At 63.7% G+C, this 121,896-nt stretch overlaps 4 protein-coding genes across 6 annotated transcripts; 3 read left to right on the top strand and 1 right to left on the bottom strand.

The window, feature by feature from the left end:
• The first annotated feature begins 13,351 nt into the window (after positions 1–13,351).
• NKD2 (NKD inhibitor of WNT signaling pathway 2) lies at positions 13,352–29,742 on the top strand. 2 transcript variants are annotated; one of them, XM_061129730.1, is made up of 10 exons: positions 13,352–13,396; positions 13,497–13,532; positions 13,840–13,937; positions 26,248–26,308; positions 26,595–26,722; positions 27,040–27,135; positions 27,774–27,963; positions 28,446–28,530; positions 28,930–29,057; positions 29,177–29,742. In XM_061129730.1, exons 1-10 carry the CDS (start codon positions 13,372–13,374, stop codon positions 29,725–29,727), a joined length of 1,398 nt encoding a protein of 465 aa, XP_060985713.1. In that variant the 5' UTR covers positions 13,352–13,371; the 3' UTR covers positions 29,728–29,742. The 2 variants fall into 2 exon arrangements, with proteins under 2 accessions (XP_060985713.1, XP_060985714.1); XM_061129731.1 differs by having other exon boundaries at positions 13,359–13,396; positions 27,774–27,921.
• A 3,504-nt stretch (positions 29,743–33,246) lies between these two features.
• LOC133046527 (lysine-specific demethylase 6B-like) lies at positions 33,247–36,071 on the top strand. Its single transcript, XM_061129373.1, has 2 exons — positions 33,247–33,908; positions 35,570–36,071. Exons 1-2 carry the CDS (start codon positions 33,561–33,563, stop codon positions 35,819–35,821), a joined length of 600 nt encoding a protein of 199 aa, XP_060985356.1. The 5' UTR covers positions 33,247–33,560; the 3' UTR covers positions 35,822–36,071.
• A 119-nt stretch (positions 36,072–36,190) lies between these two features.
• On the bottom strand, positions 36,191–71,922 carry SLC12A7 (solute carrier family 12 member 7). Of its 2 annotated transcripts, XM_061129371.1 has the most exons (25): positions 71,768–71,922; positions 58,891–58,985; positions 58,448–58,570; positions 57,810–57,956; positions 56,571–56,625; positions 55,183–55,313; positions 54,692–54,933; positions 54,013–54,224; positions 53,231–53,398; positions 51,657–51,755; positions 51,120–51,177; positions 50,664–50,838; positions 50,031–50,149; positions 49,828–49,926; positions 49,450–49,569; positions 48,741–48,845; positions 48,070–48,238; positions 43,510–43,705; positions 43,174–43,343; positions 42,901–43,032; positions 42,317–42,424; positions 41,821–41,999; positions 41,278–41,292; positions 38,135–38,268; positions 36,191–37,487 (listed from the first exon to the last, which is right to left on the bottom strand). In XM_061129371.1, exons 1-25 carry the CDS (start codon positions 71,889–71,891, stop codon positions 37,396–37,398), a joined length of 3,267 nt encoding a protein of 1,088 aa, XP_060985354.1. In that variant the 5' UTR covers positions 71,892–71,922; the 3' UTR covers positions 36,191–37,395. The 2 variants fall into 2 exon arrangements, with proteins under 2 accessions (XP_060985354.1, XP_060985355.1); XM_061129372.1 differs by lacking the exon at positions 41,278–41,292.
• LOC133046877 (collagen alpha-1(I) chain-like) lies at positions 69,841–71,661 on the top strand. Its single transcript, XM_061129961.1, has 2 exons — positions 69,841–69,853; positions 70,642–71,661. The coding sequence occupies exon 2, from the start codon at positions 70,842–70,844 to the stop codon at positions 71,568–71,570; it is 729 nt and encodes a 242-aa protein (XP_060985944.1). The 5' UTR covers positions 69,841–69,853; positions 70,642–70,841; the 3' UTR covers positions 71,571–71,661.
• Positions 71,923–121,896: the final 49,974 nt, after the last annotated feature.

The following is a 121,896-nucleotide window of genomic DNA, read 5'->3' as shown; positions in this document are numbered from 1 at the left end:
TAATGGACGGGGTGCTGTGTACCCCCCGGGTTCATACAATGACCGCGTGCCGTGGACTGGGTACTGTGTCCACCCCAGGGTCATCTGTTCACTAGTCCACCCATCCAACAAGTGATTTCTGAGCATCTGTCCTTTCCAGGCCGAGGTCCAGACACTCAGATTCCAGGCTCCATGGAACGTAGAGTGGCTGGAGTGAGTGGTCAGGCAGCAAAGAAACACGCAGGGAGGAGGGGGCTTCCCAGGACCAGTGATGCACCTCCTGAGGGGAAGAAGCGAGAGGGGCCACGGAGGTGTGTGCAAGGAGCTTCCAGGCTCAGGACACCCGTGCAGAGGCCCCGAGGCAGGACCACGCTTGGCTCACGTCCTGCCAGCAATGCGGCTGGTGCTGCTGGAGTGGAGGGGCCCAGGGCGCGGAACAGGAGGGCCTGGGGGTGGGGTGGCTCTTGGGGGGTGGGTTCTCCTGTGCTCTGCGTGGGAAGTGGCCTGGCCATGCTGCCGGTTCCAGAGCTGCTCCGGCCGGAGGGCTGGGCAGGGGCATCAGGAGGAGGGGAGAGCAGGCGGCCTCCCCGCCCGGGAGGGAGCTGGGAAGGTGCCAGGAAGGTGCTGGGAGGAGCCCGGGAAAGGGCCAGGGCAGCCTCAGGGTCCACTCAGCCAGCTCACCCCCCTTCCGCGGAGGCGGGGGAGCCAGGGGAGAGAAGGCTCCCGGCTGCAGCTCTGGCCGCATCAGCCCCTCTGATCATAAGCGGAAAGCCGCTTGTGCCCCTCCCACCCCCCTTCAAGGGCCGCCCCCACCCTGGGCTGCACCCCCAGATCCCGGCCGCCTCCAGCCCAGGCCTGTCCCGCTGTTCCCACTATGCTGGCCTGAGTGGCCCCTGCTCCATCTCCAGCCCTGCCTGACCTCTCACCTCTGATCTGCACCCGGCCTTCTGAGAGTAGGGGGCCCACAAGAGGGGCTCGGCCCGGGGCTGACCCACGGGTCAGGGGTGAGTCCAGCTGCCCCTGGATTCCTGGGTGGTTTATGGCAGGGGGGACGGTGGTTGCGAAGTGTGTCTTCCACCTCCCACCCCCTCCAGCCGCTCTCAGTGGTGAGTGGGGTCGTCAGTCAGCACCCCATTTCCCAGGCCTGATGGGCAGGGAGGGCAGCACCCGGCCCCAGCAGTCAGGCTGCAGCGGGTAAGGGCTGAAACCCCCTTCTGGGGGTGCAGAGAGAGAAGCCCACCAGCCCAGGGTCCCGTCAGCAAGATAGGGCAGCGCCCCCCATCCCGGGACGAGAAGCGGGTGGGGAGCCACGGTCAGAGGCATGGAAGAGGCGAAGCTGAGCGGAGCCCTGGGGTGGGTCCTCAGCCCCTCGGACGTGTGGCTCCTCTGAGTCCACACTGAGGCTAGAAGGAGGGACTCAGGAGCAGAAGACAGACTGGAGGGTGGGCCGCGGCGGCGGCAGGAGAAAGGCCTCCTGAGCTGCCTCGAGAGACGGTCCTTCAACGACGGAAGGGGCAGGCCCGGGCAGATTCATCTGCGCCCACCTAGGGGCATCGAGCCGGGTGACCTGTGACCTAGGGAGGGACTCAAGGTTTCAGGTGCGTCCCGGCAGGAGGAGAAGGGGGCGACAGAGGATTAGATGGTTGGATGGTATCACCGACTCGATGGACGTGAGTTTGAGCAAGTTGGTGATGGGCAGGGAGGCCTGGCGTGCTACAGTCCGTGGGTTTGCAGAGTCGGACACGACTGAGCAACTCAAACATTAACAGTGACAGCTTGGGCTGGCCAGGACCGGGGAAGCCCAGGAGAGGCCAGTTCAGCCACTGGGCCCCTGCTGTTGCCCTGGGTAACATGGGCCCCGCCCTCGGGAGTGACAGGACCCCGGGGATTCTCAGGCACCAGGTGCTGGGACGGGCGCACAGAGGGGCCTGAGTGGCACCCCTGCCCGGGTCCCCGCCGCCCCAGCCGCCACCACCTCCCGCGTCACAGGCCATGTGTCCCGTGGACTCCAGGACCAGTGGCCGAGGACACTCCCCCCGCCCCTGCGAGAGACTCCTGGGTCTGGACCCGAGGTCCTTGCTGCATCCATGGAGGAACTGATTCTGGAGGCCCAGCCCGGCTGAACAGCTGCTAACAGCTGGCCGAGCACAGGGCCACCTCCGCGCCCGAGTCCAGGCCGTTCTGGCAGGAGATCACTTACGGGAATAGCACTGCGTGGACGGAGGGAGGAGGTCAGAGTTCCCCACCGCCCTCCCCCAGAGGCAGGACGGGCGAGTCTGTGGTTATTTCCCAACAATCTTGCGCAAGCAAAAAGCAACTGGATAGAGGTGCTGACAGCGTCAAGCCTACTTCGCTTTCTCGGTCGATTCCACGTTTCAGAGCCCCGTGGGCCCTGTGGGCAGGCGGCTGAGGTCCCCGTAGGAACTCAGCAGGATCCCACGGTGGACTCGAGATGGCAGCCGCAGAGCACTGAGCAAGCGGGGCCAGGGAGCCGGGGGACCTGCAGGTGGCGGGGTACCCTGGAAACGCCGGGCCGCCTGCTCCCACTAGTGTGTGCGTGTGTGTTTGTGAGCGCACGTGTGTGCCGGTGGACAGGCACGTGAACGTGTGTTTGTCTGTATGGGTGTGTGCACATTTGTGTGCGTGTGAGCGTCTTGGAGGGGGGGTGGAAGGAGGCCTTGAAGAGGTCACAGTGGGGCCACCATGTGGGCCCCGCCCCAAGCAGTTGCCCAAAAGAAGGTGATGTGGGCCCCTGTGAGGCTTACTGAGGTCATGCAGGCACTGGCCGTGGTTGGGGGAGGACACGAGGAAAACACAGGGCGTCACGTGAGCAGGTGGCTTCCTGACCAGCTGGCCGCGAAGAGGCCCCAGAGCAGACACTCGAGAGGCACGTGAGCGGCCCTTTCGGATGGGCAGCAGGCCTGGTCCCATCCAGAGGGCCTGAACCCAGGCTGCCCACTTCCTGCCAGCAGCTCCAAGGGCATAGGCTGACTGGACCTCCTCCCCGGAGCCAGGAAGGGCTACTCAGACCCGCAGGGCTGTGGCCGCTCCCCAGGGCCCTGGGAGAGGGAGCACAGGTCCCTACCCCGTCACCCAGCACTGGGAGCTTCTCCCCTGGAGTCGGGGGGCTGGGCCCCCAGCAGCACAGGAGCTGGGAGTGGCTTCTAAGGACGTCCAGCGTCCAGGTGGGCAGCAGGGTCTCCGTCCTTCAGGGAAACCGTGGCTGGGCCTGGTTCTGCGGAAGGGAGAGGGTCCCTGCCAGGCAGTGCAGGGAAGACCCCCGCTTCCCTGTCTCCTCTGAGGGGAGCTTTGCGGGAGCTGGGGTCTGGGGGCTCTACCCACAGGGGTCTCCCTCTGGCTGGACAGCCTGAGTCCTGGCCGTGGGTCAACTCTGAGCCAGCTCTGCCTCTGGGACCTCGGGAGAAGCCCTGAGAACTCCTGCTGGCCAGGGCTGGGTGAGCGCGTGCAGGACGACGGAGACCCCTCAACCAGGCGCCTTGTTCCAGGCTCACCCCTCGCCCCGAGGGACACACTCCAGCCAGGCCCCTGGCGCTCCCGGCCGGATTCTAGTTGCAGCTGGTCACCCTCGCCCATCCTGCCGAGGCTGCCAGTCCAGGGGAGCAGAGGACTGAGCCCCTGGCCAGCACTGCCAGACCTCCAGCCGCTCCAGGGGTGGACAAGAGGCTTAGGGATCCAGGCAGCTGCTGTCCACACCAGACTAAAGCAGCTGCCGCATGCGCTAAGACTCTCCAAGGATAAACACCATCCGATCGCATAAGGAGAGAAGGTGCAGGGATATTTTTTTTCTGCACAGAAATATTAAACTTCCGTAAATCAGAAACCAAAACCAAGTCTGAGAGCAAAGTGAGTGAATGTTTGCAGCAAAAAGACGGGGCACACACATCCTTTGTATACAAACAGCTCTTGTTGTTTAGTTGCGAAGTCATGTCCGATTTCCCAGCAAGAGTAGTGGAGTGGGTTTCCATTTCCTTCTCCAGAGTATCTTCCCCACCCAGGGATCTCAAACCCACCTGCACTGTCTCCTGCACGGACTCTATCACTGAGCCACCAGGAAAGCCCAGCAGAAGCTCTCACCCATCAATAAAAATTACATCATAATAACCACAGAAGTGCGATTAATGTACACATTAATACAGAAGTCAACCTTGATCATAGACACAGAAATAAATACTAAACAAAATAAAAGCTAAACAAAAATGAGACTTTTTCCGTTTTATCATTGGTTTTGGAATGCCAGGGCTTGCCTGTAGCTGCTAAGGGAAGTATAAACTGAAAAGCAGTGTAGGTCTAGACATCACAAGCGTGAGAGCCGTTCCACACCTCAGCCAGGCAGCTCAGGGGACAGTTGGAACAGGGTCGGTGGCTTGCGACAAGGGCAGGCGTGGCAGCAGCCATCACCTGCGGTCACAGAGCGGGAACGCGGTGACGAGGCAGAGGGAGCCCGCGCCCAGCCTGTGGCGTGCCGAGCAGCCTCAGGCAGGAACATAGATCTTGCTTTTAAGGAAACCTTAGGTGTGCAGAAAGTGACTGTGAGTAAAAGTTTTCAGTAAAACGAGCAGAAACAAAACTCTGGCTAACCAAGTAGATATCTTGGGGAGGTGGCACTGGGGAAATTTTCGTTTCCTCCTTCCTATTTAATTTCTACATTTTCCAAGTTTTCTGCAGTGATCAGTCAGAACTTTTATAATGAGAAAAGGTAGCGAACTTTTCTTTTTACAAAAATACAACCTGGAAAAATAATTCTGATGGATGTGTATGATGTGTGTTGTGAATATTAAGTTTCTCGATGCATACAGGCAGATCTCAGAAACCCCAGGCGTTGCTGCCAACACACTGGTCCTTGGGCTTGGCTCGGGCCCTGGGTGGCTCTGGGTCCACTGCCCTCGCCTGGCTCCTGGTGAGCAGGGCAGGAGGTGGGAACATACCCGGGCTGGGGCACTGCTGGCTGTTCTGTGCTGGAGAAACCCATACCCTCCACTCCTCGCCATCCGGCTTGAGTGGAAACACCCAGCTCCACTCAGCTCTGCTCATTCCAACACACTCCGCACCTGCAGTGGGAATCCTGCCTCCACGTCCCCTGGTCCTCTCCTGTGTCGTCCTTTCTGGAGGAAAACATCCCATGCGGCTGCGTGTGCGATGACTTGAGTCAGCTCTGCAGTGGGGGCCACAGAGAAGGTGGGGGTCCTGAGGGTCAGAGAGTGAGAACTGCAGCTGCCCTGCGCCCTGTTCTCAAGGACACTGGCCTCTGCTCTGCCTGGAGGCACTGGCTTCTGCTCCAACCTCGGCTCTGACCTCCGCTCTGACCTCGGCTCTGACCTCTGTGCTGACCTTGGCTCTGACCTCTGTGCTGACCTCCGCTCTGACCTCTGCTCTGACCTCTGTGCTGACCTCCGCTCTGACCTCTGCTCTGACCTCTGTGCTGACCTCCGCTCTGACCTCTGTGCTGACCTCGGCTCCAGCCGAAGGCACTTTCGGGGCCCAGGAGGTGACCGTGCTTCTCGGCGGAGGACCCTGCTGATTCCAGTCTGGCCTCGTGGGCGTCTGGAAACCGCACAGGAGGAGGAGGAGGCGGGGAAAGAGGCGGCTCCCGGGCTGTGTCCTGGGAAGGTCCAGGTGGCTCCCCAGGCCGCCGCCTGACCAAGCGCTTCGTCTGGGATACCACCCCTTTGCAGCGTACCCGCGCCCACCCCGTTGCCGGGCCCCCAGGGCAGCCGTGGGCGGGGCAGCCTGGGAACGCCACCCCTCCTGGGGCTGTGACCGCTTCTCAGGGCAGGAAAGCCCTGGGTCTGGCCTCCTCCCCGCTTCCCGTAGGACACTCCCAGTTAGCCAGCCACCCACAGGCCTTCTGGGCGAGGAGGACGCAACAGGGCCCAAGCATCCCCCCTCAGGCTCAGCCCGCCTGCAGATGCGTCTCCTCGCCTTTGAGACGAGCCTGGGACCTGATGCGATCTCAGGAGACGCTTTCAGAGGCTGCAGGCAGCAGACTAATCACAGAGGATGCGGCTAAGCCAGCCCTGCCCTTTGAAAGCTATGAGAACTGATTTTATCAACAGAGCAACTGTCCCAAAGGCTCCAGGGCCTGGAAGGGAAGACACCAGCCGGAGTGAGGACCCACCCGCCTGCCTCGTCCCGCATGGCCGTCCTAGAGCCTGGACGGGCAGGGCGGTCAGCAGCCCCGCACCAGGCTCAGAGCCCTGAGTAAGCCTGAGCTGGTCTCAGCTCCTGGTTGGCCCCGCACTCTCCTCCTGCAGAGAATGGACAGGACACAGCAAGTGTCCCCACCTGACCCACTGCCCCAGGGGACTGGGACACCCAGGGAGAGTGAGTCCCGCCGTGGAAGGCCCGCAGGAGGAGCAGGGAGCCCAGGGCAGAGTGTCCACCCTGGGCAGGGGCCCCACAGGCAGGGCGTGGTAAGGACACGCCCATTGGGGCCACAGGAAGGGCCCTGGGCAAACCGCCCTGGCCTGACCTCGTGGGAAGGGCTGACAGCAGCCTGGCAGAGGTCACACCGTAGCAGCAGCACCATCACAGCACACATCACACCCAACAAATGGTGGACGACAACGAGGGGGCCCCAGGGAACGTACCCCGGGGATGGTGCCTGACAGCCCCACGACCAGAACGACGCGGCGGGGAGGGGGGGGCACGCCAAGGACATCACAGCGGATGTCACAGAGCAGGAATGGTGACTAATACAACCCCACAAGGGGATGGGGGGGTGACCACACTGCCAACATCACTGCCAACATCACAGCCGACATCACAGCTGACACAGTGGCTCCAGCCTGAGCCTCAGGGAGATGGAAGCATTGGCTCGGCGGGCGCCAGGGGCTGGTGACGTGTCCTCGGGGGTCCCCGCCAGGCCCAGGGGCTTGGGGCCACTGCTTCCCAGGGTCCCCTCTGAGCTGGGATTGTTGCCGGGGGTTGGGGGGGGGTGGGGGCCCTCCAGGACCAGGGTTGGTTGGGCTGTGGGCAGAGGTCTGGATTCAGCCCAGGGTGCCCCCTCCCCAGGGATCTGGCCCCTCTCTCCGGGTCAGCGCTCAGCCCCTTGCCCACCATCACAGCTTCTCGTCTACACTGTCCTAGGAGGCGGGGGCCTCACTGGGCGGCGGTGCCTGCGGGTGGCAAGCGCATTGCATCCAGCTGTGGCTTCGGCCTGAGACAAGTGTGATGCTCCACCTGCAAGTTCTTAACTCAAGGCGTCCTGAAACCACACACCTGCTGCTGGGGGTGGAGGACGACTTGCTTCCCTCACCACATGCCCCCCGGCAGCAGGCAGGCGGCCTCTCCCAGGAGCCTAGGCTTGGCTGGGGGCCCGCTCCCCACCCTCGCAGCAGCCAGCAGGACTGGGAACCCAGTGAGGGCGGGGGGACGGCCCCGAGTGGGGGCTTCTTCCTGCAGCCCAAAGACGGGGACCCCAGCCTGAAGCAGCTTCCCCTGCAGGAGCAGCAGGGCTGGGCGGCTGGAGTCCGACGGTGGGCACAGCTTCAGCCTCTGGGCTCGGTGGGCTCCGTCAGCGAGCGGCCGGGACGGCCCCTTTGGGGCTGAGGATGCAGAAGCCTGGACAGAGGAGCCTGGCGGGCTGCAGTCTGTGGGATTGCAAGGAGCTGGACTGAATCGACTGAGCACACACGTGCTGAGGAGGCAGCCCCTGCAGGACCCAGCCGGCACAGAGAGAAGGCAGAGTTCTAGAGCTTTCTCCAGAGGAAAAGGCCTGCGGAAGCCAGAGTGCCTTTTGGCTGGTGAGCCCAAGCACCAGGCGGATGCCCCTGTTTCCCGAGCTGGCCTTCCGGCCCCTCCTGGCTGGGCTCCAGTGGCGAGAGCACCCTGAAATCCGGGAGCAGATTTCTCCTCACCTCCCAGCCTTCTCGGGCCTGTTGCTGAGGCCCCCGGGGCTCGCTGGACATTCAGGACACCCTCAACCCTGTCTGGACAAAGAGGGACGCACACCGGCTCCACGGGGGCTGCATGTCACAGGGACCTGACTGCCCCGGGCGGGGGGATGCCAACGATGCTGACAGCCAGGCCCAGAGGCTGAGCTGAGCAGGACGGGGTCCCTCTGGCTCCTTGGGGTGCCCTGAGCTGGGAGCCAGGCAGATGGGCAGGCATCCCTGCTGGGGCTGGCGGACGGCACTGCAGGAGGCAGGGTCTCGGGCTGGAGGGCCTTCGGGCACCTCTGAGGTCACACCCCCCCCCCCCAGGCAAGGGACTCTGCGCTCATCTTGCAGTCCAGATGCAGGAGAGGCCTCGTGGGGCGGGCAGAGCAGCTGTCACTGGGGAACAAGAGCCCCGGGGGCCTTTCTGAGGAGCAGGCAGGGGTCTCCCAGCTGATCTGATGACGGCAGCAGATGGTGGCCAGGAGGCAGGAGCTGCAAACAGAGGGCAGCCCGAGTCAGGGCCAGCCCATCCGAGCCGCCCGGGGCCCCGGGATGGTCTGCAAGGACCTGCGCCTCAGGGACAGGGGCCCAGTCTCCTGTCGGCTGTCTGTCCGGCTGCGGGCAGCCAGGTAGCCAGGCAGGCACAGTGGCCACTCTCTGCAGACTTCAGTTCAGTTCAGTTCAGTCTCTCAGTCATGTCTCTGTGCGACCCCATGGACTGCAGCACGCCAGGCCTCCCTGTCCATCACCAGCTCCCGGAGTCTACTCAACTCATGTCCATTGAGTCGGTGATGCCATCCAACCATCTCATCCTCTGTCATCCCCTTCTCCTCCCACCTTCAATCTTTCCCAGCATCAGGGTCTTTTCCAATGAGTCAGTTCTTCATATCAGGTGGCCAAAGTGTTGGAGTTTCAGCTTCAGCATCAGTCCTTCCAAAGAACATTTAGGACTGATTTCCTTTAGGATGGACGGTTGGAGCTTCTTGCAGTCCAAGGGATTCTCAAGAGTCTTCTCCAACACCACAGTTCAAAAGCATCAATTCTTCAGCGCTCAGCTTTCTTCACAGTCCAACTCACATCCATACATGACTACTGGAAAAACCATACCTTTGACTAGACGGACCTTTGTTGGCAAAGTAATGTCTGCTTTTTAATATGCTGTCTAGGTTGGTCATAACTTTCCTTCCAAGGAGGAAACTTCAATATACACCCTGTTTTTGCACCCACTGCAGGCCACCTGGAGGCCTTGCTTGGTGAGGCTGGGGAAAGATGGCCACTGTCCCCCCAGAACAGGGCCAAGTGGGGGACACAAGACACGGGAAAGAGCAGGCCTGGATGCGGGCTGTCCTCCTGGGCCCGGGAGGCGGGGGGGCGGGGCCTCAGTCCTGGCGGGCCCCTCCGTTGACGGGACCCTGTGAGGTGACGGCCATTGTCCACGTCAGCCCCGCCGTCTGCTGCCATCACCCCCCAAGCACAGGGCTGCAGGAGGAGCAGGCCCTTCCTCGGGACCCTGGCAGCCAGAGCGAGTGAGACGTCCTGGCTTCCTCCCCAGCTTCTGGGTGAGGGTGTGGGTGTGGGTGCTAATGCTGCCCTGGCCGGGTCCACACCCCCCGAGGAAGCTCGAGCGTCCTGGTGGGTGAGCCCTTCCACGTTGCCCCAGGGAGACCCCACCTCCGCTCACCTGCATTTCTGCTGCGTGACCCCCTGGGGTTCATCGCGTCCAAGTCAAGAGTTACCAGCGCCAGAGACCTCGAGAGGTTTCCTGGGATGTCTGGCTGTGCCCTGGGGCCATGCGCGCAGAAGGTCAAAAAGACAAACCCGAAGAACGCAGAGGCATGCCGCCAAACCATAAGCAACAAAAATAAAATGGATGAATTGGAAATATCAAAATTAAAAGGACACCATGAAAAAAGGGAAAAGAAAGCCCATAAGATGGGAAAAAATATTTGCAAATCATATATCTGATAAGGAACTTTTATCCATAATATATAAAGAACATTTACCACTCATTGATTAGAAGGACAAAGATTTAACAGACAGCTCTTCAAGGAAGACATGCAAGAGACGAGCACGCAAAAAGATGCTGGACGTCGTCACCCACCGGGGAAACACAAACCAGAACCACAGAGACACCACGTCGCATGCAGCAGGAGCCAGACACGCAGGGGCAGGTGCCCGCCGGGGCATGGAGCCTCCCCCACGGCTGGGGGTCGGGAGTGCGCAGCGCGTGGAGAACGCTAGGCCTCAGCGCGTTCACTTCCTGAAATGTGAAACAGAGGCCCCTAGGGGCCCCAAGAGCCCACCCCAGGTGCCAGCCAGAGAGAACTGGAAACCCATCCGCAGGCTTGTGCGTGAGCGTCCACAGCCGCCTGAAAGCAGAGCGACCCAGGCATGCAGCAGCGTGTACACGGGTGAACAGAATGAGGCCCACCCGCACCACAGAATGCCACTCAGGCCAGAGGAACGGAGCGCCGACGCGCTAAACACAGACGAAGCCTGGATGCGCTACAGGGCGTGGAGGAAGCCGACGCCCAGGGCACATGCCACGTGATGCCCTTCCTGTGAAATGTCCCAAATAGGGTGATCCACGGAGGGTGGACACGCCCCCAGCAGCTGGGCATAGGAAGATGGGCGTGACAGGGTTTCTCTTCGAGGCGACCATCAGGGATGGTCGTGCACATCCATGAAAACACCGACAGTCGTGGGCCGCACGTGGGCAAACTGTGGGGCGTGTGCACTGAAGAACGCGCGCGAAGGATAAGGTTCAAAGTCGTCAGCAAGTCCAGGTCCATGTGGACAGGGTGAGGCGTCTGCTTTACGGTCCTGCTGCCCAGCGCTCTGTGACAAGGTGGCCGTGAGGATGGACGCCAGGCAGCCCCGGGAGGCCAGCCTCACTCCCACCCTCCCAGGACTGGATCGTGTGACCCTGCAGGTGACAAAGACCAGAGCCTCTGCGGAAAGGACGAGGCTCGCCGGTCTCTGCCAGCACACCCGGTGGGCATCCTCGCCAACACCCCCACACTTCAGGGTGGGGAGCCAGCGGGCATGCCGGGGCTCCTCCAGGGGTGGGTCCTCACACAGAGTCACAGCTGACCCCCGAGCTGCTGCCCGGTGTGGATGTAAACACGGTGCATTTGGAAGGGCTGCCGTGCCCCCGCCGCCGCTTTGCTTAACACACTATACTATTATTATCGTCACAAAGACATTAACAGGGCACGTGAAACCACAAGATGACAACCGCTGCACTCTCTCGCCTCTCTCTCTTTAGTCGCTCAGTTGTGTCCAGCTCATGCGAGCCCATGGACTGTACCTCGCCAGGTTCCTCTGTCCCTGGGATTCTCCAGGCAAGAATACTGGAGTGGGTTGCCATTTCCTTCTCCAACTGCACTCTCAGTTGGGGGTTAAAGGCCACGGTGGAGGCGGAGGAGAGTGGGGAGAGCCAGGGAGCATTGCTGGGAGAGAGAGGCCTGGGCCCCACTGGGAGCTGGGAGCCACGCGGAAGGCGGCCACCGCTGGGTCAGCGCAGGGCCCCCTGCAGGGCCCCGGAGACCCTGCCTCCCAGGGCCGGGATGGGAGGGAGGTCCTGCTTGAAGGGTGCGGCCCCCTCTGGGGCTGCCCTTCAGCTGGGGTCTTTCGGAAGGGATGGTGGGAACGGCTAGTGGGCCAGGCTACCCATGGCACTGTTCATGACCCATGTTCACACTGCCACGGGCAACTTGCTTCCCGGCCGAGGGGCAGCCTGGGTCAGGAGCAGGACTCCAGGTCACCCTCCCATCCAGACCAGCTGTGCGACTCTGGGAGCCATGGGGCACCTGTGGTGGGAAGTTGTCAGTCGCTCAGTCGTGTCCAAATCTTTGGGACCCCGTGGACTGTAGCCCACCAGGCTCCTCTGTACATGGGGTTCTCCAGGCAAGAATACTGGAGGGGGTAACCGTTCCCTTCTATAGGGGATCTTCCCCACCCAGGGATTGAACCCAGGTCTCCTGCATTGGTCGCTCAGCTGGGAAAGAATCCACCTGCAAGGCGGGAGACCTGAGATTGATCCCTGGGTCGGGAAGTTCCCCTGGAGGAGGGCATGGCTACCCACCCCAGTGTTCTGATCTGGAGAATCCCACGGGCTGTGTAGTCCATGGGATTGCAAAGAGTCGGACACCACTGAGCGACTTTCACTTTCTCTTTCTTTACCATCTGAGCCCCAAGGGAAGCCCTGGAGCACCTGGACCCTCTAAAATGGGCCAGCACCAGCACCCACAACCGGACAGCCTGGAGCCTGGACCACAGAGCACACGCGAAGTGTCCCTGCGCTCGGCTGGACAACAGGCCAGTCAAGGCGTGTCGTCCCAGAGGTGAGAGGTGTGGGGGGACCTCGTGGGTGTGGGGGCTGCAGCTGGGGAGGCCAGCTCCTTGAGGGGGTTGGCCAGGCCCGGGCAGGGAGGGACCTCACCCACTGCCAGGACGCAGGCGGCCCTGGGCCACGTGGGTCACCCACGGAGATGGAGATGTGGCCATGACTTGGGACACCGGGCACCTGTTGCAGGAGACGCAGGTGCTTGGCGGGTGAGGGGGCTCGGCTGAATCCAGGGGAGAAGCTGAGCAGCAGCGGCAAGCCAGGGTTCAAGGAGGCGAGAAGGGGCGGTTTCTGGGAAGGAGAACTCTGAAGCTTTCCAGTAGGGTAGGGGCCGGTGAGGGGGGTGGGGCTGCAGGGGAAGAGCTGGAAGGGAGCGGGGGCTGAGTGCCGACTCCCCCCAGTGCCCAGGAGCTCAGCAAAGGCCAAGGGCTGAAACCAGGCCACCCTGGTCCTTGCCTGTCCTTGATTAACACGAGGTAGAAAGAGGCCGGCGGGTCCCCAGCCGCCGTGCTAGGACTGGCAGTTGGCTTTCCCCAGAGACCCGGTCCGCACCTCGTCCTTCCAAAGGACCCTCCCCATGGGATCTCTCGTCCTCTTCGGCCCCCACCCTCTCCCCAAGACCAGCTCCACCAGCAGCCTGGCACGTCACCTCTAAGGTCCCCTCCGGCGAGGGGCAGGGGCTCTGGGGTACCTCTCGAATTGGGGATGCCAGGACACTCCGTGAGAGAGAGGGTGAGGCTGGGAGCTGTCCCCGCGAAGGTACACCGCAGCCCCCGACTACCTCATAGACCTCCCGACCGGGGTCTCCTGGCGGGCGGCGCCGCCCCCACGCCCAGGGCTTGGCTCGAGACTCGCAAGGAGGCGGGCCGGAGGCCGGGCCCGTGCGCTGCGGGCGGCGGCCGCGGGGGGCGCTGCGGGGGCCGCGGTTAAAGCCGGGGCGCGGGCGCGCGCGCTCAGAGGGACCCGGGCCGCCGCCGCCGCCGCGCCGCGCCCCCACCCGCCCGCTCGCCCGGCTCCGCGCCCCGCGGCCGCCCCGACCCCGCGCACCGGGTCTCCGCGGCCCCCGCGGACGCCTGGACCCGCAGCGGATCACGGCCGGCGCCCGGGCGCGGCGCCGGGAGCGCGGGCGGGCGGGCGGGAGGCGACATGGGGAAAATCCAGTCCCGGCACGGTGAGTTGGGGGCCGGCAGGCGGGCGGGCGGGCGGCGGCTGACGGGCGCCGGCCACTCACTGTCCCTTCCCTCGCCCCGCGCCCTCCGGCCGCGCCGCAGCCGCTGCAGCCTTCAAGCGAAGAGAGAGCCCGGAAGGTGAGCGCGCGGGGCGGCGGCCTGGGGCGCGGGGGACCGAGCCCGGAGGGCGGCGCGCGTGCTGCCCCCCGAGGCCTCGGGTGGCGGGGGGGTGCCTCGGCGCGGCGCCCCCAGGAGCGCGCGGGCTCCTCGCCCACGCCCCAGACCCCTGTCCCAGCCTGGGGCCTGAGCCCCGCGCCCCAGGCTGCGCGGAGAGGGGCGGGCGCGCAGGGCGGCGAGCATCGCCAGGCGCACCGCCCGCGGGCTCACGGGCGTCTCCTTCTCTCCTCGGTGCCGCGTTCCCCCGCGTCCGCCCGCGGGCCCGCAGGGGACAGTATCGTGGTGTCTGCGTACATGGGCGGCCGCAGAGGCGCAGAGGAGGCGGAGCGGCGGGGCTGCGCGGAGCACGGAGCCAGGGACAAGCAGGTAGGCGTGGTGGGCCCGGCGGGCTCCTGGGGCCGCGAGCACCGGAGCTCAGCCCCTGACCGCGACCTGGGTTCCGGGGACAAAGAAGGCGGCGGCGCAGATGGCCGGCAGACGGACTGCGGCGGGGCCTGGAGAGCCCCTCCCGCTCCTGGCGGGGGCCTGTGGCCACAAGGCCTGCGTATCCCAGGCGGGAGGGGGGCGCGGGGCTCGACTTTCTTTACGATCCATGCGCTGCACAGCCGTGGTGGCGAGTTAAAGACCACCACGCTGCCTGTTTGCCGTGTCGGAGGGCCGCTGGGCTCACGGGAAAGCCAGGCTTCAGGGGGATGGCCGGGCCCCCCAGACTGAAGGTGCTGTTTTTAGCATCAAGGCCCCCACTCAGGACCCAGGCTCTTGCGAGTGGGCGTGGAGGGTGTCCATCCAGGCCTGGGGCGCCAGAGGGGCCTTGGGTGAACCAGACCCCACGCGTCTGCCAGGGTGGGTGATTCCGGGCACTGGTGTGGACTGGGTTCGGGTAGATGGCCAGGCCAGACGGCTGAGACCCCTTCCCCGCCAACCGCTCGCTCCCTAGCGGTCCCCGGAGTCCACTGCAGACAGAGCGCAACCGCTCAGGGGCATGGCCGCTCCCATTTTGGAAGGACGCTCTCTGGCCAGCTGCTAATGAGACGCTCAGAGGGTGTTTGTAAACGCTTGTGAGAAGGGGCAAGCCGTGCCCTAAGATCAGACCCACTCGAGTCGTGACTCCTGCTTTCTGGGAGTTAGGTTTGAATCCCACGCCTGTAAAGGCAGGAACTGCATTCGAGGATTTGCTGGGCATGTCACAGTGCGGCTGGAGGCTGTGTGCTCCTTGGGGCCAGGGGGCCAGCGCGGGGCCGCCCCTCCTCTGGGCTGATCTTCTGCCTGGGGAGGTGAGTGTTGATGACGGGGTGCTGTCTCCTGCCTGCTTGGTCCTCCTGCACGTGAGGAGTCAGAGGGGCCTGCAGGTGATGCAGAGCGGTCCCGGGCTTACGCCGCCTCTTCCTGGCGGCTGTCCACCTGGGGCCTTCTCCCGGGCATGGGCACCTCGGGCCTTGAAACAGGCAGGCGAGCCTCCGTCAGCCCAGGATGTGGACCACACAGCAGGTCCCAACACGCAGCCCGTGAGTGTTTCGGAGATCGAAAACGATGCTCCCGCTGTGTGGCTGTGAGGTGGTGGAGCCCGCTGTGCTGACCTCTGAGGCTCATGGGTTCCACGCTCCTGGGACGTGTTTGAAGGAGCAGTGTGCTGTGTGGCTCGGGTAGTTCTCTCATTGTTTTGTTCTCTGCTGTGGTCTGAATGTTGGCGTCACCCTGAAATTCAGCCTCACCTCCCTCCATGTGATACCTTGGGGAGGTGGTTAGGGCCCGGGGGCTGAGACCTTGTGGCAGATCAGCGCCCATGTGAGCCCCAGAGCGTTCGGTGTCCCGTCTACCATGCGGGGTTACAGGCAGCGGGCACCGTCTACGCAGTGGGAAGGGGCCCTCGCCAGATGCCGAGGGACTGGGGCCTCTGTCTCAGACGACCTGCGGCCTCGGTCTCAGACGTCCAGGCGCCTCGGTCCTGGACGTCCAGCCTTCAGGACTGTGATGAGTTTCTCTTGTTCGCTTGTTACTGGCCTGAGGTGTGTTGTTGTGGCGGCCAGCACGGACTGAGTCTGCTTTCATAACCCCGCGGTGCAGGGAGAGCGTGGAGCCAGAACAGCGGACGGTCCTTTATGTTTAGCACAGCTCATCATTCCCTGTCTCCTTCCGTCCTTCGCTTGTTTGGCTGTAGGGCTCTGAGCCCCCGGACCTGGAGTGTGGACCCCCGGCCCGGGAGCTCAGGCATCTTGCTGCCACACTGCTCCCCCCACCAAGCACCCCGCCCCTGGCTCCCCCGGAGCATGTCTGTCAGGGGACACTGGGGTGTCAGCTCTCCCTCTGTCTGTCTTCATCCCTGCCTCCCGGGGGAGGCCCCAAGGATGGCCTGCCTGAACGTGCCGTGCCCCCAGGACCTCTGACTGGGGCCGGTGCAGGGACACATCCCCTCCTGTCAAGGCCACCGTGTGCTTCCTTGCGGGTCAGTGCTGGTCACCGTGTGGCCACAAGAGCTGTGGCCAGTGACCCTGTGGGAATTCGGTGCACATCCCCCCACCTAACTCGCCCGCTCCCACCACCCCCACAAGATAAAGGGAATGAGGCTGACTTTGCCCATGAGTTAGTGAGCCCGGCTGGCTCCTGGTGCATGACCAGAATGTCTGGTAAACGTTATTTTCCCGGCAAGTGGATACCTGCTTCATGAGCTGGAAGGTCCTCCCTGTGAACCTGAGAAACGCTCTGTGTTGCTTCAAGGCCACGTGTCCCAGGGGGCCGGGGCGGCCGCGGGGTGTTGGTGGGGGTGACACAGAGGGTCCTGGGAAGGGCGGTCGTGGGGTGTCACAGGGGAGACAGCTCGTTGGGGGGCCTGCCGTGCATGGGCCTGAGGCCTCCCGGCCTGTCTTCCCAGCTTTGGAGGATGGGGCTGGGGCCCTTCCTCTCCTTCCCTTGGTTTGTCTAAAGTGATTTTAGCTGTTTTAAAACCGAGTGTGGTGCCCACGGGTGTCCCCTGGAGTGTTCCCAGAGCCTGAGGCGTAGTTCTGGTTCCTTCGGGAGCTTGGTGGGTGGTGGAGGCCTTAAGTCAGTGGCTTCCGGGACCCCGTGGCCCCTGACCCCATGGCCCCTGACCCCGCGGCCCCTGACTCCACGGCCCCCTCGCTTCTGGGGTGGGCAGGTCCGGTGCCGCCCAGAGGGAGGCCCCCAGCTGGAACCCGGTGCGGGGCCTGCAGTCAGCTCCGCCCTCCTGCCAGGGGTCCTCCCCAAGGAGGGCACCAAGGGGTGCAGGCCCCCTGGCTGCCGTGAGGGGCGTCCAGGCCCTCTTCCTGCGGCTCGTCCCGGGGAAGGACTCTGCACGTCGTCTGGGTGCCTGGACAGAGGGACCCCCGCAGCTGTGCTGAGGTTCCATGGGGAAACCTGGAGGGGGGGTGCGAGGTGAGAGTGGGGCTCCTGCGCTGGGGGTTCACCTGCCTCTCCCAGACCACGCGGCTGCTCTGGGACCAGGGCCGCTTCTGAGACGAGGTCATCGGTAACAGAGACGTTTTCCAAAGAATAAAGGCACGAGGTCAGCAGGTCCGTGAAAAGGTGCTGGACATCCTAGTCATCAGGACCGCAGCGAGGTGTCACCTCCACCTATCGGGACTGCTGTCACCAGAAGAACACAAGTAACAAGCGCTGGAGAGGATATGGAGAGAAGGGAACTCTCCTCCACTGTTGGAGGGGACGTAAAACGGTGCAGCCACTGTGCAGAACACTATGGAGACTCCTCAGAAATTAAAAACAAGTGCCAGGTGATCCAGCAGCCTCCCTCCTGAGTACATGTCCGAAGAAAGCAGAACTAACTCCAGGAGGTGATGTGCAGCCCCACGTTCCCTGCAGCATCATTTACAGTGGCCTTGACAGAGGCTGGCTGAAGCTCCAGGACTTTGGCCACCTGATGGGAAGAACTGACTCAGTGGAAAAGACTGACGCTGGGGAAGATTGAAGGCGGGAGGAGAAGGGAATGACAGAGGATGAGATGATTGGTTGGCATCACTGACTCAATGGGCATGAGTTTGAGCAAGCTCCAGGAGATGGTGAAGGACAGGGAAGCCTGTCGTGCTGCAGTCCCTGGGGTCACAAAGAGTCAGACACGACTTAATAACTGAACAACAACAAGACAGAGAAGCAACATCCTTTGATGGTGGATGAATGGAAAAGAAGATGCGGTGTATGTACAATGGAATATTACTCAGCCATAAAGAAAAAAATCTTGCCCAAAACATGGATGGACCTTGAGGTCATGGTGCTAAGTGAAGTAGGTCAGACAGAGAAAGACAAATGCTGTGTGACGGCTCACGTCTGAGGACTAGAAATATGTAAATATGTTTATAAGACAAGCTCCCCGCTGCAGAGAATGAACTGCAGGTTGTGGGAGGTGGGGGTGAGGGGGGGCAGAATGGGTAAAGGCTGCTGAAAGGTTTCAGCGAGGCAAGTACAGGTCTGCTCAGGACTCTCTTTATCTTTCACGGGTGGCTTCGCAAATGAATTGTTCTTGAGTCGATTTTGGTTCCTGTTTGTGAAGCGGGGAGGGGTCGCCGGTCTCTGCTCCGACCCCAGGGGTCTGGATGCAGCCACGGAGCCGGGTGCGGGTGTCGCCTCCCTGCGGGTGTTTCCAGAGGCAGCGGAGCCCGCATTGCTTCTCAGAGCAGCTCAGCCCTCGGGGTCCTGGGCTGCGAGCAAGTGTAAGCCTTTAGCGTCTCCAGCAGGCTTACCTCTGCTGGGGCCACTGGCATCACATGTGAACATGTGGAGCCTTCTCAGCTAAAAACACAGAACTGAAAATGCACGCGGAAAATGGAAGTTCCACTTTGGAACTGATCTTTTGAAATGGGAAACATGAGGCTTTAATACGAATGGAAGGGAATGAAAGCCCAGTGGTTTTTCCAGAGAAAGAGCTCAGATGGAAGGAAGATGAACCTGGGTCTGCATTTCAGACCCAGCGGCAGGAAACCTCTTCTGCCCAAGAGCGCTGGCGGGCACGATGGCTCCCGCACAGGGGCACGGGCGTCCTGTCGACACTCCGTGTGCTGTGACCTCGGCGGCCAGGGGGCGCAGACAGGAAGGAGGCGGCAGGCACCGGGAGGTGGATCCTGGAGAGCTTCCTTTCTCTGTGAAGCTCCTCCTTGTTGGCGCTGAAGATTGAGCCAGCAGCGGGCATGACTGGGAGAAAATGATGTCTGCAGATTTGTTGCAGAATGATTTAGTGTTAAATGAAAAACAGAGTTCCAGGACGCTGAAAATTGAAACCACCAAAGTTTTTTAGTTTTTGGGGGCATGTCTCGATTCTCTGTGGTAGAGATTGTGTGTGCATGCATGTATATGTGGGTGTGCATGCACACATATACATGTGTGTACATGCACATGTGTGTACATGCATCTATTGTGTTCATGCATGTATGTGTGCTCACGCACATGTATATAGTGTGTATGCATGTGTGCATGTGTGTCTGTGCATGTGTACATGCACATGTATGCATGTTTGTGCATGTTTATGTGTGTATGCATATGTAAACGTGTGCAGCTGCTGTGTTCATGCATATATGTATGTGTTCGCGCATACATGTATGTGTATACGTGCATTTGTATATGTGTTTTATACATATGCATGTATGTGAGTGTACATGAACGTGTACGTGTGTACATCATTGTTCAGTTGCTAAGTCACGCCTGACTCTGTGACCCCATGAGCTGTAGCGTGCCAGGGTCCCCTGTCCTTCACTATCTCCTGGAGTTTGCTCAAACTCATGTTCATGTGTGCACATGCATATGTATATAGGTTCATGCATGTGTATATGCATCTGTGCACACATATGCATGCATGTGTATGTTGTGTTTGTGAATATGTTGTGTTCACACACGTGTATATACATGCGTGTTCATGTGTACATGTATATACACATGTGTTTGTGTGTGTGCATGCATGTGTGTTTGTGCACATGTCTGTGTGTGTGTGTGCTTGTACCTAGGACTTTCCTGGTGGCTCAGACAGTAAAGAATCCACCTGCGATGCAGGAGACCTGGGTTTGATCCCTGGGTCAGGAAGATCCCCTGGAGGAAGGCATGGCAACCCACTCCAGTGTTCTTGCCTGGAGAATCCCGTGGACAGAGGAGCCTGGCGGGCTGCAGTCCATGGGGTTGCAATGAGTTGGACATGACTGAGCGACTGACACTTCTTTTCACACTATGTAGCTTCTCACTGACCCTGCATCTGTTATGTTTTCCCTGCACACACTTTACGGTGGAATTATTTCCCCTGCAGGTGCCCTTGGTAACCCCACCCCATAACTCGCCCACGACCGTGGGCTGTGGGCTGAGCTCCTATGCTCTGTGCTTTCAGGCGTCCCTGCCACACATGTGGAGCCCTTCTCCAACAAGCTTCACGAGTGGGTCCTTGGGGACCTCTCTGGGGTCAGGGTCTTTTTTGTGTGTGGTTGCCAAGAAAGAAATCCCCATAGACCAGGGCAAGTGGGCGTGTGATATTGTTGCTAAGTCGCTCAGTTGTGTCTGACTCTGCAACCCTATGTACCATAGCCTACCAGGCTCCTCTGTCCATGGGATCCTCTAGATAGGAGTCCTGGAGTGGGTTGCCATGCCCTCCTCCGGGGGAATCTTCCTGACCCAGGGATCAAATTCGCATCTCTTACGTTTCCTGCATTGGCAGGCAGGTTCTTGACCACTAATGCCAGATACAGTCTGTATTTTTTTTTTTACCAAAATGAGTGAAGTTGTGAGAAGCTGTGGTGGATAAGATGTCCTCACCCAGGACGTCAGTTATGGAGCATGCTGGCCCATGAGGTCTGTAGGTGTTTACTTTAGGAGACCCTTTGATCCTCAGAGAACTGAGTTTCTACGCATAAATTCCAAATCTGGTAATTAGGAAGTTTGGTTGAACGGCCCTCACCCAGGAGCCCTGCCGCACAGAGTCTCGGAACGCCCTTGGATCCTGGAGCTGTTGTGAGGGCTGTGGTTGGTGGGGACCCTGCACACCCCTCCCCGATGCTTCACCTGCCTTAACTTGCTCTTTAAAGTCAGAAGTTGACAGTCACAGCCACAGGCAGCCCCTCGGATGGAGCCCCTCTGTGCATGTGCTGGGATTATTAAGCCCCAAACCTGCCTTGTCCCCTCTAAGGCTCTTTAGCCACTGAAGCCGGGACCCCAGCTGCTAAGCTGCCTGGCCATTCCTGCAGCCCGTGGAGTCACCTCCATCTCTCTGGCGGTGTTTCCGAGATGTGTCCCCACCAGGCCTTCCGTCGGGGGTGTGGACAGGTCCGCCTCTGCCCTTGATCTCTCCCATTGAGGCCCCTGCCCCTCCCGCGCCCTGCCCTTCGCCTCCAGCCATCTGCCATCCCCTCTGCTGCCCCCGTGGCATCCCACTCTCCCCGCAGTGCCCCGTCCTTGCCTTCTCCTGCACGACCCAGTTCTTTCCAGTGCCTGGGGAGCCCAGGCCCCCCGCACGCACCCCATACCAGTCCTGCCCTGTCCAGTGTCCTGACAGCCTGAGTAGGAGCCCAGGGGCCTCCCTGGACCCCCACTTGGCCCAGGTCGCCCTTGCATGACACGCCACCCCCTTGTCCAGCCCCAGGCACTGCCCGGAAGTGACCTTGGTCCCCTGCAGCACGAGCCGGGTGGGCACTGCCCCGGGGTCCCCACCTCTGCCCACTCTACCTGTCCAGGGCTTGGTTTGTCACAGCCGGAGGTGAGGCCAGGCTCTGTCTCTGATCAGCAGGCCCCCATGGCCGACCGCCCAGGAGGCGGGGCTGGTGTGAGCCGGCTGGGGTGGAGGGCCCGCAGGGCAGCAGGGGGGGCGCACAGCCCGGCTCTCCATTGGGGACACTATGGGTTCTCATCACGGCTGCCCATCCTCGGATCCATTACAGGAAGCTGAGCCATCCTCTGGGGACCCCGAGTCTGGAAGGCGTGCCCTGGGAGCAGGAGGTCTGTCCTCACGTCCGTGCTGTGACCCTCGCGTGACCCGTGCTGCGGTCTCTCCCCACTCAGGCCAGAGGAGGGGCCTGGCTTCCACTGGGTTTCTGGCTGGTGTACTTCCTGTCTGTCCCCATTTGAGGGGGACGGCACCCCGTGAACGTGTGCATAGGCGGTCACTGCACCCCGTCCTCCTGGAGGGTCACCACACCCCATCCTCCTGGGGGGTCATCGCACCCCATCCTTGTGGGGGTCACTGCACCCCATCCTCATGGGGGTTTGCAGTACCCCATCCTCCGGGGTTCACTGCACCCCATCTTTTTTTGGGAGTCACCACACCCCGTCCTCGTAGGGGGTTGCCGCACCCCGTCCTCCTGGGGGATCACCACACCCCATCCGCGTGGGGGTCACCGCACCCCGTCCTCCTGGAAGGTCGCCGCACCCCATCCATGTACTGTTGGAAAGGGGTGGAGGCGGTGGTCAGCGGCCGGCCCAAACTCTCGACTGGCTGGCAGCTCCTGGACGTGCGGGGCTGCTCCCCGTCCCAGAGCCCGCGACCGTCACCTTATTGGAAAGGGATCTCTGCAGACGTGGCTGAGTGACGGGCCTAGAGACAAGGGGTGGTCCTGGGGCCCTGACTGCTGCTCCCGTCTCTGTAAGAAGGGGTCCAGCCTTGGACAGAAGACGCACACCCAGAGGCTGAGCGGCCACAGAGCCGAGGCTGGGGATGCAGACACGAGCCCAGGGTCCCCAGGGCCCCCAGAGCCAGAGAGGCAGGAAGGGTCCTGCCCCCGGAGCCTGGGGGCTCCCCTCCAGGCCGTGAGTCCTAACTGTGGCCTCAGAACTGGGAGACGGCACGTCTTCAGGTGTGAGCTGCCTGGCTGGGGACCACTTGTTACGGGGGACACAGATGCACTGTCCCTCAGGCCCTGGGGCCTGGGGGGCCTCCTCTCTGTTGAAGCCCAGATCCGCACGCTCAGCTCCCAGGGACAGAGCAGGTACCAGCCTGGGTCTGTGAACAGCACAGGTTTAAGAGGAGACCTGAATCCAGGCTGCCGTCAGGAGGGGCCTTGAGTCCTGGCAGCATTGGGGGGGGTGCTTGGAATATGAGGGGCACCCCCAGGCTTGCCGCAGACGCGCTCCACGCCGGGACCCGGGGCAGGTTTTCTAGGCAGGCCCTTTATCGGGGCGATGACGAAGCAGGTTTGTAAAGGCTGGCTTCCCATGCGCTCTGCCACCTCACGGACGCACTGTCTCCCTCAGGGATCGTTCAGGGACTTGGGAGCTGGAGGCCCTCTACCCCAGCAAGAGTGGGGCTTCCTAGGGACGTGTCTGCTCTTGAAGCCCGGGAGCGTTTCCTAAGATCACAGAGGCACTCAGTCTTGAAGAAATGCGTGAATTTGGACGCTGGAAAAGTGCATGAATTCAGGGGGTGGTCGGCTGCATCACTGAAGCTTCCTCCTTCCCACTCATGCAGACCGCCCCGCGTCGATGTGGCCAACGGGCGCATGTGTCCTGCCCCTCGGCCTGGCTGTGTGTCCCCCCAGCCTGCCCGCAGGGTGGACGGCCCAGCGTCCCTGGCTCTGGTGGACGGAAGGGGACCCTGGCTGAGGGAAAGTGTGGCTGGGCCTCCTGGCCTCTCGGGAGGCGGGGGTCCAAGCTTTTCCGTGAACGCCCCCGACAGCTCCATGCCCATAGCCCCCACCTAGGCAGCAGGAGCCCGCAGCAATGGCCAAGGCTGCCTGACGGTGATGAAGAGGGACGACCCGGAGGAGAAAGCGTGGGACGACCTGGAGGAGAAAGTGTCCGGTGCGAGGGCCTCAGCCCGTCCCTGGCAGCCCAGAACACTGGGCTGAAGGAGGGCCCCCTCAGATGCTGGAGAAGGGGGGCACGATCTCCCCCTGCTGGGGGCCCCCGGGGTTGGCAGGAGGCCAGGCCCAGGTCTGAGCACAGCTGGGTGGTGGGCTGGGTCACCCGCAGGCCCCTGCTGGCGGGCAGAGGAGCCCCAGATGCCACGGGGACACAGCCGCATCCCTGAGCAGAGTCGGAGGCGGTTGGTGCCAAGGACCGTCCAGGCAGGGGCAGGATGGGGGTTGGGAAGGCGGGGCTGGAGAGTTTGTAGGCGGAAGCTGGGGCTCCCTTGAGGAGCGGGGGAGGGCATGAGGCGGGAATTTGCTGCTGGGGAGGGTCTGCAGCTGGGGACTCCACCTGGGGACAGAGGCCAACACAGGTGGGCCTCCCAGGAGCGGTGGGGCCTGGGCAGTGCCCGTGCGTGCATGGGGATGTCATCCATTCGCCTCCAGTCTTGCTGGACGGTCTGGGTTTTCCAGCCACATGGGAGGCTGCTGGCAGGGGTGGCCGTCTGTCTGGCTGGGAGCCCTGCGCTGCGTGTCCTACGTTACAGTCTAAGTTCTTGGCCCTTCTGTTGAGCTGCAGCAGCGCAGATGAGAGGGCATCTTTATGTAATGAGGATGGATGGGACGGAAGTCACCAGTCACAGGGCTGGGACGGAAGTCACCAGTCACAGGGCCAAGCGTGGCTGCGCTTCTCCCACGCCTCCTCGCCCTCTTGTCTGATGGTTCTGCATCACAGAGACCGCTGATGACGCGTTGGATCTTAAACTGGCCTGTCCTCCCGTCAGGCTGTGCGTGGAGGGATGTTCCGAGTGTCCCAAACTCCCAGCCCTGTTAGGGAAGGCGGGCACCGTCTGGGTAGGCGGGCACCGTCTGGGAGGCAGGCACCGTCTGGGGAGGTGGGCAAGTCCGTTGCTGACCAGAGCCAGCTTGGTTGTATCCTTCGTGAGTCTGTGATTGTAGCGTTGGGAGTGTCTCAGGGTCCCGCCAAGGCTCACGCAGACCCTGTCCTGACCCCTCCCCAGCCCAAAGCATGTATTAATATCTTGTCTGTAACTGGCACTGCCTGCCAAAAATAAGTGCTCAGATTATTTTAAAACAAAAAGATGGAAGGAATTATTGAACTTTCAACTCTTCTAAGCTCAAGTGTAGAGGCCACAGGTGGGCTTTGCTTTTCTTTGAGCGCTCGGGTGAGCCAGGCAAGCAGTGAGGAAATTCTCGGGTCCCCCACCCCGTGGCTCTGGGGGCCGAGTCCTCAAGGCCAGCCCCTCCACCAGCCCTGGGGCTCCAGCAGGTCCCCAGAGGTGGGTCTCGGGGCCTCGGCCGTTTCCCCCCGAGACTGCCTCTTTTAAAGAAAGGCTGCGCCCAGCCCAGTCTCAGATCCTTAGATCCCGGGGAAGTGCTTCCTGCAGCTCTTCTCATCTCTGTGATTTAAGGAGGTGAATACAGGGGGCTCTGCCCCGGGCAGGGTCGTCAGGAGTCACACAGGATCTGAGCCTCCGGTCACCAGCCCAACGGGGAGGCTGGCTGGGCGCCTGGCTGGGGGACGTGGTGGAGAGGGGGCCATCCACGCCGGGGGGCAGAGTCCTCACCAGGCACGTGCTGCCCGTGCCTGAGCCCTTGGGCCTGTCCGTCCGTGTTCTGGCCCCGCAGCACTTGGCAGGGACTGCAGGGCCCACAGCCTCGCCGGACGATGGCTGGCCCTGGCCGCCCCCTGTGATGCGGTCCCTGTGGCCAGCTGACCTGCCGGCCTCTGGCCAGGCACTGCGCCTGCTCCCCACAGACACCCGGAACCTCCGCTTCACAGCTCGCTTTGATTTTATGGAAAAAATTTAACTGCAAGCCAGGGTCTTATGATTGGAATTTATCTCGGCATCCACTGGGTAGAGCGCTCAGGTTGGACTCCGTTCGGCTGGAGGGGCCCTTGTGCTGGTGTGTGGGGCAACCGCGGGGCCTCCACACTGGGCCAGCAGGCACATCCTGGGCGGTGGGCTGCGTGGCGGAGGCGGCAGCGTCTATCACAGCAAGCTCATGCACACCACCCGCCTGGCCTCCCGAGAAAGCTGTGAAAGTCACCTGGTTCTAAGTGGCATGACGGGGGAGTGGTTAGGGCCAGGGCCTCCAAGAGGAGGATGCCGGGGGTGCCCGGGGGCCCAGGAGACAAACGGGCAGGGTCCCCTCCGCCCTGGGCCCAGCCCTAGTCACTTTGCGTCTGTTCTGACCCCGGGGTTGGCTCTGCCGGCCCCAGGGACTCAGTTTCTGTGATTTCCTGGCTCGGCAGAAGCTTGCTCCCGTTTTCCCGTAATTGGCCTCAGGATCGGCCGTGGGGGCCAGAGCCGGCGGGGGCGGGGCGGGGGGGCGTCTTCTATCTGCGCCCTAGGCCTGGTCCCCCTGAAGGAGGCGCCCTCGGCCTGGGACCCCTGAAGGACGTGCCCCCCAGTCCCGGTCCCTTGGTTCCTGGGCCTTGCGGGGGTGCTCCCCGGCTCTTGTCCAGCTGAGGTAGGAGGTGCCATGTGCCGGCCGGTGAGCGGACGGATGGCAGGTGTGCTTGGCCGTTCACGGCCGGGCTTCTGGTCTGTGCCCGCCTCGCTCAGCAGAGGCTAGGTGGGAGCCTTGTTCTCGCCGCCCCGCGCCCTCGGGCGAAGCTGTGTCCTCGGGGGTGGTGGGGGGGGACGCAGGTTGCACTGAGAACCACTGGGCCCCGCGTCTCATCCCGGAGGCGGTTCTGACGGAGCCAGCCACGCCCAGGGATGGGCGCATGTCACATTCAGAACCCGAGGCTGAGTGAGCGTGGACGGGCTGCTGTTCCCGCAGCAGGAGCGTGACGCCCAGGAGGCAGGTCTGGCGCCCGCCCCCGAACTCGGGCGGGGCGTCCATGGTCTGCGCTGTCTGTCCTCCTGCAGGAGCTGCCGGGCGGGGACCCCAGGGAAGGGCCTTTCCGCGATGACCAGTGTCCCTTCGAGGGTGAGTCCCGCTCCCCAGCCCTGGACATCCTGAACCACCCTCACCCCGCGCCCCTCCACTTACCTCCCAGACCCCGGCCAGCCTAGGTTTGAAGCTGCCGCAGCTAGACGGTGGAACACCCCAGGCTGGGATCACCCCGAGGGCCGCCCTGGCCTCCCTCCCAGGCCACCTGATGCCTTGTGCCTGGATTCTCGGCTCAGACCCTTCTGAGAGGGTCACGGGCTGGGAGCCACCCACCACCTCCCCCTGGGCCGGACGCCGGGCCCACCCCCTTGCCCCCCCGCAGTGGTGCTGCCTCCTGAGAAGGCCGAGGCCCGCGAGGGGCCAGGACAGCTCTTCTGCGTGGATGATGGAGAGAGAGCGGCTGGCCGCGAGGGCGCCCGCGGGCTGGGCAAGCGGCGCCTGAACGTGGACGTAGGTCTTTGTCCCCCTCCTGCGGATGCCCTGACGCGGGGTCCCCGTGGCTCCCGGGGCGGCAGGCTCTGCTGGGTAGAGGGGTCCCCACACACCTGGCCAGAGCTGGCTGCTGTGGCCCTACGTAACCTGTGGGACTTTACCGGGCTTCAGTGCCAGAGCCGTGGGAATGACCCAGAAGCCAGGTCATGCACGGACCGTCCCATCTCCCTGCCCGGCCAGGAGGGGCGGGGACTGGTCCCCGCAGGACGGGGCAGGGTTGGGGGCCCGGCACGTGGGTGAGGACGACCCTGCGCCTGTCCCCCCGCACCCCACAGGCAGTCCAGTGTGACGTGTCAGTGGAGGAGGACAATCACCAGGAGTGGACGTTCACGCTCTATGGCTTCGACAACAGTGGGAAGGCCACCAGAGAGGTGACGAGGCCTGGGTCCCACCCTGGGGACACGGCTGGGCCCTCCAGGAGGGAGGAGAGGCAGGGAGCTTTCCTGGGTCAGGCTGTGGGGAGGGGCCACTGCAGGACAGGACCCAGGTCACCGGCAGGGCTGGCTGGAGCCTCGTCCATTCCCCTGGGCCCGGCCACTGTCTGTGCCGTTCCTGGTGGAGCCCAGCCAGCCCTGGCCATCTCTGCCCTGGCCAGCAGTCCCTCAGCAGGGCAGTGAGGGTCCGTGGAGCCCAGCACGCCCATCTCTGCCCTGGCCAGCAGCCCCTCAGCAGGGCAGTGAGGGTCCCAGGGGTGCCCCCGGCATATCGTCCCTGCTGCCTTTGTGTCCAGGAGGGCAGAGGGCCCCTCAGAAGGAAGCAGATGTGGAGGATGGCTGAGACAGCGTGTCTGAGTTAAAAGCAACTTTGATCATTTATCTGCTCGCTAAGCCCTTTGAACTCAGACGCAGTTTGAACTTGAAAAGCTCAGAGAGACGTGGTGGTTCCAGCAGGGCTGCCGGCTCTGGCCGCTTGGTGCCTCTGTGGGGCAGGGGAAAGGAGTGGGGGCGGCGGGCAGTGTGGGCTGGGACCCCAGTCCGCCTGCGCCCCGACGTCTGCCCCCACCCCCCAGGACATGTCTAGCCTGATGCACACCATCTATGAAGTCGTTGACGCTTCAGTCCACCACTGCTCGGGCAGCAGCAAGACTCTCCGTGTGAAGCTGACCGTCAGCCCCGAGCCGTCCAGCAAGAGGAAGGACGGGCCCCCTGCTGCCCAGGGTGAGGGCCTGGGCTTCCGGGCCCCAGCGGCTCCCCGCTCAGGTGCTCCGGAGGCCCTGCCCTGCGTGTGGTCCCTGCCTCCTGCACCCCCCGCCCCATGCTGCCTCTCCCCTGAGCGCCTGCTCACCGTGCGGGGTGGGGGTGGTGTTAACTGTGACCCCCGCGCAGTGTCCCCCTCACGGCAGAGGGCTCTGTGGCGTCCTGAACACGGAGAGCCAGGCGAGGGCTGGAGCCTGTTCCGTGAAGGACTGGGTGTGCGGGGGCTTCAGTGAGCGAGTGAGGAGCGAGAATGAATGCGTGCAAGAATGGAGGTGAATGCATGAGTGGGGAGTGACGAATGAATGAGGGCGTGACTGAACGTGTGGATGAATGAATGAGTGATGAATGAATGACCGGACAAATGCATGAGTGAACGAAGGCATGAATGAATGAGTGAACATGCAGGGCTGGTGAGGACGTGAGCAGAGTGAGTGAATGAACGGGTGGCTGGGTAAGTGAAGGCTGCCTGTGTCCCCTGCTTTCAGACCGCGAGCCCAGTCGCTGCAGGACGGAGGCGGAGCTCAGTGAGGACCCCAGGGTGGCTGACAGGAGGCTATCCGCACATGTCCGGTGAGGGCCTGGGGTCCAGCTCGGCTCCCTCAGACAGGAGCAGCCTGGCCACACCCCTGCTTCCCACAGGCCTCAAGGGCTGTTCCCTCGGGGTGGCCCTGGGCACTGCCTGCCCCCGTGTGGGAGCTGGGCAGGCCCAGTGTTGTCTGAGAGGCCGTGGGGCTTCACAGGCAGTTGGGGGGTGGTCTGCGGACCCTCAGCCTGCTCACTCCCGGGCCCTGTTGTTCCACCCGCTAGGGGCAGCGGCCGCGGAGCCCTCACCAGCTCCTGGGTGACGGCGGTGGTGGAGGTCGCTGGGTGGCTCCAGGGTCCTGGGGCCCCATGGGCCCTGCTTGTCCCTAACCTTGCGGGTTCAGAGTGCCCAAGATCAGAGCTATACCCTCCCCCTGCTCCTCGCAGGAGGCCCAACGCCGACCCCCACCCCTGCTCGGAGCGGGGTCCCTACTGCGTGGACGAAAACACGGAGCGGAGGAACCACTACCTGGACCTGGCCGGAATCGAGAACTACGCGTCCAAGTTCGGGCCAGGTGAGTCCCGGGGACCCGGCCCCCAGGCGCCAGGCCTAGGGGTCGCGGGTCCTGGCAGCAGCGGGTCCAGTGGGACAGAGCCGGCCCCTCGGAGGCCCTCACGGCTGCTGTGTCTGCAGGGTCCCCCCCGACGCAAGTCCGGCCGGAGCCCCCCACCAGGGCCTCACACCCACAGGGCCGGTCCCGCTCACAGGAGTCAGACGTGCACGCCGCCCACCATCGCCGCTGCCCGGGGCTGGCCGAGCTCGCCCTGCCGGCCCCTGAGCTGCTGCCCCGGGCCCTGGACCTGCCGCCCCGGCCAAAGGGCCCCGAGCGGCCGTTCCTGAGGTCCCCCCAGGGCTCGGGCCGGCCCCCCGGCGTGCCCAGCGGGCTCAGGCCCGGGCGGTCCTTCAGCTTCCACCCGCCCGCCCCACTGCCGCAGGCACCCCCGGAGGCCCACCCCCTCCCGCAGCCGCCGCCCCCGCCCTACGGCCACCGGCGGTGCCGGCAGCGGGCGCGGGAGGGCCACTCGCCGCTGAAGGCCGCGCCGGGCCCGCCGGCGGCGCTGGAGCAGGAGCTGCCGCCCGCGCTCCTGGGCGAGGCCTTCGCGGGGCCGGCGGTGCAGCGGCACGAGCACCACCACCACCACGAGCACCACCACCACCATCACCACCACCACCACCCTGCCTAGCGCCCGGCCCCGCCCTCCCCGCGGCCGGCCCCGCCCCACCGGCGGCCCCGCCCTCCCCGCGGCCGGCCCCGCCCCACCGGCGGCCCCGCCCTCCCCGCGGCCGGCCCCGCCCCACCGGCGGCCCCGCCCTCCCCGCGGCCGGCCCCGCCCCCACCGGCGGCCCCGCCCTCCCCGCGGCCGGCCCCGCCCCCACCGGCGGCCCCGCCCTCCCCGCGGCCGGCCCCGCCCCCACCGGCGGCCCCGCCCTCCCCGCGGCCGGCCCCGCCCCACCGGCGGCCCCGCCCTCCCCGCCGCCGGCCCCGCCCCACCGGCGGCCCCGCCCTCCCCGCCGCCGGCCCCGCCCCACCGGCGGCCCCGCCCTCCCCGCGGCCGGCCCCGCCCCCACCGGCGGCCCCGCCCTCCCCGCGGCCGGCCCCGCCCCCACCGGCGGCCCCGCCCGCCCCGCCCCACCGGCGGCCCCGCCCTCCCCGCGGCCGGCCCCGCCCCCACCGGCGGCCCCGCCCTCCCCGCGGCCGGCCCCGCCCCCACCGGCGGCCCCGCCCTCCCCGCGGCCGGCCCCGCCCCCACCGGCGGCCCCGCCCTCCCCGCGGCCGGCCCCGCCCCACCGGCGGCCCCGCCCTCCCCGCGGCCGGCCCCGCCCCACCGGCGGCCCCGCCCTCCCCGCGGCCGGCCCCGCCCCCACCGGCGGCCCCGCCCTCCCCGCGGCCGGCCCCGCCCCCACCGGCGGCCCCGCCCTCCCCGCGGCCGGCCCCGCCCCCACCGGCGGCCCCGCCCTCCCCGCGGCCGGCCCCGCCCCACCGGCGGCCCCGCCCTCCCCGCCGCCGGCCCCGCCCCACCGGCGGCCCCGCCCTCCCCGCCGCCGGCCCCGCCCCACCGGCGGCCCCGCCCTCCCCGCGGCCGGCCCCGCCCCCACCGGCGGCCCCGCCCTCCCCGCGGCCGGCCCCGCCCCCACCGGCGGCCCCGCCCGCCCCGCCCCACCGGCGGCCCGCGGCCACGGGCGTCCCCCGCCCCCGCCCCCCGCCCCCAAAGCTCTCTGTGTCGTCCCTAAACCCGCGTTCGCTTCCAGATGCCTGCACTTGCTTCTGTTGTGATTCCAGCGTGAGGCCCGAGGGTAGGAGGGACCCTGCCGGCCGGTCCTGGCCATTTTTCCCCCCGCATAGCAAGCGCTGGGGGGGCTTCGCTTGGGGGCGGGCGGGGGCGCGAGCCTTGTGGTCACCTGGGCCTGGGTGGGCGGGGGTCCTTGCGGCTCCTACAGCTCGTCCATCGTGAAGCCGGGCGGGCGGTCAGGGAGCCGCAGCTGCCCGAAGCCCCGGGGTGAGCGCGGCCCGCAGACGGGGGTGGCGGCTCCCCTTCAGTCGTCCGGGAGCCGGGAGCCGAGAGGAGGCAGGCTGTGGGGGTGCCCCCAGCACCCTAAGAGGACGCAGAGTACGCTGCGGGGCTGGGGAGGTATGGGCGCCCCCGAGACACGCACGTGGCCAAATGGGCAGAGGCGGCCTCCCGTCCTCGTGGACTCGAAAGTGCCCCCTCGAGCACCACGCACAGCTTCAGCTTTGGGAAAGCACCCTTCCCGCCAGAAGGCCGGGAGAGGGCTGCAGGGAGCAGGGCGCCCAGCACCCTGGAACCTCGGCCTGTGGGTCCTCCTGAGGCCCGATGTGGCCGCCGCTCCATCCAAGACAAGCCGCTTGTGAATTTGTGCCGCTGGTTTTGTATTTGCCTCCTTGGCACTGTTTTTAAGGGTAAAGCAACTTGGTGATCAACCTGTGATTGCGTTTTCCCCAGTCATAATAAAAATACGTGCATTTGGTAACATCACACCTTGTTTTCAAGTGAGTTTTCCATAGAGTTGGTTGGCTCACCTCCGCAACGGCATGTGGCCACAAGTGCGGCCAGGTGCCCGCTTGGCCGGGACAGGCGTGCTCTTGGGTGAGACGGCGTGTCCGTGTCTGTGACCTGCAGGCCGGCCCACCACTCCACGTGTATGGGTCGCTCTCACCCCGCTTCACTGCTTTCAAAAGGAGAAAGAAAACACCTAAGCCTGAAATTGGGCCCACGCCATGTGTCTGTGTTTGCTCAGTTGCTTCAGCTGTGTCCAACTCTGTGCAACCCTGTGGACTGTAGCTACCAGTGGGTTTCCACTGGCTCCTCCAGGGGATTTCCCTGATGAAACCTGCGTCTTGGGAAGACCCCCTAAACCTGAAATTGCGTTCACACTCCGGGGCCACATCTACCCCTGTCTGGGGGCTCTGTGGACCGGGGTTGGGTGGAGGCGCTGGCTCTCTGTGGGTAAGAATGTCTGGAGAAGAGGGCCTCCTCCTCCAGACCCCACGCTCACAGCTGCTTGAAAGCCCCCTCGGGGTCTCCCAGGAGCTGGTCGTCCGTGAGCTGTGGCCCACACCCTCGGGGAGGAGCTGGGGTTTCATTTCAGGATATCGGGAGGAGCAGGCTCGGTTGGCGGCCGAGTGGGCAGTGTGCGGCCTCCTCGTGACCGTGTCCCGTGTGATCGCTGTGAGCCCCGCTCCATGCGCCCTGCCCCTCGGCCTCGGGGGCCCACAAGACTGTCTTCCCCAGCCCCGGCCTTCCCCCGTGCGCAGACCCGCCCAGCCCTGCCGCTGCCTGCACCGCCCTCGGGCACAGGCTTGCCGACCCGCCAGCTGCATGGGGAGGCCTGCACTTGAGCCGGAGTCCAGACCCTGGCTTTAATGACAAAACGTAAGTGAGAGGCCACCCTCAGACGGAGCTGAAGCAGAGCGTGTCTGCGGCTTGTGGCTCCCCGAGGACGGACGCCCACCCCTGCCCTGACCCCAGCATGGGTTCAGGGTGGCTGGAAGGGACAGAAGCTATGGGACGGCCACCACGCACGGGGTTTTGGGTCACACTCACGTGATGACCAAACGTCCACACATGGACAACAGCTGTCTCCCGGATGTGGTGGCTTGCTCTGGAGCTGAGGGCTGGGCCCTCGGACCACCTGGGTCAGGGGAAGTGGACGCCCTCCTGGAAGAGGCTGTGATGGCCGGAGACAGAGGTGGGGAGTCGGGGGGCCATGTGCGGCCTGCTTCAGGGGCAGCGCCTGCCTGCTGCCCAGAGGCCCCGGTGCCAAGTCCACACTCTTGCTGGGCTCCAGGAAGGCCTCATGGTGACCAGTCAAGGGAGGAGAAATGCCTTTTGTAACAGAAACAAACAAAAAAACTAACTTACTTGTTTAGACCTGGCTACTGGACACCTCGGAGCAGGACCGATCTGTCTCACATTCTGAAAGTCCTTCTGGAGAGCGGCTGCCAGACAAACCTAGCACTGAGTGGGTGAGGGTCTCCGAGATCCTGTAGTGCGGCCTCTGTGCTGCCCAACCCAGGGCTGGCAGTCGGCTTGGCCACCAAGCCCTGGTCCCGGGCAAAGAGCTCTGGCGCCCCCGCCCCCTCCGATCTTCCCCCCCGCCCCCTTTCTGGATGGTGAGGCTCAGGCGCGGTCTGAGAGGCCGGCACTGCTCCATCAGTGGCTCCGGGCAGGCCTGCCGGGCCGGTGCCGCCCGTCTGGACCCTGCGGCCTGAGCTCGGGCCTGTGGTTGTCTTCGCGGCTGAAAGGCGAAGTCAGAGCGCAGCCTGCTTCCCTGGTGTGGCCGTGCTGACCACGGCCCAGCACCCAGCCTGGGGCCTCCCTCCTCCACACCCCCTGAGCACAGACGAGACAGGTCCTTTATGCCTGCACCATGGGCCCTGGTGTGGGACACGGAAGACGGGACCGCCCAGGGCCCCCCAAGCCAGGACCCCACACGACACTGTCCCACCCCACCCCAGACCCCACAGGACCCCACATGACCCCCGCACGACCCCCACATGACCCTGGCCCACCCCAGCCGACTCCCTCACCGCTCTCGCCCCTCAGGCCTCTCTGCACCTGAGACAACCCCGGGCCCCACCCCATATGCCCCCACCCCGTGCCAGCCTTCCCTGCTGCCTGGCCCCCAGCTTGTCCTGGACCGGGCTCCTCACAGGAGCCAGTGTGGGGAGCGAGCGGGCCAGTGTGTGGAGAGCAGAGGACACGGCTCCCGCAGCCCCCACATCCGGACAGCCGCCTGGTCTGGGCCTGGACGGCCGGGAAGAGCGGCCCCACCGCCGGCATCGGCCAAGCCCTCCCTCGGGCTCCAGAGCTCCTGCTCCCACCCAACACCCACGGCGCCTCGGGTAGGGCTGGCGGTGGGGCTGGGGGTTGCTGCCCCCGGGGGGAGCAGACACAAGGCCAGGGCCCCAGCCGCCTCTCCGCCCCCTGAAGAGCCCGACGCTTCCCCAGGCGGGCCAGGGCCCCACGGGACAGACGACGGGATGGCCGCGGTCCACACGCACCACGGGTGGGGGCGGGAACTCGGTGCCTTCCCAGAGACTCAGCAAGCAGCCTGGCAGGGACACGGAGGGGACGGACGGGCGGCCGAGGTTACAGCCAGTGCTGCATCCGCGGGGAGGAGCAGTGGGGGGAGGCTGTACTGATGAGAGCATGGAGCCCGGGGCGGGGGGACGAGCGGGGGTCTCGGGGGGGGACGAGCGGGGGTCTGGGGGGGGACGAGAGGGGGTCTGGGGGGGGGACGAGAGGGGGTCTGCGGGGGACGAGAGGGGGTCTGGGGGGGGGACGAGAGAGGGTCTGCGGGGGACGAGAGGGGGTCTGGGGGGGACGAGAGGGGGTCTGCGGGGCACGAGAGGGGGTCTGCGGGGGACGAGAGGGGGTCTGGGGGGCACGAGACAGGGTCTGGGGGGGGGACGAGCGGGGGTCTGGGGGGGGACGAGAGGGGGTCTGGGGGGGGACGAGAGGGGGTCTGGGGGGGACGAGACAGGGTCTGGGGGGGGGACGAGAGGGGGTCTGCGGGGCACGAGAGGGGGGTCTGCGGGGGACGAGAGGGGGTCTGCGGGGGACGAGAGGGGGTCTGGGGGGGACGAGAGGGGGTCTGCGGGGGACGAGAGGGGGTCTGCGGGGGACGAGTGGGGGTCTGGGGGGGACGAGAGGGGGTCTGGGGGGCACGAGACGGGGTCTGGGGGGGACAAGACGGGGTCTGCGGGGGGGGACGAGAGGGGGTCTGCGGGGCACGAGAGGGGGTCTGCGGGGGACGAGAGGGGGTCTGGGGGGGACGAGACAGGGTCTGGGGGGGACGAGACGGGGTCTGGGGGGGGACGAGAGGGGGTCTGCGGGGCACGAGAGGGGGTCTGCGGGGCACGAGAGGGGGGTCTGCGGGGGACGAGAGGGGGTCTGGGGGGGACGAGACGGGGTCTGGGGGGGGGACGAGAGGGGGTCTGCGGGGCACGAGAGGGGGGTCTGCGGGGGACGAGAGGGGGGTCTGGGGGGGACGATAGGGGGTCTGGGGGGGACGAGACGGGGTCTGGGGGGGGACGAGACGGGGTCTGGGGGGGGACGAGAGGGGGTCTGGGGGGGGACGAGAGGGGGTCTGCGGGGCACGAGAGGGGGGTCTGCGGGGGACGAGAGGGGGTCTGGGGGGGACGAGAGGGGGTCTGCGGGGGGGACGAGAGGGGGTCTGCGGGGGACAAGAGGGGGTCTGGTGGGGGAGTGTACTGATGAGAGCATGGAGCCCCGGGGTAGACGTGAGGGGGTCTGGAGAGCAGGAGTCAGACATTGCTGGCAAAACCGGGGAGGCACGGACCCCAGTGCAGAGGCGGGGAGTTGGCCTGGAGAACAAGGGGTCATGCCCTCCTCGGAGCATTTTTTGTGACCTGAACAGGCTGTACGCCTGCCCGGCCTCTCACTCCATTATCCTGTGGCTGCCCCGTCACCCACGCCTCTCTGGCTCCCCCAGCTCTGGGTCCCGAAGGGCAGCTGACTGTGACGCCCATATCTGTCACAGCGGGATGCTCTGGGCTCCCTGTGGGAAGCTCGGCCCTGCACCGTCTCAGGACTGACCGGCACCATCAAGAACGCGTGTGTCCTGCCCGCCCGGGCTCCCACGTGGGGACAGCTGAGCAGGGAGAACGCGCTCAGACATGCCTTCGTGGGGTCCGTGTCCACCGGCTATCATGTCCAGCAGTGGAACTGCTGGGTCACCCTGCTTAACCCTGAGAAGCAGCAACAGTGGCCCCAGCTGTCTCTCCGCGTTTAGGCACCACCTGCTGGTCTCCCTCCCTCGGGCAGGAGGACCATCGCAGCCCCAGCCCGCATGTCCGAACAAAAGGCCCCTCGCCACGGTTCTCTCCCGAGTCTCCCGGGGGGATTACGGCAGAGTCGCCCCAGCGGACAGCAGGACCTCACGGCCAGGCTGCCCACCCGGGTCTGGGGACACAGCTCGGCACCCCATCACCCGCTGTGGTTACTCTGGTCTGTTTTTATTTCAGCCCATTCACGAGGTCACTCTTCCAGCACCTGGTTTTGCCCTGCTGATCAGACCTGAGGTCAACTCCAAGGGAAGCAGGGGGCAGCTCTGAGTGTTTCATTTTTAGGCTGAAAGAGTCACTTGAGATCCTTCAACACATTCAGATTCTATACAATTTTATTCTTCTGCTAACAAAATGATACAAAGAACCTTCTTAAAAAAGGGAAACAAGAAATCAACTCTAAATGGCTTGCGGTTCCATGGTTGACGGTGGAAAGGCTGCGGGTGAAGACACGGGGCAGGGGGCCGCGTGCACCTGCTCCACGCCAGCCGGGGTGAGCCACATGACTCAGGAGTGGGACCCACGGGCCCTCCCCAGACGCAGGAAGGGGGCCAGAGGCCACTGGGGTGGGTTTCACCGCCTAACTCAGCCCCGAACCAGACCCCTGCCCACCCATGGCATTTGGCACTAGCTGTGGCCGCTGCCCGCTGCCCAACCACCCCTCGGGTGCATCCGGAAGCTTAGACCCCGCCTGACCTGAAATCCACGGACCAGGCCGATTCCTAGGGAGCCCACGGGAGCTGAGGCTGGGCTATTTGGGGCCCCTTCCATTGAAGCGATCTCCATACGGACAGCTTTTATCAGTGAACCCCCCGCCCCTCAGTGTTTAAATAAATAAATAAGCTGTAAGGAAAGTGAGGCACACAAGTTACTCCAACAACATACAGTGGGTGTGATGACACGTGCAAAGTGCAGACAGAGTCCAGGTCATTGGAAGATGTCGTGTCAGAGGCCTCAACACAGCTGGGACCGCCTGTCAGTGCCCCTAATGTGGCTGGGTGCCTCGGCCGCAGTCCGACCCCCTCCAGCACGAGGAGTGGGAACCGGGGTCTCGGGAGCAGGTGTGCGTCAGATGCTCACGCGTGCGGGGCTCCAGGTCCCAAAGGCGTCCCCGCCGTCGGCTGCCGTTACCTGGAGCCTAAACCCAGGCGGGGCCGCAGGTGGGGAGACCCAGCACCCAGGGCCACCCAGGGTCTGTTCGGCTCCTTGTGGGCGCCTTGGGCGGGGCTCAGATTAGCCCTAACTGCACAACAGCCTGAAGGCCCAGCCGGGGAGTCAGCTCTGAGAGTCCGTCCGGGGGCTTCCCGCCTCGCTGGGCTACACGACGCGGTCGTCTCTGCCAGCCTCCTGGGGGGAGGGGCCGAGGGGGTGGACTCGAGGAAAGCTTGTGTGCACGCTGGTGCTCAGCCTGGATGGGAGCACCCGGGGGCGTTCTAGAAACTTCCACAAAATGTCAGTGCTGGTCAGCGAGCTCTGTGGCTCCGTCGGCACGCCTGCCCAGCCGGCCCGTGGGGGCAGGGCGCTATGAGTAGATGGTGACCACCTCCCGGCCGCTGCCCCTGACCAACAGCACCCTGTTCAGCCCCTCGGTCAGGACCTCAAGGAACTCCATGTCTGCAGTGGGGCCGAGTTAAGGATGCAGCCAACCTCACAATGCATGCGAAGGGCACACCTGACTTCTCAAGAGCCGTGTCGTTGGGACTCAGCCGGAGGTGGAGGAAGCCACCGGGACCCCACGTCAGCCCGGCCACCACGGGGTGCAGGCCCCTGAGGTGGGCAGTCAGCCAAGAGCCCCCAAGGGATGCCCTGTCCTAAAGACTGTCTGAGCAAACTCTGGGAGACACGCTGCACTGCTTTCAGAGGCCTCGGGGCCAGGGAGGACCACTGCGGGACATCCATGTGGCCACAGCGTGTCCTGGGCCCTGTGGCGCCCACCCAAGTCAATCAGGGGTGATCCCTGGGGCCCCAGCAGTTCAGATGGGAGAAGGGCAAACACAGCCCACCTGTGGGAGCCCAAGCCCCTGCCGGCCATGCGGGGAGCAGACAGCTGGCAGAAGCCGCCGCACACAGCCTCCACGTCCACCAGTCCATGGCCCCATGTGTGAGCCGTGGCCTGGGTGCCCAGGCCGACCCTCAACCAATGGCAAAGGCCCCTCTGCTCCGACCCCTACCCCGGGCGCCTCTGCTGAGCAGGGGGTGCTGAGGCGTGACCCACCCCACGGGGACACCCGCCCCACGGGGACAGCACCGGCGAAGGATACAGTTCTCATCCCCCTGCCGGTTCTTGGGGGGCCCCGGCATGTTCAGCAGGACCAGCTGGGCATCCTGTGACTTGTCCAGGACGACGCCGTTGAGCCGCACGGCCGTGTGCATCCGCCTCACGTTGGACTGGCTCCTGGGGAGGGAGACGGCCACTCAGCTCCTCCAGCGCGTCCTGGGCTCTGGGCCCAGGCCCTCTTGGCTCCCGTCAGAAAGGGCGGGTGGGCACAGGTCTGACCCGCTGCACAGAGAGCCCCCGGGGGGCTGTGACGACACCCAGGGGAGCTGGTTTCTGTGCTTCGAGCATGGCCGTGGGACGGCACGGGGCAGCCCGCCAGCTCCCGGGCGTCTCCCGTGGAGGCCCCTGGCCGGGGCCGGGTCAGACTTAAAGGCTGCCGCTAGCTCCTGTTGATGTGGGCTGGGGTTCATGGGGCCAGGCAGAGGGTGAGTAAGGGGGGTGCTGGTCCTCCGCCGGCTCCCAAGGCCGGAGGACTTGGGACCAGGCCACAGACTCAGGCCCACCCCCAGCTCTGCCCACCAGCCGCCACAGCTGACAGCTGAAGGATGAGAGCCCCTGCCCGCGGTGACCAGACCCCGTGCCCGCGTCCTCCTGGCCCGCCCCATCTCCACTCCCCAGGAGTGGGCGGAGCAGCCACGGGCACCTAAGGGTCCTGGGCGGCCCCAAGGGAGGGTCCCCAGGGGAGTGGGCCTGGGGATGTCCCCCGCCCTCCTGCCCCACCCCCCCAGCCAGCCGCCTTCCAGGATGCACGGAGCGGACCCCAGCTGTGGCCTCCCGCCTCACGGCACCAGGAACTCCCCATATGCTGGGCGCTCGGGCACCTCTGCCAAGGCCAGGGCTGCACACAGGAGATGCGGCCCAAAGGTCACCTGTGGCCCGAACTGAGAGGGATGGGCAGACAGAGGCCACCCCACGAGGGGTCAGGGAAAGGCCCGCGGGAGGAATCGTGGACCACAGCCTTTGATCAACACAGCCCTTCAGCCAAATGAAGCCAATTACGGCCGCCAATTACCAGGAGGGAAGCAGGGAAATGGAGCCCTTGGTTTCCTCTCTCCAATTTTGTCTGATAAAATTACAGGCTGGGCTTCTGTCCACGGCAGTCAGGGGTCTTTTGTTATAAGAACCATGAATTAGTTGCCAGGATGGACCACAATTACCAGTGTGTTTGGGGGCAGTGACCCCAGGAATGTGAATGTGATATTAAAGGGTCTCTCTGGGTTAAAGGTCTGAAAACACACATATAATCTAAAAATCAGGAGTCTGGGTCCGGACAGACCCACGCCTCCAAGACGACAGGCCCCGTGGAGGGCAGAGGCCGGGCGGCTCTTGAGTGTCCAGGACGCGAACAGAGAGCAGCTGTGAGGCCACAGACGGGGCAGGGGGCTGGGCGCTGAGCCTGGCGGGGAGGGGCACTCAGGCCACGGCTATGGCTGGACACAGGGAGGACTCACGGCCAACGTGGGCGCGGAGCTGGGAGCCGGATCCCCACTCCGGATGGCGGTCTGGAGGACACCCATGATCCACACACCCGGGTCACGGGGCCCAGGGAGTCCCCCTCAGGGCGGGCACGTGTCATCAGGGGGCTGACCGCCTGCCTTCCGGGGATCCCTCCAGCCGACTCCAAGGAGGCACCCGGGGGAGGCCCTGTCCCCGAGCCCGCCTCCCACGCATCCTGCTGACCCGCCGGGCACACACGGGGCACGGGCCCAAGGCTCACAGCGCCTTTTGCAGGGACGCCTGCCCCTGTGTCCACAGACTTGCTTTTGTCCTTCGGTCAGGAAGCTTTACATGGAGGGCACTTTAAATTCATGAGAGAACAGCAGGCAACGGGGCTCAGCCTGTGTTCCCAATCGCCTGTGTGTCCTGGCCCCTGTGCGATCCGCTCGGGTTTAGGGGCTCCAAGTGCAGTCCCAAACCCCATGGCTCTGCAGGGCGAGCAGCCGGGGCTCCCGAGGGAGGGAACACAGCCTGGAAGTCACAGGGGGCCCAGGGCAGACAGAGGTACAGCCAGACAGCACCCCCTGGCCTGGAGCCCTGGCTCCAGAGGTTCACCCACATCCCTGCTCACGAGACTAAAGGCAGCCGCTTCCTGGGGGCAAGGGGTGCCCGGTGCCGGGCAGACGGGAGGACACACTGTCCGGGCCGAGCCAGATCACAGAGCCTGAACCCCTGGCCCTGAGGGACACGGGTGGACAATCACTGCAGTTTTGGGCACAGCCAGCCTCCGCTCCGCTGCAGAGCCGCTCAGGGCCGCCCCGGCTCGGTCCTCATGCGCTACCCAGAGAAGGAATTTCGGGTATGCGCCCTGAGCAGCTCTGGACAGAGGGAGCGAACTAAACAGGAAATTACTGAAAGCCAGGGTGGGGAAGTGCCACATGTACATGGACACGCACACACAGAACAGGCGCATGTATACGGACAGGCAAATACACACACACAGATATGCACACAGGCCAGGCACATGTACACGGACACACACACACACAGATCAGGCACGTGTACACCATGGACATACATACACATGGACACGCACACAAACACACACACAGACATGCACACAGGCCAGGCACATGTACACGGACACACACACACAGATCAGGCGCAAGTACACCAACAGGCAGATACACACACACAGATATGCACACAGGCCAGGCACATGTACATGGACATGCACGCACACATGGACACGCACACAGGCCAGGCTCATGTATACCACGGACATACATACACACGGACATGCACACACACGCAGACATGCATGCACAAAGACCAGGCATATACGTCATGGACACGCAAGTTCACACACACGCGGACATGCACACAGGCCAGGCACACGTACACAGGCATGCGCACACACAGGACCGAGCACACCCATGTATTTGAGCACACCCACACATGGGGTTGTGCCTGCATGCACTGACCCACACCTGGGGCCAGGTAAATGTGTGGACACAGCATGCACAAGGCCAGGCACACGCACATACTCACGGAACACCCACACATGGCCCTGCACACACATGGGGCTGTGTACACACTCGGACATGCACCCACAGTTCACGGGGGTTGTGCGTGCAGTGCATGCCAAGCAACCACGTCTACGAGGTCCGGGGTAAGGGGGTGACTTACAGGTTTCCCCATTCTCTACATGGGAGAGAAAACAGAGAACGTGTTACTTCAGGAGGACACGCAGCATGTGTCACACAGCTACTCACTTCCCAAGGCCGCCCTTTCTCAGCTGACAGTGTCCTTCTCGAGGAGACAGGCCCCCCAGACCCTGTGACCCGTAGGGCTCCATGGCTCAGCTCCACTACCCAAGACTCTGCAGACGCTGTCCTGGCCTCCCACCCAGAACCCACCATCTCCCAGGTCCAGCCACACCGCGCACTGAGACGGGGCCAGCCCCAGGGCTCTCAGCTCAATGCCACAGCTGTGAGCCAAGCAGGGTGGAAGGGCAGCTTGGAGGGTCCCCGCTGGGGCTTGGCCCTGACCTCTGGGTGCTGGGACCCCCGCCAGGAACACCAACGGCAGCCTCACCGGCCTCCTCACCCACATCCCCGCTAACCGCGCCCAGGGCTGGCTCCCCGTTCACGGGCCGTGTGGGCTGCGGCTCCTGACAGGCAGCGGGGGCCCCCTGCCCCCCAGCTGGGGTCGGGGCAGCATGACACTCACGGCTTCAGGCTGAAGAGGTCCTTGAACCCGGACACGGTGTTGTCCTTGTTCCGATGCTTCTCAGCAACCAGCTTCTCCTTCGTCCAGGTCATCTGCACCCTGTCGGGCGTGGACGGGACCTGGGCCCTGGTGGCCATGGCCGAGTGGGAAGCCGTGTTCCTATCATGGATGAGCTGAGCCTGGTGGGGGTGGGGAAGTGCAGCCTCACTCACTGGCCCACACAATTGCAGGCACATAGGATCGCGGGCACTCACGGCTCCCGAGAGTGCAAGGCTGGCCCGGGGCTGCGACGCCCTCTAGGACGGGAACCAACCCCCCGTGGGGAGAGAAGCCGGCCAGCCCCACGGACCCAAGACAGACACGGCAACACGGCCCCGAGCCCAGGCCCATGAGGGGCAGGGGGTAGGACCAGGCGTGGAGGGAAAATGCCCCCGTGACCTCGGAGCCCCTGGCCTGAGGGCTGTGTGTTGTCCGGGCGCCCGTGGACCGCACACACCTCCCGTTCCCGCTCCGTCTTGGACAGCTGCATCTGCTTCAGCATTTGTGACCGCTGCTCCATCATCAGCGTCCGCTCGTAGGTGAAGGCTGAGATGTCGTTCTCCACCTGCGGACCCGAAGCACGGGACTGAGCCCCACCCCCCAAGAGCGGGCCACGGCCCCAGCGAGCCTGTCCCAGGACGTGTGGCCGTGAGCATGTACAGTCACGACCAAATGCCCTCACCCTTCCTGGGGCCATGGTCACAGACACGCGAGAGGCCCTTGAGGAAGGACTGCCCCGGCTCTGGTCACAGGCCCGTCCGCCTGCACGGGACCGTTGGGAACCTCCCTCTGGCCATAGGCTCGGATCCTGAGCGGCTGGTCCTGTGGTCACGTTTTCCCGCCACGAACTCACAGCCCAGACACCCACAGGGTGACTTCAGGCAAAGCTACACTGAGGGACTCGCTGCAAACTGCCCAGCCCGCCTCGAAGCCAGGCGGAGCCCGAGACGCAGCCACCCAGGAGCTCGAGATGGACTCCGAGGACGACTAGACCTGGGCTGTGGGGACCAGAGGCCCCGCCCAGCGCCCGCCGGCCCTCACCATCTCCACCACCTCCACCTCGGCGCTGATCCGCAGGTGGTACAGAAAGGTCTGCAGGTCCTTCTTCATCTGGATGCTGTTGTCGTCCACCTGGGCCACCGTGAAGATGCGCATCTGACACCTCCTCCACACCTGGGGGGTGGGGCCGTCAGTCCTGCTGCCCCCGACCCTGCCCTCGGGCAACCCCACCCCCGAGCCCACGCTCGGGGGACCCCACTCCCTGCGAGCCTTCCCCCAGGAAGCCCCGCTTGCCTCCCTCCGTGCCCCCCCGACCTTGTGCTGCCGCAGCAGGAAGGGCAGCAGCATGAGCAGGCCCCCGTCGTGGACGATCCACCAGACGTCGATGTGCCCGCTGCTGAAGCGCTGCTGGTTGTGGGGGAACAGGTCCACGTTCTTGGCCACCAGCAGGGCCTGCTGGGCAGCTGTGGTGTCACGCACGGTGTCTGCAGGCAGGGGCGGTCACGGGTCACGGGGCCGCTGGGGAGCAGCTGGACAGGGGAGGGCCGGGGTCGCCCTCGAGCCCACCCCCCTGCGGCTGGGGCAGGCCAGCCGGGAACCGCCCCGGGGAACCGCGAGCCCCCTCCGAGTGGGGCGGGACCGGGGACCCACCCACGAAGTTCCTCCAGGAGGAGGGGCCGTCCGCCTGCCTCCAGGCCCCGGGCCAGCCCACGAGCACCGTATTGTGCTTCATGGCCCCCAGGCCGGCCGACTGGATGAGGTGCGACATGCCGTCCCGCAGGCTGGAGGACACCACCAGCTGGCAGAAGCCCTTGGTCTTCTCGGCGCTCATCAGGGCCCGGATGTTCTGCGGCGCGGGAGGGCGGGAGGGTGTCAGCAGGGGGCTGGGGGCGGACCACGCGCACCCCATCACCCCCACTCCGGGCACTGGCAGCTTCCACGCGGATGTCACAGCCTTACACACGGAGGCTAGAGGCTGAGCAGCCAGAGTCCAGGCCAGGCGGCGTGCTCGGGGCTGGCTGCGTGCACGTGAGTACACGTGAGGAGCGCGGGGGCACAGCTCATCACCGGGACCGTGCAGTCACGGCCCACCCACCCCCACACGCGGACACCCTGCCCTGGCTCCTGCTCCCTGGGGGCCAGGCCAGCACACATGGGGCCCAACGGCTCCTCCTGGAAGCCCACAGAGCTGGCTCTTCAGGAGGGACAGGCCGGCCTCCTGGACCGCACGCCAGCCCCTGATGGGCAGCTCAATGCCCAGTGAGGCCACACGCGCAGGGACCATAGGAGGCCTTCCATCCAGACGGCCCGGCCTGTGCCCAAGAGCCGCCTCCCAGCCTTGCTGACCGGCTCTTGGGGGCCTGGTGTGGGTCCCACCCAAGCAGGAGCATGGCCCTGCAAGGGAGGCCTGGACTCAGGGCCTCTGGCCTCGGAGCCAAGACAGCCAACCTCACTTGTCCTGAGCCCCTGCTGTGGGCGCTTGTGATGGACACCTGGGGAACTCACACTGACACGTCTCCCCTTGACAGAGCACCTCACTCGACTGCCCAGGTGTAGGCGACCACCTGCGAGGGCTGCTGGCTGAGGGAGGGGGGTCCCACCAGCTGGGGTGTGGCCCAGGGCCGCCGCAGGGCAGCTGCACCGCCGCCCAGGACCCCTGGACACGCGCTCCTGGAGACCACCCCAGGGGCCTGGCCTCCCTGCTCAAGGGGCTCAAAGGCCACACGTTCCAGCTCTGAGACCAACGGCTTCTCAGGTCACGGACGGGAGTGCGGACCTGCGCTGCGGCTTCGAGGAGCCCCCGTGGGGTTCCGAGCAGCAGCGCCTGGGGCCTCGGACACCAGCCCCACCCTGAGCCCGAGGGTCCATGGTGAGGCTCCCTGCTCCAGGAGACGCCTCACCCATGCTCCCCCTACACCCCGGCCAGCCCTGCGCTCACCGGATCATCTGATGTGGGCCCCTCCATCCCCCAAGTCCCCCAGGAACCAGCAGGGCCCCCCACCACGAGGTCGCCGTTTCCATGAATGGGCCGACACACAACGTCTCAAGGCAGGCCCACAAACCCTGCCCAGGCTTCCACCTGCAAAGCCGCGTGGGTGAGTCCAGCAGGCGTGACCAGTACAGCGAACCTGGGGCACCCGACCACGGCCTGCTTGCGGTCCTCACCCTCTGAGTCCCCCTTGAGTGCCTCCACCAGCCCCTCCCCTGGGGAACCCGCATGGCGCTGAGCTCCACCCCTGCCAGACGCCTGGGGTGACCTCAGCGGGGCCTCCACTTTCCGCCGGCAGCGCCAGGATCCAGCCAATGGCTCCGGATGGGATGGGCCCTCGAGGTAGAGACGGTGGAGCATCTGACTGGGGACAGTGCCGCTCCATAAAACCATCGGGGAGACCAGAACCGCACCTGAGACCCGCCTCTCCATAAACCATCACGGAGACCAGAACCACAGATGTGAGACCCGCCTCTCCATAAACCATCACGGAGACCAGATGTGAGACCCACCTCTCCGTAAACCATCACGGAGACCAGAACCGCATCTCTGCCCAGCCTCAGGCGCATCAGGTACCACCCCCATGCCAAGGATGGCAGATTTCACGGAACAGAACTCAGAGCTCATCCGTGAAAGGAACCCTGTGGGCCTTTGTTGAAACACCACAAGCACCTGGCCAACTGGGAGAGCAATAGTTAAAAGCAAAACGAGCTCTCGGAATGGTATTTCCAGAGCCGTTTGTTTAAACACAGCGGCAGGGGAAGGGCCGGAGGAACATGCGCTGGGTGACGCCACTCGGGTCTGGAAGGGGGGCCGTGAATCCAGTTGTGCTGGTGCCGTTTCAGGCAGCGGCGCTGAGCTCTGACCCGCCCCCCCCACCCACTCTGTCTGGGCCAGACGCCCACCTCCCCAGCCATCCCCAGAGACACTGGGGGGACAAAGGGGCCGCGGTCAGAGAGAGAGAAGATGCTCTCTGGTCCCAGCCCCACATGAGTGCAGCCGGAGGTCACCCCGGCACTCTGAGCACAGAGCCAGCCCCCACCTCAGCGTGGGGATTGGGTCTGGAGCATCTCACAGCAGATGCGGGGGGCTGTCCAGAAGACAGCGCCGACACACGGAGGCCGCTCTGCCAGCGAGGATGGCACATGGCATCCGCACCAGGATGGCGGCCACGAGCCTGGGGTCAAACCCACAGCCACGCTCTGGCGTCTGCGCCCACGGTCACAGACGACCCCGGAGTGTACACCCGGGATCACGGCCACCATGCTGGTGACTACACCCAAAGTCACAGACACAACCCCAGGGCCTACACCCAGGGTCACGGCCACAACACAATCACGGCCACCACACTGGTGACTACACCCAAAGTCACAGACACAACCCTGGGGTCTGCACCTAGGATCACGGCCACCACACTGGTGACTACACCCAAAGTCACAGACACAACCCATGTCTATACCCGGGATCACAGCCACAACGCTGGTGACTACACCCAAAGTCATAGACAAAACCCCGGTGTCTACACCCAGGGTCACAGCCACAACCCCAGTGTCTACACCCAAAGTCACAGACACAACCCCGGTGTCTACACCCAAAGTCACAGACACAACCCTGGGGTCTGCACCTAGGATCACGGCCACCACACTGGTGACTACACCCAAAGTCACAGACACAACCCATGTCTATACCCGGGATCACAGCCACAACGCTGGTGACTACACCCAAAGTCATAGACAAAACCCCGGTGTCTACACCCAGGGTCACAGCCACAACCCCAGTGTCTACACCCAAAGTCACAGACACAACCCCGGTGTCTACACCCCAAGTCACAGACACAACACAATCACAGCCACCACCCTCGTGACTACATCCAAAGTCACAGACACAACCCCAGGGTCTGCACCCAGGATCATGGCCACCACGCTGGTGACTACACCCAAAGTCACAGACACAACCCTGGTATCTGCACCCAAAGTCACAGACACAACCCCGGTGTCTACGCCCACGGCCGTGACCCAGGCATCTGCATCCATGACTCACGGCCATGACCTCAGTGTCTACACCCAGGGTCATGACCATGACCTTGGGGTCCACACCCAGAGTCAGACAACCCCAGTGTCTACACCCACTGCCCACAGCCATGACCTCAGTGTGCACACCCAGGGTCACAGCCCCAACCCGTGTCTACACCCACGGCCCACGGCCCCAACCCCGGGGTCTACACGCATGGCTCACACCCACAGCTGCCATGGCAAACCCCTGGGTCGTGACGACCCCAGAAAGGACGGCTAGAGCCCCTGCAGACGAGGAAGAGGCCACAGCATGTCCCCAACAGGTTGCGTCAGAGGCACTGGCCCCCGGGCGGGTCTCTGGGACTGGCTGTCCCCCTGCCGAGGAAGGGGGTGGATGTCTCGAGATACACAGGCTGTCACCCTCCGAGAGGCCGGGCCTGCCCCAGGCGCTCTGGGGGGCCCCCTGGACGCAGCCTGATCTATAAACACACGGACAGCAGGGCTGAGCCAGACCCACCAGGCAGCCCACAGGTGGGCACAGCAGACGAGGGCGCCCACGGCAGCCCACACCCCGCAGCCGGGCTAGAGGTGAACGGGGAGGCCGGACGGGAGAGGGGGATGGGGGGCAGTGGGGCTGGTGTCACAAACACCTGAGACAGATGCGCAGCTGGGGAGGAAGACAGCCGGTAGCGGCCCTGCCTGGAAACCCCCGGGCAGGTGGGCGGAGGTGACAGGACGCGGGCCACGCAGGGACAGCCAGGTGGCGCTGTCACTGTCTGTGAGCCTGAACCGTCCACAGTGGGGTTTGAGGGTTAGGGACACCAGGGCACCAGGACTGCCCCAGACCCAGGGCAGAGTCCACAGCCGTGCCGGCAGGGCGTCCGAGTCAGAGGACAGAGCGCTGGCCGGCCCCCATGGCCCCCTCTGGACGGGCCTGAAGCGGAGCGGAAGGAACAGGAACCAGTCCTGCCCACTGGGAGTCTTGCCCCGGGGCAGCGCTCAGCCCAGCCCACCGACCAGCCCGCTGCCCTGCCCACCACCCGGCCCCACCCAAGGCCTCAGGGTCTCAGCGGTTCCCTGCCTGTTCAAACTCAGAAACCACATCCGCTTGGAAACATGAACAGGACTCAGCGCAACCCACGCACCGTGGCGGGTGTGCCAGCGGAAACACTGATGGGGCCCGCTCCCCCCAGACCCCAGGCAGCCCACCTCCTCGGCCTGCTGGGCCTCCACATGCTTGTCCAGGAAGGTGCCCTCCAGCACGGAGCCGACGATGGTCAGGCCCCTGCCGGCCTTGAGCTGCGACGTGAAGGAGAGCAGGCGGGGGTGCTTCACGTGCTGCTCGGCGTCCAGGTTCAGCAGCACCAGCACCTGGGGCCTGGGGTGGGGAGGCGTTACCACGGCAACTCAGCATCCACCAGGGGGAGCCCGTGTTCCAGGGGGCAGCACCCCCCAGGAGTGGGGCGGCGGGCAGGCCCCCTCCATCCGTGGTGGGGCCCCAACTAGCTCCACTCACCCCCCGCACCCGACGCCCCGAGCAGAGATCAGACCCAAGATGAGTGGTCCCGGCACTCAAGGACCACCGCCCCTAATGGGGGGCACCCCTTCTCCCCATGAGGCCTGACCTCAGGATGGGGTGTGGGGCCAGCTGAGAGATCCCAGCTCTCGGGGACCACAGCCCCTAATGGGGGGGCACCCCTTCCCCCAGTGAGGCCTAACCTCAGGAAGGGGTGCGGGGCCGGGTGAGTGGTCCCAGCGCTTGGGGACCACCACTCCTAATGGGGGGTGGGGCACCCCTTCTCCCCGTGAGGCCTAACCTCGGGGCAGGGGGCAGGGAGCAGGGGGCAGGGAGCAGGGGGCAGGGGGCGTGCGCGGCTCACCTCCAGTTCTTGGTATGCAGCGGGCCGTGCTCCACATGCAGCAGGGCGTAGCGGGCGGCATTCAAGGACAGCCCGCGGATGCCATCGCCCCACTCCTTCTCGGCTCTGTGGGGGGGTAGCGAAGGGATGAGGCCCGGCCCCCAGCACACCCAGCCCCCAGCACACCCAGGTGGACCCACAGGCAGCCAGCTCAGGGGCGTGGGGGTCTCTCAGTGCTTCTGTGACAAAGGAGCGGCTTCCCGAGCTGGGCAGGAACGGGGCAGACAGGGGAGGGGCGTCCAGGTGGGGCTGATGGGGGTGCAGGGCTCACCGGAGCGGTCGAGGCCCCCAGACCCTCCCTTCAAGCTTGGAAGAGCTGGACGGGGTCGTCAGGCTTCACCCCCAGAGGCCTCTCATCACCCCCAGTCCAAGAGGCCCCCAAGTCCCTCCCCCGCAAGGCCTCTGCTCCCGGAGGGGGCCAGGGTATGAAGGGGAAATGCCCCCGTGATGGACCCAGGGCTCTGAGATGCAGGTAACCTGCCCATCGCGTAGGGTTTTATGGGGAAACGTTATAATGCGCACACATCAGTGCCATCATCAGACGGATCTCACAGCTCACAGACACACTGCTAAAACAGCGTGGCTTCTGCACTTGGACACAGACAAACGCAGAGACACATGGTAACAAACACGAGCGGACCAGAAGAGGTGCGCGTGGCCGCCAGCTCACCCGCGGTACTCGATGTACTTGTAGATGCAGCCGGCGATGAGCATGGCGCATAGCGCGTAGTACCAGGAGCAGATGAACATCAGGGCGAAGCAGAGGCTCATGCCCAGGAAGGACAGGGTCCTGGGGGGCAGTGGCCCAGGCCCACGCTCACCACCCAGGCCCCAAGCCAGCGCCCGAGCAGCCGCCCAAGGCCTCCCCCCATCCCAGCGGAAGGACCCAGGCCTTGGTGCCGGCCGAGGCTCGTCCACCTGGGCCGTCCCGAGGGCTGAAGCGGCCCCGGGGCTGGGAGACGGCCGGTGCAGGAAAGACAGCCGGGGGCCCGGGGGCGGCTGCCCCCCACACGCCCCCTGGAAGGCAGGGGCAGCTCCGCACGCTCACCAGTGGTAGTACTTGAAGCGCGGGCGCCAGCTGGGCGTGCGCAGCAGCGTCTGCAGGGCACAGGCCAGGTTCACGAACATGTAGCACATGAGGAAAAACCTGGGGCGCGAGCGGCAGCGTGAGGGCCAGGCCGGGCCGGGCCCCTGGGGTCCTCCCAGCCTCATCCGCACCCCCATGAGCAGGTGCCCCTGGCGGCCACTCACATGGACAGGATGGGGGCCACGCTGTCCAGGGAGGCGATGAGGATGCCTGTCTCACAGATGAGCGCCGTGAGCAGCAGGGCCCACGTGGGCTCCCCGTTGGCCTTCCCATGGCCAAACACCTGCCCGGAGAAGGGGGCGGCACCAGAGGAACGCTTATGTGCGGGCAAGAGGCCGAGATGCTCACGTTCAGCTCAAAGCAGGCCTCGGGGCAGCGACACAAGGATGGAGCCCACCCAGCACAGCCAGAAGGAGAGGCCAGAGTGCGGACCCCGGGGCTCCCATCGAGTGCCGGCCGGGGGCACAGCCTGGGAGGGCCCCGCGGGGACCGTGCTGCTGGGCCTGGGTCCTCCCCCGCCGCCGAGCGAGGGCAGGGCTCCTGGGAGGAAGCTTTGCGCCGCCCCCCCCCCCCCCCCCCGCCGCCTCCTTCCCCCACACGGTCCGGGATGGGAAACCCAGAGCCTGAGGCAGATGCAGAGTGAGAGGAGAACACAGGCCTGGGGTGGGGCAGCCAGGCTGCAGGTGGGGACCTGCGTCTCCCTGCCTTTGACCATGACGCTCACGCTCGGGGGCAGACCCCAGGTCCTCAGAGGCAGGCTTCCCGGGGGTCTCACACACGTGATGGGGGGTGCTCACCTGCAGGAAGGGGACGATGGAGTCCCGGGCGATGGCCTGCAGCAGGCGTGGCGCCCCAGTCAGGCTCTGCAGGCCGGCCCCGCAGGTGGAGAAGAAGGAGCCAATGACGATGACCCAGGGCGAAGGCCAGGCCAGCATCCCGATGACGAGGTTCCCCTGCAGGGCCTCCCCGAACCTGGGGGTGGGGGGCAAGCTTCCAGGGAGCAGCCGAGGACAGACACCACCTCCCACCTCCCAAGACGGAGCGACAGCCCCCTGGAGCCCCTGCAACCAGCTCTCCCGGGGCCCAGGGTCACAGTGCGGGTTCCTGGGTCCAGGCTCCAGGACAAGAGGGACGCACAGGCCAGACCCCAGCCTGCTGGCCGCTGGGACACCCTGCCTTCCCCAGTCTCAACGCTGGTCACCAAGGAAACCAGTGCTGGCCCAGAAGCTCCCGGAGCCATGAACGAAACATACTTATCTCGTAAGATCACGCCTTCGATGCAGGCCCCGAAAAGCACGATGCAGGAGAGGTCTGCGGCCTGGGTCAAGGACGAGGCAGGCAGCACATGCTGGCCCCCCGCCTGCCCACCCCATCTTGGGTCGCGGCCCCCCTGGACAGGATACCTCGGGTCAGTCGGGATGGGCCTGGCCCTCGGCGTGACCACTGCTGGGACCAAGCGGGAGCCCTCGCCGGCTGGGAAGGGGTGAACTTGGAGAGAAACGGCCCCACCGGCACGGCGACACCAGGGACCCCCGCGCAACAAAAGCGAGGTGCGGGCACACACGTAGCTGCACGTGACTCACGTATCACGGAGCTGTGCGCTCAGGACGTGTGGTTCCCAGACAGAGCCAAGCTCTTCAACCAACCCAGGCCGGAGACAGGGCGTCCCAGTCAGGGCGAGGCCAGCCCGGCCCCTGAGGGCGGGAGTGTGCTCAGGGCCACCTGAGGCCGCCTGGGCGGCGGGGGGGGGGGGGGGGGGGGGGCACCTGGCACTGGGCCCCCAAGGATACAAATGAAAGACGTGGTCACGATGGCCAGGATGGTCCCGGTGGGGATGGACTTCTGCGCATCCCTGAGGTCCCCAGACCGGTTTGAGCCCGCCATGATGCCTGTGGAAGCAGAGGGTGGTGATGGTCCCCGGACACACCTGGGAGACGCTGCCCGCCCAGCACTCTCAGGCAGAGTCCGAGGATGGTGGGGGGTGGGGAGGGGGTTCCTCACAATGCATGGGAGAGACCCTAGGCTGCACAGAGCCGCTGTCCGCACTCTGGGCCTCACAGACCGGGCTGGACCTCACTGCACAATGCAGGACTGCAGGGCACGTGGGTGGGCACCCCGAGTCCCCCACACTGTCTGCAGGACAGCCGCCCAGCCGTGAACCAAGTCATGGCAGAGACCAGAGCACAGCTCAGTCCAGGGCGCCAACGCCAGCCCTAGCCTCTGTGAGCATCCAGCTCGGACCTCATCCCCAGAACGTGGTTAATCCCCGCGGCCGGGAGTCAGAAAGTCCCGGGAGACCGCTGCCAAACGCTGACTCACCCCCAGGCCAGGCCCGGGTCAGTGCGTGGCCAGGCCTCAGCCCCCCGCCCCCCACAGGGAGCAGCCTCAGCTTCCCGCCCCCATCGCTCCGTCCAGCACATAAACTCTAAGTGAGTCCATCTGAGCTCAGAGCATGTCCTCATGGTGGCACGTCTGTCAGTGCCTGTGATCTGTCCCGGGCGTGGCCTCAGCAGAGCCCGCGGGCATGGTGCCACAGGGCGTGGAAACACCCACACCCACAGGGGAGGCTCCTACGCCCTCATCACAGACAGGTGGGCGGACAGGAATACAGGAGAAGGACCCCCAAGGGGCTGGACCCCACCGCCAACTACCGCCTAAGCGAGACGTGACCCACTTCCACGGGGAGCCTAGAGACATGTCTGTCCACCCCTGGCTCTGAGCCACGGGCAGCAGGGGAGCAGCCCCCGGCAGGCCGGCCTCCCCAGTGTGTGGGGACAGGCTCTGGGGGGGCCTGGAGCAGGAGTGACCGACACGCAATGACGACAGGCTGCTCGGTCACCTGGGGATCAGGGGGCCAGGGAGACTGGGGGGCCAGGGGTCCAGGGAGACAGGGGGCAGGGAGATGGGGGGGCCAAGGGCTGGGGGGCTCCCCTGTTCAGCCAGGCTGAGGGCCGCCCAGGAGCAGGTGTGCGTGTGTGTACACACACATGTGAGCCCACAGACAACTGTGTGTGTGTGTACGCATGGGGGTGGGGGCTGCCTGCACCCCAGTCCCTCCAGGAAGGTCAGCGGACTCTCTCATAACAACAAGGACGGTGGCCTCTGACAGTCGTCGCGTCCACTGCTAATGCCAAGGTCACAGGGCTTCTCTGAATAACCCGGGCTCCTGAGAGAGCGTGGACAAACCTGCCCGATGCCACACAGCTTCCCAGGCCCCCTCAGGACAGACGGGGAGTGGAGACCCTTGGGCTCGTCTCTTGAGCCAAAAGGAACAGAAATGGGGCATGGGAGCTGGGGGACCTGACCCGCTGGGAGCAGAAACGGGGACGGGGCGTGTGCTAGACCCCCGGGACCCAGGCCTCACCAGTCACGGACGGGAAGTAGATGCCGACCAGCATGGTGAAATAGGTCATGATGTCGGTGAGCACGTAGGGCAGCCCACGGGCACGGGCCTCCTCCGGCACGGCCACTGAGGGCACTCCCTTTTTCTCCACAAACGCCCCCTTATCCGCGTACGCGCTCCACAGGTTGTCTGCGGGGGCAAGGGTGGCTCCTGAGACCCGAGTGCCCACCAAGGGCTCAGCCCCCCAATGCCGACCCCGCCTGGACAGGGATGCAGACGTGGAACAGTTGAGCCCGGAGAAAACCACGTCTCCTGACGGCTGGAGCAAAGGCTTCAGTGCTGGAGTCTGAAGAGGACGCCCATCGCGGGTGACAGCCGGGCACTGATGAGCTGCCCGAGGCACGCCGCCCGCCCCCTCCTCATTAACCCCAGCTGCTGCTCCACAAGCCCAAAGCTGGGGGCATGACGCCGGGGCCTGACCTGCCCCCCAACAGTGCACCAGGCGTCTTAGCTTGGGATCACCTGCCCGGGGGCCCCAGAGGGTCAACAACTGGGGACGCAGTCACACGGCCACCAGCAGGACAGGACAGGACCCCAAGGAGCGGGCGTGGATGGCCCAGGCGGCAGAGACCTGCTGGACACTCACCCAGGGAGGGATGCTCACCCAGGGGATGGACACTTACCTGGGGGGGACTTTCACCCAGGAGGAGACACTCACCCAGAGCAGGTTACTCACAGGGGGACACTCACCCAGAAGGGGACATTCATCATGATGGGACACTCCCCTGGGAGGGGACACTCACCCAGGAGGACACCGCTGGCCACGCCCGGGATGCCCTGGATCTCGGTGACGTTGTTGTGGAGGAAGTACTGGTCGCAGGAAGTGCTGTCCGCGGAGCCGTTGCAGAAGATGCCCCAGAGCGTGGTGGTCACTGAGCCATTGTTGGCGGTGTGGACTTTGGCACAGACGTCGAAACCACGTCGGGACAGCGTGCGGTTCCCCAGCAGACAGACCCTGGTGGGGGCAGGCAGCAAAAAGCCTCCGGCCACTGCCCCGCCCCGTAACCGAGCATGGTCAGGGGCCTCTGGGGAGGGGCTGCTGACACTCTCCACTCAGCTACAGGGGCGTCCATGGGCGGCACGCCCCGGTCTGTCCCGCCACCCTCTGCTCTGGGGCGTCTGACGTGGCGGAGAGGAGCCAGGCCCGGGGGACTCACGGCCAGCGCCGCCCCCACCAGGTGCCCCCTGGACCAGCCCATGTGGGCTGAGCTGGGGCTCGCTCACTCTGTGACTGGGGCTGCCACCTTCAATCCCGAAGGGGACAAGGAAGGACCCTGCTCAGGGGCTCCGGTGAGGATGGGCCTCGGCCAAGAGCAGCACAGTGCTGCCAGACGGGCCTCAGGCCTGTCAGGGACACAGCCCGGCCCCCGGCCCGGCCGACACGCTCTGCGGGTGCAGCCCTGGCCCCGGCGGGGGACTCACGGGATGTCGGGCGGGTCGAAGGCAGTTTTGATGACGCCGGCGTAGATGGCGAGGATGGAGAGCACCACGCAGGCCAGGAACACCAGGGCCAGCTTGTTGACGTACTTGACGCCCACGAAGACCACTGTGGCCATGAGGGCCAGCGTGCAGGTCCCGTACACGCGCATGTTGTGCAGCAGGGCCGCGGCCTCGCCCCCCGCGCCCTCGGGGTGCACGATGGCCGCACCGGGGGAGATGTAGGTCTGCGGGGCACATGGCCGGGTCGGGAGAGCCGCCCGCCCTGCCAAGGGGACCCCCGGGAGCAGCGAGGGGCGGGGGCGTCTGCCCTCCCAGAGGGCCTTCTCACGGGCTCTGCGCTGGATGTCACCCCACCCTGTGAGCCCCCATGCCTGCAGATGCCACTGGGACAGACTCTTGGGTCACCAAACAGGGGCATCGGACGGTCACCGATGTGCTGGACAGAGGAACCCGGCCCGAAACAAAGAACTTACCAAAAAAATCTCAATGGTCCCCAAAATGTACATGGCCCCCGCAAATGTGGTGCCCAGGTAGAAGCAGAGGCCCACGGCCCCCCCAAACTCCGGCCCCAGAGACCGCGATATCATGTAGTAGGAGCCGCCAGCTGCAAGACATGCCGAACAGGGCATGGCGGGTCACACACACGCTTCCAACCGAGAACACAGGCCTCCCGGGGCAGACGGGCTCATCCCCGCGACAGGGCGCGAGGCGGCCGGCAGGGGACCCGCCTGGCATCTGCAGGGACCGCCCCCCGCAGGCAGCCAACTTTGGACGCGTGGCTGAAGGAGGTGCAGCCCCAAGCAGGAGGCCAGGACCCAGGGCCGAGAGCACGACGGCCGGCACCTGCGTTCTCTTAACTTCATCGGGGATCATTTAGGAAACCAAGTCACCTGCTCCACATCACACCTCTGGGCGTGGTGGCACCCAGCTTGCCGGCCTGTCCCTGGTCCTGCTGCTTGTGGGCTGAGACCCCACTCGGACACCGACCAGGGACTGTGCGTGGCAAGGGGCACCTGTAGGACACCTAAGGGCACACACCCTCCTGAAGAATGGCAGACCCCTCAGGGAGCTGACCACAAGGTCCTCCCGGGACCCCCTGCCACCTCCCCCAGCCCCGCAGTGCTTTGGTGTAGCTTAGTCCTGGCAATGACTCGCCTTGGGAACAGAACCACAATCTGTGGGAAACCAGAATCTAGAACCAAAGAGACGCCACGCACGGCTTGTGAGGCGCCAGCCACATCCACGGGTGGCAGCGTGAACCAACAGGAAATGCCTCGGAGGCGTTTTGGATGAGAAACCGGTTTCACGGGGACCCCGCGTGCTCGGGCTCTAGGGGACAAGCCGCAGGTACGCACCCCACCCTAGCCTCACAGAAGCCCCGCTGCGCCCCAGGGGTGGGGACACAGGGTGGGTGGGGGGCTCCCTGTTCAACCGCAGGGTCACTGCCCTCGGGGCCCCTGGAGGGTAAGCCCCTGCCATCTGCCCCTCTGGACACAGGCTCCCTCCAGCCCTGGGACCGCTCTCAGCTGCCCTGAGGCCACCTGGTGGTGGGGCACTTCAGTCGCTCAGTCGCGTCCAAGGCTTTGCGACCCCATGGACTGCAGCCCGCCAGACTCTTTCATGCAAGGGATTTTCCAGGCCAGAACACTGGAGTGGGCTGCCATTCCCTTCTCCAGGGATCTTCCCACCCAGGGAGCCAACCCAGGTCTCCTGCACTGCAGGCGGATTCTTCACCCCTGAGCCACCTGGGAAGCCCGGGGTCACCCGGGGTGCAGGGCAAAGGTCACAGGAAGTGGCCACGCAGCACCATCCACCCATGCGGCCCCTCCTCGCCACGCCCGGCTCCCCGCAGCTCCCCTACCTGGGACCACGCCATTGGTCGCGATCGCGCTCATGGAGATGGCGGTCAGCATCGTCTGCAGACAGACAGGGGGCCTCTCAGAAGACGGAGGGTTTCCAACAGTCCCCTCAGCATGCAGACGGCGCCAGGCCCGGGACAGGGCCACCTGCAGGCCAGCCCCCAGCTTCTGACTGCAGAAGGGCTGGGCGGCCGCGTGGCCGGCCGCGTGGCCGGAGCACTCAGGACCTCGGCGACTTGAGCCACTATGACGAGCTCCTAGGATCACCCAGGGGACCCCTGGCTCAAGACCCTCCTGCACTGAAGGGCTGGCTTCTAGCCAGTGCCAACTTCCCGTGGGAGGCAAGAGGACCCATCGAGATGCCCGTTTCCTTGGGGGATCCAGGGGAATGCCATGGAGACACACCTCCTGTGAAGCACCCAGGACCCCATCTGTGGTGGAGGACCACCGCAGCCTCTCCAGGGTGGGCCACCTCCAGCCCCACCACCTGCGCAGGGAAGTGGCCACACCTGCGGGCTGCAGGGCCTTCACGTCACAACCTGAGAAGCAGACGGAACAGTCCCGGGGAGGCGTGAGGCCTCAGCAACCAGCTGGCCGGGTCCTGCCGGGCGCACTTCCAGCTCAACAAGGCCCTGCTGTTTCCCGCTTTCATCAGTTTTGGGGGAGATTCTTCCAAAGAGGCTCCCCGGTGTGCAGTGAAGGCAGCACGTGCAGAAGACCCCAGCGCGACCCCACAGGAGGCCCGCGGGGCGGCCGGGACCTGGGGGAGGCCCGCAGGGCGGCCGGGGGACCCTGATCATCTGCCCGCTGGGTCCTCTCGGGCCGGTGGCGTTTGCGGTCAGGGCGGCTGAACGGCCCTTCTCGCCACAGGAACAGAGGGAGGGGCAGGGCCAGTGCTGGGGGCCACCTGCGGGGGGCCTGGTGCGCCTGGGTCTGAACATGTCACCAGTGGGCGTCCCCTCCTTCCAGTGGGAGCCCCAGGAAACACCCAGATGCTCCCAGTGGGCAGGGGGGCTGCGGGAAGTGCAGGACGGACAGACAACTGGGAGTGGTGACCGTCTAGGAACACTCACTCACTCCACTCCTGCGGAGGCTCCACCAGGCCCCATCCCCGCCGGCCCGTCAGCAGCCAAGGGCTGACCTGCCCACGGGCAAGGGTGGGGGTCCCAACGGTCAGGCCCCCCACTCACGGGCAAGGGTGGGGTTCTGACAGGGGGGCCCCGATGCCCCCCTCCACTCACACAGGTGCAGCACATGGACACGATGAGGAAGGACTCCAGCACGCCGGCTGCTCCCACGATCCACGTGAGGCGCAGAAAGAGGATCACGCCCAGAATGTTCTGCAGGCAGGGCAGGTAGACGCCGATGAAGGTGCCCATGCCAGGGCTCTGCAAGAGAGCGGGCGCCGTCAGGACCGGGCCAGTGCTGCATCTACACCCCGGGTCCCCGGGGCCGCAGAGAGGCCACCAGTCCCTAAACCATGACGGGCACAGAAACACCGGGCCAGACAGACACCGCCGTTTCCTGACCACGGGGTGGATGTGCCAGCGAGTCACCCCTTCCCAAGGGTCCCGCCCACACGGGGCCCAGACGCGGCCTGGTAGAGGGGTTGCCCCACTGCACGGTAACTGCGGGAGGGTGTGTGACGGAAATGGCCCAGGCCCCTGCACAGACCATGGCCCAGGAAGCCAGCCTGTCCTGCGGACAGCCGGCATGACCCCAGCGCCAGGTGGCCCACTCAGGATCTGGGGCCCGGGGTGGGGGGCACCTTGGCCTGGAGGGTGAGCAGGGTGGGGTCCCGGGGGGCAGGCAGCAGGGGGTCCCAGGAGGCGGTTGCGGGTCGGGGGGTCCCGGGGGGCGGTTGCGGGTCGGGGGGCACCTTGGCCTGCCGCCGCCGGCTGTCCTCTGCCTCCTCATGCTCTACCACGCCCTGGCTCAGGTTGGTGTAGTTGGCCAGCTTGTTGAGCAGCGAGGACACCATCGGGTTACTGTCCATCTCCTCCTGTTTTGGGGCCAAGATGTGGAGTCAGTTACATGCCGCCTCCCCCACCACGATGCACAGTCCAACTGACCAGATCAAGCATCTGGGAGTGTCCCCGCTCCCCCAAAGTGGGCAGGGAGCCCTGGACACAGCCCAGGGGTCAGGGGTTCGAGGTCAGAGCTCCAGGGCTCCCAAGTGGCCCGCATCCAGCCCCTGTAAGGGGCTCCCTGAGGCCTCAGTCGGGACCCTCGGTTCACTGTGAGGCCGGGGGTGGGCCTCTTCTCTTGTGCGGATGACAGCTCCTCGCGCCACCTCCCGCTTAGGGGGGGAGTGAGGTTCACCTCAAAGAGCGCCATGTTCTTCCCTTCGTAGACACTCTCTGTGTCCGCCTCCCCATGGCTGATGAACGGGCTGCTCTCCCTGGGGTGTCCGTCTCCTGCGGGGAGGGGTGCGCTCAGACGGGGAGGGGCTTGGTCAGACGGGGTGGGGCTTGGCCAGATGTGGAGGGGGTCGGTCAGACCGGGTGCGGTCAGATGTGGCGGGAGTCACAGGGGGCAACGAGGGAACTGGCCTCTCTCAACCTGGCCCTCATGCCCTCAGTGATCTGCTCGGGCGAGGGCGCGGGGCAGAGATGAGGCCCAGGGCCGCACTGGGTTCAGGAGCTTGGGGTTCAGCCCCAGCATCGCAGGTCCCGCAGGACAAACATCTCATGACCAGCGGCTCCCGCAAGCATGGCCGTGAGCGTCTGCCGGGACCAGGGGTTGCCCCTCACTGCCCAGCCCCCCAAAATCCAGAGGCCCCACTCAGCTCCACGCCCCTCCACCAAGGCCTCCAGCCCCTCCCCGGAAGCTGCCCAGGGCCCAGCCCGTGGAAGCACCCAGCGGGCAGAATCCCGGCCCTGCTGGATGGGCCTGCACTGCCCAGCCCTGGGGACCACCGTGGTGGGGCACAGGCCCGTGGGGCCCAGAGCTGGGGTCAGTGCTTGCGGGGGGTAACCAGCAGCAGACAGACGCTGGGAGCACGGGTGAGAGCTGGAGGCAGGGGTGGTGCCCGCATGAGCCGACCACCCAGCAAACCAAGGTCAGGTGAACGTGAGGGTCACGGGCTATGACACCCAGGAGAGGATGCGCCTGCAGTGAGCCCCAACAAGCAGAGCTGAAAGCCAAGCAGGGACCACCCACAGGGCGGGGCCGCTCGGGAGAGAGGCCGCGGGGAGACACAGGCCGGCTCCAGAAAGCTCCAGAAGCTTCCGGAAGGGGGGAGGGAGAAGATGCCGGGCAGGGAAACTCGATCCTGCGCTCACTCGCGTGTTCTCTGAAACCGAGGTTCTGACGTCAGGTCAAAGCAAAGGCCACAACACACCCCTACGGACCCCATTTCCTCTCTCAGGGGGTCTTCCCGACCCAGGGGTGGGACCTCTTTCTCTTACGACTCCTGCACCGGCACGCGGGCGCTCTGCCGCGCGCGCCACCTGGGAAGCCCTTTAAGAAACACAGCTGCCCTCGACCAGGCAAGAACTCGCCTGAACGGCCCCTCCCTGCTCCGCGGGTGTCTCGGGGCAGCGCCAGCCCCTCCCTGTCTCCTTCCCGCTTCCCACCGGTCACTCAGCACCCTTTCCCGGTCCCCACGACTGGGCTTTTCCGGTAATAACAATCCTTTTTCTGGTAAGGAGAGCCCCGCATTTCCAACTGGGTCTCTGGCGTAAATAAAGCTGCAGAGAACTGTCTGCAGACTGGACGCTGGAGGACACGCAGGCCGGCCCAGCCACGCCAGCCGCCCCCGGAGGGGTGTCGGGTTCCCCCTGCCTGACCTTGCACAAAGTCACGGCCCCCGCCTGGGTCTTGTATTTCTCATCCGGGAGTGGCGGCTGGTGCAGGCAGGGCCTAGGCTCCGCTGCCACAGAAGCCCTGGGGCGCCCACCCCAGCCCCGCCTGGAAGCACAGCCTATGCAGGTGGGGCTCTGGAGGGGTGGCCTGAATGCCCTCAGGCAAGCGGTGGCCGGGCACCTGCAGTGGGTCTAACCCCCAGGAAAGCAAACGGTGACCTCAATCGGGAGCTGGGACAGCCCGCCCATCCCTGCAACTGAGAGAGCTCTGAGACCAGAGGCCGGAGGGGAACAGAAGGGGCCGGGGCGCGGACAGGCCACCACCAGGGTGCACGGACCGGGGTTGGGCGGATGTGGTAGCTCGTCTGCACACAGGATGACCCTGGAGACTGGGAGGTGACACGGCGAATGCCCCTCCCCCAGGCCAGGACGGGCCGCACGCTGCAGGTGGAGGGGGGCCTCCGCCTTCCCACCTCGCTGCTTCTGACTTCGGTGTTGACATCACATGCAACGAGCAGGGGACGCGGGACACACACGAAACGCACCAGACACAGCAGCACACACCCCGAGCGTCTCCGTAAACCCCCCAGCCTGGAGGCCGCCCCCCGCCCCGCACACCGCAAGCTCGGTTCCCATGGGGACCGCCAGGACTCGCCTCCCTCCCCTCCTGGAGACTCCCCCAGGGCTCGGGCCAGCACCACGGAGACGCTCGCTCACGCAGGGACAAGCGCAAGCAGGTGGGCGGCAGCCTTCTCCTCCCCAACCCGTTCCAGCTGAGACCCCTAACTGAAGATCAAAGAGCAAGTGCTTCCTGGGCTCCCCTGGTGGCCCAGGGGTGAGGAGCCGCTTGCCAAGCGGGAGACACGGGTTTCAGCCCTGGGCTGGGAAGACACCAGGTGCCCCAGAGCAGCGAAGCACGCGCCCCTGGAGCCTGTAGTCTGCAGCAAGAGGAGCCGCCGCAACAGAAGGCCTGGGCAGCAGCAAAGACCCAGCACGGCCAAAATAAAAAACACAAAACACCCACGCAGAGATCGGGGTCATAATTAAAGGAAAAATCCAATGTTTCCACCTGAGGGGCTCACCTGTGTTTCCACAAAACAGAAAACACCTGTCACCCTTAACCACTCTCACCTCTGCAGAATACACAGCGGCAGCTTTTATCTCAAGCAAGCAGCAGGTTACAACTCCCATCTGCACAAAGGAGTCCCTGGCACGAAGACCCCCAGGGCCTGAGCCCTCTATTCACATGGGGGCTCTGAAGGGCCGGGGTCCTCTTGGGGCTCATTCTGCTTGTTCGTGATGACGGGGACCCAGGACCAGCCCAAGCAGAGGGAATCCCGGGGACCTCACCCCATCCATCCTCCTGGGGCAGGTCCCCCGGTGTCCCCGAGGGCCCAGCGGCTGTCAGGACACGTGACGAGGGCACCCCCAATGCAGATCAGGTGTCCACGGCTAGGCTGGCTGGGAGGGCAAGCCCCACCCTGCCGTCCCCAGGCCAGGCACTCAGGAGAGGCAGCCCCACTGGGTAACCTGCTCTAACGGGCAGGCCAGGCTGGCGTCAGACATCTAATTACGGAACGGCCTGGAGGCCGTGGGGCGGACCCCCACCGCTCCCAGCAGAGCCGGCCTCTGCATCTGTCGGTTCGTTCCCCACTCACCCACACAGCCTGCCTTGGTTCACAGGTGGGGCCCCCTCAGAAGCCCCCAACGTGCCACCGCTGGGGCTCACCCCACACGCTGACCCACCCCGCGGCCTCCGCCCTTTTCACCTGCCCTGCGTCCGGTTCCCCACACCAGTTTTGATGCCCTACTGATGGCTCCATGAGATGCAAACTGGACCCTGAGTCCGTAAACCTGAGTGGGGACCAGGGACATGTGGACATAGGGCTCCGGACTCGGGGTGGGAAGTCCACACAGAGCTCCGGCTCCTGCTCTCCGGAGAAGACTGGGCGTCCCTGTCATGAACACAACAGGGCCTTCTGCAGGGCATGGGGGTGGCCGGGGCCAGGCGGGGGCAGAGCCTCGGTCAGAGCCCTGACCGCCGAGGCCCCATGGGCAGCAGCCCCTCCCCCTCCGCTGGGCCTGTGTTTGGGGCTCAGCACGTGTCTTGGGAAAGGCCCCCAGGCTGAGGGCCAGAGGCACTCCTGAGGGTCAGCTGGGCATGACCCCTTCCCGCCGCTGGGTGTGGGCGGCCTGCAAGGGGGTGCAGGCGGCGGGGGGCACCCAGTCCTCCCGGGGGGCGCAGGGCACCTCCAGCACAGCAGTCCCACCTGCGGACCTCATGATGAGCCTGACCGGCCACTCCCTGGGCTCCCCATGCGGCTGCAGCGGGCTCTCCTCCAAGGCACCCGGGGCTGGGACCAGGAGTTGCAGGTCCCACGACAGCCAGAGTTAACGAGCGCCCCCTGCCCTCCATGCTCTGTGGCCAGGATCAACGCTGGATCTGACATGCAGGGCCTGGCCACCAGCGCACGGCCCGAGGGGCACGGGCCCAGAAGCAGCACCCTGCGGTCAGGCCAGAGCAACTGGACCGCTTGAGCCCGGGGGCTTCCACACTGTCACAGTAAGTCTGGGGCTGAAACAGTAACTTGTTCTGCAGCGAGGACAGAGCCGCCCATGGCCCCTCCAGTCAACACTGCCTCCGGCACAGGCATCTCCCTCAGCATCTGCTCCCGGAGGGCCAGCCGGCCTTCCCAATTGGGGCTCCGGCGGGAGACAGATGCTCCAGCCCACAGCTGGGAGCCATGAGGGGGGCGGCAGGTGGACGAGCCCCAGACCCCCAGAGCCTCTGCTGGGGGGACAAGCCCCGGGTCCCCCAGAGACTCCACAGGTGGATGAGCCCCGGCTCCCAGAGGCTCCACGGGGTGGATGAGCCCCAGAGCCTCCGTGGGGTGGATGAGCCCCCCAGGGCCTCCAGGGGCGGACGAGCCCCGGGCCCCAGAGCCTCCACAGGGATGGACAAGCCCTGAGCACCAGAGCCTCTGCGGGTCTCCCTGACCCTCGCTCTCGGCCTGCGAGGCCCCCGGGCCATCTCAGGGAGGAGCAGACGCCGAGATGCCACCTGCCAGGGGCCGGGCCGGGTGACTCCCGAGTTGGCAAATTTAGTCTCCGTCCTGTGCAACCAGCCCTTCTGGCCCACCCTGAGCCGACCTTGCCACCAACACAGCCCCCTTGCCAGAGCTATAGGCAGTGTCGTCCCACCCCGGACCACAGTGCAGGGCGGGAGGCGGGCCGGCACCCCGCCCCCAACCGGGAGTGCCCTCCACACGCGTGTGCCTGGCATCTGGCTGGCGGCCCGGAGCCAGCGCCTGGCGGGCGGGCGAGCTCAGCGTGAAAAGGCGGGCAGGGCCTGCTCATGGCACCTCCGAAAGGCCCTCATGAAAGGGCACTCACTCCCGGGGGCATCCCGCCACCAGCACCCTGGGAATGAGCCGAAAGCGGCGGCGGGTGGCAGGGCCACGGGGAAAGGCCCACCGGCCCGGGTGTCCCGCTCACTGCCCCTAACCCACCACCGCTGCCTCCCACGCTCTCCCACAGAGCCCAGGGACAAAGGTCCTCCTGCAAAACCCCAAGGACTGGGGGTGCTCAGAGAGAAGGACTCAGGAAGGCTCCAGGGCTGGGGGGGACACGGCTGCCCTTCAACCAGGACCGAGGCCACAGCCACCCCAACAGCCGGGCCAAAGACACCCCTGCCGAGACGGGGAGGCTCCGGGCGTCTTGGCTACCAAGAGGCGCCAGCACAGAGGAGCAGCCAGACACCCGGGGTGCACACAGAAGCACGGTTAACACACAGCCCTCGGCGCTGAGCTGGCTCCTCCAGAACAGAGCATGTTCCAGGGACTTTCCTCCCGTCTGGACATGACCCCGCGCTGGGCGGTGAGGGCCGCCGGTGGACTCAGGGAACCTGGCTCCCCACCCCCCCCTCGGTCACATCACTGCCGCGGCCGCTCCGGCTGCTCCTCTCTCAGGGACCCGCGACTGTGATCCCAGCCTAGGTGGGGTGCAGGGCCGGCCCAGCCAGGGCGGGAGGCGGGCGCCCCGTGGCCTCCTGGGACGGCTCCCGTTACTGGCTCAGGCTCCATCTGGCTGTGGTCAAGACCCCGGCTCAGAGAGAGGAGGAAACCCAAGAACCACCTCGTGCTCCTCTCCTCTGATGCTGGCTCCACACGATCCCTCCCCAGGGACCGACCCGGCCCACGAGCCTCCCGAGAACCGGGCCTGATCCAAGGGTCACCTCTGGGACAGGCCGGCTCCAGGGCAGGAAAGCAGGCAGAGTGAGAAGCCTCAGCAAGGTGCGGGGTCTCTGAGGGGCCTCCTGACCCCCCGGGGGACAGCCCGCTCCAGTGGACACCTGAGAGACGGTACCCTGGGGGACAGCCATATGCCGACCACGTGCAGACCCCAGACAGGCTTGGCTGCAGAGCAGCTACAGACTGGGCAGAAGGGGGTGGTTCTGGCTGCGAGAGGCAAGCGCAGGCCCACAGGCCCGTCCGGCTCCCTGCTCAGCATGCAGCCCAAGGACAACCTGAGCCCGGAAACTGGTGCAGGGTCACAGGTCCCACCCCGGCTGCGTGAGGCTCAGAAACAGAACTTCCACCTCCCCCCAACTCTGTTCTCAAAAAGAAAGCACCCCCAAAACAGGAAACAAACTCAGGCCGGGGCCCCAGCAGACACACCAGGGCCTTGCCTCTGGGCCCGAGCAGAGGCGCGGGTAGCTGGCCCCATGCAGATGCCCAAGGCCCCAGGCAAGACCCCGCACCAACGGCTCCCGCCCGCCGGCCGGGGGCAAGCTGCAGACCCCCGCCCCCCCAGCCACAAGGGCACCTGGACAGGGCACTCACTGGGGCTCGTGGCAGCGGGCTCCGGGCCCAGCACAGCGCGGGCCGCCGCGGACGGGGGAGCGGCCATGGACGGGGCAGCCAGGGCGTCTCATTCCTGGGCTGGTCCCACCGCAGCGCAGCTTATCTGCACAGACCAGGCCTGGCTCTCGGGGGAGCGCCCGCTTCTCATAAAAGAAAGGTGTTAACCCTTCATGCCCTGCTCTCTCTGCAGGCAGCGCTGCCCCAGGCACCCCGAGCAGGCAGCCCACGGCGGCCGCCCGCCACAGACCGCAAGGCCCCAGGCCCAGCTGCCATGCCGGGGCGCTGTCCACTCCCGCCAGGCCCCAGACCTGCCCTGGCCTCACTCTCATGGGCCCCAGGGTGGCGGGGGGCTCTTCCCTCTTCAGCCTGAAGGCAGTGGCTGCAGAGACGACAGTCCACACTCACCGCCGGACAGCAGCCCCTGCCCTGCGGCCTCACATGTGTGCGGCCGGGGATGGAGGTCCCGGGTGGCTGGCCGGCGACACACGTCCACCCACAGCCTGTGGCTCCGATCCCCACCCCGAGCCCGACCACAGGCCCTGGGAAGGTACCCCCGCCCGAGGCCGCCATCCCCCTGCAGCAGTGCAGGCCGACCCAGAGGTCACCCGGCCAGGCACCAGGACCTGCCGGGGTCGGCTCAAGACTGCGGCCGCTGGGCAGAGCCCCATCCCCACAGACAGGTTCTCTGGGGGCAGGAAGCGGAGGGCAGCCCCTCACCCACGGTGTCCAGCCTGACAGACACTTCTGGCCACCTCGGCTGCCGCTGCACAACCTGAGATGCCCTGAACTGCAGCAGATCAAGACCCAGGGGACTGCAGCCCTGACGAGGCCACGAGCTCGTCACCGTCTCTGGGCCAGTCCCCGGCAGCCCAGCGAGACTCCCCCACCCCCCCTCCACCAGGCAGAGCTTACCAGCCCACCGCCCGCCTCCACACAGGGGAAGTGGTGTGCTAAGTCGCTCATATCCGACTCCTTGCAACCCTGTGGACCCTAGCCTGCCAGGCTCCTCCATCCACGGGATTCTCCAGGCAGGAATACTGGAGTGGGTTGCTATTTCCTCCTCCGGGGGACCTTCCTGACCCCGGGATCGAACCTGCACCTGCGTCTCTTGTGTTTCCTGCATTGCAGGCTGGTCCTTTACCACGGAAATTCCCTGGTGGCTCAGAGAGTGAAGAATCTGCCTCCAACGTGGGAGACCTGGGTTCAGTCCCCGCGTCGGGAAGATCCCCTGAAGGAGGCATGGCAACCAACTCCAGTGTTCTTGCCTGGAGAATTCTGTGGACAGAGGAGCCTGGAGGGCTACAATCCATGGGGTCCCAAAGAGTCGGACACAACACAGCAACTTCACTTTCTTTTCTATCTTTCCTTTACCGCTAGTGCCACCTGGGAAGCCCAAAGCAGTGGACCTTTAGAGTCAATTACTCGAATACCCTGATAATCCCCGTGGCTGCTGGTCCCCTTGAATCCCAGGGTGAGAAGGGGACCCCGCTCTCCAACAAGACTCGGGACACCACCAACCAGGTCTCCCTGTGCTGGGGCAGCAGTGCATTCCTTCAGGCCAGCCTGCTGCGGGGCAGGGGGCGGTGAGCAGGCCTGGCTCACTGGGCACAGAGGCCCCTCCACGCACACGCCCCGCTGGCCTCTGGGCCCTGATTCCCTGGGGGAGCCCGTGGAGCACACAGCGCCTCTCTGCCCAGGACTGCCAGGGACCCACACACCCAGCAGTGCTCCAGCCAGCACCCCAGACCCACACAGACACGCAGAGACACACAGAGACACACACAGAGACACGCACACAGACACGCACAGACATACACAGACACGCAGAGACACAGACACAAAGAGACACACACAGACACACAGACATGCACACACACACACAGAGACACGCAGAGACACACACAGAGACACACGCACACGCAGAGACACACGCACACGCAGACACACAGAGATACACAGACATGCAGACATGCACACACACACAAACACATAGAGACACGCAGAGACACACACAGACATGCACAGACACACAGAGACACAGAGACACGCGCACACACACAAACACACAGAGACACACGCACACGCACAGACACACAGAGACACACGCACACGCACACACACAGACACAGACAAACATACACGGACACACCCAGACCCAGACACAGACACACACAGCATCGACCCCGACAGGACGTGCCGCCCGCTGGCTCCAGCCGCCTCTCCGTGGAATCCCCCTGGGTCAGCTCAGTGTCCCATGGCTTCAGGCCCTGAGTCACTGCCCTGAGGTGCTGGTCTTAGGCCAGGATCCCCCGCCCCCACCCAGGGGCTGCATCCCAGGGAGCTGAATTTCTGGAGGGCAGACTGCTGGTCTGTATAGGTGTCGGACAGCCCGCATCCCTCTGGTCTGCTCAGGCGCCAGGCCCAGCACAGATACACGCGCCCCCATCACCGGAGGAAGCCACACACACAGAGGCCTGTCTGCAGGGCCAGCCACTCCCGGTTGGAGGCCACAGCCCACCTTCAAGGGAGGCAGGTGGGTGCTGGCTTCCCCTGGACAGAGCTCCCAAGGCAGGGGGCCTGCAGCTAGGAGGCGCCGGGCGGGATCGTCATGGGGCAGGGATCGTCATGGGGCCGGGCAGCCCTGCTCGTTGTGCGGGCGGGACCAAGGGCCACGGCTCCCTGCCGGCGCAGAAGCGTCCCCTTGAGACGCCACCCTGACGCCCAGCGGCTCATGAAGCTCCAGTCCCCCCTTGCACCCTAAATCACAAGCTGGTTCCTACAGCCACCCTCCCCCAAGACGGCGCAGAGACGCCCTGCTCACTCACTGACGTCCCTGGACCAAGACTGACCAGGGTGGATACTCCACAACCTTCACGGAACAAACTGCAGCTGCTGAAAACTAATGCCCAGCGGCCCCGGGCCCGCCCAGCCCCCAGGGGGGCTGCTGTCAGAGACAGACCCGCGGGAGTATCTCCCACATCCAGACTCAGGCGGCCAGCACCACTAGTGTCCACAGCTCAGACATCCACCCAGCACAGCATCGAGATCGGGGGTTCGGGGGCATTCCAGAGGAAAGACCCCAGGGTGGGGTCTAAGGCTCCTCACAGGACTCGAGGGCACGTGAGCAGAGAACAGATTCAGATCCAGGCACAGGCATCTGAGCGGGGCCAGCACGGCCCACGGGGGACGGCCACCCCCAGGAGGCAGCACCTCCAGCTGTCTGACCAGACACAGACACCCCAGTACACGTGACCTGGCCCTGGGGACCTCCACGCCGAGGCTCACACACGCCTGCAAACACACACACACGCAGGTCTGCGGGGCTCAGCAGGGAAACTTGGAACGCTTCTCCCAGCTGCCAAGAAAAGGACCCGTGGCCTGGAGGTGGCCCCAGAGCCTCAACGGGCACGGGGAAGCCAGGCCACAGGCTGCCCGCTCTGTAAGCGTCCAGGCCTGGGCTGTCCTGCGCCTTTAAAGATGGAATCCGGCCCTCCCGCCCCCTCTGTCCAGCATCACGACTCTCCTGAGTCAGCCCAGACCGCCCACAGAGATTCCCACGGCGGGGGTGCCGGACACGGGCCGGGGTCAGCCCTTCCTGCTCAGCGTCCGCAGCCCTTCCTTCCTGGAGCCCCATGATGGGGCAACGCCAACGCCTGACCAGCGGGACAGACCTCACGGGCTCGCCCCGGGCCCCTGCGGCCGTACTCACGTCCGTCGCCCGGCGCCCAGCTCCACGCTCTGGCTGGCCCAGGGCAGCCCCTCGAGAGCCACGGCCACACTGGGCAACGGGCAGCACAGAGCCCAGAACCCTGCAGTCCCAGCGGGACCCAAGATGATGCCCCCAGGGCTTCCGGGGCCGGCTCCGCAGAGGTCAAGGAAGCCCCCAGGTGACCCTCAGGGCCTGAGCCGCAGAGCAGGAAATCACAGGAAAGGCATCCAAAGAGGAAGCGCCAGCGAGGAAGGGGAAGTGAGAGCAGAGCCGGGGAAGCGGACGGTCTGGGGGGAGCCGGGCAGGACCCCCTGTGCAGGGGCTGGCGGGGTCCGGCGACCACCCTGGGGGCGCACACAACACCTTCCCAACACTGGACAACCCCCCCTGCCCGCAGGCCTCCCCCCAGCTCTAAAGCCCAGGCCTGCCAACCCGATTCAGCCAAGGTCAGAACAGCAGCGGCAGTGCAAGGTCAAGACTCGGGTGTCGGCCACCGCACCCCGATGGAGGCCTGGGCCTCGGATGGCCAGGAAGCGGGCCCTGGCTTCACACGCTGACCACAGGGCCCCACGCGGGCCTGGCCCGGAGCACAGGGGAGCGCAGGCAGCTGGGCGGCCTCTGTGTGTCACGGGCTTGCGAGCCGGGCCTGCGGGCTCAGGCCGGGCAGATTCCGGGTCAGCCAAGAAGGCTAAGGCAGTGAGCCGAGCCCCGCCCCTCCCCCTCCTGGGGGCAGCCTGCCCCCGGCCCTCACCCTGGGGTTGCACGCCTATTTCCAGCCTGCTCCAGCTCGGGAGGGCCTCCCTGAGCTTGTCTCACCAGCACCATCAGGAGGCCTACCCGGAAAGCCAGGCACCTCCCAGGGGGTTCGAGGGCCAGCCACAGAATCGGGAAGGAGCTTCAGTGACCCTGTGAGTAGGCACAGCCCTGGGCTGGGCCGGGGGGCAAGGACCCCGCACACGGGTCTGCAGAGGGGCTCCACCAGCAGTTCCATGCTGCAGAAGCAGGACGGAAGGGCCCCTCAACAAGCAGTACGAGCGCTGCTTCCCAGCCGCCCCATCACAGTGACAATGCCTTGGCTATCACAGGGCCTCTCTGGGCACCGCTGTGGTCGGCTTCAGGCAGACTCCGAAAGGCAACAGCACGCCTTCCTGTGACCTCTCGGGGGCTCTGCCCAGGGAACCAAGGCCTCCATCGCCATTTCTCTGAGGCAACGCGAGCGAAGGACACCGAAGTCCCAGGTTCAGTTCCGTGCCAGCTCATTCAAGTGCCAGGGTCAACTCAGAGCCCGGAGGGCTTGTCGACAGGCATACGAGATGCCCAAACGCGGCGTTTGCCGGGGCCCCTGCCTCTGAACACACAAGCAAATGGGATTCTAGACAAGCCCAAGACAGGGGCTGAAGTGGGCTTGGGGCAGAGAAAGCAGGAGCCTCAGACGGAGGGCGGGCGGGGGGCTCGCGGCCCCCCTGCAGCCACATCCAGCTCTGCAGACAGCCACTGAGGCCCGCCCGAGAAGGGGCCAGCTGGTGGGGGGGGGGGGGGGGAGGAGGGAGGGTTGCCTCCCTGGGGGGCGGTAAGGGTCCCCTGAGGACCCGATGGCTCCTGGGGGCCAGGGAGGCCGCCGGCCCGCTAGCTGGAGCCGCAGTGGGGAAGGCTGGGCTCGGGGACTCTACCTGCAAGTCCCATCTGCTTTCCACAGGCAGCTGGCTGGAGCCCTGCCCAGTCCCACAGCTCTGGGCAGAGGAAAGCAGGCGGACCGCAAAGAAGGGCCAGGACCCTGCGGACTGGGATGGCGCACAGCCCCAGGGAGGGCCCGGTCTCTCATCCTGGAGGCAGCTCTGAAGGACCTGTCGCCTGCCTTGGCATCACTGTCTTTCCTGCCTGGTCACCTGCTCCCCAATGCTGCAGGGACCCCAACTTCAACGGGGCCCTGAGCCTGGACATGAAGCAGCGCCCTCGGGTGACCCACCCGCCAGCCCTAGGGAAGTCGGGGCCTGGAGCCAGGCGATGGAGAAGCAGGCCGGGGTCCCGGGGATCCCCGCCCCCCACTCAGCCAAGAGGAAGTGGAAGCACCATAAACCTCTGGGCTCCAGAAGCACAGGGGCAGGAGGACCCGGGCTGAGCGAGCTCTGCGGGGTGGGGGAGGCCTTTCCCCGCCCGGCAGGGACCTGCTGTCCTTCCAGCCCAGGACCCCACAAGCGCAGTGGGCTGGTCCTCCCGGCAGCTTATCTGCCTGGCGGCCCTTTGCCCCAGAGCAAGCGGAGCGCAGTGGAGCAGAGGCGGCCGGGAAGGAAGCAGGCAGGCACTCCGCCCCTCTCGGCCTCTCCGGGGGTGGAGGTCACAGCAGGCCACCCGGGGGGCCAGGGGACGCTCTCGGAGAGGCCCTCCTCCGTCTCCATAGCTACCCAGGGCGTCTCGCACCTCCCCACGACCCCACCCCGAGTTGGGGAAAGGTGCTTCCTGGGTCCCGGGGCGGCGCGGGGGAGGGACATGAGCCCACCGCCCCTGAAGCCTCCGCCCTGCGCCCCCACCACGAAGCTCGGGGAGGGGGCCGCGGCAGGCAGGAGACGGGGCGACGAGAGGGGAACCGCAGGGGCAGGCAAAGTGGTGGGAACTAGCGAGGAGTGAGAGGCGCCGGCGGGGCCCGGGAGGGGGCGGAGAGCAGCCCCACAGCCTTTCTGGGCGCGCCGTCCGCCTCCCCGCCCCGCGGCCGCCCCCTCCTCCCGAGACGCCCTCCCCTCCGGCCCCGGCCTCCCCCACCGGCCCGCCGCCCCGCGCAGCCGGGCCTCCGCCTTTGTCCCGCGGGCAGGTGCGGCCGCGCTCACCCAGGCTCGGGCAGTCGGGCTCGCCGCCCTCGGGCGGGCCTGGCGCCTCGCTCGGCTCCGCCGCCTCCTCCTGGCCGCCGTCCGCCCGCGCCTCCACGGGCACCACGGTGAAGTTGGTGGGCATGGCGAGCCCGGAGCTCCGGCCACTCTGCACTCCCCGCTCGGCTCCGCGCGCTCGGGCGCGGCTCCGCCCGCTCCCGCCGACGCGGCCGGACCAGGGCGCAGGGGCGGGGTCCGCGCGGCCCGCCCCCGGCCCGCCCGCCCCACGTGACCGCACCTGCCGGCCCGCCGGCCCGGGCGAAGTTTGTGCGCCCGGGACCGCGCCGGGCGCCCTCCGCTGAGAACCCCGTCCCCGGCCCGCGCGCTGGGGGCCGCTGCGGCCTCCGGACCCCCGGCCGGCCCCGCCCCAGCGGCTGACTTTCGGTTCCGGCGCTGCCCGCTTTGCCAATGTTCAGCGCAGGCCTCTGCCCACTTAGCGCCCTCACTGCCAGCCCGCTGCCCGCAGCTGGACCCCTTCCGGCCTCACTGTCCCTTCACCCGAGAGGGCGACTGCCCACCCCTCGCGTCTCCCCTCCCCCCTGCCTGACTCACCCAGAGCTCGGTTTAGGGAAGCGCTTCCCCAGCGAGCAGAGGGGGGACACAAGCCGGACGCAGATCGCCAGGCGCTCTGCCACGGGACCCCCGCCCACCGGGGACCCCAGGCCCATCCCTGCCGCCTCAGGGAGTCCGCCCTGCCCCACCTTGTCGGTCTGGTCTGGGGAGGCCCCTGGGAAAGGGAAGCTGCAGCATGGAAGGCACAGGTGGGCTGCCAGACCCCGGGTGTCACCTGCCAGGTGGCCTCCAAGCACCCTGGAGTCTCTTAAAGACACAGGAAATCTGGCAACGGCCAAAAGTCCATCGAAGAGAAATGAATTCAAAGAGTTTCAGCAGCTGGGTGCAGTGGGTCACCCCAAAAACGTTTTTACAAAAATGAGGTGAAACGTAGGTGGTGTGGGCAGCGAGGTCAGGGCACTGTAATGGGTCAAGCAGGCCCAAATCCTGTTTGAAAAGGCCTGGCGTTGCTCCTGGCCTCGGGCAGGAAAGTGAAAGTGTTAGTTGATCTGTCTTGTCTGACTTTGCTATGGACCTTATGGGATTCTCCCGGCAAGAATATCGGAGTGGGTTGCTGTGTCCTCGTCCAGGGGGCCTTCTGACCCAGGGGTTGAACCTGGTCTCCTGCACTGCAGGCGGACTGTTTACTGAGGCCTGGGGTTGCTACGGGCTGTAGGCAGGAGGCTTTATCTTGATCTCTGTTCAGGGATCTGGCTGTGCATTCCCTGCCTTGGGTTCTTGTCAACAACCAAACCGCAGAGAGCCAGGCCCAGAAAAGCCGATCCCCATGGAAGACAAAAGAAGCAGTGAGGCGGTCTAGACTCCCAGCCCAGCCCCGGCTTGCTGGGCCCACGGGGAAGGCTCCCACCCCTACCCGGCACCAGCCTTCTGAGGAGGCGGTGCAGCTGACCTGCCTGTGTGGAGGGGGCTCTGCAGGCCTGTGGAAGGGGCCGGCATGTCAGACAGCAAAGGTCGGCCTTTTTCAGTGTCAACTGGCTTCCAAATGCACTTCCTCATTCCTCTCTGTTCCCTAGGAACAGAGTCCCTACTGGGACAATACTGTCAGCCAGTCTGCCCCTGAAACTAGGCAAACATTCAGTTACAACAAGGCCCCCAAACACAAAGGCCGTAACTCCTCGAGGTGGCCTTCGAAGTATTTAGCGATCAAGGAGGAGAGGACTCACCATGAAAAAGGCAGGCCGAGGCTCAAGCTCTGGGCTGTGGATGGTGCTGGGTGACTGTCCACCCTCCTGCAGGTTGGGGAGGGTCCCCAGACATTCTCTGGGAAGGGCCAGTTCCCTGGGGAAGATGACACCACAGTTGCGGGGCTGAGGGGTGGGGGGCACAGACCCTCTCCTGTCACCTATGAGGACCCCGCTGACCGTGGCTCAGAGAGGGGTTGCCCCTGCCCTGGGCCTGCGACGCCCCCCCCCCCCCCAGACATAAGCCAGCCCGGAGAGAGCGGCAAACCCAAGGCCCGACCCCAGCCCCTGCCAGCGACCTCTGGCCTCAGTGTCCTCATCTGCAACACGAGGGGTAGACCTCCTGGCAAGCTCCCAGGGCCACCACGAGCTGAGACCCGCCTGGGCTGTGAGGAGGCTGGCGGCCCGCCTGCCCTCGGGGCCCTGCCAATAAAACCTCCCCCCACCCGCGCCCACAGGCAGCAGTAACTCAGGGTGGCAGTCGGCGCTGAGTCTGCAGAAGCCTCTGTGGGTGACCCTGCATCCAGCCCCCCACCCCACGCTGTGACCCCAAGTCCAGGCCCCCACCTGGGGGCTCCCCCTTGGGGACCCAAGTCCCGCCCACTCAGGAGCCCTGCAGTTTGAAGCCAGGCCGCCAGCCCGGGCCCCATCTGGCTCTGGGTCCTGTGGAACAATGCCTGGCTCCTGAATCACATCGTTGCCACCTAAGGAGCAAACAGAACCCAGCCCTCTTTCCTTCCAGGTGAAAGGGCTGGGGGGGGCGGTGCGGCGGGCGAGGACGGCGCGGGGGCACACGTGGGTCCTTGCACTTTCCTGTCGGTTTGGGGTTTTCTCAAACTAAGATCGTTTTATAGCTCTCAGTAAATAAATTTCCTTTTTTCACTATATGTAAAAGAAACAAACGTCAAGGACCTACTTATGTAGTGCAGGGAACTCTGCTCAGCGTCTTGTAATACACTATAATGGAAAAAATCTGAGAAAGAATGTGTGTGTGTAACTGAATCACTTTGTTGGACACCTGAAACCAACACAACTTTGTAAGTCAGCTAGATGTCAAGTGAAACAACAGAACAGACAAGAGAAGTGCTTCATTTCCAAGGGGCCCGCGGTATCTTGGACGCTGTCTCCACGGCCTCGGCGCCCCCTGGGGAGACCCGGCCCCGCCTGTCCCAGCTGAGGACATCCTCTGCCTGCTGGCTGAGTGGCTGGCTCATCCTGGTGCCTGGGTGTCCCCTCGGCCTCCAGGAGCAGGGCGCACACAGCAGTGGGCGGCACCTCCCTGCAAAGTCCCTGTCGGGTGGTGCTAAAGACCAGCAGACCCCCCGAGACCTGGAGGGGCGGAGGAAAGGAAATGACATTAAAACAACACACGGCTTAGCAAGCCCAGGGCCTGAGCACTGGAGGGCTGGGAGCCAGTCGCAGGGCAGACAGACGGTCCAGGAGACCCCACGGAGCCGGCGGTGCATCTCACTCCCCACCACCCAAGGCTGGGGGGCCCTCACGCCGGCGGGCAGTACCCTCCTCGCCCGTATTGTGACTTCACCCCCAGCACTCCTGAGTTAGAACAGCCGAGGACTTCCCACTTCCTTTAAAGTCCCAGACCATCCTGCCCTCTAGTTCCACAGTAGCCTCTTTTCAACGAATCTTGAACAAACGTTCACTGTCAGCTCTGGGAACAGTCCTCACTGGCCCTGGCCAGGGTGGGACACGGGCGGGGTAGGGAGAGCAGAGCCTCAGGTTTCCGGTTCCTGCCCGAGTTCCACCAGGAGGACCCAGAGCCCCTGATGAGAAAGCGGCATCCCCACCCTGAGAAAGTTGGCCCTGTAATCTGAGGACTTTGCAAAGAGCTTTCCAAAACCTGCAGAGAAGGGACGGGGGTGGCGAAGAGAAACACTGGACCTGGCTGGGCCCAGCCGGATTCTTGGCCTTCGGCCTGCAGGACGTTCGGACGACTGGACAAGCTCAGCCACCAGCCAGAGCCGAGGAAGGCCGCTCTGGGCGTGACAGACCCTGAGACGGGGGTCGCCCCGCCAGGAGAGAGAGAGTGGGACCAGGCAGGCCACGGCCCCGCCCAGGGGGCTGAACTGAGCTGAAACCCCGACAAGGCTGGCTGTTTCTGGGGCTTGTTCCAGTGGGTTTATCGGGAAGAGGGTCAGGGCCCAGATCTGCGGGGGGACAGGGAGAGAGGGGGCCAGCTGCTCAGAGTGCTCTCAGAGGGGCCGCCCAGCCCTGCCCGCCTCGGGGAGGGCCCCGGGAGGGCGGGGTCGTGCGTGACACCGGGGCCAGCAGGCTGGCCCCACAGCACTTTTGTGAAACCAGATCTGGCTGTGAGACCCTCCCTGGGAAAGCACAGATGCTCGTCTGGACCTCAGACCGCACACGGAGCTAAGACGTCCCAGGCAAGCTCGAAGAAGTCCTCCCCTGATCCACAGGATGCTCCAAGTCTCACCACGATGCTGAGGGACGCACCTCTGACAACATGGCGCTTTTCAAGCAGCAGGACCCGGGGGTGCAGAGGCCAGTCCTGCAGTCACTGCGGGCCCCGCCCAACCCTGTCCTGGGGCCACAGAGGGGCCTGGAAGCCCAGAGCCCTCATCACCCTGACCCCGACCCCCTGAGGGCCGTCAGCCTCACAGGGACCCTGGGAGCCCTTGGCCACGCACGTGTGTGACGCCGCCTCCCGTCCACCCCGTCTATGTGCTCCCGTCTCATCTCACCCTTGGCCAAGTGCCCAGCGGCCAGGCCGCCAAGAGCAGAGGTGACGCTCAGGGCCCTGGGGCTTGCAGCCCAGTCTCTCGCCCACCCTGCCCCCCTCTGCCATCTCCGGGGCAGCCCCCAGCCCCCTGCACTCCCACCCAGCCCCAGCCCAGGCCCTGGATGGCTCAGGGCAAGGGCAGGGCACGGCTGCCCCCGCTGGACTTCCCGGGGGGTTCCCAGGTGGGCTGGCACCAGGAGTGTCAGCTTCAAACTGCGGAGCCCCTGACCTCCCTTCAGGCCCAGCGGCTCCCCTCTGCTGCTCCGTCCCTCACCCCGGCCTGGCCCCATGCAGGTGGTCCCCAACCCTGCAGTCCTCCCAAAAGCCGTTGGGTTCCATGCGCCGTACTGGGGTCCCCTGGGGACCTTTCTGTTGACGCAGTGACCAAGCTCCCCTCTCACCCCTCAGAGTGCTGTGGGCTCCCCCAGGGCTGCGGGAAGCCCAGCCACCCAGCAGGCTCCCAGGACACCCCGTGGGGCGGCTCCGGGGCTCACCATCAGGGAGGCCCCAGGCCTGCAGCCTGAGCTCAGGGCTGCAAAACGCAGGCGTACTGAATCATGTCTGACTCTGTGCGACCCCATGAATTTGCAGCCCGCCAGGCTCCTCTGTCCATGGGATTCTCCAGGCCAGAATACTGAAGTGGGCTGCCATGCCCGCCTCCAGGGTCTTCCCAACTTGGGGATCTCACCCACGTCTGCTGTGTCTCCTGCGCTGTCCGGCGGGTTCTTTACCATAGAACCTCCTGGGAAGGCCGCGCAGGAGTGGAGGCTAGGGACTCCGTCGTGACCTGGGACGCTCACCAGACACTAGGTGGTCATGGGGACAGTGACCACTTCTGCGCCTCAAAGACACGGCTGGGACAGGAGAGTGGGTGCAGAGCCCACGGCAGCCGCGGGCTGGGCAGCTGACCCAGGCCTGTGAGGACCCTGGAAGGACCTCCCCGTGGAAGGGCGGGCGCCCAGCACCTCGGGCGGGCCCCGGGCAGGGCACGGGGCTCCCCGACGGGCGGGTCTGCAAACTGGGCTCTGTCACCACCCAGCAATTCCACAGAACTGTGTGGGCCCAGAGACGCCCCAGGTGTTCCCAGCGGCAGGTCGGCCCACGGCAAGCAACGCACGAGCCCGCTAATAGCAACAGGCAAATGGGGAGCGGGTCCTTGCGGTGGGCTGTACAAGCTGAGGAGGCCAGAGGAGGCTGCGCCATCCTGCCCGCGTGACGCCCCAGGAAGGAAGATCGGCACCCAGCACGGACCGCTGCCGGGACAGCGCCTCCTTGAGCTGGACCGGGCTGCATGGGGCTCTAGGCATGGACTGGGGTAAGCAGCCCTCACTGGAGAAAGACCACCAGACTCTGCCATCTGAGCCACCAGGGAAGCCCCGGCTGGGCGGGGCTCCCACAAATACTCTCCCGTGTCCACATTAGCTCGTGGTTAAGCAGCCCCTATCACCACCTTCTTGGAAGGAAAGTTATGACCAACCTAGACAGCATATTATAAAGCAGAGACATTACTTTGTCAACAAAGGTCCGTCTAGTCAAGGCTATGGTTTTTCCAGTGGTCATGTATGGATGTGAGAGTTGGACTATAAAGAAAGCTGAGGGCCGAAAAATTGATGCTTTTGAACTGTGGTGTTGGAGAAGACTCTTGAGAGTCCCTTGGACTGCCAGGAGATCCAACCAGTCCATCCTAAAGGAGATCAGTCCTGGGTGTTAATTGAAAGGACTGATGCTGAAGCTGAAGCTCCAGTACTTTGGCCACCTCATGCAAAGAGCTGACTCATTGGAAAAGACCCTGATGCTGGGAGGGATTGGGGGCAGGAGGAGAAGGGGACGACAGAGGATGAGATGGCTGGATGGCATCTCTGACTCAATGGATATGAGTTAGGGTAAAGTCCAGGAGTTGGTGATGGACAGGGAGGCCTGGCGTGCTGCGGTTCATGGGGTCACAAAGAGTCGGACACGACTGAGCGACTGAACTGAACTGAACTACCACCTCCATATCTGGGACTTTGTCATATTGCAAAACTGAAACTTGTCTCCCTTAAACATCAACTCCCCACCCCCTACCCCCGCCCCAGGGACCCACCGCCCTAGACTCTGTGAGTCTGACCCTCCAGGCCCTCATGGGAGAGGCTCCACCTCCGTGGATCTGACCATCTGGGCCTTTACACCGGGACTTGCTCAGTGCCTCTCCTTCACTGACAGCAGATCATCGAGAGCCTTCCATGCTGGAGCCTGTATCAGAAGGCCTTTTTTTTTTCTTTTAATAATATTTATCTATTTATTTGGCTGCTCTGGGTCTAGCTGCAGCATGTTGGATCTAGTTCTCTGATGAGGGATCAAACCCAGGCCCTCAGGACTGGGAGCTTGGAGTCTCAGTCACTAAATCACCAGGGACGTCTCAGACGTCCTTCCTTTGAAGGTGGAATCCCACTCCATGGTCTGAATGGCCCGCGCTGTGTTCATCCATCACCATCGATGGACGCCTGGGTTCCTTCCACCTCTTGCTCACTCACTTTCCTCCGTGCTCCCCTGTACAGAGGCGTGGGGAATGCTTCCCAGGGTCTGTATCAAGCAAGAAACACGAGCATTTAAACTACACTCCTTGTGGGTGAGGAGTCACACAGAGGTGCACACACGTGCACACCTCCCCCCCCCGGGAGGAGACAGGAGGCATCTCAGTGGCCGACTCTGCCCGACAGACAGGGGTACTGACTCTCCGTGGGACAGTTCTCTGGACCTGCTACGTCTGCTGACATGTGCCAGCCTAGTGGAGACAAAAATACTTCACAATCTTTTAAATGAAACAGCTGCTGCAGTCCGCAGATAAGCGGGCCACCCTCGAGTGCCCAGGGCGCTGATTTCTGCCCTATTATTACCCACAGCGCAGATAGCGAGACCAGGACCTGCCCCAAGGTCATGCCCCCCCCCGCCCGGGGCCCCCAGAGAGGCCTGCAGCCGGGCGGGGGGCCGCAAGCGGCTCCGGCTGAGATCCTGGGTGCGAACCTCTGAGGGACACCTGTGTGTATCATGGGGGGCGGGGACACACACAGGCCCGGCTGTGGCCAATTCTGCTGAACATTCCCCACACGGGCTGAGCCGTCACCCCGAGTTTTAAACTTCAGATCTGCTTTGGCAAATTGAACCAAACCCACTTCTCTTCTTGGCTTTCTTTGATTCCGTAAGGAGAGAGACAAGGGAAGTGCATTTGATGGACAGTCTGTGGGTTGGACAGCTATCTCTCGGCTTAGAGACCTCACTCAAACCTTAAACACCGGGCTCCAGTCAGGTGAGCGCGGAGAAGGCTGTGCTGGTGCATACGTTCCGCCTCTGTCGACAGAGAATGGCTTTTTGTATAAAAGCTGCAAGCCATTAATTTCTATTTTCTCAGGGCAATGAGTTAAAAATACATTTTAAAAATAAGCTCTGATTGCCACTGAAGTTTGCCAAGGTCACACGGGCCTCAGAATCCACCAGCTCAGGCTGTGCCCTAACACAAGAGCCAGGTCCTTCAAGAGACCAGCTAGGCCGGTCAGACCCTGTGATGTGAGGGAACGCCGAGCCCAGAAGAAAACAAAACCCAGGGCCAGACTGTCTGATTGCTACTCTCGGCTCCCCGAGGAGAAAAGGGACACATGTCAGGAAAGCAGAACCAGGAAAGCCGCGTGACTTCAGCTTGGGAGGGGTCACAGGAGGGGCCAGAGCAGAGGGAACGGGGTCACGGGAGGGGCCAGAGCAGAGGGAACGGGGTCACGGGAGGGGCCAGACCAGAGGGGACAGGATCACGGGAGGGGCCAGGCCTGTGGGGATAGGGTCCCAGGAGGGGCTGGACCGGAGGGGAGGGGGTCACGGGAGGGGCCAGACCAGAGGGGAGGGGGTCAGACCAGAGGGGAGGGGCAAGGCCAGAGCAGACGGGAAGAGTATTTCAGGCACCCAAGGACAGCAGCTCCTCCGGTTCCCACGCCAGCAAGGACGGGCATCAAAAATGAAAGCCGCACACGCCCCAGTGTTCACTGCAGCACGGCTCACAGCAGCCAGACACGGAAACAAATCAAGTGTCTGTCAACAGAAGAATGGATAAAGATGTGGCCCATAATAGAACGGAATATTGCTCAGCCATAAAAGCAGAAGAAATAATGCCATTTGCAGCAACACGGACAGACCTAGAGACGACCACAGTGAGACGCAGGAAACACATCGCTCACACGTGAGTCTAAAAAAAGACACAAGTGAACTTATTCACAGAACAGAAACAGACGCCCCCCAACAAAGAAACAGACTGATGGCTACCAGAGGGGAAAGGGGGAGGGGCACATTAGGAGCTGAGGATTAACAGACACGCACTACCAGCAGTCACCGTCTCGGGGAAAGTCACAGCCTGGCGGGTGGGGTGGAACTGACGTGATGGAGCCGCGAGGACACAAAGGATGTCGGCTGGCGTTACACTCACAGACGCCAGGGACACCTGCTTCCAAGGCCTGCATTATTCCCCTGCCCCGAAACCGGGCGATTCAGAGGCAAAGACGCCGACTGTCGGCAGAGGTCGGGGACCTGGGCTGTGCCCTGTCACCCAAGCCCTGGGCCGTGGGCCTGCGGGCGGGCCTCAGCCCACGGGGTGGGGGTGACGTGCTCGCTGGGGCAGCCCAGGGCATGGGACTCTGCTCTCCCCTGAAAAACCCAAGAAGCCTCTAGTGTTACCTGACAACTTCCTTTCTGGATGTGATTCAGAAAATAGGGTGACAGTCACTCAGAAGTGCACCAGCTTGGTTACAGGACTCGCGTGTCATGCGTCTTTGCTGCCCCACCGAGGTGGCCGGTTCAGCGGCTCTGGAGCCCGGCAGGGCCCCCGGGCGAGGCTGACTGCGGGAGGTGCCCCCTTGCCGAGCACCAGGGTGGGGGCCGGGGGAGCTTCACGGGATAGGAGAGTGGGGTGGGGGGGAGAGGGAGGCAGGGAGGCCTCAGCTCAGGGCTCCCACACCCAGGAGCAGACACGCCCGGCCCTAAACCTGCCAGCCTTCTGCCTCGTGCCCCCGAGTCAGGTGGGAGGAGAGGAGAACCTCCACCCGCCCCGAAGCTGCAGCCTCGGACACATGTGGACCTCGGCCACGAGAGGCCCCTGGGGAGGCCGGGGAGGCAGAGGACAAGGGCCACCAGGATGACGGTGGGGACTGGAGGGGGCACATGGCCCAGCCTCGGAGGGGGCACAGCTCAGAAGGACCCCGAACCAAAGCGGGCCCCCAGGCCGGTCTGATGGGGGCAGCCAAGGGGGCCTGAGGGCGGGCGTCACAGAACCAGCAGGAATCTGTCCAGGGACGGTGGTCTAGGGGGCAGGGCAGGGGCAGGGCACTGAGGTGGAAGTGGGGGAGACGTCCCGAGCTGAGCGGGGGCCAGCCGGATGGGAGAGGGTGTGGGCGTGACAGTGCGCGGCAGGGTTGGAACCTGCTGGAACACCTCTGCCTCCTGGCCGGATCTGAGAGGAACCTGGATGAGCGGCAGAGCCTGGCACGCTGGGCAGAGGCCCAGGAGGCCCACGGACAAGGCAGCTCCCCCTGGGGACACAGGTCGGAGGCAGAGCTGGGGCAGCAGGACCGGGTCCAGCCTGGGGGCCCGTCAGCGTCCTCCCTGCCCCTACTGGCCGTGTTACTTGCCCGACAGTCACTGGGAGGCCCCAGGGCCTGGACGCTGCCCTCCAGCACCACGGACCCACTGGAGGACTGAAGAGGAGGCCCGTGCTGGCCCCACACGTGGACGGTTCTGGAAACTCCCCTCCCGTCTCGCCAGCCCCAGGACACACATCAGGCTCCAGCACAGGGGAGCGTTGAGGACCCGGTGCTCAGCGACGTGCGTGAGTCCCGGGAGGACAGACCCTGCAGGACTCGCTCACACAGGGGCCCAGAGGAGTCAGGCTCCTGGGACTGGGGGCGGGGAGTCGGTGTTCATGGGGACAGCGCTCCAGCCTCACAGGACGAGGAGTCACACGGAGGGTGGTGTGACAGGGCTGTGTGCCAAGAACGTTTCGGGTGGTAAAAGCTGGGTTGCGTGCATCTCAGCACAAACAGGAAGCAAGGCTCGTACACGGCAGCAGGAAGGGGTCGGGTCTGCTGGGTGAGGAGCCCGCGTGTGGCCACGGGGGCCGCGGGAACCCGGCGCACGGACGGAGGCATGTGCACACGCGTGTTACCAGCAGGCCCTATAAGCGCAAACCTCAGTCCCCCTGCAGAGGGGGGGGTTGCCGGAGTCCAGGTTCCAGCTTGAGTGGCCAGAAACCCAGCCCCCCCCACCCCCCGCATCTGGACCTGACCCAGGGCGGGGCGGCAGGCCGAGCAGGGCCCATTAGCTCAGCCGAGGGGCTGTGAGCATCTCAGCTCACAACGTGCTGCCCGGGGGGACAGGACAGGGCACACAGGTGGTCAAGAGCAGGGCCCAGTGGGGCCTGGGGGACCCTGGTCAAGCCAGGCAGGACGCAAGCACGTCTGGAACGGCCACGGGAGCCACCGCAAGGGGCATCAAGTGTGCCTGGCAGGCAGGCAGAGAAGGGAGGCCACAGCACCCGCAGCCGGGCGGTGGGGGGGCTCCTGCAGCCCCCAACTCAGGGCCAGGCCACAGCTGAGCCCCCAGGCCCAGCAGGCTGTCCCAGCCCTCAGCCTGCTCCCTGGCGGCCTCCCCAGAGGGTCCCTGCCCCCAGGCAGGTTGGGCGGTGGCAGGAGGGGCTGTACCCAGGCTCCTGACCCCCAGCTGACCACCCCCAGGAGGCCCAGTCTCCCCCACACAGTCCTCTCACTGCTGAGGCGGCCCATCCCGTGGGAGGCCCGCCTCCTCCGCTCAGAACGTTCCCATCCAATCCCTCCTGAGGCCCTGCCTGCCAGACCAGGGCCAGCACAGCCCCCACAGACGCACGGACACACAGACACGCAGATACAGACGCACGGACACGCAGATACAGACACACGGACACACAGACACGCAGATACAGACACACAGACACGCAGATACAGACACACGGACACACAGACACGCAGATACAGACACACGGACACACAGACACGCAGATACAGACACACGGACACACAGACATGCAGATACAGACACACGGACACACAGAAGTACAGATACAGACACACAGAGACACAGATGCAGACACACGGACACACAGACACGCAGATACAGACACACGGACACACAGACGTACAGATACAGACACACAGACACACAGATGCAGACACACGGACACACAGACATGCAGATGCAGACGCACAGACACACAGACATGCAGATACAGATGCACGGACACACAGACACGCAGATACAGATGCACGGACACACAGACACGCAGATACAGACACACGGACACACAGACATGCAGATGCAGACGCATGGACACACAGACACGCAGATACAGACACACGGACACACAGACATGCAGATACGGACAAACAGACGTACAGATACAGACACACAGACACAGATGCAGACACACGGACACACAGACACGCAGATACAGACACATGGACACACAGAGACGCAGATACAGACACACGGACACACAGACATGCAGATACAGACGCACGGACACACAGACATGCAGATACAGACACACGGACACACAGACATGCAGATACAGACACACGGACACACAGACATGCAGATACGGACAAACAGACGTACAGATACAGACACACAGACACAGATGCAGACACACGGACACACAGACACGCAGATACAGACACATGGACACACAGAGACGCAGATACAGACACACGGACACACAGACATGCAGATGCAGACGCACGGACACACAGACATGCAGATACAGACACACGGACACACAGACACGCAGATACAGACGCACGGACACACAGATACGCAGATAGAGACACACGGACACACAGACACGCAGATACAGACAGACGGACACAGAGACATGCAGATACGGACACATAGACGTACAGATACAGACACACAGACACACAGATGCAGACACACGGACACACAGACACGCAGATACAGACGCACGGACACACAGACACGCAGATACAGACACACGGACACACAGACATGCAGATACAGACACACGGACACACAGACATGCAGATGCAGACGCACGGACACACAGACACGCAGATACAGACGCACGGACACACAGACACGCAGATACAGACACACAGACACACATGGACACAGAGACAGACATGCCTACACAGACACGCACACACACACGGACACACAGAGAGACCTGCAGACACAGACATACACACATGCACACAGAAACACGCACCGACCTCCCACGTGGACACACGCGCATGCGCAGATACACGACACCCCACAGACGCAGACACCCCCCCACCCCGCCATGATCCGGGCCGGGCTGGTCTCCGCTCCCCGCGGACGTCCACCCTGGGCCTCTGCCACTCAGGGCAGGGAGATGGCGGGGTGGGGTGAGGTGGGCAGGCCAAGCGTCACAGGGACATGGGGCGGGGCTGCACCCCTGGGGCAGGTGGGGGCCTGGGGCGGCTAGGAAGGGGCCTGGGGCGGCCGGGAAGGGGCCTGGCGGGAACAGCCCAGCAGCCCAGCCCCCACCCCACCCTGGGAGGGCGAGGGCAAAGGGCGCTTGCGTCTGCGGGGGGGTGTTCCCTCCACTTCGTGAACCTGCAGGGGAAGGAAGAATCCCTCTCCAGGTCACAGGCCTCCCCCGGAGGCAGATGGTCCAGCCGTGGCCGTGGCCGTGACTGTGACCCTGACTGGCTGGTGAAGGCAGCCCCTCACGCCCCCCCGGGGCCTGTCGAGGCACGGAGCTGACGGCAGCTGTGGCTCCCGACTCTGCATCGGCAGGGGTTTCCTTGGAACAGATCCGCAGCCCCAGTCACGAGGAGGCCTGGGACCTGGGCGACATCAGCTCAGAGTGAAAGAGAGGCTGGCGCGGGCCATCCAGCAAGCCCACGGGCGGGTGGGCCCTCCAGGCTGGCGGCCGGCCTGGGTCCACTGCTCTCTGTTTGGCGGGTCTCCCACGGGGGCTGACGCCCTAGGCCCAGGCATTGCCCCGCAGGTCGTGGCCCGGCGCCTGCAGCCGTGGGGACTTTGCTCTGGACTAAGTGCCACCCAGCGGGGCCAGCGACTGTCCCCGGGTCCCCACGAGCTTCCACCCTCCCTGGGGCCCCCTGGAGCTCACGCTGCCTCTACCTCGGGGCTGTCTGTGGGGGCACGTGCTCTCCTCCAGAAACCTGAAAACAAGCCCACGACTGAAACATTCCGGTCCTGCTCTACGTGGAGCCCCATCACTGGTGGGGAGACCCCGAGGGCAGGGCGGTCAGCTCACAGGCGACCACGGATGCTTGGCCCATGACCTCTGCCACCGCCAGCCCAGAAGCCAAACCACAACTCAGCAGCAACGGGCCTGTCGGTCAGTGATGCGCCTTCCAGCTCAGGACCAACCACAGGGGCCCGGGGCTCCTCCCGCCAGCCTGGGGGACGCCCCCTCCCAGCCCTCCCAGCCCCCTCGGTTTCCCTGGCTGCAGCACCCCCTCAGCTGGGATGCCCCCTCCCCTCCCCACACCCCAAACGAGCGCCCCGGCGGGGCCGACCCCCTTATCCCCAGAGGTCCTCACTCCTCTGCACAGCAAGGCCTCTGTGCCAAGGCCCCTCTTCCTACCAGTGGCCCTTGCAGCCAAGCCCCGCCTCCCGCCCCCATCCTTCGAGAGCATCCTCAGGACCCCCAGTCAGGGGCAGGGAGAGACGGCCGGGCCCCAAGATCTGAGTTGTGGCTCCCGTGCCTGAACCAGGACCCCCCACACAGTAGGCAGCCCCGTCCTGGCCACATTTCTGAGACCAGCAGCATCCCCCACCCCGCACAGCACCCACCCTGCCTTTAGGTTGGGACGATCCCCAGGTTGAGGCTTGTGAAGTCCAGGCAGACACAGCTCCAGGAAGAAGCCGGCCACCGTTCTCCACGTGGTGGCCCCGTGGTGCTGGGCACCTCTGCTGCCTCAGCCAGTCTGAGGCCCTCCTGCCATCCTTGCCCACCTTGCTTGTGTCCCCGGCCCTGCCTGGCCCGTTGGATCTTCGCTGACCCCTCCTGGCTGCTGGAGCCAGTGAAGCTGCCCCCAGGGTCAGCTCAGTCGCTGAGGCGTGTCCGCCTCTTTGCAACCCCATGGACTGCAGCGCGCCAGGCCTCCCTGCCCATCAACAGCTCCTGACATGTGGGGCCCCTCGAGGACTGCAAGCTGCAGTGGGGCCACTCTCTCATGGGGGGTTTGCTTCATTTGAGGGCCTTCAAGAGGGGGCTCTCCTATCACCAGCCCCTGGCCCCATGGGAGCAGGGGTGGTGGTGCGGGGGGAGCCCAGCTGCTCACAGGCCACATTCTGCCGTCAGATCTGCTCCGGGTGGCAGGTCCCGATTCAGGTCCCCATTTCCGCAGGCTCCTCAGTCACCCCTCAGCCCACAGCAGGACACAGCCATCTCCTCCGGTGAGCCCAGGTCTCCTTCTCCTCCTGGGGTGAGCAGACTGGGGTGGGGGGGTGTCCCCGGAGACGGAGAACCAGGTTCTAGTGACAGAAGAGGAGCCGTTTGGGCCTGAGCTCCTTTGTCATTGAAACCTGAACACAGCCTTGCCCTTGGGTGGGTCTCAGTAATCAGCGATCCTCAGGGAAGTGAAAGAACAGGAACAAAGGGAAGGAACAATGGCTCAGCATAAAGCGGTCTGAACCCCTCCCAAGGGCCCCCCGGGGGGTGGGGGGAGGATGGTGTTGCAGGGGTGACTTCCACCAGCTCCAGCCTGCGGTCTGTGGACTCTGCCCCAGTTCTGGGATGAGTCCTCTGCTCAGGCCCCTTCATGAACTTGCCTGTGCCCTTAGTTTAAAGCACTCCCACTCTCGTTGTCTGGGGGAGACCCCTGGGGTTCTCCTCACTTGCTGTAAGACTATATCCTTCCTCTCCCACCCTGTGACTTTTGGCTCACACCCACCAAGAGGTTCCAGATGTTCAAGCTGGCTTTAGAAAAGGCAGAGGAACCTGAGATCAAATTACCAACATCCATTGGATCATAGAAAAAGCAAGAGAGTTCCAGAAAAACATCTACTTCTGCTTTATTTACCACGCCAAAGTCTTCGACTGTGTGGATCACAAGAAATTGTGGAAACTTCTTCAAGAGATGGGAATACCAGACCACCTGACCTGCCTCCTGAGAAATCTGTATGCAGGTCAAGAAGCAACAGTTAGAACTGGACATGGAACAACAGACTGGTTCCAAATCGGGAAAGGAGTACGTCAAGGCTGTATATTGTCACCTCGCTTACTTAGCTTATATGCAGAGTACATCATGCGAAAGCGAAATGCCAGACTGTATCAGTAACCTCAGATAGGCAGATGACACCACCCTTGTGGCAGAAAGTGAAGAAGAACTAAAGAGCCTCTTGATGAAAGTGAAAGAAGAGAGTGAAAAAGTTGGCTTAAAGCTCAACATTCAGAAAACAAAGATCATGGCATCTGGTTCCATCACTTCATGGCAAATAGATGGGGAAACAATGGAAACAGGGACAGACTTTATTTTCTTGGGCTCCAAAATCTCTGCAGATGGTGACTGTAGCCATGAAATTAAAAGATGCTTGCTCCTTGGAAGAAAAGCTATGACCAACCTAGACAGCATATTAAAAAGCAGAGACATTACTTTGCCGACAAATGTCCATCTAGTCAAAGCTATGGTTTTTCCAGTGGTCATGCATGGATGTGAGAGTTGGACTATAAAGAAAGCTGAGCACCGAAAAATTGATGCTTTTGAACTGTGGTGTTGGAGAACACTCTTGAGAGTCCCTTGGACTGCAAGGAGATCCAACCAGTCCATTCTAAAGGAGATCAGTCCTGGGTGTTCATTGGAAGGACTGATGTTGAAGCTGAAACTCCAACAGTTGGGCCACTTGATGTGAAGAACCAACTCATTGGAAAAGACCCTGACGCTGAGAAAGATTGAAGGCAGGAGGAGAAGGGGATGACAGAGGATTAGATGGCTGGATGGTATCACTGACTTGATGGACATGACTCTCAGCAAGCTCCGGGAGTTGGTGATGGACAGGGAGGCCTGGCGTGCTGCAGTCCATGGGGTTGCAAAGAGTCGGACACGACTGAGCGACTGAACTGAACTGAACACCAAGAGGTGGACCCGATTTTGGGGTAACACCGGGACCAGCCTGTGAAGCCCTCGGGGAGGCGGGTCCAGGGAGGACGTGTGGGCTCCTGGGCGGCAGGGTGGGGGCTCAGGAGGGGAGGGGGTCTGGGCTGGGTCTGCGGCCCCTGGCCCCTCCAGCCCTGCACTTGCAGTCAGCGGTCCCCCCGCACCCAGCCACGTGTCCGGAGCGGCAGCGCACGTGAGGCCTCCTGGAGGGCAGCCACCACGATGCCGCCCCGCGGGGAGGCCCTGGTGGGTCCAGCAAGGCGGGCGTCGTGCACCCAGTCTCCTCTGCACCAACCCCCAGGGCCAGGGGGCACCTCCAGACAAACCCGCCCGGCCCCGCGGGCGCCCCTCGAGAGCAGGGTCCTGTGGGTGCTGAGACCCGTAACCACGGGCGGGTGGCCTGACTCAGAAACATCCGCTCGGCTCTGGGCCTGGAGGCCTGCATGGGGCCAGAGCTCGGGGGAGCGTGCGTCCTGCCTTGACCAGCTTCTGAGGCTGCAGGCGGTCAGCCTCTGCCCAGGGTTTTACCTGCCCTGGCATTACCTGCAGGCTCCACGGCCCCCGCACCCCCGGGAGGCGTCCTTCTGTAAACAGGGGACACAGGCCCCGTGTGCCCGGTACAGCCTTGCTCAGCGTCGCAGCGCCGCCTGCTCTGCTCGTGAATCCAGGGGGACAGGAGCGCTCGGGTCTCCAGGCAACGAGGACAGGAGCCGGCCCCGGGGAGGGCTCAGGTGGCGGGAGGCGGGGCGGGCGCCCCGGCGCAGGTGAGGCAGTTGGCGGACACCTGGCCACAGGGCCGCCGCCCCCCGTGGCTGCCAGAGTGTCCTGTGGGGCAGCGGGGGAGGGCCCCCTGGGGGCTGGAGGCACCGCAGAGCCGCGAGCACCGGGCCAGGTCCGCGGGGAGGTCGTCCCTCCGTGTGTCTGTGTCCCGAGCTCCCCTTCTCATAAGGACAGTCAGGACAAAGGCCACCCTAGTGGCCGCATCCACCTTAATCACCTGTCAAGGCCCGTCTCCAAAGGCAGTCACGTTCTGAGGTCCTGGGGGGTCAGGACCTGGGCAGAGGAATGCTGGGGACAGCAGGCAGGCCGGCACGCTCGTCCGTCATCGCAGAGTCCCGGGGCGCCCGCCACCCGCTCCGCCGCCTGTGGTCCCGGACCCTGCCTGGCCCCTCCCCCGCTGTGTGCCCGGCATCCGAACCGTTCGGCTCAGCAGCCGCACAGCACACGTGGTCAGTTAAGGTTCACGTTAAACTAATTAAAAATTTAAAAACTAAATCCTGTTCCTGGGTTGCACCGGCCACGTTTCAAGTGCTCAGCGGGCACCTTCCCTGCCCCCTTCTCAGTCTGCCTCTCCCAGTCTATCTTCCTGTTTATCCATCTCTCTCTGTCCCCCACCCCCAGGCTGAAGTTACCGCCCAGGATGCCAGGCAGTGAGCTGCCCACTGACCCACCCCCACCAGCCCCCTCCCTCCACAGCCCACACTCTGCCCTTCGGATGTGCGTGGAGCTCCCTGCAGACAAACCAGCTGAACAAGAGAGGAGAATGGACTTTACCCGCCCGTTCCCCCCGCGGGGTGGCCGCCGGGTCCTGGGTGCTTGCTTGTGAGGCCAACAGGTCCGAGGAGGCTGTGGCCCTGTGCCAGCCCCCTGAGGCCTGGGGGTGTGACCCACCTGTGCAGGGGCAGGGCTGGGGAGCCTCCAGACCCCGAGAAGTCCCCCTGGAAGGGGGCAGCCCACACAGCCCGGGAGGTGAGCCCATGGGACACCGGAACGTCCCGAGCACCCCGTCAAAGAAAGCCGGAGAAGCCCCGAGCTGTGTTGTGTGTGAACGTCCGACTCGTGGCCTCTTCTGCCCCAGGGCCCCCTGCTCCCTGGGCTCAGGGCAGGGAGTCAGCGAGGCCGGCACCACACCCTGCCAGCCCCACAGACAGCAGGACAGAGGCGGCCGGACGGCGGGAGGGGAAGGCCGCCTGGCTCTGAGCCCATCACAGGGCCCCTGTTGCCACACACATGTGCACACACAGACATGCACACACAGGCATACATGCACACACATGCCCACAGACATATGCACACAGACACATGCCCCACAGACACATGTGCCCACAGACACATGCACACAGACACATGTGCACGCAGATGCACGTGCATGCACACACAGGTACACACACACACGTGCCCACAGACACAGTGCACTCACACAGGCACACAGGCACACAGATGTACATGCACGTGCACGCATGTACATATGCACATGTGTGCATACACAGACATATGTACACACCCAAGCACACCCTGCCCGTGGCCAAGACACAGCACAGAAGTCAACGCCAGGCCCTGTCTGCCTGCTGGGTCCTGCCTCGAGTGCCTGCACCCAGGCCCCTCTAGGACACGAGGCTCAGCCCACCCCCAAGCTCTGACCCCAGAGGTTTGCTGCATCCAGGGCGGAAGTGTAGGCAGCTGCGCCTTCCCCATTTCTGGACCAGGCCCCCACCCCCACCCCACTCTGAGCAGAGGACAGGCGACAGCAGAAGCTGCAAGGAAGGACAAAGAAGCTGAGCGGTCACGAGCACCAGTGCCCACCCGCCCTTCCCTCTGACAGGCCTGACCTCCCGCCCCGTCTGTGGCTGGGGACAGCTGGCAGGGGTGGGGGTGCGGGGAGGGGGAGTCCGGTGTGTGCCCCCAGCTGAGGGCGGCATCGAGATCCCCGCACATCCAGAGAGGAGGGCCCTGGGCGGGCAGGGAGGCTCGAGGGGACGCCGCCCCTTCCCGCAGGGTGGCTCGGGCCACGGGCAGCGCCAGGGCCATGCTGACCTGCGCCCGCCCCTCCAGGACAGGAAGGGCCACATGGGGAGTCCTGTGAGACAGGAAGGCCCGTGGACAAACACACTCTTGTGAGAGGCCTGAACCTGCACCTGCAGAGAGCAATTTAGATTAAAAAGGACCACTCCTGGGAGGGCCTTGCGGTGTGAATTGATTTAATCAATCTTGCCTCTCCTGGAAGATGGAAGACGGGAGACCAGGGTTCTCTGGGCTGAATGGAGCCTGGGGAAGCACTTACTTTTCCTGTCTGCCTGGCCCTCCTCCTGTGTTTTCATTTTTGGGGTGTTTTTTTGTATTGTGGTAAAAGCTACATGGCATAAAACAACACTTCCAGACGTTTAAGAAGCACAGCTCAGCGGCGTTAAGGACACCCACACTGCTGTGTGAACACTGCGCACCAGCCCCAGAACTCTTCCGTCTTCCCGAGGGAAACCCTGTCCTCACCATCGCTGACTCCCCTCTCCCCCCAGCCCCCGGCCCCACCTTCCTGCCTTCTGTCTCCACGGACCGGACTGCTCTGGGGACCTCACAGAAGCAGGACCCGGCAGGCTGTGCCCTTGTATGTCTGGCTCAGTCCACTGAGCACAAAGCCCTCAAGATTCCCCCACGCTGTCGCAGAGGCCAGAGCGTCCCTCCCGTTTGAGGTGGAATCACATCGTCTCCTGCGTGCACACCATGGTCTGTGGATCCGCCCGTCCAGCGACGGTACCTCCGCTGTTTCCACGATGCCGCTGTGAACGCAGGTGCGTGGATGTCCGTTCAGGTTCCTGCTTTCAGTTCCTTTGGGTCCACAGCCAGGAGGGGAACCTCTGAGTCAGGTGGCAGCTCTGTTTAATTTTTTGAGGAATCGCCAGGCTGTTTTCCACAAGCGCTGCATGTTTTCCATTTTCACCAGCAGCGTACAAGTGCTGCTATGTCCACCTCCTAGCCAACACTTGTGACTGTCTGGTTTTTTTAACAGCCGTTCGGATGGATAAGCAGCGGCATCTCCTGTGGTTTTGATTTGTGTTTCCCTGATGACCAGTGCAGCTGAGCATCTTTCCACATGATTACTGGCCGTTCATATGTCTTCTTTGGAGAGATGACTATTTCAGACCTTTGCCCATTTTTCAGTGGTTGGATTTTGTCGCTGTTGTTGAGTTGTGGGAGTTCTTCACATATCGCGGATGTTAATCCCTCATCAGGTGTATGAGCCGCAGGGCCTTCCCCCCATCCGTGGGTTGCCTTTTGACAGTGTCCTCCGATGCCCTGTTTGTAGTCACCCCTTTAATCACTACACTGGGCCAAGAGTCAACCCCGTGGACACACCTCTGGAGTGCCAGCCCAGGCCTGTTTGGGGCCACAGCCCTGCTCACGGGGACAGAGGCCAGGTGGGAGGGGGAGGGCAGGGGAGCCAGAGGCCAGGCGGGCACTGCCCATGGAGCGCAGGAGGGCAGCCTGGGGGTGGGGTGGCCACCGGGGGCCCCGGGGCAGAGCTGGCCTGTGCTCGCAGCTGCCCGTGGGCGAAGGGCGTCTCGTGGCCACCGACAGGGACCCCTTCGTGCTTCTTTGCTGCGTGAGCTGGCACGTGCGGGGTGGGCAGAGAGGGCCCACCCAGGGCGTCGGGGGCCAGGGGGCCGGGGCCCCACCCTGCTGCCTGACACCAGGCCCTGGCTCTCGGGAGCTAAAGCCTCTATTTGAAGAAAAGTTTGATGTGTAAAGGGAGCTGGTGCCTCAGAACCCGTGATGCCCCCTGCCCGGCCCCAGCCCCGGAAAAGAAGCCGAGATGAATGTTCAGTAGCAAAGAAGGGAAGCCAGGGACGCACCGGGGGTGGTTTAAGCCGCAGCAGGAATCCTCCCCCAGCTCCCACAGGGGCCCGTACACAACACACACACACAGACAACACTCACACAACTGCACATCCGCGAGCCTGGGCGCCGGGCACTCACACACGTACACACGGCTGCCACTCCGGGAGGCGCTTAAGCGGCAGGGGGGCGGAGAGTGCCTGGCAGCCGCGGGCTCTCCCACACCAGCTGCCTCTGTCCTGGATGGAGGCGCCTGCCTCCCATGAAGGCAGGAGCGCAGAGCCTCACTCCCCCCAGGAAAGGACGGATTCAGCCAGAGAAGCGCAATCCTGCGCAGAGACTATGCTGACTTCCCACACGAAGGCATGAGCCACGCGCCCCGCCACGTAGAGGCACGTGCATGTCAGGCAGGCGGGGGCTCTGCCCGCTCACAGAGGGTGATGGGGGGCCAGCCCCCCACACACGCAGGCATCGGGGCTGGAGGGGGGGCGCGGCGGGCGGAACCTGAGCTCGGCTCCGGCCTCGTCCCCCGTGTGCCCCTGGTCCCCTGGTCCCAGCCCAGGATGGAGCGGCGTGCTTCAGGCCTGCGCCCCTGAGCTGTGTCTTCAGGCACACGGCTGTCCTCCACCAGAGTCACTCCCAAGGCAGGCGCCCGGCCCTCACTGTCTCAGTGGTGGGCACCGGGCCACACACACAGTGGACAGCACACACGCACACACACACTCAGACACTCACACTCACTCAGACAACACACACACACACACTCACACACACACTCAGATACTCACACACACACACTAGATACACACAGACACACACGCTAGACACACGTGAACACATACAAACCCACGCAGAGACACTAGACACACAGACACGCACACATAAACACCACAAACACACCCCCTCGCGTGTTCAGAGCGAGAGGCCCGCACTTCACTCCTCCAGCGTGACCCTGGGAGGCTGCAGGCCCCGCGCCCACCAGCATAACCACCCAGGCTCCAGAAGGACCCAGAGGGCCCAACCCCCGATCACGGTGGAGGTAGGGCGATGCTGGGAACCGGTCCCCTGACCAGGGAAGCCAGTCTCCCTGCCCCGCCCCAGCCTCTCCAAGGGCATAGGGCAGGGCCGCCCACGAGGGCTGACCTCCCTGGAGCCCCTCAGCCCCGGGCCCCTGTGCACCTCCCACCCCCAGGCCTGCCACCCGCCCAGGCCAGCAGCAGGCAGGCAGAGGCGGAGGCCACACATGGGCACTGCTGAGACCCTGGCAGAGGCCCCGCTGCGCCCTCACCCACCTCTTCCTGGGGCAGCCTGGGGCTGACCCTGCGGTGCCCACCCTCCCCAGGCCCAGGGCGGGCCTGACCAGGCTGCGTCCCTCAGCAGATGGACAGGCTGGCGGGTGGTCCTCACATTCCCTTGGCCAGGCAGGCCCTGCCAGCCCGGCAGGAGGCCCCTCCTGGAAGTGACGGAAGTGACAAGTCGCTGTCCACTGGCCCCCGCTTCTAGAACCTTCTGCCCAGGGCCTGTTTCAAGGGCAGCCTGCCCCAGGCCCCAGAGACATGGAGGTGGCTGAGGGGGCGTCTGGCTTCCGAGAGGCGTGACATCTGAGTGGTGTTACCCTCAGAGTGGGGACACACGGAGGAGGGCGGGGGCCCACGGGGGATCTGGCAACCCTACCGATCCCACCAGAGGGCCTGCCCCGGGGTCTCTCCACAGCACCCCCCCTCCCGGGAAGTCCCCACGCTCGCTGCCGGCCGGGTCCTCCTAGGCCATGTGACCCTACCCACCCCCCACGCCCGGCCCCTCCCAGGCGAGCTGTGTGGCCGCCTCCCCGGACCTGCGCGCGGGACCAAGTCAGCGACCAGCCCGGCCAGCGGCTCCTCTGGTCACTCGTCAGCAGCCAGGAGGCCAGGGAGGGCTCCCGACACAGCCTTGGCCCGGGCCCCGCCGTGAGGGGGCGCCACTGGGTCACCTGCCACCTGTGGGTGACGGGCAGCCCAGGACAGACGCCCTCCGTGCACCTCCTAGCTCCGGCCCCGGGCGCGCCGGTGAGACCCACACTTGCTGTTTTCAACTTAGTTTGCGTTGTCTTCTTAATGGCAGAGTCAAATAATAGGGCCTTTGTTCTCATCCAGTGGGAACGACAGAAAATCGTTGGATTGATCCTTGGTGGGCACTGAGCCCGTGAAGTTTCCCCCCCCACCGTGAACTCCCGCACCGCTGGAGCCTGGCTGTCTATCAGCCGGGCAGCGGGGCAGCCAGGCAGCCGGGCAGTGGCCCCAGGCTCAGCGTGGTTTCCACCCCTGAGGGCTGGACGCTGAACAGGCGGGGTGGTCCAGACCCCAGCGGGGGGTGGGGGGGAAGGAGAGCCTGAGCCCAGACAGCTGCCCCACAAGAAGAGACGGGTGGGGGCGGTCCTGGGTTCGGGGGGTCCCCTTTCTCCCACCTGCAACATCGAGGACGCTGGGTGATGCCCTTCCTGCCCATCAGTGTGAGCACGGAGACAGCAGGAGGCCAGCGGAGGGCATCCCCAGGGGCACAGGCCAGCACACTGGGCGCCGAGGGTGGGCATCGCAGAGGGCGCAAAGGGCAACAACGCGTGAGGCAGGTCGGAAGGTCAGCCTGGCCCAGGCTGTGTCCCTCTGCAGGGCCCTGCCAGGCGGGAGAGCAGCCCCATGTGGGACGGCGCCCACTGGGGTCCAGCCAACAGGCCAGGCTGAGGCCTCAGAGGGAGGGGCAGGGCGGGGGCCCGCGGGGAGCCTGGACTCGAGCCTCTTGCTGCCGTGGCCCCTGGAACACCCGCCCCTCTGCCCGGCTCCTGGTCTCAGCCGCTCACATCCCCCAGAAGGGACGCAGGCTGGCACCCCAGAAATACGGAGTGGCTCTGACGTGCACCACTCAGCGCCTGCAGAATCCCCGCTCACAGGAGACTCAGGGTCTGAGGGAGTGGGGAGGCCCCTCGGAGGCGGGGAGGACCCCCTCTGGTTCTGAGGTTGAGACTGCATGGTCAGACATCAGGTGCGCAAACCCTCACCGGAGCCCAGGAAGTGGCTCCTGGGCCGAGCGCCGGACCGAGACCCAGCGGCCTGAACAGTGTCCGGTGACCCAGCCCTCTGAGCAGACGGGCCGGCCACAGACGTCTGCGCCATCGCCCTCGTCCGGGGTCTGGAGGCTGAAGGTGAGGGCAGGTAGGGGCTCAGGGGTGAAAGGCAGGGGTGGGGGCACCGGGGGAGGACACAGCGGGGACTCGGGCAGGGGCTGGCACTCCTCCAAGCACGTCAGGCCACCGGAGGGGCCAGCGTTTCCCTGGTGGTCCCCGAGTCCCCGCCCCCACACACCAGAGCTGACTTGGCCTGGCCCCTGCCCTCCCAGAGCGGTGATGTCACTAGGAGCCCGGGGCTGTCACCAGCCAGTCCTCAGGGACAGCGGCCCAGGACTGATTCCTGTCCGAGCCCCGCGACAGGCAGGGGGGCCGTGAGGAGGGGCGCTAAGCCAAGGCCCTCCCACACCCTCCCCCCAGGGAGCAAGGCGGACGGGTGCACCAGGTGGACCCCAGTTCCACACCGCCCAGCGCCCCGCCGCGGCCCCGAGGCCAGCGCCCCAGAGCCTTCCCGCCTGATCCCCAGCCACCGCCTGAGCCCCGCGGCCCCAGACCCGGCCCTGAGCCCCGGACGCGGAGGAAGCGGCGCCCCGAGGGGGCGCACCTACCGTAGTAGCGGCTCGGCTCTCGGCAGTAGCGCAGGATGGGCAGCGCGTCCACCGCCGGCGGCTCCGGGGAGGGTGCGGGGTCCGCGTCGGGGCCCTGGCCGGAGCTGGAGCTCTGACCGTCGTCGCCCCCGGGCCTGGGCCCCGCGTCCCGCGCCCCGCCCGCCGCGGGGGTCACCACGAAGCGCTGGGACATGGTGGCCCCAGTAGCAGCCCCGGCCTCCGGGTGCGGGAGCTGAAAAGACCGCGAGGGCGCGGGCGGGGCCCGGGGTGGGGAGGGCGGGGCGGGGCCGAGAGGGGCGGGGCCGGATGGGCTGCACCCGAGAGGCCAATGGACCCTGAGCGCCTGGGACCCAGGACGGCAGGGTGGGGGCGCCCGGCGGGGTGGGGGCGCCCGGGGCCGGGCGGGCGGGGCAGCCTGGAGCGCAGAGCGGGGCACCGCGGAAAGCCGTCGGGCCGTGGGCAGAGGCTGTGCCCACCTTCGCAGAGCGCCCCTGCGCGCCCCAAGACGCAGAAACCTTGTTCTGGAAGCCAGTACAGTCCCTTCAGAAGAGCGCAGCTGGGGGGGTCTCCTTGCAAAACCTTGGAGACCCCACCCCAGGCACCAGGGCTCAGCTCGCCAGGGCTGGTCTACGGAGAGACAGGCCAGGGACGCTGGAGGTCCAGCTTTGGTGTGGGGAGTGTGGCCACCCTAGAGGCAGCCGGTGGCCTGGGGACCTTGAGAATGCCCACTGAAGGCCAGGACCACAGATTCCCCAGTAATCGAGGGTGGAGGCCTCCCACGGGGAGACTCTTGGGGCCAGACCCTGGCCTGGCGTTTCCCACCCCCTGCTCTGGCCTCTTGGCCACTAGGGTCCAGTCATTCAACCCAGGAGGTCAGGCAGGTGGCCCCCCTCGGAATTCTACCTGGTAGAAGCCCCAGGAGGGCGGGATGGCTGAGGTGGGGCTGGGGGGGCAAGGGGGCCGTGGGTAAGAACCAGCCCCCTCTGTCCTTGGGTGTCCACGGCAGGGCCCCCAGGGGTGCTCCAGTTTGCTTTCCCTCCACGTCTCAGGTTCATCCCCCAGCACCTCCCCTTTACATGTGTGGCACTTCACACATTCATTCATTCACTGAATGTGCATTGGTGCCTAGCAGAGCCCGGCCCTGGGATGACGCAAGGAGGCAGGAGTCCCTGCAGCTCTGAAGCCTGAGTTCCATATGAGAGGCAGTGACAAGAGCTGAGGAACAGAGAGGGAGAGAAGGGGTCTGGGGGTGAGATTTTAAATGGGATGTTGGGGGCAGTGCCAGAGACATTCAAGCAGTGACTTGAAGGAGGCTGGTGTTCAGCAGTGTAATAGCTTCCACTCATTCACCTCATGATCCATTATAGCTGTTCCTGGTCCAACCCTCACATTTGTATTCCAGTATTAGAGGGAGGGAACAGTGGAAGGGACGATTACCACCCCTCCCCAGAGCATGGCCCAGAAGCCATACACCGCACCATTAGCCAGAATGTGGCCATGTGGCCACACCTGCCTGTTGAGAAGACTGGGACATGGACTGGCCAGTGTTTGGAGCTCTGCTAACAAGGGAAGAGAAGGAGGGTTAGAGGCCCCTGGAGCATGGGGGAGAGGTGAGAGCTGTGGGTGAAGGCTGCCCTCTTGCACCTACCCTCTCGTTATCTCCCCCACCTCCAACCACATAGCAGCAGAGAGGGTGAGCGGAGCCCTGCACGCTCAGCTGCAGGCACGCCCGGCCTCTCCCGCCTCGCTCCCGCTCACACCTGCAGGCACACCCAGCCTCTCCCACCTCGCTCCCGCTCAGCCTTCCTGGCTTTTTCTAGGTGCTCAGGAGGCCCTCCTGGCAGCAGTGGGGTCTCCACGCACCCTCTGTTCTCCGTGACTCACTGGGACGCCAGTCCTGCCTCCACCCCCCACTCTTCATTATTCTCTAGGCCATTTTCGCCCTTCAATCTTTTCCCCTCAAGACGGATGTCTGAATCGTGGAAAGTTTTCCCCCAAGTGCCTTCATGTTTTGATTGAAAAGGCATTCAGTCTAAGAGTAAATTTGCCTGAAACTGTCTTTAAGGTGTCTAATCTTTCCGCCCAGGTCCCACAGGTCTCCCTCTTTATGTTAATTCGCGCGTGTTCACATTTTTTGTTGCTACTGTAATGGATCTTACAATTATGCTGAAATGTAAAAACCAAAACAAGACAAACATTACTGGCTGTCGTGTATTTGTTTTGTAACCTGCCACCTCCCAGAACTCTAAATTTCGTTATTCACTTATTTTCCCAGTTTCCTCTGTGGTTTTCAGGGATTTTTTTTTTTTTTTTACCTGTAAAGAATGATAGCTTTGTCTTTCTTTGTTGCTTTTACTTCTTCTGTTTTCTTCCCTCCTTTTGTTCTTGTTTTGGAATTTTCTTGAAATTCTGGGGAAATATGAAATAACGCATTTTCCAGAACTGAAAAGGGAACAGCCCTGGGGGTCATCGGCCGCCATCAGAAGCGCCCAGCTGGGAAAGGACCACGAGCCGTCCTCCGCGCTGACACTCCACCCTGAGACCACAGGCGGCCGGGGGCAGGCTTGACCCGGGAGGCCTTCTCTTCCCTCTGTCCAGGGCCTTCAGGTGAGGGGCGCTCCCAACCTCGGCCCAAGGGCAGCCTGCGCCCGCAGCCTTGCCTCTGCGATGCCCGCAGCGGCCTGGCCCAGCCAGGCTCCCTGTCTGCAGTCCTGGAAATCTGGAAGACTCCAGGGACGCGCTGACCTCGGCGGGTGGACCTCGGGTGAACAGGTCCACTGCACCCCCCAGGCCCTCAGCCTCGTGTGGGCAGGGTCTGGCTTCTGAGGATGAGCAGGGAAATGGAAATGGACAGGTGCAAAGCAGACGTTAACAGTGGCATCCCGGTCATACAAGCGTCTGAGGGGAGCACTCGTGCGCCCACAGCCTAACTTCCAGAAGCCAAGTCGCCAGGCGGCAGGCGTGGCGACGCTCGGGCTCTTCAGGGGACTCGAAAGGCAAGTTTCAGAGTGATTTGTGGACAGAAGGTGATGGGCTGGGCCTGGGAGGGGGGCTCTGGGCGTCCGCGGGGGTCGGGGTGCCGTCAGCCATCTGAACAGGAGCCCCGCTGCCTGCCTGACCGCGTGGTAGTCATTCTGGAGCTCAGACGGCACTGGCCTCTCTGACGGGAGTGCCCCTCCTCAGCGTGTCCCGCTGGCCCTGCCAGGGCAGCCACAGGGTCAGGCTGAGGAGGGCCGCCGAGGGCTGTGGTCCACGCTGGCCCAGGGGCCACCCCACCGTCACCTGGAGCTTCCCAGAGGACCCGCTGCACCCAGAGGGACGGGACCATTGTCATCAGAGCAGAGGCGCTGACAGCCTGGGCGGTGGCCTGTCTCCGGGTCCCATCTGGACGGCCTGGGCCCTTTGGAGCCATCCTCGAAGACGACACGCATGTGCACACGCGCACGTGCACACACACACACATACAAGGCACCTGGGGGCTTCATCCGTTGCCAGGGAGGCCCAGGGTCACAGGCTGAGCTGTCACTCCAGGGGTCTGGGCTCTGTCTGGTGGGAGACCGCAGAGGGCTTGTCACTGACCTGGAGGCCGCGCCCCTCCCCATGAGCCGGTCCTGTGAGAACCTCAAGAAGGCGAGCGTCTCCTTGGAAGCAGGCTCCCAGGGAGAGGGCTGGGGCGTGAGCAGAGGCTGGCGGGGGAACAGAAACCGAGATCCAGAGAGCAAGACGGCGAGGCGGGGGCAGGGCCGCTGGCCTCCTGCTGCCCCAAGCCGGGGGACCTGCAGGAGCCCCTGCACGGCTGCGCTCAGGCCTCGGGGCCCCTCTGGGCTGTCGTGGGGCTGACCTGCCTTTGGAGATGCAGACAGGACGGCGGGGGAGGAGGTGAGGGGCGTGCAGAGCCACGGGGGTCGGGGGCTGCCCCCAGCACGTGAGGCAAATCCTGAGCACCCGAGAGCACCCATGGGGCTGGCTGGAGAAGGGGCTGAGCCTCCCCGCGGAGGTGCCCCCTGGGGTGGAGGGCTGGTCCCGGGGGCTTCTGAGGTCTCAGGCTCAGACGACCTCCGCCCGCATGTCTCCAGTCATCTCACCGCTGACCAGGGCTTTCGATTTTGTTCTGCCTGTGACTGTATCTATAAATATGGGTGGAAAGAGCCTGCTGCCTCGGGCCTGGGCAGTGGGCTGAGCTGGGTCAATTCCCAGGTGCCTGGAGAGGAACGGCAGACCCGCCCCCCCGGGGCCCAGGAGCAGCTGGAGAGTCTGGGATGGCGGGAAGCCTTCAGGAGTGTCCCTGACCCGGCCCCACGGGCAGCCACGAGGTTGGATGGGGCTACAGAGGCTGGGAGGAGCCACCTGGTTGTATCCCTAGGTGGGTACGCTCCTGGGGGCAGCGAGGAGGAGGCCGTGCAGCTGGGGGTCCTCGCTGGGGACCAGGAGTCACTGCAGGAGCCGGGCCATCACAGGCAGTCCCCTGCGGCCCTTTTCTGCAGGGATCTGACCGTGCGAGGCGGACGGTCTTGGGCTCAGCCACATCCACCCCACCCGTGTCATCCTGAACGAGACCCAGCATCCCAGGGTTTCACCTGTGAGCATCCAGACGGCCTTGTATTTGGTAAACCCCATCCCTCCCTCCAGGGACTCAAGCCTGATGCTCTCTAGCTGCCCGAGACCAGCCCCTCCTCCAAGAGGAAGGCGCAGCCCCTGAAGGGGTGGGGGGCGGGAGGGAGGGGGCACGGGTCCTCCCGCTCTGCAGGTGGGTCCCTTGCAGCCTCTGCCTTCTAGGGTCCCTCATTCCAGTCTTCTGAGCCAAGGGTCCAGGAGCTGCTCTTCTCCCGGGAACACTCAAGTTCACAGGGGAGTGAAAAGGCATCATAACAGCCGTGCGCTGATAATGAGGAGGGCGGCTCCTCAAGTGCCCTGAACTACAGGCAGTTCGGAAACTGTGGCAGGAAGCAGTCCATCCTCTCCAACAGATTGGTCTGCCATCCTAACGCTCCTCTAAAAATAAAGCCCACGAGTGACAACAGCAAGTGGAAGGGGGAGCACGAGCATCCTGCATCTGCAGGAAGAGCTCCTCTGGCAGGGGCAGGGTCCCACCTGAGCCGAGACCCCTGTGTGCACGTGGGGCATGGTGCGTTGGGCCCGGTGGCCTGAGGCGCCCGCCCTGCAGCCCTGCCAGGGCCCGAGGGCCTGTTGCCTCCCTGGGCCGGACTCTGGGAGGGGCCTGGGCCTGGGGCAGCTCCTGCAAGGACACCCGCCTCCCTTTTCAGGGCTGCCCGGAGCCCAGGGCCCCCAGGGCAGAGCCAGGCAGCCAGTCCGGGCCGGGCCCCACTGCCCCCAGCGGCCGGGATGCCGTGTCACAGACCCCCCAGGAGATGGTGGACGAGGCTCCTTCGTCCCCCAGGCGGGGGCGTCCTGCCCCCGCTGTGCCGGGCTGCCCAGGCAGCCTTGCTCCCGGTGTTGCCGTAACAAGCACGTGCCCAGCCAGCCCACAGGCCCCTGGGGAGCACAGCCCGGAGGTGGCTGGACACGCCCGAGGCCTGGAGCCCTGGAGCCCGCTGAGGGTGTGTGAGCGGGTCGACTGGGGCCCGTCAGGCGCCCCAGGCAGGCGCCCCCAGGGCCCGGTGAGGAGGCGGGGTGATGGTGTGCCTCCCTCGGGGCTGGCTCCAGGGCCAGGTGGGTCAGGTCCCAAGGACGAACTGCTCAGTGAAGCAGCAGCTGCCAGCCAACGGCCCGGCACCCTCCTAGTCCTCCAGGGCCAGGTGAGATGTGGGCCGCCTGGGGGTCCCAGCCCCGCAGAGTCCGGAAGGCTCCCTCTGGGTTACTTGTGAGGGAGCCCTCCCCGCCCAGCCCTGGGGGCACCTGGGCTCACGCCCTCTGGCCCGGGAGGGCGGCTCCTCTCACTTGCCTCCGTTTCAGTTTCGCTTCCTTTATGGCTCCAGGCTGTGAGGGCAACGCCCGCCTGTTGGCAGAAGGTGAGGCTTGCTCTGGGCCCACTGCCACTGTGAGATCCTCTGCAAGGTCGGGCCCCCTTGGCAGCTCCGAGATGCTTCCCAGCAAGGGGCGGGCTAAGGGTTGGGTGTGTTACGGGGACGGCTCGGCCCTCAGGAAGGAGACCCCTGTGCTGCAGGATGCAAAGCCCCTACTTGGGGAGATGGTGTCCCCAGCACCGGCAGCCCCTCTGCTCAGCCAAGGCAGACACAGACTCACGGCCACCGTGTCTCGACCCTGAGTTTGGGGTGCTCCCCTGGGCCCTGGCCAGCTGCCCAGCCCGGCCCTCTGTGGCCGCCCATCAGGAGCCCCCGGGCTGGCGCGGTGGGGGGGTTAAGGGTGAGGTAGGGGGGCTGGAGGTGCAGACTGAGGGGTGACGGGGAGCTCAGGAGGGATCAGGAAAGTCCCCCCAACTCTGAAAGGTGATGCCAGGCTGTAGGGTCCTCACTGCCAGGAAGGGGTGCCCCGGGATTTCTGGGGAAGCAGAGCTGGACCCCAAACATGCAGGGCTCCCTGGACAACAGCCGGAGGACTGGCTTTCTTTTCGTATCCATCCCCCACCTTCAGAACATCCTCTTCAGGCTCTGAGCCACCCCAGTGCCTAAACCGGATGGTGCCCACCAGCCCAGCAGGACTCTGGGACGCAGCAGTGGCCTGCGGCCCCTGGCTCTCCCAGCGCACACGTCGGCATTATTTCCTGCTTTGCTCCAGCACCCAGGACGGTGCGCAGAGCCTCTGACATTCAGAAACTGATGTGGGATGATGGGTGGATGCATCATAGATGGATGCGGGGAGGGATACAGAGATGGTGGACAGAGGGAGGGATGGGTGGATGGATAGATGATGGATGGATGGAGGATGAAGGGTGGATGGAAGAATAAAAGGAAGGAGGGATGCAGAGATGATGGACGGAGGGAGGACTGGGTTTTGGATGGGGGTGGATGAATGGTAGATAGAGGGGTGGGTGAAGGATGAGAGGACGGATGGTGGATGGATGGATAATGGATAAATGGAGGGACGAATGGATGCAGGGAGGGTGGAGGAATGGATGGGTGATGGACAGTGGATGGATGGATGATGGGTGGAAGAATAAAGGCCTGAAACTCCCCTTACAGGGCAATTGTGCTTAGTCGCTCAGTCGTGTCCTACCCTTTGCAACCCCATGGACTGTAGCCCACCAGGCACCTCTGTCTGTGGGATTCTTCAGGCAAGAATACTGGAATGGGCTGCTATACCCTCCTCCAGGAGATCTTCCCAACCCAGGGATGGAACCCAGGTCTCCCCCATTGCAAGCAGATTCTTTACTGTCTGAGCCACAGATTGGCACTCAGTAATTTTCATTCTTCTTTTCTTCTGAAACCTGTTGAAATTGCTCTTATCTGCCCTGGACCCCCATGGCTGTTTGGCTTAAGTTCCGCTTTTCTGCCTTAAATTGTGTGCTGAGCTAGGGTAGTGTGGTGATTGCCCTTGGGGAGTTTAGATGAGGATGGAGAGAGGGGCGGGCACACAGGCGGTGGGCTGTGGCCGGGCACCCTGGGGTGAGGCAGGACGGGTCCAGGGGTGGCGGGCTGGCCCTGGGGCTGCAGGGATGGTCCCGGGTGGGGCAGGGCGGCAGGGCTCCCCGCGGCCCTATGTCGCCCCAACCTGCTGGGGAAGCCCATTTGCTTGGACGCCGCCTCTCTGGACAGCCTCCTGTGGACACCAACGCCTGGAGCCCGGGTCTGAGCCCCGCCCCCCGGCTTCTGCTGGTTTGGCTGCAGGTGGGTAACGAGGGCTGGCTGGTGAGCAGTGGGTGGGGGTGGGTGAGGGCTGGGGGACGCATTTCTGCAGGGCCAGGGAGGCGGCCCCAGTCGGGGGGCATCTCCTCCTCAGGCCAGGCCGGGGTGTGGGCTCGGTTGGCGACCGGAGGAAGCGGGCTTTGTCCTCGCCGGGGCTCCCTCAGCAGCAGAGTCTGGAGCTGCGGGGCTTCGGTCTGCCTCGGCTGGGCTGCCCTAGCTCTGCAGTCAGGCCCAGGGCCCTGGGTCAAGCTGCTCAGACCCCCCAGTGGCCCTTCTCTCGCCCCCCAACCCCAGATCCATCGCTCCCGGGTCTCGGGGTCAGCCCCCAGCTGTGGGCCCCTCCCCACAGCCACGCCTGCCCCACTTTGGACTCACGGACACGGAAACTTCGGCCACCCAACCCGCCACCTGGCCCAGCATGGCCACCCGATGCCTTGGGCTCCTCCTGCCCCCACTCCCTCGGGAGGTCAGGTTTCCTGGGCTGGGCGTCTCAGCCAGCTCCAGCGACGGGGCCCGCGGGGGGCCCTGGCCCCGAGCTTCCCCACGGCGCCTCCTGTGGCTCTGGGGACAGGTGGTACCTGGAGCCTGAGACCTTCAAGCCTTGAGGGACGGCAGACCCCAGCCGGCTCTGCCTCCCACACCAGGCGGCCTGGGCACTGCCCGCAGGCGGGAGTCCTCACACCAAGGCCAGCTGGCTCCTGGAAGAGCTCTGAGACAGAAGGCGCCCAGCTCACACAGACTCTGTGCACCATCCAGCCCACGGTCCACTCGTCAGCCAGCCGTTCCCGTTCATGGCGGTCGAGGCAGGCCTCCCAGAGCTAGGCCTTCTGGACTTCAATTCGCAGTGGCCACAGGCAGCAAGCACCCAGCTTCCTCAAACTCTACAGGGGTTCTAAGAGTAAAAAGAAACTCTTCTCATCCCATTGAGGGTTCAGCACTTTGATCAGTGAGGTGGGCAGGAGCCTGGAACCCATGAGGACAGCTGGGAGGGAGAGGGCTGGGCAGTGGGTCTGAAAGGCCACCCTGCAGGGAACAGGCTATGTTGGGGTCCTGGCGCTCTGAGGCCTGCTGGTCATCAGTTCGCCATGGTGTGTTTTTTGGTGACATTGGTAGATAAATGATGACACTTGAGAATGTGGCTTTCAGTTCAGTTTAGTAGCTCAGTTGTGTCCGACTCTTTGAGACCCCATGGACTACAGCACACCAGGTCTCCCTGTCCATCACTAACTCCCAGCTTGCTCAAACTCATGTCCTTTGTGTTGCTGATGCCATCCAACCATCTCATCCTCTATCATCCCCTTCTCCTCCTGCCTTCAATCTTTCCCAGCATCGGGGACTTTTCCAATGAGTCAGTTCTTTGCATCAGGCGGCCAAAGTATTGGACCTTCAGCTTCAGCATCAGTCCTTCCAATGAATAGTCAGGACTTATTTCCTTTAGGATTAACTGGGTTGGCTCTCCTTGCAGTCTGACGGACTCTCAGGAGCCTTCTCCAACACCACAGTTGAAAAGCATCAATTCTTCGGTGCTCAGCCTTCTTCACAGTCCAACTCTCACATCCATGGAAAAACCATAGCCTTGACTAGACAGACCTTTGTTGGTAAAGTAATGTCTCTGCTTTTAATATGCTGTCTAGGTTGGTCATAGCTTTTCTTCCCAGGAGCAAGGGTCTTTTAATTTCTTGGCTGCAGTCACCATCTGCAGAGATTTTGGAGCCCAAGAAAATAAAGTCTGTCCCTGTTTCCATTGTTTCCCCATCTATTTACCATGAAGTGATGGGACTGGATGCCACAACCTTCATTTTCTGAATGTTGAGTTTTAAGCCAGCTTTTTCACTCTCCTCTTTCACTTTCATCAAGAGGCTCTTTAGTTCTTCTTCACTTTCTACCGTAAGGGTGGTGTCATCTGCATATCTGAGGTTGTTGATATTTCTCCTGGCAATCTTAATTTCAACTTGTGCTTCATCCAGCCTGGCCATTTCACATGATGTACTCTGGATTTAGAAAGGGCAGAGGAACCAAAGATCAAATTGCCAACATCCACTGGATCATTGAACATGCAAGACAGTTCCAGAAAAATATCTACTTCTGCTTTGTTGACTATGCCAAAGCCTTTGACTGTGTGGATCACAACAAACTGTGGAAAGTTCTTAAAAAGATGGGAATACCAGACCACCTGACCTGCCTTCTGAGAAATCTGTGTGCAGGTCAAGAAGCAATAGTTAGAAATGGACATGGAACAACAGACTGGTTCTAAACTGGGAAAGGAGTAATTCAAGGCTGTATATTGTTACCCTTCTTATTTAATTTATATGCAGAGTGCATCATGTGAAATGCCGGGCTAGATGAAGCACAAGCTGGAATAAAGATTGCCAGGAGAAATATCAATAGCCTCAGATACACAGATGACACCACCCTTTTGTCAGAAAGTGAAGAGGAACTAAAGAGCCTCTTGATGAAAGTGAAAGAGGAGAGTGAAAAAGCTGGCTTAAAACTCAACATTCAGAAAACTAAAATCACGGCATACTGTTCCATCACTTCATGGCAAATAGATGGGGAAACAATGGAAACAGGGACAGACTTTATTTTCTTGGGCTCCAAAATCTCTGCAGATGGTGACTGCAGCCATGAAATTAAAAGACCCTTGCTCCTGGGAAGAAAAGCTATGACCAACCTAGACAGCATATTAAAAAACAGAGACATTACTTTACCAACAAAGGTCCATCTAGTCAAAGCTATGGTTTTTCCAGTAGTCATGTATGGATGTGAGTGTTGGACTATAAAGAAAGCTAAATGCCAAAGAATTGATGCTTTCGAACTGTGGTATTGGAGAAGACTCTTGAGAGTCCCTTGGACTGCAAGGAGATCCAACTAGTCAATCCTAAAGGAAATGAGTCCTGAATATTCATTGGAAGGACTAATGTTGAAGCTGAAACTCCAATACTTTGGCCACTTGATGCGAAGAACCAATTCACTGGAAAAGACCCTGATGCTGGGAAAGATTGAAGGCAGGAGGAGAAGGGGAGGACAGAGGATAAGATGGTTGGATGGCATCACCGACGCAATGGGCAGGAGTTTGAGTAGGCTCCGGGAGTTGGCGATGGACAGGGAGGCCTGGTGTGCTGTAGTACATGGGGTCCCAAAGAGCTGGACACGACTGAGTGACTGAACTGAAATGAACTCTGCATATAAGTTAAATAAGCAGGGTGACTATACATAGCCTTGAACTACTCCTTTCCCAATTTGGAACCAGTCTGTTATTCTGTGTCCAGTTCTAACTGTTACTTCTTGACCTGCACACAGATTTCTCAGGAGGCAGGTCAGGTGGTCTGGTATTCCCATCTCTTTAAGAACTTCCCACAGTTTGCTGTGATCCACACAGTCAAAGACTTTGGCATAGTCAATAAAGCAGAAGTAGATGTTTTCCTGGAATTCTCTTGCTTTTTCGATGATCTAATGGATGTTTGATCTCTGGTTCCTCTGCCTTTTCTAAATCCAGCTTGAACATCTGGAAGTTTTCACTTCATGTACTGGGTTGGATAATTTTGAGCATTATTTTGCTAACGTGTGAAGTGAACGCAATTGTGTGGTAGTTTGAGCATTCTTTGGCATTGCGTTTCTTTGGGATTGGAATGAAAACTGACCTTTTCCAGTCCTGCAGCCACTGCTGAGTTTTCCATATTTGCTGGCATATTGAATGCAACACTTTAACAGCATCATCTTTTAGGACTTGAAATAGCTCAACTGGAATTCCATCACCTCCGCTAGCTTTATTAATAGAGATGCTTCCTAAGGCCCACTTGACTTTGCGTTCCAGGATGTCTGGCTCTAGGTGAGTGATCACACCATCATGGTTATCTGGGTCATGAAGATCATTTTTGTATAGTTCTTCAGTGTATTCTTGCCATCTTTTCTTAATATTTTCTGCTTCTGTTAGGCCCATACTGATTCTGTCCTTTATTGAACCCATCTTTGCATGGAATATTACCTTGCTATCTCTAGTTTTATTGAAGAAAGCTCTAGTCTTTCCCATTCTATTGTTTTCCTCTATTTCTTTGCATTGATCCCCAAGGAAGCCTTTCTTATCCCTCCTTGCTATTATTTGGAACTCTGCATTCAAATGGGTATATCTTTCCTTTTCTCCTTTGCCTTTCTCTTCTCTTTTTTTCTGAGCTATTTGTAAGACCTCCTCAGACAGCCATTTTGCCTTTTTGCATTTCTTCTTCTCGGGGATGGTATGGATCACTGCCTCCTGTACAATGTCACGAACCTCCATCCATAATTCTTCAGGTACTCTATCAGATCTAATCCCTGGACTCTATTTGTGAATTCCACTGTATAATTGTAAGGGATTTGATTTAGGTCATACCTGAATGGTCTAGTGATTTTCCCTACTTTCTTCAATTTAAATCTGAATTTGGCAATAAAGGGCTCGTGATCTGAGCCACAGCCACTCCCTGTCTTATTTTTGCTGACTGTATAGAGCTTTTCCATCTTTGGCTGCAAAGAATATAATCAATCTGATTTTGGTGTTGACCGCCTGGTGATGTCCATGTGTAGTCTTCTCTTGTGTTGTTGGAAGAGGGTGTTTGCTGTGACCAGTGCGTTCTCTTGGCAAAATGCTATTAGCCTTTGCCCTGCTTCCCTTTGTAGTCCAAGGCTAAACTTGCCTGTTACTGCAGGTGTCTCTTGACTCCCACTTTAGGTGTGGCTTTAGGCTTGCTGACTTTTTAAACTTAAGAGAATGAGGTCACAGTTGAAGCAGAAACAAGAACCGAAATCCTACTGTGTTCACAGTAGGTGGCCTTCTGTCATACTCTCGCCCAGCCTTGTATCTGCTGAGTGTCTGTCTGTCACCTCAAGGCCACGTGGGGACAGAGAGGTCTGTACAGGCCACCAGCCAGCTCTCAGGTGTCCCTGGCTGTCGCTGTGGACACGGCGTGCAGACAGCTCACACACCGGTCACTGTCCCGCAGGCCGCCCTTCAAGGTCAAGCGAGCAGCAGACTTCACAGCAGCCTCAGCCCGCCCTCAAGCTCCCCCCAGAAGGACCCCCAGCAGGACCCAGAGGGCAGGGGGCCCCAAGGCCCTCCCTGCTCTTCAGCTTCCCGGAGCCTTTCCCCGGGGACAGTGCTGCTGGGCTGAAGGTACAGACAGACCTTCCTGGGTTTGACTACCCCGTGTGAGCCCAAGGTCCCCATCGGCAGGGACATCTCAAGCTGCACGAAGCCCGCGATGGACTCCAGCGAGGGCCACGGGGGGTGGGGGTGGGGGTGGGGGCGTGCACCCTCCGAGGCGGGCAGAGGGGCAAGCACCCCAGGTGAGAGTGGCTCAGGGGCCTGAGGAGGCTGATGGGGGCCAGCAGGGGCGCCCCACGCGGTGGCCGAGGGCGGCGCCTGGGCCCGTGCGGTCAGCCCTGAGATGGGGGCCCGTGGAATCAGGGACACAGGGCTTGCAGTGGTGGATGGCTTCTGGGGCGCCCGTCGCAGGCAGCGGGGCAGCGTTCTGCTCCCACGGCTGGTCTGGCCGCTGTCTGTCTTTCTGCATCTTCAGTCTCTCACATACATATTAAAATAGACGGCGACATCCACCTCGTTTCTCGGGGTGGAGGAAACATCCCCTGGCACTGTCAGCCCCACCGCTGCTGCTCACAGGGCACCGGTCCAGCTCCCCCCACCCCGGCCAGGGCCCCGTCTCTTCCTCTCGCCACCTCCAGGTCCCGAAAGCAGGCGCGCTGGTCCCTTTCCAGTGCCGTCCCGGGCTTCCCTGGCCAGGACACACTGCAGGACCGGCTGTGCCTTTGGTGGGCGGGGTGAGGGGTGGGCGGGGCAAGTGGTGGGCGGGGCAAGTGGTGGGCGGGGGGAGGGGAGAGGGGTGGGCGGGGTGAAGGGTGGACGGGGTGAGGCGGTGGGCGGGGTGAGGGGTGGGCGGGGCAAGTGGTGGGCGGGGGGAGGGGAGAGGGGTGGGCGGGGTGAAGGGTGGACGGGGTGAGGCGGTGGGCGGGGTGAGGGGTGGGCGGGGCAAGTGGTGGGCGGGGGGAGGGGAGAGGGGTGGGCGGGGTGAAGGGTGGACGGGGTGAGGCGGTGGGCGGGGTGAGGGGGTGGGCGGGGCAAGTGGTGGGCGGGGGGAGGGGAGAGGGGTGGGCGGGGTGAAGGGTGGACGGGGTGAGGCGGTGGGCGGGGTGAGGGGTGGGCGGGGCAAGTGGTGGGCGGGGGGAGGGGAGAGGGGTGGGCGGGGTGAAGGGTGGACGGGGTGAGGCGGTGGGCGGGGTGAGGGGTGGGCGGGGCAAGTGGTGGGCGGGGGGAGGGGAGAGGGGTGGGCGGGGTGAAGGGTGGACGGGTGAGGCGGTGGGCGGGGTGAGGGGTGGGCGGGGCAAGTGGTGGGCGGGGGGAGGGGAGAGGGGTGGGCGGGGTGAAGGGTGGACGGACGGGGTGAGGCGGTGGGCGGGGTGAGGGGGTGGGCGGGGCAAGTGGTGGGCGGGGGGAGGGGAGAGGGGTGGGCCGGGTGAAGGGTGGGCGGGGGGAGGGATGAGGCGGTGGGCGGGGTGAGGCGGTGGGAGGGTTTACCCGTGCGGGGTTAGTGGGATTGGTGGAGCCCCCACCCCCCACCGAGACCCACCCAGGAGGCGGGGCCTCTAGAACTCCCAGCTTTCGCTGATGTCAGCTCCCGGGTCCTCAGGAGCGCCCTGGGGTGCCAGGCCCTGATAGTTGACAATTTCCGGGTGGGTTCGAGCCCAGGGCAGAAATGGTGGCGGGGTCTGCATGGCACAGACCCCCGATTTCCTGTCCCTAAGTGGAGGGCGCTGCGCGTGGGAAAGAGCCTACAGATAGGTGGGGGTGGCCTGGGCCGCAGGCCAAGGAGCAGCCCGCAGAGCTCCCTGGAGGACCCCGTGCGCCACCCGCTCCGTGGAGGACACAGAATTCCAGCACAGCCGCGCCGGCCTGAGGGCAGCTAGGACAGATCAGGTCCCAAACCAGCCTCAGGGCCCTGCGGGATGTCCAGTCGCTCAGTCAAGTCCGACTCTTTGCGACCCCATGGGCTACATCACGCCAGGCCTCCCTGTCCATCACCAACTCCCAGAGTTTACTCAAACTCAGGCCCACTGAGTCAGTGATGCCATCCAACCATCTCATCCTCTGTCGTCCCCTTCTCCTCCACCTTCAATCTTTCCCAGCATCAGGGTCTTTTCCAATGAGTCAGTTCTTTACATCAGGGGTCAAAGTATTGGACCTTCAGCTTCAGCATCAGTCCTTCCAATGAATATTCAGGACTGATTTCCTTTAGGATGGACTGGTTGGCGCTCCTTGCAATCCAAAGCACTCTCAAGAGTTCTCCAACACTACGATTCAAAAGCATCAATTCTTCAGTGCTCAGCTTTCTTTATAGTCCAGCTCTCACATCCATACATGCTGCTGCTGCTGCTGCTAAGTTGCTTCAGTCGTGTCCGACCCTGTGCGACCCCATAGACAGCAGCCCACCAGGCTCCTCTGTCCCTGGGATTCTCCAGGCCAGAACACTGGAGTGGGTTGCCAGTTACTTCCCCAATGCATGAGAGTAAAAAGTGAAAGTGAAGTCGCTCAGTCGTGTCCGACTCTTCACGACCCCATGGACTGTAGCCTACCAGGCTCCTCAGTGCATGGGATTTTCCAGGCAAGAGTACTGGAGTGGGTTGCCATTTCCTTCTCCAATCCATACATGACTACTGGCAAAACCATACCTTTGACTAGACAGACCTTTGTTGGCAAAGTAATGTCTCTGCTTTTGAAAACACTGTCTAGGTTGGTCATAGCTTTTCTTCCAAGAAGCAAATACCTTTAAATTTCATGGCTGCAGTCACCATCTGCAGGGATTTTGGAGCTCAAAAAAATAAAGTCTGTCACTGTTTCCATTGTTTCCCCATCTATATATCATGAAGTGATGGAACCGGATGCCACAACCTTCATTTTCTGAATGTTGAGTTTTAAGCCAGCTTTTTCACTCTCCTCTTTCACTTTCATCAAGAGGCTCTTTAGTTCCTCTTTGCTTTCTGCCATAAGGGGGGTGTCATCTGCATATCTGAGGTTATTGATATTTCTCCTGGCAATCCTGATTTCAGCTTGTGCTTCATCCAGCCTGGCATTTTGCATGATGTACTCTGCATAGAAGTTAAATAATCAGGGTGACAACATACAGCCTTGTCACACTCCTTTCCAAATTTTGATCTAGTCTGTTGTTCCATGTAGGGTTCTAACTGCTGCTTCTTGACCTGCATACAGATTTCTCAGGAAGCAGGTCAGGTGGTCTGGTATTTCCATCTCTTCAAGAATTTTCCACAGTTTGTCATGATCCACACAGTCAAAGGCTTTAGCAGAGTCAATTAAGCAGAAGTAGATGTTTTTCTGGAACTATTTTGCTTTTTCTATGATCCAATGGATGTTGGTAATTTGATCTCTGGTTCCTCTGCCTTTTCTAAATCCAGCTTAAACATCTGGAATTTCTTGGTTCACATAGTGTTGAAGCCTGAAAAGAAGGTGTTAGTTGCTCAGTTCAGTCGTGTCCAACTCTTTGCAACCCCAAGGACTGTAGCCCACCAGGGTCCTCTGTCCATGTTATTCTCCAGGCAAGGATACTGGAGTGGGTTGCCAATTCCTTCTCCAGATGACTTTCCCAACCCAGGGGTCAAACCCAGGTCTCCTGCAGTGCAGTTGAAACCTTGCTTGGAGAATTTCGAGCACTATTTTGCTAGCATGTGAGATGAGTGCAATTGTGTGGTAGTTTGCTCATTCTTTGGCCTTGCCTTTCTTTGGGATTGGAATGAAAACCGTTTCTTTCCAGTCCTGTGGCCACTGCTGAGTTTTCCAAATTTGCTGGCATATTGAGTGCAGCACTTTCACATCATCGTCTTTTAGGATTTGAAATCGTTCCGCTGGAATTCCATCACCTCCTTCGGGGAAGAACCACCACAAATGCTGACTCAGCTGAACTGGGATTCTGTTTGTTTTTAGCTCGGTTGTGAAAATGTGAAGTCAGGCTGTGGCTTCCAGGCTTGGGGACTTGGGGTCTGTTTGTGTGGGGCACGTGCAGACCTGCCAGGGCCTGAGCCGCACCCTCCCCGCGATGGGCCAGTGACCCGGGTGGGTCTGAGCACACGTGGACGGCACCGCTCTGCAGCCATTCCCGCCAGAGCTGCAGAGCACCCCCCTCCTGACTCAGGCCCTCAGGGTGTCCCTCCTGCTCCCCCCGCCTCCAGCGGCCCAGGGCCCTCTGCCCCGACCCTTCCGTTAGCTGGGCAACCACCCGTCTCCTGGAGCGTGGAGCACCCCCAGTCTCTTTCCACCAGTGGGCCTGGGAGACAGACAGACAGACACAGAGACAGGGGCTGGATGTCATTTCAGTGATTCTGAAACAATAACTAGTGCTACTTGCTAAAGAATGAACACGTTTTAAACTTGAATGAGACTTTGGGACTTATGTCCCAGCCTTTTCTCTTTTCTTGGAGGAGCGTCAGAACCTAGGTGAAAGCCCCAGGTGGCCAGGGAGCGGGCAGCGGAGTGACCCTCGGCCTGGTGCTCCTGCCCACCGCCTCGCCCTCCACACGGGGCTTCTAGGGCTCTGAGCTCGGGGCAGAGGGCGCCGGCCTCCCTCCCCCGGACCCAGTGAAGCCGGGGCCGGGGATGGACCGGCGTGTGGATAATGACCTTGCAGCAGCAGGGCTTCCAGCAGCTGATGTGCAAACCCCAGTCTCCAGGGAGTCCTGGGGGCCCCGCTGGGGTGCGGTGTGCACACGTGAGCCTGTGTACCTCTGCCTGCGGGCGCCGCGTGTCTCCGAGCGCCCGCGCCCCCTGCTGGCCGGTTCAGACATTACCGTCAGCGACGTGTCCTCTGAGTGTCGTGACCCGGTTCAACCAGGACAGGCCCACCGCCTGCCCCGGCCCCTAACCCTAACCTCCCCTGGCTGCCCGCGTCATGCCAGCGCCCCATACAGATTTGGAAGGCGATCCCTGGGGTCCCACCCGGTGGAGAAGGTCGGCACAGTGAAGACACAGGAGCTGTGTCCATCAGGGTGCTGCCTGGAGTGAATGGAAACCCTGGCGCATCCAGTGCTGTTACAGGGCGGTGGTGGGGGGACTTCCCTGGTGGTCCAGCGGTTAAGATTCTGCGTTCCCAGTGCAGGGGACACAGGCTGGATTCTCCATCGGGGAACTAAGACCCCACATTCCACATGGTGCAGCCAAAAAAAAAAAAAAAAAGGAAGGGGCAGGGGTCTTGGCACCTGGCAGGCTGTGCAGAGAAGTGTGGTTTGCCTGCTTCATCAACATTCACGGTGACCATGATCTATGGGAGTGTCATTCTGAAAGGAAGTGGGGACCCGGCTGCCTTAGCGCGCAGACGGAGGGAGCCCTCTGTCCAGTGCAGGTGGCATGCAACTGTCCTCCTCCTCTGAGGACTACCCCCGTCTTTATGGGACCCCCTCCCCTCCAGTCACTGGTCAAAGGTGCCCCGAGCCTGGGCGGCCGACTGAGGAGGGGCTGGTGACCCCACCTCCACATGCAGAGGACCCGCCATCTTGGGTCTGCCCACGTGGGCCACAATCGCCTCCTTCCTGGGTACCTGGGCTGCTCTGGGGGACGCCCCCCCAGTCCAGGCAGGGTCTTCTCTGCTGTGTCCTCCGCCCAGTCCCCAGGGCCCCGCTCTGTCCCCAGGCTCAGTGACCACCTCTCACTGGGGACACTGCCCGGTCCTGCTGTCTGGGAGTGAGGGTCCCCGGCCCCCAGGAAAATGCTCAGAAGAGGGAAACACCCAGCCTCCACCCCCCAACTCCAGGCCACTCCTGCCTGCTCATCCCCGGGGCCTCTCTCCCCAAATTTAGCCACCCAAGCTGAAGCTTTCGGCTACACCACACAGCTGCCCCCCTGCCTGCAGTGGAGGTGCCCTCTACCCCTGGGAGGACGTCCAAAGTCCCGCCAGCAGGACCCGCCTCCACCTCCACTTACCGCGCTCCTCCTCCTCCCGGGCCTCAGCACCTTTCCTGGGTTAAAGATTAGCAGCACGGCCACAGTCATGACAATAAGAGCCGGAATCGAAGGAGCTGATCCCAGCAGGACGGGCTGATCCCTGGCTCAGGCCACAGGCAGCCTGCAGGGTGTGCCCTGCTCTTCCTCTCTGCCCGCCTGCCCATCCGCATGCTCATGCCCGCCCCGAGCTCCGCTGTGCAGGTCCTGACCTGGTGGGTGACCGGCCCTCAGTCATGAGCGGGTCACCCTGCACGGCTGGTGAAACCCTCCCCTGATCTCCCCCCGGGAAGCTCAGAGGCCCTCAGAGGACGCCTGGGCCCCAGCGCACTCCTTGCTGTGGACGGAGTTGTGTCTCCAGATTCACACACTGAGGCCTGATGTCCTGTGGTCGCATTTGGAGGAGGGGCTTCGGGGAGATATTACGGTTAAACGAGGGCAGGGGTGGAGACACGATCCCACAGTGTCAGCGTCCTTATGGGAGGAGGGCCCAGGGAGTCTGTCTCTCCCAGGGAGGACACACAAGATGGGGCGTCTGAGCCAGGAAAGGCCTCCCCAGGAGCTGGACTGGTCAGCACCTCGAGCTCAGATTTCCAGCCCTTAACAAACGTCTGCTGTTTCAGCCTCCAGGCTGTGGGTTTGCCACAGTGGCCGAGCAGGCCCAGCAAGCCCAGCTCTGGGGTCCTTGGTGGTCAGGAGCTGAGATCCAGCCAGCTGTCCAGTGGTTCCAAGGCCCCAGGAGCCAGAGAGGCCCGGGCAGCCCTTCAGCCCCACCGGCATCCCTGTAGGGAGCTCCCCACAGCTGCACGGCTGGGGTCAGCTAGGAGCAGTGCAAGAGCCTGGACCCCCATCACCCCCACCGTGGGCCCAGGAGACGGGCGGCCCCCAGGCCGGGGCTGATGGGCAGCCTGCTAGCCCCCAGGCTGATGAGGGGCCTTTAGCCTGCAGGCCTGCTTTCTCTCAGGTCAGCCATTTCTGGGGTCTGGATTCGTTCCAGGGAACCCATCCCTCATGCTTAGCTGTGAAGTGAGTTTCGGGGTCAGAAACACGGCATAGAGAATCCTCTGAGTAAACATTCAGGAGGACGGGGCGGGTGAGTGAGAAACCCCCTGGGTGGGGAAGGCAGGTGGATGTCCCAGCCAGCACCTGCCCAGCCAGGATGCGCTTCCCATGTCCCCGACCACAGGGGGGACCCTGCTGGCTCCTGGGCACTGAACCGTGCGCACAGCCCTGGCTGCAGCCAGCAGGGCCCTGGGGAGGGGAGGCCAAGCCTCCAGCCCACCGGTCTTCCCTCTGCCTCCTCTGCCCTGAGCTCCCCAGGAAGCGTGGGGAAGAGGCAGTTCACCCACAGAGAGGGGTGTGCCATCACCTTCACACCGGGCTCCGGGTCCCTCTGGGGAGCATGGACAGGGGCAAACATCCTCTGGCACTCTGTGATTCGCACAGGTCCATCCGCAAAGCACCTCCCAGGCCACCTGGTTGCCAAGTGCCTGGTCACCTTCCCTCCAGGTTGACCATCAGCCAAACAGGCAGTGGTCCCCAGGCACTGGTGTGGATGGTCCTCTAGCCACTACTCCTTCCTTTATTTTTTAGGCTCCAAAATCACTGCAGATGGTGACTGCTGTCACGAAATTAAAAGATGCTTGCTCCTTGGAAAAAAAGCTATGACCAACCTAGACAGCGGATTAAAAAGCAGAGACCTTACTCTGCCAACGAAGCTCCATCTAGTCAAGGCTATGGTTTCCCAATAGTCATGTATGGATGTGAGTTGGACTGTGAAGAAAGCTGAGCGCTGAAGAATTGATGCTTTTGAACTGTGGTGTAGGAGAAGACTCTTGAGAGTCCCTTGGACTGCAAGGAGATACAACCTGTCCATCCTGAAGGAGATCAGTCCTGGGTGTTCATTGGAAGGTCTGATGCTGAAGCTGAAACTGCAGTACTTTGGCTACCTGATGAGAACTGACTCATTGGAAAAGACCCTGATGCTGGGAAAGATTGAAGGCAGGAGGAGAAGGGGACGATAGAGGATGAGAGGGTTGGATGGCATCACTGACTCGATGGACATGAGTTTGCGTAAACTCTGGGAGTTGGTGATGGACAGGGAGGCCTGGCGTGCTGCGGTTCATTTGGTCGCAGAGTCGGACAAGACTGCGCCACCTAACTGAACTGAACTGATTGGCTGTGCTCTGATCGCCCTGTGCTCTGATTGGCTGTGCTCTGATCGCCCTGTGCTCTGATTGGCTGTGCTCTGATCGCCCTGTGCTCTGATTGGCTGGCGTCAAGAAAAAGCTTTGTGCATCAGCAACCTTGCGACTGTAACTCATCCGCAGTCAGCCGCTTTCGTCAGGTGGGGCCTGCTTCCTGCTGAAACACTTAGGAATGCGTGTCGGGCCTTCGCCACTGTCTTCCGGACCGCGGGGCCCGCCCTCGTCCTGGGAGGGTTTGTGGACCGAGGCGGCGCTCCCCTCGGCTCTGGGTCGTCGTCGTGGTCGTCGTGCCGGAAGCCCGGCTCTTGCGGAGCTCGTCCCCTGGCGCCTGTCAGGCCTGCTCGCCCAAGGCCCTTCCTCCGTCCCTTTCCGGAGCGGCTGTGCTTGCCTTCCCGCCTCACCCGGGCGCCCAGGGGCCTGGAGCCGGATGGATCCCTCACCAGGACGCGCAGGTCCAGCTGGGCCTCTCCAGACCCCGCCTCTCCAGACTCGGAGCGCCGACAGCATCCGCCTGGGCACAGACTGTGGCCTGTGGTTGAGACCTGGCTCTGCCGGGCGTGCGTTCAGGCCCTGCTGCTGCGAGACCCAGGGTTCCTTCGGGACCGCAGGCAGCCTCACATCCCCGGGAGCCTCCAGGAATCCGCGGAAGCCACAGCCCATTGGCCGTCCTGCTTCCGCGCTGACCCCAGCGGGCGTCTTACCCCAGTGGCCATCTGACGCGCAGCTTCCACGCCGCCCGCAACCTGCGGTGGTCTCTCCCTTTCAAAACGGCCAAGGCTCAGGCAGAGGCCTCGGCAGGTGGGGCTGCTCCAGGAGGCGCCGGTAGGGGTCGCACCTGGGCTGGGCAGGGCTGGAAGGTCCAAGAAGGTCTCCCCCGCCCGTCTGTCACCTTGGTGTCCCCCACCTGGCCCCTGGCTCTCCAGGCGGTGCCTGTCTCTCTCCGTGTGAGCCCCATCTCTCTCCAGGCCATGTCTTGCCTGAGCTGTGTTACCACCTGGTTTCCAGAAAGGGGACTGCCCGGCTCCTAGCTGCTGATCGGAGCAAACTGCAGCCCAATCTAGATCCGAGGGGAGACCACGGGCCTCAGTGCTTGGTGGGAGCCAGGGCCAAGTGCACCAGGAGCGGAGGGGAGCAAACCCAGGACTCCCAGCACCCGTGGCGATGACACAGTGAGTGTGTCCCTGCCGTTGCTGGAGCGTCACCAGTCAGATGTCCAGACCAGACAGCACCGTGGAGCGTCTGGCTCAGCGTTAAGTCCTCAGCCAGCAGGGGACAGGAACACAGAACCCTCTAGCCTCCCATGCAGGAGGGGCGGCTGGCAGAGGCTGGGAACCCATCTCAGGACACCTGGACTGCGGGCTGGGCCCCTCCTCCTGTGCCCGGAGCCCGCACACCTGCTGCGTCCAGATCTGGGTGCTGCCTGGAATAGTCACCTGCTGCCCACGATGCTCTGTGAATACAGGTCCCAGCGTGAGGCCCAGGAAAGAAACTTCTCTGGCCGCCCAGACACTGTACCTTCAGAGAAACAGACTGGGCCCCCATCCCAGGGTGTGGCATGACTCCTGGGGACTGCAGGGCCCAGACCCTCACTCAGGCGCCCTCCCACAGCGTGCAGGAGGGGCAGGGGCTGGGAGCAGGCTGACCTCTCCTCTCCTGCAGGCGTCCTGGTGGTAGGCACTCAGGGGAGTTTGGCCAGACGAGCCCCCATGGCCCAGGCCCATCATCACTTTCCAGACTCTGACTGCCCACCCTGCATGACTGTCAGGGACTCTGTCTCTCTCTGTTCCCTCTCATGGGAACAGAGGCAGGCCCCACGCAGACCGTGTGGAGCCTGGCACCCTCGCCCACAGCTACTGTGAGCTGTGGGGTCTGATCACCCATAACTGGCACTGTCATTTCTTGTAGCTTCTTAATAGCTCATTATCCGTCTCCCAACACCTCCGGTTCTCCACTTCCCACAGTACTATTAATACACAAAACTACGATACTTAGTATTTAGGAAAACTGTTATTTTTAAGAACGGCCAACTTCTCCCTGGATACCCTGAACCCAGAATCAGTCAGAGGCTGTCACACCAGCTCATAGTGATGCTGGGCCTGGGAGGACACTCAGCTGGGAAGTAACGTCATTCATGTCCATGGCCCCATCCTCCCCACCCTCCAGCCATGCCCCTCCCCTGCCAGGCACGGGCATCGGCCATGACTCTGCTTCCTCCTGGTCCCTCGTCCCTTGCCTGTCCCCGCCACCACCATCCACTGGGGCCTGGCAACCTGAGCCTCCCACCCCCAGGCAGGGTGGGGAGGTGTGGGTACAGCTGCAGCTGTGCCGTGCAGGCCTGCAGCCCCAGCATCCCTGCATCCTTCATCCCTTCCTCCATCTCCTCCTCCCTCCCTCCCTCCATCCCTTCCTCCATCCCCTCCTTCTTTCCTCCATCCCTTCCTCCCTCCCTCCATCCCTTCCTCCCTCTACCCCTTCCACTGTTTGTCCAGCAAACACAGCCTTAGCTCCCACCACATTGGATGTTGGGGGCGCTCTCGGTTCTTTGCAGAACTGAGGAGCAGTCCATTCACTGCAGCATTGGGACCATCACGGAGCAGATAATACACTCACCTGGGTGGGAGGGCAGAGGCCCCCCCACCCCTCCTTCATGGGAAACTTCCCTCCAAAGCTCAGGGGTTGAGTGGGGTCTAGGGCCGATGGGGAGCCAGCCCATCTGCCTGGCCTCTGAGCAGAGCAGTGACAGAGTCCTGGGAACAGTGGGACAGAAGTGGGGGGAGCTGGACACTTGTCCCCAGAGGGAGGGAGAGACCGCAGTAGGGGAGGGGTGGATGGAGGTGGGTCTGTTTGTGCCCACAGCAGGGTCAGCGGTGGTAGAGGTGTCGGGACGCCCTCCCCTGAACAGGAGGAGTGAGGGGAGCGGAGGGGGCCCTGGGTGGGTTCCCCGACCTCATGTCCAAGAAAGGGACCCCTGGGTGAGTGCACTGGAATCCAGGCAGCCACCGTGGGCGCCTCTGGGAGGGAGATGCCCCTGGAGGGTGCAGAGGTGGGGTGCCAGGCCCCCTCCCCGCCAGGACAGCGTGGCCCCCAGTGCACTGGGGTCTGGGGGGGGGGGCGCCAGGTCCTCTCCTCTGCCAGGACAGCGTGGCCCCCAGTGCACTGCGGTCTAGGGGGGCGCCAGGCCTCCTCCCCTGCCAGGACAGCGTGGCCCCCAGTGCACTGGGGTTGGGGGGGGCGCGCCAGGCCCCCTCCCCCACCAGAACAGCATGGCCCCTAGTGCACTGTGGTCTAGGGGGGTGCCAGGCCTCCTCCCCCACCAGGACAGCGTGGCCCCCAGTGCACTGGGGTCTGGGGGAGCACCAGGCCCTCCCCCGCCAGGACAGCATGGCCCCTGAATATGGCCTGGCTTCCCTTCCTGAGGACCCCGCCAGGGCAGGTGGCTGGGGGCAGGGTCTCCCTGAAGCCCCCTCCCCTCCCAGGAGGGGAGCCGGGGGCTCCCCACCCCCTCCCTCGGGTCACTGCTGGAACCCTCGGCGCCCCTCCTTGGGCGCCCCCACCCTGCCCCCCTTGCCCTGCTCATCGAGGGCTGAGGGTGAGGGAACCGTCCCCGCAAGGGGGACCGGCTTGTCCTCCAGAACTTCAGAGAGGAGTAGGGGGCAGGGTGGGGCTCGTGCCGACCCCAGAACAGCCCCTCCTGGACCATCGTCCTGGACTGTCCCATCTGGTACCTTCGGGCCGGCAGAGGCCCTTCGGGCTGGGCACAGCAGGAGAAAGAGGGTGTGGGCCACAGCGACTAAGGGTCTGTGGTGGGGCCAGGCCTCAACGCGGGCTAAGGTGGGCCGTGGGGGCTGGCCCCAGGCAGAGCCCCAGGGCTAAGGGGCGCGGAGGCTGTCGGGTCACAGAGGGGAGGGTGGGAGGGGGTGGGGTGGGGGGGTCTGGATTCTCTAATGAGCCTCGGACAGGGAGAAGGGGGCTGGCTCCTGACCCCAGGATGAGGAGGGGCCTTACCTGCTCGGGGGAACTGAGGACGTGGGCAGGGGCTTTCCTGGGAGGCTGTCCCCTCCCAGCCCCGTGGACTTAAGGGCGGAGGGCCCACCTGCTCCCCAGCCACCTCTGACCCTGCCTTTCCAAACCTCAGTCTGAGTGGCCCCTC

The sequence above is a fragment of the Dama dama genome, chromosome 25 (assembly GCF_033118175.1).
Source record: "Dama dama isolate Ldn47 chromosome 25, ASM3311817v1, whole genome shotgun sequence".
NCBI classification, from domain to species: Eukaryota; Metazoa; Chordata; class Mammalia; order Artiodactyla; family Cervidae; genus Dama; species Dama dama.
Note: the sequence above shows the minus strand (reverse complement) of the source record. Positions and strands in the feature narration are given on the sequence as shown.

Coding starts and splice junctions, on each gene's coding strand:
- NKD2 (XM_061129730.1), top strand. CDS start 13,372: ATGGGGAAAATCCAGTCCCGGCACG. Junction 13,938..26,247: donor ACGGAGCCAGGGACAAGCAG/GTAGGCGTGGTG, acceptor GTCCTCCTGCAG/GAGCTGCCGGGCGGGGACCC. Junction 28,531..28,929: donor AGGCTATCCGCACATGTCCG/GTGAGGGCCTGG, acceptor TGCTCCTCGCAG/GAGGCCCAACGCCGACCCCC.
- LOC133046527 (XM_061129373.1), top strand. CDS start 33,561: ATGACCCTGGCCCACCCCAGCCGACTCCCTCACCGCTCTCGCCCCTCA. Junction 33,909..35,569: donor CAACACCCACGGCGCCTCGG/GTAGGGCTGGCG, acceptor TATCTGTCACAG/CGGGATGCTCTGGGCTCCCT.
- LOC133046877 (XM_061129961.1), top strand. CDS start 70,842: ATGCTGCAGGGACCCCAACTTCAACGGGGCCCTGAGCCTGGACATGAA.
- SLC12A7 (XM_061129371.1), bottom strand. CDS start 71,891: ATGCCCACCAACTTCACCGTGGTGCCCGTGGAGGCGCGGGCGGACGGC. Junction 54,934..55,182: donor GGACCATTGAGATTTTTTTG/GTAAGTTCTTTG, acceptor TGTGCCCCGCAG/ACCTACATCTCCCCCGGTGC. Junction 50,839..51,119: donor GGCGTGATCTTACGAGATAA/GTATGTTTCGTT, acceptor CCCCACCCCCAG/GTTCGGGGAGGCCCTGCAGG.